At 41.7% G+C, this 137,896-nt stretch overlaps 5 protein-coding genes and 1 long non-coding RNA gene across 12 annotated transcripts; 3 read left to right on the top strand and 3 right to left on the bottom strand.

Annotated features, from left to right (window-relative positions):
* Positions 1-54,576: 54,576 nt before the first annotated feature.
* On the bottom strand, positions 54,577-72,398 carry LOC111939524 (cell surface glycoprotein CD200 receptor 1-A-like). Of its 3 annotated transcripts, none has more exons than XM_023941800.2 (6): positions 72,042-72,398; positions 60,654-60,962; positions 59,729-59,983; positions 58,853-58,952; positions 57,872-57,923; positions 54,577-56,616 (listed from the first exon to the last, which is right to left on the bottom strand). In XM_023941800.2, exons 1-6 carry the CDS (start codon positions 72,127-72,129, stop codon positions 56,482-56,484), a joined length of 939 nt encoding a protein of 312 aa, XP_023797568.1. In that variant the 5' UTR covers positions 72,130-72,398; the 3' UTR covers positions 54,577-56,481. The 3 variants fall into 3 exon arrangements, with proteins under 3 accessions (XP_023797568.1, XP_086739102.1, XP_086739101.1); XM_086882976.1 differs by having other exon boundaries at positions 60,654-60,770; positions 72,042-72,355; XM_086882975.1 differs by having other exon boundaries at positions 60,654-60,773; positions 72,042-72,353.
* Positions 72,399-91,949: 19,551 nt separating this feature from the next.
* LOC111939557 (uncharacterized) lies at positions 91,950-95,240 on the bottom strand. Its single transcript, XR_002869299.2, has 2 exons — positions 95,084-95,240; positions 91,950-94,498 (listed from the first exon to the last, which is right to left on the bottom strand). It is a non-coding gene; the product is annotated as an uncharacterized LOC111939557 (long non-coding RNA).
* An 8,475-nt stretch (positions 95,241-103,715) lies between these two features.
* GTPBP8 (GTP binding protein 8) lies at positions 103,716-108,572 on the top strand. The gene is made up of 7 exons (XM_086882978.1): positions 103,716-104,056; positions 104,365-104,463; positions 104,950-105,080; positions 105,422-105,521; positions 105,934-106,052; positions 106,486-106,609; positions 107,185-108,572. Exons 1-6 carry the CDS (start codon positions 103,763-103,765, stop codon positions 106,568-106,570), a joined length of 828 nt encoding a protein of 275 aa, XP_086739104.1. The 5' UTR covers positions 103,716-103,762; the 3' UTR covers positions 106,571-106,609; positions 107,185-108,572.
* A 1,351-nt stretch (positions 108,573-109,923) lies between these two features.
* Positions 109,924-112,284, top strand: TAF13 (TATA-box binding protein associated factor 13). Its single transcript, XM_086882979.1, has 4 exons — positions 109,924-110,033; positions 110,189-110,267; positions 110,721-110,818; positions 111,630-112,284. The coding sequence occupies exons 1-4, from the start codon at positions 110,007-110,009 to the stop codon at positions 111,798-111,800; spliced, it is 375 nt and encodes a 124-aa protein (XP_086739105.1). The 5' UTR covers positions 109,924-110,006; the 3' UTR covers positions 111,801-112,284.
* A 394-nt stretch (positions 112,285-112,678) lies between these two features.
* Positions 112,679-119,619, bottom strand: RMP64 (ribonuclease MRP subunit p64). Its single transcript, XM_086882971.1, has 9 exons — positions 118,742-119,619; positions 118,367-118,521; positions 117,503-117,579; positions 117,264-117,395; positions 116,842-116,919; positions 115,610-115,971; positions 114,871-114,932; positions 113,823-114,073; positions 112,679-113,360 (listed from the first exon to the last, which is right to left on the bottom strand). The coding sequence occupies exons 1-9, from the start codon at positions 118,893-118,895 to the stop codon at positions 112,964-112,966; spliced, it is 1,668 nt and encodes a 555-aa protein (XP_086739097.1). The 5' UTR covers positions 118,896-119,619; the 3' UTR covers positions 112,679-112,963.
* Positions 119,558-137,010, top strand: LOC111943227 (protein spire homolog 1-like). 5 transcript variants are annotated; one of them, XM_086882969.1, is made up of 16 exons: positions 120,017-120,374; positions 121,192-121,223; positions 121,642-121,806; positions 122,549-122,674; positions 122,954-123,019; positions 125,889-126,050; positions 128,198-128,266; positions 128,739-128,865; positions 129,308-129,432; positions 130,636-130,711; positions 131,255-131,406; positions 132,500-132,631; positions 133,950-134,014; positions 134,861-134,888; positions 135,297-135,439; positions 136,601-137,010. In XM_086882969.1, exons 1-16 carry the CDS (start codon positions 120,134-120,136, stop codon positions 136,770-136,772), a joined length of 1,881 nt encoding a protein of 626 aa, XP_086739095.1. In that variant the 5' UTR covers positions 120,017-120,133; the 3' UTR covers positions 136,773-137,010. The 5 variants fall into 5 exon arrangements, 2 of the variants coding, with proteins under 2 accessions (XP_086739095.1, XP_086739096.1); XM_086882970.1 differs by having other exon boundaries at positions 136,454-136,628; XR_015285015.1 differs by lacking the exon at positions 134,861-134,888 and having other exon boundaries at positions 119,558-120,374; positions 135,275-135,439.
* The last annotated feature ends 886 nt before the right edge of the window (positions 137,011-137,896 follow it).

Below are 137,896 nucleotides of genomic sequence, written 5' to 3'. Positions count from 1 at the left end.
TGCTCAGAGTGAGATAGAAGCAGGAAGAGAATCTGAAATCACCCCCACCACACATGCACAGAAGAGGAAATACTGAGAAGGTTTTCTGTGGTGTGAAGATTTTAGTGGGCAGAAGGTCTCTTACAAATGCTGCTGGAGATGAGTAGCTGCAGAGGAGTCAGTGAGGAAAAGAGAGATGAGGTGAAGGCACATGCAGGAAAGTGCTGGTACATGCCTAAACAAACGGAGGTGAGTTAGAGAGGAATTGCAGGGTTTCCTTCCTGTACCTCATCCCATGAAGAGGTGTGCAGGCAGGGAGAGTCCCTTACTAACATGGATTGTGGTTAACTGCATTAGCTGAAGCTCTGTCTCTGTACCTGATAGTTTTCTACTCGTTCTTAACATTGGTGTAAATGATTTTAAAAAATGGGGGATCAGAGCAGCAAGCTGTGAGCCCCTGGGAATACTGGAGAAGCAGCACAGCACAACCTCCAGTTTGAAGTGGCTATAGGTGAGGCAGTAATTGAGGTGTACAGGGTGGAGAATGGTTTGGTAAAGCAAATAATTGGTGGACTTAACTGTCTGTTTATGCATGTCACTCTTCTGATTATTTTTCCTTTTCTCAGCAGCATAGTTTGGATCTAAGCCTATTCCAGACAACCTTAACTTTCCCCTTCCTTATTTCCCACAGTAAAGGTTAAAAAATCAAATGATAAACAAATTGTGGGCTCAAACTTTCCTTTATGACTTAGAGGAAAAAATTCCTCCCTTCCCTCCCCACTCAATTTCTTACACTCTTCCAGCCTGTTTTGAAAGATTCTCAGTCTTTCCCCCTGAAAGCTGATGTTGATAGATGGGCCCAGCAAGGGAGACAGAGAACTCCCACAGAAGAATGGGGCAGATGTGTGTGCATCCCTGTGATTCTTCTGGAAGGAGAAAATGAGAGAGGCAGGGTAGCTACTTTGCAGCTGAGGTCCACCATAGTGTGACACAGTGCCAAACAAAATCTCAGCTCAGAACCCAGAAAAAAATAAGGGATTTGGATGGCTTTTGGACTGGCTCATAAATGTGCTACAGGGGCTTCATTCTGCTAATTAACCATGCCCCCCAAACCCATCAGCTGCAGTACAACAGGACTGCCTCCTGTTCCAGAGCCAGCAGACACCAGCTTGAAGGACATTTCCACCGTGTTGCTTTGCACAGCATGGACAGCACGGACAGGCTTTTCTGCTATACCCTGGCTTCACAGGGTGTCTGTGTGTCTGTGATCTGATACCATCATGCTCCTGTTTCAGCAGCAGAAGAAAAAGACATTTTAGTGCCACTAAAGCTAATGAACCACAGGCTCCTCCACTCCAGCTTTTCCACTGGTAGGGCACCGACTACTATCCAGACACAGGGGAAGAGCTGACTTATTTGTGAAAGCATGAGTTGATGCAGCCCTGGCTGTTTCAGCTTCTTCCATCTACTTCCACTCCAGAAGAAAACAAAGGTAGAAGTAATACATTTGGTCTCACCCAATCAATCTCTGGCAATATGGAATAACTCTTACTATAATGCTGATATTTTGTTGTATTTCTACAGAGTAAGTGCTCTCCCTTCCTTTTAAGTCCGTTCCACACCCTGACAGACTTCTCTATCTTTTGTCAGTAAGTAAGAGTCACTTCTAGAGCTAAAAGAGTGATAAGAGGCTTAGAGAACATGAACTGGGAATAAAGACTGAGCGAGTCAGTTTTGTTTAGTCTAAGAAAAAGAACACAGCAGGAGCAGAGGTGGGAAATATGATAGTGTTTGAACATTTTCAGGGGTGTTACACAGTGATCAATTCAACAGGTCAAGACTGGGTACAGCAAAGAGAAACCAGCAAAGAGGACATACATTAGATATTTAAGAAAGGTAGAAAAAAAACCCAAAAATTTTTCTAGCTGTAAGAGTAGTTAAGTAATGGCTGTCTAGGGACTTGTAGAATTATTACTCTTACAAGGTTCATGAGAAGGCTGAATAGGTGAAAATTGAAGAAACAGGATCCCAAAATTTCACTGCATTTCCACAGTAAATTTTGTAGATCACCACCAATTCAAATTCTGTTTAGTTTTGACTAGTTTCAGCTGCTTGCAATCAGCTGTCCTTTCATTTTCTCTCCCACCTTCCCACATATAGGTGTTTTCCTGTATCCTGTATTCCTTTTGAGCCATTTCGTATTGCCAGATGAAAACAGTGAGCGATTTTAGAGTTTCTGTAATTTCTGTACATCGAATTTGTACATTGTCATTGTAGAGTAGCAAAGCTCATCATTCAGCTGTTGTTTTGTATGGCTTCTAGCATAGCAAGATTTTTGTCTTTTCTGTCACTGAAACCCCAAATGATCATAGAATCTATGATTCTAGAATCATAGAATATCCTGAGTTGGAAGGGACCCATAAGGATCATCAAAGGCCAGCTCCTGGCCCCATCCAGAAACATCCACAAGTCACACCATGTGCCTGAGAATGTTGTCCAATTACTTCTTGAACTCTGCCAGACTTGGTGCTGTGACCACTTCCCTGGGGAGCCTGTCCCAGGGCCCAGCCACCCTATGGGTGAAGAACTTTTTCCTAATAACCCATCCTAAACCTCCCCTGACACAACTTCAGGCCATTCCCTCGGGTCCTGACAGAGGTCAGCACAGAGAAGATATCAGTACCTGTGCCTCCTCTTCCTCTCACAAGGAAGCTGTAACTGCAGTGGGGTCTGCCCTGAGCCTCCTCTTCTCCAGGCTGAACAGACCCAGTGACCTCACCCCTTCCTCATGCAGCTTCTCTTCAAGGCGTGGCACTATCTACATAGCCCTTCTTTGCACACTCTCTAATAGCTTTATATTTTTCTTATATTTGTGGCACCCAAAACTGCAAACAGGATTCGAGGTGAGGCCACCCCAATGCAGAGTAGAGTGGGAAAATTCTACAAGAGAAATAATATATATAATAATAATAATAATAATTAGTACTATTACCAGTCTTCTACAAATAACTCAGTTCTATCTTTGGCTGCAGTTAAGCATTAAAGAGAGCCAGGGATGTTTGTTGTGTTGAGCTGGATGAAATATTACCTCTTGGCTATGGGAGGATAACTGCAATGTGGAAGGTACAGTATGTTTCAGTTGAAAGGTCCGTGACTGATTATGTAAAGCTGCATGAGAAACACATTTGGTGTTTTATAAGTATTCACCAGAGAGCAGCAGGTCAACAGTAAGACCTCATGCTTTGGAAGGATACACTGTGCTACATGCATTTTTGAGCTAGTGCAACCAGTTTTTCTGAAAGGAATCCACAGAAGACATGTGATGCAAGCAGACCTCATGTGTCAGCTAGCCACGTTAGCTGCCCAGTGAGGCAGGACCAGCACTGTAAGCTTGTGTGTGATCAGACCCTGACCCTGAACGAAACAGATGGGAGGCAAAAGGAGAAGTGAGGATTAAATCATATGTTCTGCTTAGCTACTCAGTGTCTTTGAGCACATCACAATCATCCTGTGCTGATTTTCCAGAGGCATTACTGTCCTTAATGAGGAAGAAGAGGCTTAGTTCCCCCTCTGTCTGCATAGGACCACAAGCTGCTTCTGCATTAGCATCCAGAATTACAGCCCAAACAGCGTCATGTAGTACAGCAGAAAACACAGCCAAGGTTTCCTGTGGGAAAGCTGGCAGCCCTCAGGAACCTCCTCCAGGTCCACCTTGCTCCCTGCCTGTAGCCAGGCAGCCAGCCCAGATTCCCCTGACAGCCTTCCACTCCTTAGCCTGGGACTGTGACCCTGCCATCACCCTGGGTGGGCACTGACTGTCCTGGGGCTGCAGCCCTTGTGGGAGCACTGTAGCCCAGCAGGCACTGGGACAATCCCTTCAGGGGAGCAATGTCTGGCTGGGGAGTGTGTGTGCTGAGCTCTTGAAACACCTCTGTGTCAAAAGCCAAGATCCTCAAGCTGAGGCAAATCAGAAGTTAAGGGTTGCTTGTGAAGATTGAATTGTGACATTTTAAAGGACACTGAGACTCATTTGGTGCATGCATTGGTAGTGTGTCCAGCCTGTTACAAGCATGTTTTCTGAGCTAGTGGCCAAAGGTGAGGGAAACATCAGCCCTCTTAACTCAATGTATGTAGACACTGTTTGGAGGTAACGGGGAGTCAGGACCAGTGACTGACACAGAGATTTCCATGGGAGACTATCTGGCATTAGGTGATGGCTACTCTAATTGGATTGAGCTGCCTTTGCCCAAGTTGTGCTGTTTTGTAAGAATAATGGTCAAGATTTGGTGGAGTATTTGGTTTTGAGGCTGATGTGTAGATAATGTGTGGAACATGCCCTTTTAAAGCATTTCAACCTGAACCTGTGGCCTCTTTGTTCTCCCTGCTTTCCAGAGTCCCCTAGAGGTGTAAACCTTTCTATGGTGCTTCCTCCTCCACTTGCAGCTTCCCCCCCCACCAGGTACTTACCAGCTGCTGCTTTTCAGGCTTTTCAGTAAGTGAGGCAATAAGAGTTGCAATTTAAGCTAGCCCATAGGATATTAATGGCATTTTTCCCTACTGTATTTTAGACAATGCTAGCTCAAGCCATCTTGTTTATATCCATAGTTAGCACAGACAAGGCAAGCTTTGATCTTTCCAAAAAATGCAGTAGTATATGTCTGGCATAATGTGATGTCTCTCCTATTATTACTGAGCCTGGAACACAATAACATCTTATAGAGGGCTTTGGAGTTTAGACTACAGCCCGTTTATTTATTTTGCTGGAGCAGTGTCCCATAAGGAAAATCGTAGGCTGGGTTTAAAGAGCCAGACAATGGAGCAGCCGTCACATTTAGATGTTGCTTTTGAAACAATACCCTAATGCTACATCACTTTGCTCTGCTGGGTTCTGCTTCTACTTGCCAATGGTAGAAATCACAAGATCAGAATTAGTGAAAGGGCTTTAGTGATGTTTAGTGCAAAGCATGTTGAAAATGAAAACACCAATTCAACTCTGCTGAAAAAGCAGCTCTCTGGTTCCTAGGTTTCTTCTTGATCAGTGGATAGAGGCATTACCTCACACTCAATATGGAGGCAGGCTGTGTGTCTCAGACTTTTGCAAGAAAATAGTTATGTTACACTTACAGTAAATATTAACAGTGCCAAATGTATGTCAAAAATTTAGACCATCTATTATCATGGAAAAGGGCTTGAGACTCCAGTATTTATAGAAGAGGAAAAGACACATGTCTAGTCTTACTGTCTGTGAAAAGAATCTTAAAACATTTTTGGAGTCTATAGATAGCCCAAAATAACAGCTTAAAATTGTATGACTTGCAGTATTTACATGATGAAATGTATGTATATTGTATGTATTTACTGATAAAATGAAAAAATGAACAGTATTTTGTACCAATATATCCTGTTGGAATTTTTTAAAAATAAATTAATTGTTTTAGTAGAGAATTTCAATGCTGTTTTTCTTGCTCTATATGCCAAGCTTTTCCTCCTGCTCCCAGTTATAAAAAATACAAAAATCATAAATATAAACAGGTAAAAGCAGCTGCATATTCCAAAAGGTCTTGAGGTGAATAACTTCTTCATTTATTAAAAAAAACATGGAAACCATGACTGACATTGGTAAACAAAAACCTGTAAAAACATTGGAAAGCAAACACTTGAAATTCATTCTGTAAAGTGAGCTTTCAATTCTCATTAGCTTGAGTAGAGCAATTTATATAACAGTTCTGTTGTTGGCTTCCCTGTGATATTAGGCACCTCTTACAGATTGCTGAATATCCTAAGCATCTAAAAGGACTTACATGGCACCTAAGCAACTCTGTTAAACTTCAAAATCTCTCTTGCTGCCTTAAAATCAGTGATTTCTACAATACAATTGTGTGCAAGGATTTTGGAATCTTGAGTTATGTATGCATATATCTGTATATATCTGTCCAAGAGAGACGCTGAGAAAGGGAATTCTGCATTATTTATTAATTTCCTGATTAATCCCTTCACAGTGTTAGTACTTTTTGGATTTGTGAACTTCTTGAGATCTCTCTGTCACATCAGATTCCTGCAAAACCTGGGAATCTTGCCATGAAAATTATGGCTAGTTTGACATGGATTACATGCGTTTTTGCTAGTAATTATAGGAACAGCACATTTGGCGAGCTGTCATTTGACAGGGGTACAAGTATGGCAGGTCAAGCAGGGTGACAGAAATTACTGGGAGCAGCTCTTTCAGCCAAGTTTGGTTTTTAAAGGACCAAGTCAGCAGTAACAGGTCAAACTAGAAGTCTAAGAATAAACCGGAACAGCCAAGACTTCGTGTGATACTCTACCTAATTGCTTAAATCTTTCTAACTGATTACTGCTTTCTGTGTTTATTATGAGTGAGTACAGAGTTTCTAAGCTCTTACTCTGAATATGGACCCACAGCCCTACATATGTGCAGCTGTTAAGATCCATTTAAAACTTATTTTGTGCAAAAGGATATTTATCCAATATTCTATTGGATAAACTGAGAGATACCAGGTGATGACAGAGCTGAAAACAAAACACGTGCTCAGGAACAAGGCAAATTCTGTGGACCCAAATGGAAGGCTGTAATCACTAACTTCTGTATGATTAACTATGTGATCTTTGAAAAGCCTACACTGAAGGAGCTTCATATCTTCAAGATTTTTGTGAGATACCAAAAGTGTAGGTCTATGTGGTATTTTTGCAGAATGATTCAAACCATAGAAACCTTACCTTGGGGGTAGAGATATAGGAGGCTTAATCTATTCATTTCAGCAAAGAGAAGGTGAAGAGGTGGCTTGGTCAGAACCCACAAGACTTTAGTATGGTAGAAGGTTTCTGTGAACAAAGAACTCTTTTATGCAGCAGAGAGAGGCATAATAAACCCTGTGTCTGGAAGCTGCAGCTCAGTTTATACAGATGGGAACTGAGGTGCAAAATCATGGGCTTGAGGCAGGAATCACTGGCAGAAATTCTATGCCTGGTGTTACACTGAGGATCAGACTAGGTCATCACAACCAGCACTCTTGGCTTTGAAATCTGTGTGCCTATGATTAACGTGATTCCCACATTATATGCACACATCAGCATTGCAGTTAGTCACTGAAGAAGAGAGAGAATGTATTCAATTAGCTCTGGGCTTTCTGCCTAAAAGGGGAAAATGAAGTGAGATTTTGTTTAAGGACAACCCTGGTAACACTGAAAAACACCATGGAATTATTAGCATTTGGGCAGATTGGACAGGTTTTCAAGGCCCAGCACAAAAGACCCCGCAGAAAGATCTCTGTTCAGTGAGCTGCACAGAAAGAAGGCCAGAGCAGAGCCATGGAAAGAGACCTGGGGGTCCTGATTTATGGAAAGTTGAATCTGAGTCAGCAGCACCCTGGAGCCAGGAGAACCAACCCTGTCCTGGGGGCATCAGGCACAGCATCACAGCCGGGCAGGGGAGGGGATTGTCCTGCTCTGCTCTGAGCTGGGGCAGCCTCACCTCCAGTGCTGGGGGCAGCTTTGGGGGCCACAAATATAAGAAAAATATAAATCTATTTGAGAATGTGCAAAGAAGGGCTATGTGAAGATGGTGCAGGGCCCTGAGGGGATACTGTATGAGAAGACTGAAGTCACTGGGTCTGTTCAGCCTGGAGAAGAGGAGGCTCAGGGCAGACCCCACTGCAGTTACAGCTTCCTTGTGAGAGGAAGAGGGGGCACAGGTACTGATCTCTTCTCTGTGCTGACCTGTGTCAGGACCCGAGGGAATGGCCTGAAGTTGTGTCAGGGGAGGTTTAGGTTGGGTTATTAGGAAAAGGTTCTTCACCCAGAGGGTGGCTGGGCCCTGGGACAGGCTCCCCAGGGAAGTGGTCACAGCACCAAGTCTGGCAGGGTTCAAGAAGTAATTGGACAACATTCTCAGGCACATGGTGTGACTTGTGGATGGTCCTGGATGGGGCCAGGAGCTGGCCTTTGATGATCCTTGTGGGTCCCTTCCAACTCAGGATATTCTATGATTCTGTGATTCCTACCTCCATACTGGGGCTTTGTTGTGGCCCTAGAAAACATAGGACATGCTTAGATAAACAAATCAGAGGTAGACAGGGCTACAGTAGAACCCTTTCACTCAGATCATGCTTAAATAGAAAGGGGAATGTACTTTTTTCTGAGGATGGTCTTATTTAAAAAGGGTGCTATAGATTATTATGATGGCCACAGGAAGGAACTGCATTGTCTCCAGAGTACCCCTGGTTTAAATGTTTTGGTTTGCTGGAAAACCCCTAAATTCTTGTGGAAACTTGAAGAGAGTCACTTCAAAGTGTTCCTGTCTCTCATTACAGGAATTCATTGCATTGAAAATGCAATTTTCAAGGTTAAAAAATATGATTTTCAAATGCAAAGTAACTTGTCTGTGAAAAGGTAAGCAAGATACCATTTTCTTAACCTACACTTTGAAATTGCATGGATGTACTTAGAGGGTATTAAAATTAAAATTTTTGGTGATTCAGAGAGAAAAAGTTTTAATAATAATTATGGTGCATGAATAGTGCTCAGTCCTTTGAGACTTTATTAAGATTGGAAGTATTTTGAAATTGTTTATCTCAGAATCACAGACTGGGTAAGTTTGGAAGGCTCCACAATGGGTCATCTGGTCCAAACTCCCTGCTCAAGCAGGGTCATCCCAGAGCCCATGGCATGGGATTTCATCCAGACAGGTCTGGAACCTCCAGTGAGGGAGACTCCATAACCTCTCTGGGCAGCCTGTTCCAGTGCTCAGTCACCTGCACAATACAGAAATTCTTCCTCATGTTCAGGTGGAATTTCCTGTGCATCAGTTTCTTTCTATTGTCTCTTTTCCTTTTGCTTGGCAACACCAGGCAGAGCCTGGGTCCATCCTCTTGATACCTGCTTTTAGTGTGCAGAACCCTGCACATTATTTGCCTTTGATGAATTTTGGGAGGTCCCTCTGCCCTCCAGGCCCTTCTGAGGGGCTGCACAGCCCTCTATGCACAGCCCTCTGGCCACTCCTCCCAGCCTTGGGTCATCAGTGAACCTGCAGGAGAGGCATCTGCCCCTTCGCCCAGGGCTTTGATGAATGGGACAAGAAAGTCACTTCCTATATTGTCTTATTTTCTGCTGCCATGGAGTACTAAGGCATCTGTAGTTGCCACCCACATATATAGGTGAGTCCTTTAAATACACCTGTTTATTTTGGTTTTCCATTCTTCCCATCAGAGCGCTGAGTTATTGCAGACCAACACTGCATACCTGTTGTACATTTCCTATCATCTACCTCCAAAGTCCTCTGTTTCAGCAGAACACTAAGGCATGGATGATTGAACTCACTCATTTGGGAGTTTGGGTTGTTGTTGCCTTCTCTCTTGCAAACTGTCATTTTAAAAGATCACAGTTATTTTTGTCAAGTTGTGTAATGTGGTCTTGGGTTTTCTCATTCTGTTTTCCAGTCACCTTGCAAAGGAAGTATCCTGTGGAGTCATGCTTTTGATCTCACCTAGGATGCTGGGTCTGCACTATGCACATCTGAAATAGCTGGTTTAGACCCTTTTCATTTTCATCTTATTGCTTTTGGCAGGGGAAAAAGTGTTCAAAAGTAAGAGAATTTGTTCCCGTCCAATTTGAAAACTGAATGGCTCCCTGTTTGTTTTTTTATTTTCTTTTTAAAAGTCCTTTACATGGGACTGTGTTTTGAGGACTTGTGATCACGCATGTAGTTTGCTTTCTGTCTAGCCACAGCAGTTTACCAATTACAAAAGAGTCTTTCAGCACCTGACCCTATATTCAGGACAAGATCTGCAACCTTTAATTGTTCAATTAGCTGGTCCTAGCTTAAAAATATTTAACAGAGCTTTCTCAGGTAACTCTGTTATTTCAGGAAACATCCCCACAAACTGTTTTTATTTCTTTCCTTTGCTGTTTTACCCAGTAAAAGGAAGCAAAGGTGAATCTCTGACAGTGATCAGCTCATCTCCAAAATACTTGCAAATAGCCCTCATCTTCTCAGCTAGAACTCCTGAACTCTCTTATATACTATGATGTTTGTGCCTGATGTGCTTTCTGCTGAGGAGGAGTGTGAGTGGTGGTGGTAAAACAGAAAAAAGATCTTGTATCTTTTCACTGCTTCTTTTTAGTGGTTTAGTGGTGAGTGGAAAATCCTTTCATCTGAAAACTTGTGTATTCTCCCTTTCTCCTTGAAAGGGTGGAATTAAATATAACCCTGAAGGTACTTTAAATACAGTGACAAACAGTACACAGAACAAAGACTGCTTTTCCTGACTTCCACTGTCAAAAAACCAAAAAAACTAAAAACAAACTAAAAACCAAACCAAACCAAACAAAACAAACCCCAAACAAATAAGCAAACAAAAAAGGTGATGAGTAAAGGTGAAAGACAGTTCTTCTAAAACTGCTTAAAATGTATTCTTTTTAACATAACTGTGGAAGGTGGCACTGACAGAAATGAAATTTTGTAGGTTTGCAGACTTCGTTTTTCTTATTCTTTAAGTGACATGTTTTCCTTCTTATAGTGATATTCAGCCACGCCTCCTAGAGGAAGATGAGTTAGCATTTGTTTGCCACCTTTATCAGGCTGTCAACTGATCTCTTCTAGTTTATTTCTTGTAGAATTTCCAATATTTTTAATTCTATAATGCTGGAAGATAAAAGATTAAGAATATGCAGCTTCAACCTTTCTCTTTTCTGTTAGAGATAAACAAGAGTGAACATAAGGTGCTTTAGTAGCACTTTCATGGACCCACTTTTTAGACTGTAGCTTGCTTTTAAAGTTAGCATTGTACTTGGCTCAAATGATGAGATACTGACATTAAATGCTACTCATGCAGAGCCAGTGTTAATACTTTCAATACCTTATTAAAAAGAAAAGAATGTAAACTAATTCTATTTCTGTTGTGATGAAGTTCCTTCATAACATCTGAGCAAAATCAAAGCTGTTTTAGCATCTAGACAAAATGTAATTTTCTGCTCTTTATTTGGGGCAGTGAGCAGAGAGGGAACAATTTTTAAAATGCTGACTGAGAGTCAGCTAATTTTCGTCATCCCAGTTTGAAAGTTTCCAAAAAAAGAGCATGAAGAAATCAGGTTGACTCCCATGGTCAACAGCAGCCAATGCTAATGAATACATGTAGTGTTGGTTAGTGAAACTCATTATTCCTGTGTGCCAAAACAGAGACAATGGAGACAAAACCCACAGCCTTTCAATTCAAAGTATATCACTGGCCAAACTTGCCTGACATAACTAAGAAAATGACTGATCTAAAGGAATTACAATGCAAGAAAAACCCCAGTTCTCTATCCCCAGTCTTGTCCCCTCCAGCATCTGGCACTGGGTAGATAGCCAGTCTACAGGCACCTCACTGACTGCAGCTATTTAGCTACAGGAAAGACAAAATTTCTGCAGCAGCTGAGCACTCAAGCATTAATTCTGGTAACCCCACTGCAAAGATTAACCTATGTGTTAATCTATCCATTTTGCAGATGAGGAAAGGGGTGGCACTTCAGCATAAATTTTGTCTGCCTGGAGTCCAACCCATGTCTGTATAGAAGAGTGGCATATTTCAATTCTAGCAGGCTCATTTGCCACGTGCCTGCTTTATAGCCCAAGCTGATCTGACTTCTCCACTCTCTGTTGCTACAGCCCTATCCTGTGCAGTTCACACCTTAGTTCACAGTGTGGTCATTGTGGTCACCCTCTATTCTAGCTTCTAACCATAGCAAGCTTTAGGCTATCAAGCACTGGGGTCACTACATTTCATCCAAAGAAAGCTCCTTCTGTGAAAATCTGGAAATTAAGAATGCTGACTGGGAAGCAAGAACCAGACCATCTGAAAACTAGACTGTCCCGCGTTGGGATAAAACAGGATAGACCAGTATCATTCCATTACCACCATTTATAATCTGCATTCTTTCTATATCTTATAGTGACAGATCTTATAAATGAAAATTCCTTCCCAAATGCTCCACAAAAAAAATATTTGCCCCAGCTGGTGATAAATAACATGAGTAAGTTTAAGCAAAGTTAGGCAGTCCAATGCTTTGCATTCTGTAGAAGTTAATAAAAGGTTCTTGCAGTTCTCTTTTTACTCTTTGGATGACTTTGGATGACACTGTTCTCCTGGAGGGCGGATAAGGATATGAAGCCTGTGAGGGTAAAGTGGTAATTCTTACTGTTACTTATATGAGAGAAAGAAAGTTGAAAAAGCCTGTGAACTAGAACCAATGGGATATATAAGGATTTCATGCTTCTTCTCACAATATGTTGACTTAACAATTCTGTGTCATGACCCAAGGTTATGCCTGGTACCAGCTTCACTGTATTTCAGCCAGGTCAACCACTCAAGAAAGGTGGAATTTAGGAATTTATTCTATTCAGTTCCCAAGTGTGAGGAGAAGGTTCAGTTTCCTGGTGCTGCCACAGCTGAGGAAAGGGTATGATAAACAGACATGTTAAGCAGGGATGGAAACCAAAGGAGAGTTATGTACTCGTGGTGAATAAGTGAGGCATTAGGAAGATATTTCTGTTGGAAGAAGCATAGAGGTAGTTTTCACTACTCCTCTCCCCAGTTAAACAGGACCTACGCAAGCAAAAGAGCTGCACTAAGAAATACCTTTATCTATGTTCCTAACTCCTTCAACAGAAATCTAACTAGGTCCAAAGATTCACCAAACTGGATTCTGCAGAGAGACAAAAGCAGCAAAGATGTGAGGCAAAGAAACCCCAATTTCAGTATTTTTAAGATGCTGACTTTTATATTCACTGTAGTCTTCTAAATTCTCTATTACAGTGGGAGAGATGTGATTGCCCCACCCTGATCATCACAGTGTAATCTGCTCTGTTTATTTAACTGCTGTCTTCGTTCAACAGCCAACTATATGTTCATCAAATTCTCAGTTTAAAATCTTTCTTAGGCTTAGGGAATTTTTGCTGCCAATCTCAGGAATCCATCTACTTGTCTTTGCTACAAACTTGTTTCAACTTAGACTAGCTGCACTTGGCCAGACTGCAGTGCCCTTGCCTGTGATAAACAGAGTTTTGTTACACAGACAGGCCCACTTTCGTAAGGGATTGTGCTCAGCAGAGAAGGTTTGAGCTAGCTGCTGTAAAATCTATTGTCTTGATATAAAAGTCTGCTGTATGATAAGAATCTTCCTCATCCAGGTGATGAAAATTTGTTATTTCCTTCCTTTTGCTGAGCATGTTGAGCTCTACAGATGTAAACCTGTCCATACATGCTTAACATATGAGTATTTATAGACATTTCTGTGGTGGCCTGTGTCAACAGTGAAAGAACCTGTCAGGAAATAGAGAAATTATCTTTGAGAAGCTGGAGATACTTTTTAAAGAGCTGGAGGGAATGAAAAAATGAAAATTTTGCCAGGGCACAATTTTTTACATTTGGTCCAATAATTTTCTAGTTGTTAGGTCTATTTGTTGAAATCTGTGTTCTGTGTTTTAGAAATAGCTGCACTATATTTAGATGAATATTTATAGAAAATTTAAGCCTGCTCCTAGAGCTTGTCTCTACTTTTCTCTTTTTAAAAGCTTGGTATTTATATCATCTAACCATAGGAAAGCCTGGGTTTCAAGACTGTGGCTGACCAAAGTTCTGAGGTCCTGCCATACAAAGGATGACTTCTGCACTGGTTAAAACCCATTAAAAACAACTTTTCCACTGGATATGCTGGGAAACATCTCACTGAATAAGGCAACTGTTCTAAAGAGGATACAGTTTTGTGGCATAATTCTGCTGACTACACTGGACTTCTGCCTCAGAAGGATTTTGCTCCTCATCTCTTGCCTTTGCTATTAAGAGCTTTATAACATTTGCTATTGTAAACATTGTTGTTATAAACTCTTCTGCTTTTAATGGGTAATTGAATCTTGGTGTGCTTCTTCTGAGTAAGCTTGCATAGAGGTAAGACTGCAGCAGGATTTTGTATGTTGCAGCAAATGGCAAAGAAGATATCACTAAAGTATTTTTCATAAAAGCCAAGAAAAAACCCATCATACTCTCTGCTGCTTGAAATTCCTGGTAAGTTTAATGTAAAGACAGAGACTACATAGTTTCCATTTCAGAACATCAGAAATACCAGATCCTCAAGTACTTTTTGACAAGCTTTACCACTTCAGTTGCAAAAATTAACATCATTTAAGGTAAAAGGCTACTGCCAGTTTCATCTGTGTTTTATAAACAGAAATTATCTAAAATGGGAATCTTACCATCTTACTCTTCCAACCACTGAGATTTAATCATAAGGGAATACTGGTATGAACTGTCCCATGCTTGAAGTAGCAGAATAAAACCAAAATTGGTGAGGTTTTCTGACATCAAACTAAGCCTACCTCTCATAACAGAGATAAGAATAAACTGAAACCTTTTATCTGAATCCCAAACTGTGGTGGTTTGGATGAACAGGGACCAGAGGCCAGGCTACCCACAGAAGGTGGAATGCAGCCACCCGGGTCAGAGCCTGGTCCCAGCAGCAGAGGCGATTTCTTGTAGTTTCTGAGAGAACTGGAATTTCTCTCCTGATCAGAAGGCTGTCTTTCTACTCAGAGAAACCTCAGGTGCTGACGCTGTGATGCCAAGCTGCAGCCATTCTGCAGAACAAGCTCGCTCCCTTGCCAGTTACAGCAGGCCGCTGTAGCCAGCTCTGGAAGCAGTGGCCTCATCCATAATTAGTGGCTGAAGGGCTACACATGTAAAATGCTCTTGTGATATTCTCTCCTTGGATTAGTTCTCTTGCTGCAGAAACAAGGATAAGTAACCGGATTTCATTTGGATTCATTGATCTCATGACCAGCTGTGGCCTCAGAATGACGCTTGGCACGTATCATGTGGCCATTTGATGACATCACTATTTACTCAAGTGATTCTGTATTTTTCATCTCCATACTCGAGATAAGTTTGCTTAGCCTCCATTAAAAATTATGTTTTATTCAGGATTTAGATAACATTTCCCAGCTGACCAAGCTTCATCTCTGTCTCTGCTAATCTTTCAGCTATCTGGAGCTTTTTTTTTTTCTTTCTCTAGTGAATAAGCACTTATCTTAAAGAAGAAATGTGGAAATATCTCTGTGAAAAGGGTAAATATAAAAAAACCCAAAGAAACAAGGTTGATTCAGTCCCCCAAGCTGTTATTTAGTTTAGGGTCTCCTAGCCAAATGATGTATCTACCACACTTGAGGATGTGAACAAATAGATGACTTAAAGCACATGTGTTCTTGCAGAAAATCTGAGTCTATAAAAATGATGAAATTTGCATTTATGGTGTTTATGCAAGACAGAGTTTTTGACTGACCTTTGTCCAAGGCACCTTGGAATGCTTTGTGTCAGCTGTCTCTCTCTAGCAGCAGTGCTCCATCACTTTCTAATTAAGTCTGTGCAACTGCTCACACTGGAATTAAAACTCAGCGAAATGTTGCAGGGTGCTGTGTCTTCATTATCTATTTTTCTCATCTCGTGGCTCATGCTGAGTTGCATTCTGCTTAAACAAAGCAATATGGTTCTTGCTATTGAGAGCACAGGACTGCAAATAGCAAGCTAGTCCATGGCTGTGCTCTTGTTTTTTGCAGTACCAGCTGGTTTTTATTGAGGAAACTGTACTGTGTAGTTGAATAATTTTGGTCTCTACAGTCCTTATTGTTCTGTTTTGGAAGGGGTGAAAAAGAAAGTACTGAATCCTTTGAAGAGCTAGGAACTGACAGTAACTGGAAGAGTATGTACTGCACAGCTGATGAAGAACCAGATGGTTTTTATATTTTTTTACTGAAAACATTGATTGACCTATGATTGGTTTACTGAGAGAAAAAAAAAACCACAAAACTTTCTTCTATTTTCCCTTCTTCTAGTTTCAAAATAATTGGAACACAACACTGCTCTTCCAGAAATCCACCAGATTTTTCTTCTCAGATTCTTCTTCTCAGAACTGTCCTACTCTATTGCTGCCTAAATTGATCACCACATTTGCATCATCTCAGCATGCATAAGTTTCCTCCTCTGTAAAATACCTTGAGGTCTTAAAAATAATTATTTTTCTCTTAAATTTATGACTTAGAGATCTGAGGTTGAAAAAGACAAACCACTCAGCAAACTGATCATGGGGCTTCAGTTATGACACTAATGCTGACAGATGTCAGCGACACAGATACTTTATTTCTTTTGCATACACATTTCTCTGTGCTCTACCTTGAGGACCCTAAATTTTTGCTCTGTTGAGTGATGAATCTTGCACTGAAAAAAGGTCTTTTGCACATATAGTAGAGAATTGGGCTGGTGCACTCAGTGAAAGTTGTTGCTCTGTTCCTATCTACACCTAGGTACAACATGCAGGTTGGAAATGGTACCAACCATGTTTTATGACATCTTTTGATAGCATCCACGAGTGGAATGGACTTTGGGTTTCACTGCCCTATGATGTGGAATCTTTCTTTGAGTCAGGTCTTCCTTTCAGAATCAGCCGGGGATGTGGCAGGGGTACGAAATGTCTCCTTCTCTGCCAAGTGAGTTTTTTGGGAGCATATCCCAAAGCAACAAATGGTATGAGATCACAGCACAGCTCTAGGCTTCATCACCCAGTTTTCAAGTGTGCTTGTGCCAAAGCAGAAGGTTTGGCTTGCAGGAAAGGAACATCCTTGTGGAATGGGGACACATCTTTTAAATGAATGTGGTTGGATGGGGAACAGTGGGAAGGACTGAGTGCAGAATTTATCCTGGCGCACATTTCACATGATGAAATTTCCCTTGCTTAAGCAAACCAAGCAAAAAAAGAAAAGGAACAGAAAGAATTGAGGGGGTTTCTTTGTGGTAGAGCTGTGCATCATGTGCTGTGTTATGAAATTAATCCAACCCTATACAGCAGACTTTAATTAACTTTTTATTAGGAGAAAAACCAATCAGCTCTACAATATCGAAGACTATTTAAAAAATGAAGTATCTTGGCTATTTTTGATCCCAAATGCACAAAGGAACCAGATTACAATACATTCCAGTGGCTTGAAATATTTTGATTGGAATAAAGAAATGTAGCTAGTTTTAAGTCAAACAAGAAGACATCACCATATCCTTAGGTTTTATTGCCTTTACTTGCACTGAAATAAATAGAAATAATTAGTTTTGAAATCATGACGAAATTACAGAACTAAGAATGGCATCTTCACAGTGAATTTCTGTTTTGGGTGAAACATTTAGAGCTAAATTGCTAATCTCTTTGAAAACTCTTTAGCTGAATGAGACAAGTCTGTGAAGAAGAATGCTGATTTCAGGCTTAATATTAGCAGTATATGTGTCCATATCAGAAATTACATAAATTAGCCAGGACAAACGTGGAGGCCTTCATCCCTTCATCATCTTGTTCCCACTGCTTAAACAATGGCTAAGTTACTTCTAATCTACCCTCACTCTAACTTTTTTCTGGCAAAAAATCTTGAGTATAATATTTTCTTAATATGAAGTAAAAGTAGATGGATTTTTTTTTTTTTTCAGCTGAGTTAGCAGTCTTTCCTAAACCTTCCATCTTCACCAAGTAAACTTTTGAACCTGATGGAAATCTCAAAGATAATTATTTTTCTACACATTTTGTGCAATTAAGAAGAGGAAAATGGTCCAAAGTAATGCCTTTATGAAGAGCATGCGGGCTTTATTTGTTTCACCAGCCATGCTATTTGTTATGCAGGGTTTTACACAAGAAGACTTTTAATAGACTGGAAATTAGCTTTACCAAAGTGGGAGAAAGCAGGGGGAAAGAGACTTACAAAGTCATTACACCAAGTAACACTTTTTGGGCAAAGTGAATGAAAGCATTTTGGAAAAATACTAACACCTTTTCCTGCCCCAAGAAAAGGTGGAGTATAACATTTACCTAATCTTTGTCTTGAGAGTTGCGTGCTTCTGTCTCAGAACTGACAGATTAAATTTTGTTCAAGTTCAGCTCTTACCTATATTTGCAAAAAGAAGAATGAATAAATTAGATTCAATCAATTAATCAGGAAAACATTGAAGGGATCTTTGAAGAGGTAAATTTGACCTAATTTCTTTCAGCTCTCAAAGAAACACAGCAAATTATTTAACATTCAGGATCCAGAGAAACATGTATAAAACAGTGCAAGCATGTCTTCTCTCAAATTCAATTATTCCTGAAGCTGAAGTATATTATATGATAGAAAATTTGTCTTCTTGAAGTCTGCTACTCCTGGGTAATTTTTATTAAGAAATAAGATTCTGAGAACCATCTTAACTTTTTCTTAATGAAGCCTAGAGGAAGACTGTGGGGAAATTTTCTTTAAAAGATATGCATTTTCCTTAATATCACAGAATATTCTGAGTTGGAAGGGACCCACAATGATCATCAAGTCCAGCTCTTCAGTGAATTTCTCATACAGAGATCGAACTCACAGCCTTCACATTACTATCACTATGCTCTAACCAACTAATTTCAAGGGGGTAAGGGGTTGCCCAATATTCATAATTTATCATCATATTGTATTATTTAAGGATTGTTGCCCAGAATAAACCATAAATTTATGAAGCACAGAACAGAATTCAAAAGCATTTTGATTCTTTGGAACCACTATGTTGCCAAAGGGCATATTTTAAATTCACCTCCATTAACAACTTTATTGCTTCTAAAACACAGAATCAATACTGTCTTCCCCCAAACCCCTCTCCCTGTAAACAAACATTTTGTGTCAGTGTTAGAATACACATTGCATAAATCTCTCCAATCCTCTCTGATCTAATGTAGATATATAAACATCTCATACTTTTACAGTAAAATAGTGCATCAGAATGCAGGAGATATTAGGCCATAAACATTATAAGGGCTCATAGCTAAAGTATTAAAAAAACTCTCCTTTTCAGTTTCAAAAGTTAATACTTTAAATTCAAAAGTTAATACTTTAAATTCAAAAGTTAATACTTTAAATTTGGGGAGTAAATGAATGCTTAATGAGGGACAGGAGAGCAAGCTATGGGGCAGTGTGGGAATGTTTCATGGCTGCCCACTTTGGGAGACCATCCACACTGGGAGGGGTATGTGCCCAAAGCAAGACACAGCCTCTGCTGTGAGGAGCACACAGCCTGAGACAAGGGTCTGTCCCCAGGGCCTCTGGCATGACTGCCTGACAAAAAGAGCCGTGCGTGATTTCCCAGAAGATCGTAACTTCCTCACTATCACTGCCTGTGTGTCAACAAAGGCCGGGGGCCGTCGGTATAAACTGAACTGGGGAAAAAAACTGGAAGCTACTGGCATCCAGCCCAGGCTTCAAACCACACAGCTATCCTATGTACTTTTTTGTGTATCTGAACAGGGGTTCTGTTTGAGGTCATCTTTAACATCTGTGTATTCAACCAAGGGCCAGTCCTATATATAGTGCACTTGTTTATGTTGCCCTGCTGTGCCAGAAGCCCTCTCTCCAGGAGATCCACATTTTTGACTCGTTTTGTCATTGTTTTTTCTCAGCTCTTGCTGGTAAAGGGCATAGTTGTTGCAAGCTGGTACTCTACTGAATTTGCAGTTCATTATAGATCAAATAATTCTGAAAACAAATGTTATTGTTTTTGGTCTTTTCAGTTGCACGCAGTCTCCATTTTGTGCTGCTGTTTTATTCTCACTATGAAATAAAGTTGACTTGAGGAGATGGGGATTTAAAAGAAAACCTGTGTGTGCAGGGGAATGGGAAGGAAATACCCCAGGAGTAGTTAATTGGGAGATACATCTGAGACTAAGCCGTTCAGAGTTGCTTCGGGCCATTTGTAAGTTGCTTAATTTCCACAACTTTCAACTCTTAAAACCCTTATGAGCTATTGCTCATCCCAATGTAAAGCTCCACAGTTTGTGGTGACTTCCCAGTGATGGCTCATGGTTACCACAGTATCTCCTGCCATACAGAAGGCATAGGTCTAAATAAATAGGGAATATAAGGATAATTCTGGATCGGGGCAGCTGGATGGATTCCATCTTAGGATTTACTCTGGTTCTCTAGTCCTCTTCATTGTCAGAAATTCTGTCTGGGTGGATGAAGCCAAGCCCAGGAAGTTGTGTGGCCACTCTGGGGCTGCTCTGGACCTCAGGAGAAGGATGACACAGTATATATGTGGCAAAATAGCATGATGTTCGCAGAGATGTTGTCTGGCACTGCTATTATCAGTGTCTCAACAAAGGCTGGGGGCCATCATTGCAGTGAAGATGGCTTTACCTGCCAAGCCTCAGGACAGGGAAGAGTTTGTCCATCAGCTTCTCTGCTAGGGCTGCAGTACTACTTACATTTCTAGCGATACTGCATGACTATTTCTCTGTACCTTTCTAAATCTGCCTTTTTGAGCAGGAAGAATTCGAGCTAAGCACAACAGTGGGTAGTTACAGTACTTTGGCAGGACAAGGAAAATCTGGCTCACCAGTGTCAAAGGACTAGGGGCTTCTCTGCCTTCCCTGATTCACCTGTGCCTGTACAGTGTAGGAACATACATATCTATATTGAATTGGATTGAAGCTGCATTCAAGGCTGTATACAGGTGATTGAACCAGAAGGAGCAGACACAAGGATCTCAGCTGCCTTACAGGACATTTCAGACAGGGGAATAAAAACTTTGGCAGGTTTCTCCAGTAAGGAGCATCAATTTAGACAGGTGAAAAACTTGCTGTGGCAAACAGCCTGCAGCAAAGGTCTGCAGAGCAAAGCAGCATCACCGTGCACGTTTGGGCAAAAACAGATGGGAAATCTGATGAATGCCTAAAGCTGTGAGGTTCAGGGCCTGCTAGAAACAAGCTGCTCCCATGCAGAAAGGTCCCTGCTAAAGCTGTCAAGTCCTGTTCTGTTATTCTGAACCAGAAATTCAATGTTTGCTCATCCTGGCTCAGCTTCAGCAAAATCATCATAATAGTTTCCTGTGTGGTCTCAGATGAAAAAATAGCAGCTCAAAATGGTTTTCTGTTCAGATTCAGTTCAGTACCCTCTCCAAAAAGCACTCTGGAGGAGCCACTCATTCTCAGAGCATAACAGTGTGGCTGGTTGGTAAGGGCAAAGCTTTTAATTGCTCTGTGGATTTTGACCTCAGTTTTGCCTGTGCTTTGTTGCACCTACCATTGTGCAAATCACTATGTCACTGCTCCCAAGTCAATCAGCAACTTCACTGGGATGAGAGGGTGGGTCACAGCTTGATTCCTGAGAGGTGAAGACCTGTCTTCACAAAATCACTGCTGTGCTTGTACCTTCACAGAATTGAAGAGGGCAGTGGCTGACTAGGCCATGGAAATGGGCTTCTTGCCCTTAAAAAGGACCCTGGAGATTAGAGCTGCAACACATCAGCATGTGCTGTTGGCAGTAGCCACTGCTATAGCTAATCTTTTAACACGTGGAAGATATCAGGCTCCAGGATCATCATTCATACATTAATTTATTTTAATGAAAGGAAGGAATGAAGGCTCCAATTTCCCTGGAAAAGGATGAAGAAAAGCTTGACTTAATGCCAGACTAAAAATTACTAAAGGGAGACTGTCCCTCTCCCCTTCTCTGTAGATAGGTGTGCTGCCTGCTCCTGGGCCCCAGACCCTGCATTCACTGGAGCAAAAGACCCATCTTCTGTGCTATTCTCTAGGCAACAAATGCAGTGTTTAGAACAAGGTCAGGCTGGAATTAGTGCTTTTCCCCTTGAGGGACATCACTGCTGTATTATGCCAGAGCCAGTCAACACTGGTTGAAGTTCATTTGCTGGATTATCCCTTCCCATCCTGTCTGCCTCCTTGCCCTGTGACCCTAGTGTGTCCTTGGGGTGCCTGCAGTGCTGGGATCCAGCTGGCAGCTTACCCAGAGTTTCTCTGGTGGAGGTTTTGCTGGGCTGTTCTCCTCTGCCTCGCTCCCTCCCTAAAGCCACACGCTTTCATGCTTAATGTATACACAGGCACACCACATATGGACTTGCACAACAATCTGCTTTATCAGCCTGGATGTTTTCATACATCGAAGGTTTACACTCCCAGCTGCCATGGTTACAGCCTGACTTCACTGGCAAGGAATTAGACTACTGTATGAAGGCACTTGAAAGGCAGCTGCTTTGCAGTGAGCAAATTTATTTTGTGCAGAAGGAGGAAAAATTTTCAATTTGGGGAGATTTGGCCCATTTTATTTTGGGCCAAATCTCCCCAAATTAAAGCCCTGAAAATCATTGTGCACGTGTAGCAAATGAGAGAATTTGGACCACAATATTCAAGGCTGTTGCTATAGATAGGGTGACAGAAGCTCTCTGGATATGATGCAATGCACTATATAACAGTTCCTTTCAGCTGTGTTTGGGCAGTAGAACACTGTTTTATTTTATAATAAGGACTCCCCTTTGATTTACAGCTGAACTTGTTCTATTGCTGTCAGTGAGCTGTTCCAAAAGAGGCTTTATTTTCCCTTATGCAGTGACTCTTCCTTTTTCTGGTAAAGTTTGTAAAACATCTACTGAGAAGTGTGACAAGAAACAAGGTTTACTGGATGCATTTATTTTCCATTCAATCATACCTGTACCATAGGAGAAAGAAACAAGAAGATAATAAAATAATAACTGGTGTAACTGAACACAGAATTGGACTTACCTGATTTCAACAATTATCATGATGTCTTTAATTTTAGCTTATTTAGATTCTTTCAAAATAATCTGTGAAATCATAGGCAGTCCACTTGGGAAGTGCATTTCTCTCATCATTTGTTTTACTGCATTTTGTCTTCTGTAAGCAATTTTTTATTTCCAAAACTGTAAGAAATGATGCATAGAATTAGTTAAGCCTATTCTGATACTTTGTATCCATATGTTGCACCTATTAATTGCTTCAGGAAAGCTGCTACAGTATCACTAGTCAAGACTAAATACTGGCTGTCACTTGAAATTATCCTTCCACCTTTTTCCCTCCATCGCTGAGGAATACCCCATAGTATATTCTCTCAGTCACCTCCTCTGCCTCTGTGTGGATTTTTTTCCCCTACGAAATTTTCAATTCCTTCCTGTATGCCACCAAATTCCTGGCTACAGTGGCTGCCTGGGTTCTTATTTTCTTCTCTCTGAGGTGTGAACTGGACTTTACAGCATACTACTCACCTTTTCAGTTTGATGTTAATCTGTGCTAATTTTTCCCCAAGTTAAACATTTCTCAAAATCACTGCACATATATGGCAGCAATAGGATTAAGTCTATGGTATTCAAAACTGATGCTACAGATTTACACAGCCTTGGTGGCACTCATCCAATATTCAGTAATAGTGTAATGGTTTTGGATAATTTCCTGATTTTTCTTAAATCTTAAGCATCTTAATGCTTAAATCTTAAGCATCTTCATTCCGACCTCAATAGCCTCAGTCTCCTCTGTTCAGAAACTTTCTGCTCCTAGTCACATTTGTTGCTTAACTCTGGTAAGTCCTCTGTGTCTCTTTTGCAGGAGAATACAGCATTACAGGCAAGTGTGTGCCATTGATTCATATAATGAATGCTTCAAGTTCAATGCGTTATTTTGCATTCTGACATAATAAACACTTCTTTAAGTCCTAGGAAATGAGCAGGTAATTCAGTACTTATGTGTTCTAGTCATCCATCACAGATGGATGACTAGACAAAACTGTGGACAAAACTGTCACACATGAAAGAAGCCCACTGTTTCATTTGCAGTTCACCCATTCTGTCCTTTGGTCCCATCAGGACTTTTGGTGTGTCTGTTTATCCAGATTGGTGGCTTGTTTCTCTTTTATTTGCTCCTTCAGAGCTTCTAGTTTCTGATAGCATATTATCTTTATTGTCTGAAGAGGCTAATGCCAGAGTCAGCTTGTTCATTTAGCCAAAGGCCAAGGTGATGAAAGTTTTCTGCAGCCATGCTCCATCAGAAAAGTGGAAACATTGGAACCATCCAGCTGTTTTCAGAAGCACTGTGAAAAAATGGATTACAGGAGCATTTTGTCAAAAGGAAGGACAGATGAGAGGAATTACTACAAACATAGGAAGCCTATCACCTCTCAGCAGTTCTAATTTGTGATAAACAAAACTTGGTTAGTCCTGAATGTCTTTGGTTGTTTTGTGCTCCCTCGTCATAGCGAACACCTGTATCATAACAAGCACTAACAGCTCCAACTGCAGCGTGTTCTGCAGCGAGGTGCACTGTGCAATCTATGGATGACTGAACCCTAAAGCTAAAGTAGCATTGAGATGGATTTACACTGCTCCTGTGCAGCTTTCATAGAGGGGAAGAAGCATGTGGAAAGCTGTTAAACTAGCTGCTAAACAAAAACTTTAAAGGAATGCACTTGCTGCTCAGTGCAGATTCTTGTCCTAATGTAAACACTAGAAAAACTCCCTCTGAATTATTCTGGATTTAGCCACAGGACCCTGGAATATTCATGTGAATAAAAATGGGATCTGTTAAAGAAGGCTCCTGGCCAAGGTGATACAGGCCCCTGCCTTACAAAGTGGCGGTTAGACAAGCTTTTCAGACAAAGTGTTTGCGTTTGGTGTTTATTTTAATTTATACTTAAAATTGCTTGGGAGAGGAAAATCAGGAAGAACTAGACAGGCTTTCACCTTATCTGATTTATAATCTGGACCTGATTGCTGTTCCACAGTTCCAATCACCACAATTGATTTATCCCAATTAACAAGGTAACACTGCAGTGGAGCCTGTATCATTGCCCTGACCTCAGCCAAAACCTCTCCCTGGGTATGAGCTCACATATGCCTTTATGGTGCCTGCTCTGAATATTTGCAGGCAGGAACAGCAGCCTGAACTGCTCCCAAGTCGGGAGGGAGAGCCAAGGTGCATTACATCATACTTCAGTAATTCAACCAAGAGGCACTTCTACCAACACTCACTGAATTTCTCTTTTTCTCCTTCTTCTGGAAAGAAAGTAAATTTCTATTGTACCAAGTTCTAATCACATTTTGTTACTTTTCTGGATTGCTAAAACAGGCTGTTTGCCTAAGTGAGTTAGGGAATAAAATATCATTAAAAAGGTAAAAATTAATCACAGGAGTCTAGTCAGAAGAAAAATGTTTGAGCAATATTTTCCCCAATACCCAATACCCAGCACACAAATGCTCCATCAATAGCTGTCTGATATATACATTATTTTTGTGGAAATATGTAGGTTTGTGTGGACCTTTGGAGAGTCTCAGGATTCTGTGCAACCCGTGAGTTGCTACCTATGTAAACAGACATTTTGCAGAGAAAAATCTATGATCATTACTTGTCTTCCATTCTATGTGGCCCAGGATTTCACAATCCTTAACTCTATTAGCTAGTGCTTATCTTCAAGAAAATCTTCCTGACTCAAAGTTTTCAATGAAGGAGAGACTGACACATACAGTCAAAAGGTTGACATCCCTTTGCAACACATGCAACAAGCAACATGCAACATATATTTGTTGTGTATTATATTTAAACTCAATTTCATGACATGTAGTGTACTGTAAAATTAGTATATCATTCCCTAGGAGACTAACATTCCCTCTGATTCTAATTATCTTATTTTCATTTGTGCAGGAATGTTTTTAAGGACAAGACAATTTAACACTGGGAGATGGGAAAGAAGAGGTAAAGCTAGTACCTAGGAGACAAAATGTAATTAAATCCAATCAGGCTTTATATCCATTGTATTGCATTTACACTTCATGCTTGATCAAAGCACTGTTACATTCACGTGGAGAAGGTTCAAAATCTGAATCTGGAACAAAACTGTGTTAAGTTCCACCCAACATCAGGGATTTGCTTTTATCACAGCTGATGGCTTACCCAGTGACACTGATACAGAGAGTATCCCTTTTCATTGTGTTTTTGTTGTTTTTAATGTTCTGGCCTCTCCAGAATATTTTAAGCCGAGACAGAGTGCTTTCCCAGATGAGTGCATACATTAACCATGCTGTTACAGAACTGAGTCACTGATGCATAAACCAAATGAGTGTAGAGGAAAAGAGGACCAGAGTGATGGGTAAGATTTGCAGACTCTCTAAATCTGTTTCTTTTAGTATTATCCCCTAGTCTTTCACTCTTCATGAACTCATCAAACTCATCTTGAAACAGTTGTTTACAATATTTTATCAGCTCTAAAAGTGATTCCTGACAACCTACTTTATTGACTTCTGTACAGCCCTGCAACAATGTTAGAAGAACTTGGAATCAATCCCCTCCTTCATGTGTGGGGTCCTGATACTCACCTGGGCACTATTAAAAAGATATCCCTAAACTGAAATGAATGCATTAATCTGTGAATCCACCAATGTTCTTTAAGATATGAATGTACTTAGCACCTTGTTGAGTTTACATCCTTACTTTAGACATGAGGACTCCCTTGTAACTATTTCTGCAGGGTTTTTCAGAAACCCTGAATTCTCAGAAAATTATTAGCCCTCCTAATGATTCCAAAAGGTAGTAAAGAAGTAGTTAAAGGTAATAAAGAAGTTCTTTTGAGGTGACAGAAATGTTCTTTGCAATGTTCTACATGTCAAACAGCAAGCCGAGTTGTCCATTCTGCATGATTATGTTGTGAAAGACCCTGTTTTAACAATGTGATACACCCAGGGAGAGGGGGTTAGAGCTGCTCTGCAAACCTTCAGTCTGAACTTCCTGATCTTTCTGCAATTAAAATTTCAGACATGTGAGCATTCTTTAGACACTGCATTTCTTGAGAGGGCATCTGTTTGGATTTTGGGCAAGAGACTTGAAAACACTGTTGGATAAACAAATGTAAATCAGCTGCAAATGCCATTGTGTAACTATTACTCCTCCCTAAAACTCCTGCAAATACTAAACCTCTGTGTAATGAATGAGTGGTTTATATTAATAAGGTAATTTGGAAGGTGTTAGGGTGAGGGAAGGGAAAACAAAGCAAGGGATCGTGAAGTGCTTATAAACTTGAGTCTGTTTTTCCTTTCACTGGCAGTGCAGCCAAGTGCTGCACAAAACATACAGTTGTTGCCCTCTACTTTAATTCATTTTCCCTTACAAATTCCAAGCAGGTCTAACACTTCTGACTGCTAAGCACAGTCCTGTTCTTCAGGCTGCCCAGCAATTGCCTTTCCAGTTGCAGATCTCAGTCTCCTATAACATGTTAATTACATGCTGCATATCTGAATATGCTGTATGGCTGTGGGATCTTTCTGTGACTTAATACTTGCAGAGTATGAGGTCCCTCATGCCCCATCTGAGTTTGGACTGAATAACCCAATGTAATTTCTGCCACATAATGCACAAACATGCCTCAAGAATAGTGTTCGGCAGAGAGATGTGAGCCAGTCCCATGTATGAAGGAGTCTCATCTTCTCATCAAAGTCAATTAGCCCAACTAGATTTCCACATTAAACTGTTTCTGAAGTAGTTTTGGTATCTGGACAGTGCCACCATAACTCTCTAGAGGCAAGGCCTGAACCTGGGCTGTGGATTTCTCTGCTGTCCTTTGTAACCAGGCTTGTAAAAACTGCAAGCCTCATCTTTGTGCCCTTGTGCCTCTCCCAGGCACTTTAAAGCTCTTGACAATGTAAGACTGCAGGAACATGAGAGCAGGAGACAGTACAATTTTCTGCCTGAGCAGTGCTAAAGGCTTTAGTGTAAATGGTGATTAAGCTCTTTGATTCTGGATAATACAACACAACCAGTGACACTAAATCCTTGGAATTCATGGAGGTTTTCTTTTCTTTCCCCCCTAAATAAGAACAACCACCCTCCCAGGTCATGGGCTTCTAAAAGGGGAATATTTCCAGAGTGAAAATGGACTAAGCTTCTGCTCAGACAGAGGCCTCTCTGGTATGGAAAGAATGAATAAACTATGATACATGTCCTCCAGTACACTATAACTTTAGTAAATTCCAAGTGAGCTAACAGCTTTTATTATCCACAGCACAAAGCAGTGTATTCATGGACTAGGTTCACCTTCACATATTCTTCTCCCCAACCTCTCAATGAGAATATTCTGGTTCTGACTTATCTAGCTGTCATAATCAACGTGGGAATACCAAAAAAAAAAAGCAACATCAGTCTTATGCAAGGCATAACTGGGATGCAGAGCCATGTAGTGTTTCAGTCATACACTTACCTGTCCTGGCAAAACACATTTTTGCAGCTCAGGTCTAGACTACTGAAAATCACAATCCAGAAAATCTATGCAATATTCCTAATCTGAGGGGTCAATGAAGAGGGAAAAATTGAACCTCTACTTGTATATCGTCATTGGCACAAAATACACCTGAGCATTGCCTGGCTGAGGAAGATGTACTCTTGAAAACAGTGTTCTTGAGGGCTGAATTACTCAGGACCTGCCTGTGGAGCTCCTTAAGGAGAAAAACAGGTCTTTTGCAGGTACTGAGAACACTATCACTTTACTGAACCGTACAGGTAGGTTAGGGCAGAAAATTGGTTTGGCACCAGAAATTTCCACATCTGCTTCCCAACCTGCTTTGGATTCTCTGTATGGCATCTAACTTTTCTTACAGAAGAATGAACCACTATCTCCCTGGATTCAGAAAGTTTAATTTTGGGATCCTCTGCACAAAAGACAAGTAGTGAAGACACGGATAATCTACTGACAGTAACAGAAAGGTTATAAATGCTGAATAAAACATGGTTTCCTATGATTGCTTCACATCAGATTTCCCCTCAGGTAAATCAATATGATTAGGAAATTGTAGCGTCAGCAAGGATGTTGTCACATCAGGAGGCCAAGCGAGTTAGTTGCTTTTTTACCTCCTTTCCAGTTCAGGTTAATCTGGAACTGAAATTGTTCCTGCTCAGTTTCAGTTCAGACCACTAATAATTTGTTAACCTCTTGCACTGGCTCACAACAGCCAGTTGCTGGAAAAGATTCTGTGGAACAGAACTTCAGCATAAAAAATATTACCTCCCCTTGCCAATTAACTGAAGTAAATTTTGAGAGGGTCTAGTTCTAGTTGAGGTTCTACAAACTTCCAAAACAACACTCTAATTCTGGTTCAAAAGAAAAATGACATTTCTAGGTGGATTTTGGTTGGTTTCATTTCTCTGGTTGCATTGCCAGCAAGTATGGTGTCTCGGTCACCTGCTGTAAGAAATGATGGGTGCTACAAACATAAAAGTTCTACTGACTCATTTACTCAATGTTTCTGGTGAAATGGGTTTATTTGATTCCTTGATTTTGCAATTCCTTAGTCCAGTTAATTGTATTTGAAACAGTCAATAAACTTCTGTTACTTAAAAGACTGCTGTTCCAATTAACAGATCTTCCTATCAGAAAGGTCCCTTAATTTTCTTACAATTTCTTCCAGCATTACAGTAGATAGTTTTTCCTCCAAGGAGGCCAGACCAATTAAAACTTGTGGTAGCTTTTTCTCCCTCTGTGTGACTCCATACAGAGGGCCAGATTTGCTCCCCCTCTCCCCATTGATAACTTCCTCACATGAGTAGTCCCACAGAAAAGAACACACTTGTATGACTAATCTGCTCAGCAGCATACAAAGTTCACTGTCTGGACTAGAATTAAATGACTTTTCTGTAGAACACTACAGAGGCTACAGAGGGGATGGATTAAAACTCAGGAGTCCCTAGTGGCAAGTGCTTTGCTTTGAGAACTAGACCGTTCTTCCTGTCTGACTTAACCGAGTCTGGACACCAACATTTTTTCTCAGATATTTTCTTTCTCCTCAAAAAATAAATAAAATGCAAAGCTTTTCCTGTAAGGGTCTCCTCAGTTGTGCCACTCTGTCTTAGTTAGATTAAATGCCTGAAAATGGTCTTGTTTTCCCAGACATTTGCTTGCCAAACTTGTTGGGCTAGCAGACATATTGCTGTATATTGGTGCATACATTACCTCAGCTTAAACTAATTTATGGGATGTGGCACCTCTGACACAGTTCCCCTGTTCCAAACAACAGTCTTAATCAGTCACACTCAGAAACATGTATAATGCTGAGGAGCTGTAACTACTCGTAGCTTTCCTCTTGATTAGGACTTTGGCGCTGGTCCATTATTCAGCCCTCTGTGAACAAATGCGTGAAGCAGCTCACTGAAGCAGAGATGGCACTGACAGATGGGTCAGTGATTTTTTTTCTGTCAGGAAGAACAAAAATGCGTTGAGACAACTGGGAGACAAGGAGAGTCATACAAGAAAATCCTACCTTCTTAAATTTCTTCCTTGAAAAAAAACATGTCTGGAGTGAGTCTGCACTAGACTGTGGAGCATTTATTTGTTGTTTCTTGGATGCTATGGAGGATAGAGCTTCCTGAGGTACTGGAATATCTCTATGGTCATTTTGGTAGATAGGGATGCTGATTCTGGCTCTCTGCTCTGCTTCCTAGGAAATTGCAAAATGTGGCCCTCAATATAAGCATACCCAAGGGGCTGCTCCATGTTGGAGCAAGGTTACACAACTCTTCATGGACTACTCTGAAGTGTGAGGAGGGCTAACATCTCTACTGTCTGTGTTTCTTTCCTAGGTCTAACCTGCTTCATCTTTTCTAAGCTAAGGACTACATAAGAGAGCCCCTGGTTATGCACCATACTTATTCCTCATAGGCTGTGGTCACTTTCTCAGCAGAGTTGTGAATTTAGCCTGATACCCCCTTCAACATCATTTTAACTGAGGAAAAGGAAGGAGATGCAGGAACTGAGGGCTATTTACATTTATTATTATCATTTACAGAGAAATGCTAGATACAGCTGAGTACAATTCTCTGTCCATCTGTTGCTGTCCAGCTTGTTTCATAACTCAGGAAAAGAGTTAAGGTAATTAGCTAAAGGAATTCACTTTAAAGAGTGATCAATGTTTAGAAGTGTTTTCCTTAAAGTTTGCCAAAAATATTTTTTCCATTTAACTCACAGTTTCTCACTGCCTCTTCCTTTACTTTCCAGCTAAGTGAGCTGTTTCAAAAAATATTTGCCTGTCCTTTAAAGTAAAAAGGAGACAAAAGACAGGAAGCTAAAAAGAATGGTCAACAAAGCCAAATGAAAACTTGCAATTTTTTTGCCTTTTTACTAAATAACTTGAAACTGAGGGAAACCAAATCTCTCTGAAATTTGGTTTGGCCCTTTTTTCACCCTAAAACATGTAGATGTGCAGTAAGATGGATGAAATCTTACTGTGAGAAATGGGTTAGTTCTGAAGGTCCCGCTGGTGGTCAGAAGCATCTTCTTGCTAAGCTGGCATAGCTCAACCTTGTGGCTGGCAATTTTACCTTACTTTTCCCTACAAAGGACACCCTGATATATGAGGTATTTGAAACATTTGAAACAAAAGGCAATTAAAAGACAAGGAAAATTTGACTCTGGTTATCTTTGTCAGCCTGGGTATGGTGGAGCTGCTAGCAGTGCACCAGACACTGGAGCTGTCATGGCCTGAGCAGGGCAGGGAGGGAAACAGAGCTGTTTTCAAGCACTCTTGAGCTGCCAAAGCACCACTTCACATGGCACTGACCCTGCCCTGACCCTCCTGCCCTGCAAAAAAGGCCATTCTGCCCTACCCCAGGGCAGCATAGCCTCTGCACGAGGTTTCAGCCTATGTGGATGTGCAGGTTATGTGGTGGTGTTTGGACAGAAAATAATCTGGGCCCACAGCTGTGAGGGGAAGGGAGAGGAGGGCACCCCATGGGCAGGGCATGGGGAGCAGCTGTGAGGTGCAGGCATGGGCAGGGGAGCTGTTCCTGAGGAACAGAGAAGGGAACTGGACTCCCTGCAGCCCTTGTTGAGGTAAGAGCTGGTGGCCATGGCTCCCTTGAGCTCTCCTGAAGCCCGGAGAAAGGCCCAAACTCATGTGTGGTGGCCAAGCTGCCCTGCAGGCTGAAAATTTGGGCACTTCCTGTGGGATTCAGGTGAGACTTCGGCTATTTGGGTGAGGAGGGAGCTCCTGGTTCATCCTGCTGCTTCTCTGGAGCCCCATATGCCTTGGTGGTGTTTTTAGGTGTCTGCCGAATACCCTGAAATCTGTCACTTTTGCCAAAGTTCATGTGTAAGTATGTGGGACACCTCTGTATATGTCCTGTCTGCCTGAAATAAGAAGATTTTTTTTCATCTGTCTAGAATGAGGCAGGAAGAACAGAGGGAACACTGTGTGATTTTTGAAAATATAAATAGGCATAAATGAGTCCATTTTTTTTTTCTCAGTGAATAGTGTCTTGTCACCTGGGAGCTAAAATATAACAAGAAAAAGGTGCAGGAAAAATGATGCCTGGAGAAGAGACTGGAAGTACCTCTGGTTTTCTAGAATTCATCCTCTTAACAATCTGAAACCAGCTTTCTTATCCCTCAGATTTAATGGATTTGAGGGAAACATATTTGTGTACTATGGCTGAAGATAACAAAACCCAAAAAGATTGTCAAGAGCCAAACCCTAAAGCTTTGTAAGCCTGACTTTTCTTCATGCTCTCCTTCACATGTCTAACTTCTGGGTGTTAAACTAATCTGGAGCTCTCTTCTCACTGGTAACTCTAAGGAGGACCAAGAGACTCAGGATTCTAGGTTTGTTTTTCTCAGTACACTGTGCTCTCTGGCTCTCAGCATCCCATAAGAAGCAAATTGCCATGACTAATAAGTTCCATCTCACACTTCACATGAAGAGGTTTGGTAGCTTTTTCCAGAGCCTTAAACCGAAGCAAGGATAAGCCAACTAAGAGATTACAGATATATCAAGAGTTTACTTTGCGTGATTGCCACATATTTGCTGCCAGATACAGTATCCTGTTTTCCCTCTGCACTTCACTTGGAGATCAGATCAAATAAATCTTAACTTTTCAGCTATGTAGAAATAAAGCAAACTGCCCTGCAGTTCTGAAATTCTTTTTATTTAGCCAGGAATGGAAAAAAAAAACCAAAAACAAACCCAGGCATTATGCTGACAAAATTCACTTGATTTGAAGAGATTTTGGTGAAGGGTTTTTTCCAGTCTTTTCTGGGAGATGAGACTGTGAGCCCAAATCATGATCAAAAGGACTGGGGGAGAGAAGAGGAGAGAGAAAAAACAAGCTTCTGTGGACTTTTTCACTTAAAAATGTTTTGGTTGTTTTCTGAGAGCTTTTCCTCTGAGCCCTGACCTATTTCCACCTGCTGCCTGGCATTTGATGAAGCACATTACTAAATGAATCCATTGTTATGGTTGGAAATAAATCTCCTTGCTGGCAAATGTTAGACTTTAGGATGCTTTTTTCGGCCTTAGGCCTTACAGTCAGCACATATTTGGGTGGATGCTCAGTTTTCAGGAGCAGCTCCTGGTGTTGCCTCTCTTCTTAGGTCTCTTGATGTGACTGGGCACAAGTGACCTTTCTTTGATCTACAGAGACCACTGTGAGCCTCTGTAGCAAAGTGGTTGCTTGTTACCCAGCGATTGTGAGTCCATAAAAAAATGCTTCAGCTTTCACCCGACACAAGGAAGCCCATTGTGTTAAATTGACAGTAAAAAACATCTTCAGGGTAATTGTGTTGCAAGCAGTGGTATATTTAGAAAGTTTATCTGTCTTTAGTTGTGGCGAGTGAATAGGGACTAAAATGATTCTGCTGCTGAATGCTCTTGGAATAATCAGGTGCTGGTGGCTGCAATCAGCTCTGGCATGTGTAAGTCTGTGGTCTCCCAGGACATTTATCTATGAGCACATGGGTCATGACTGCACACAGACATGCCCACCAGACTTACCTGTTCTCTTCTGTACTCTTCTATATGCACTGCTGTGCTTACAGCTCAGGCCAGGTCAGAGCCTGGCTTCCCTAGAAGTCAAACAAATCTATTAGGAATCTGTCATTCCAACAGCTCTTTACTAATGAGGTAGGTCCTTTCTAGCTGCTGGTGGAAAAAAATCAGCTGATCCTATGAAAAGCAAATGTAGGCACTCCAAATTATTTAACTGGAGGAGCAGAAGTTGTAGGCATTGCGATATGAAGGATTAGAGGGAGGTGCTGAGGAAATTCAGTTTATTGGGTTTGATGGGTGAAAGATGTTGGGATGCATTTTGCCATGGATGTTTAGAGCAGGAACTCTGCAGACACATTTCATTCATCCATCCTCTGTGAAAGTCACAGAGTATTTAACAGCAGAATCTGAAGACTTTATTGGCATAGTAAAATGCATCTGTAGGTGTATAAAAATGTGTTGTACTGTACAGAATAAAAATAAGGCAGATTCCTTCCCCTGGAGCTCATCAATTAGATTCCAAATGCCTGTGTTGAATTCCAGCTTTCAGAATTTTGAGCGCCAGGCAGGCTTTCCACAAGCCTTGAACTCAAGGATTTGCTGGGGCCTCAACTCTTGCTGCATAACCCCAACCCTTTTTTCTGCTGCTCTGGGCTGGCTTAAGAGGCTGTTGCACTGTGAGCTGTGAGAGAAACAAATGATTCCACAAACTATTCCAAGATTTGTAGGGCTCTGAAATAGGTTCAGAACTGGGAAGTGAATTTGCAACTTTATACCCTGGCACTTCCTCTGTAACCAGCTGAGCCTAATAAGTGTGAGCAGGGCATTCCTGCTGGAATGGGCCACCTCTAGAGGAACCAGCAGTGGCTTAGGGCCACCACACACTCGAGCACAGGAAAGAGGTTGGGGCAGCTTTACTCCCTGCCTTCAGTAGATGCACTACAGAAATCTACTGGGGTACTGGGTGCCTTCCCAGTGATCCCCAAGGCCTGGCTTTGTTGTTTATGAATAGAAATACATGTAACCCATGTCTTCACATCCCAGAGTTTAGAGGAAAGGGTTGAAATTCACTGGTAATCTGAATTGGTTGGCTCTGACCCAAGGGTCAGTTAATAGGGATTGTATGTAATGTATGTAATTGTATGTAGTAGGGAAACAAATCTTTGATATTCTAAATGAATATCAAGCCTGAAGGAGAGGAACTTGACAGGAGGAGATGGAGATCACTGAGGCACACTAAAGAAAATTACACTTGCTCTGACTTACAATTTTTGAGATGTGCTGCTTTTTACTGAGAACCATTTCAACCAGAGACTGACCATTCTCTTCAGTGATTTATTTTCACATTGTGGAAACTAACTCTATTCTGCATGTCCTGATATAGTTGGGAGAGGGAACCTTGTTGCATAACCTTAAACTCTGTTCAAAAGATAAAAAAATAAACAATTAACAAACTTCAGCTTTGTTTATTCTTACCAACATATTGCATGGATTGTTGCCAGGGTTCTGTGGATGGCAGGAATCAATCTCAATGAAGTGCCTAGAGAACAGTCATTATGATAACTGTTCATCAGAAATCACCACAGCAGAAGACTTCAGTTCCTGTTTCCCAGCAGAAGTTTGTGGACTTGGACCGTCGCTGTCTCTTAGTATCTTATCCCCTCACTAAAATTTCTGTGCATCAGGTTGATGAAGAGGACATGAGAGAGGCTATATTTTTCCTAGTAGGAACTTAATTTTTAGAATTCTCAGGAGCACATTAAGTTCATAAGAAAAAATATTGACATTATCTTACAAATACTTTTGTCTGCCGCCAGGCCAGAAAGCTGGAGCTTAAACTGTAGCCCTGGAATCATGTAGGCTTTGTGAGCCTGTACTGTGTGGAGAACAGGCTTGCCAGTGAAAGTTACAGGAATTTGCAGTTTATAAGTATGTAGCGCTTGCAATAACATCATAAATATTTCCTTTCACATCACACTTGCAGTTTCCAGCACTGTTAATACAGATGTATTGTCAATCCCAGCCACTGAGGAAGGCGAGCTTGTCTGGAAACTGGTTCATTCCTTTACTGGAAAGCCCATTCCTTCCAAAAGTCTATAGTGAGCTGGTTGTAAAGTGTGGGCCCCTGGTTTCCCTTCTAAGCACAAGGAGATTATTTTTGTTATTTCTTCTCTAGCAAAGACTCTGGGGTCTCTCATCTGACTTCCTGACATGTTTGTTTATCCTGGGCTTGAGTAAGTCCTCCACCTCTTAAAGCCACAGACAGAAGAACATGTTTCAGCATAACATCTCCATTCCTTTAAATCTGTCAAGGTATAGATGGTGGAATAATTTGTCCATCAAATTTGCTCAGTAATGCATTGAGAGCAGGATTGTAGCAGAAGCAAGGCAACGCTGAAAATAATGACTGTTTTTCCCTTGACAGCAATGTCTGTATACACACATTAGCAAACTTCCTTTATCGTTTTGTGCTTCTTTATGCTTTAGCATGCTTAAAAGTGGTTCATTATGAAGCAATCTGAAAAGTGAATACATGAGAAATTTGCACAGCTGTAAATCCTGTTTGTTTTATGTATTGAAAATAACAAAAATTTTTAAAATCCACTCTGTGCATTGAACCTGAGCAAAGAATGAATATGAAAAAGCTGATTTTTCTCTTTAAAGGTTTCTGATGTGCAAAGTGTAAAGAAATGCCAGAATTGAATGGTAAGATCTGTGAGAATACAGGTGCAGACACTAAGGCTCTTTCTGCAAATGTAGAGAGATGTGTATCCATGGAACTGCTCAATCACCCTATCCAACAGCTGACTCAATACTCTAGTTGAGACTTCAGCGAACAAGATTTTGCTATGTTGTGTTCACCCACCTCTGTTCATGTCAGATTGTAGTCCAGGAATCCTGACTTTCATGGTCCAATGCAGCAACAGCTGTGACACCATGTCTGATGGGGCTCAGCTGGAGCTGCAGTCGCATTGGCAAAGCTCCCTGGAAAGGGACAGTAGAGACGATGATGAGTTTTGCCTAAGGGCTGAGGACATGGCTTTAGGTCTTAAATCTTTGAATTCTCTTGAATACAGTCTTAAATGGAGCCTGCTGGACCTGCTTTTTAAAGTGTGTCATTGAAGGAACCCATTGGCTTTGCAGCTTTAGTCTTGCACAAATTCCATGTTCCACAGGGTGGAACCCAGCATAACTGCAGCTCTTGTGGAGTACCCAACTCTACCAAGAACTAAGAGTTTTAATGCATCATGTTTTTTTAAACCCTCAAGAGCAAAATCTGCAGTGAAACCCCACAAGGGAGATATTACAACATTCAGTTTTCTGCATGGCACTTAGACAAGTAAGATTTGAGTGTAAAAACACTATTGTTTCTGAAGAGATTGTTATCCTGTCTGCTAACAGAAACACAGATTATAAAGTTTGGATGTCATCTTGTATATTTACAAAGTATGCAAGATCAGGAACACATTACCCCCAAACACAGTAGGAATCAAGGTGTTTTCAGTTCTTAGCTTTTCAGAGACAGCATGGTGAAAGCTGCCTTTCTAGACATTTTCACAGAGTTTCCAGTGTTTCTACTTCAATGTTGAATTTTGTTTCTTTGCTTTCACTTATGTAACTTAGCTCTGTCCTCTGCTCTAATACATGGAAGAATGTGCATGCCCTTGTGAATATGTACCTAATGAAGCCATTCTGCTGATGTGTTTGAGATTTCCAAATTGCTTTTCATTTGCCTGTGCTTTGGGTGGTTAAGGTACCTGTGCTTTGTGATTAGTATCAGCTCATACTGCTAGTTATCAGATTTTGATAAATTGTTCTCTAATGACTTTGTGTTTATTGACTTTGTCCAAAGGACTCAGTTGAACTTTAAGGCAGATTTTAAGAGCTCTATGAATTTCACTCTTTTTCAAATCCAGATAAGCAAATGAATGAGGCTGTTCCCTCTGAAAACCCAGCTGGACTTTTTCTATCCCCTCCCATACATTATCACTAGGGAATACTCTGCTGGAAGTGAGACAACAGCTATTTGAGCAGCAGCTGTTGCAGACTATACCCCCCCTCAGAAAGGCTGAGGCTGGATGAGTGGCAGGGTGGTTGAGTGTGTAACCTCTCCTAGCAGGAAACAGAGCAGTCCACAATCCTGGCTCACGTGGAGTCAAAACTGTTCTTGTAAAAAAAGCAGGAGAGGGCTATGTGGCATTCTGGACTGTTCACAAGGGCAAACCCATGTCAGTTTTCTTTGTTGCTTTTCTACAAATAACCACGTTTTGAGGGAGATTTTATTTCCTGTCCCAAAGTTTGTCTATTCAGAGTAGTGTTTCTTACACAAGACTGTGCTCACCCCGTGTTCTTTGTCCTTTCATCTCTAACAATCCAACATTAATATTTCGGTTCTGCGGTTTTCCGACTATACATTAGTGTTGCACATGGAAACCTCCAGTTTGGCTAATGACATGTGCCTTGATTAATAACAATAACAATAACAAAAATCCATAAATACAGAGTTCCTAGACAGAATGAGAGCCCTGCTGGAAGAAGCATTCCATACATTAATGTACTGTCTTAAGAACAGATCTAGTTTTCTAACTATTGTGACAAATCTCTAATTGCTAGCAAACCAGAAATTTCCTTATTCCTTTAAGCAGACATTTTGTTATTTTTTTAATATGAAGCAGTACTTCTCATCATTTATTTGCTTTGTAGGGCTTATTGTCACTGAATTTTGCTTTTGGTACATTTTCATCCTCATCTACTTAAGTCTCATGGTGTTTCTGTATCTCGTCAGTATTGTCTTTAAACATTTTTAGGGGGAAGACCAAATGGAACAGGATGAAAGTATTCTGTGCATAGTACCAAGTATAACATTTGTTTCTGAGACTGCCCTGGCTTTGGTGCACATGGCTGCTGATCTTTGGAACCAACAAACTCCTTGTATTTTATTGTCTAACACACAAGCAAGCCATAAAATATTGTCATGAAATGCAGTGTAGTTTTGCAATGTGTGAATCAAGTTGAGCTTGAAGCAAATCTCCATTTCCTGTGAACCTAAGCAGTGGTGACATTTTGAATCCATGTGTGAATTCTGTATCTTAGGCTGATCTGTAGCAATTTAATTGCTGGATATAGGACCTGAATAGCACCTGAGGATTCAGATGCTGACAGTGACTCATTTCCTGCTTACTGCCAAGGGAAATATGCTTCAACATAAAACAATAAGCAGGAAGAAAGGACAGGGGAAAGTCAGCTCCCTGCCATTTCACAAATAGCATTAGACTGAAATCCTTTGTCCTATGAATTGTTTAAAACAATGCATGGTCTGTGAAAAATAATCTAGAAAATCTCCATGATTAATCTTTCCAGAATAGAGCAGACTGTGAAAATGAACAACAAATAAACCACAATGCTTGTTTTAGTGAAAAACAAACAAAGAAAAATCAAACCCCAAAAATACATTCCAGGGCTTGTAATTTAGGACAGAAAGTGGAAAACGTTTTAGATTTACTTTAAAAAGAAAAAAGTAAAAAGTATGTTCTAACTAGCTGCAGTGAACCAAGAATTCTGTCACTGTTCTTCCAGTGAAGCAGACTAGATTTATATGTAGTTTTGGAAAGGGGAGAAAGAGCAAGATTCACTCTCAAATCAGTTTAGTTTAGAGTGCAGCCTGATGTAGCTCTACTTTCTGTCATCAATAGATGAATTTTTTCTTCACACACAACAATAATAACTGCTAAAGGATATTGCTTTCTCTTTTGCTGGTTTCCAATTGCTCTTTCTATTATTCTAGAATTCACTAATCTTTTTGCAAGAGCCTCTTGAAAGTGCTTATGCAGATCATAGGTAGGTCTTTATGTCTTATGCCTGTAACAAAATCTCTTCAGTGCATGGTATCTCATTCGCTGCTTGAAGTCAGCCAAAAAGCCTCCAATTTACTTCAGTGCTGTTTGGCTCAGATTCTGAATGTTGATTTGCTAATGTCACACCAATAAACACTGCTTGAGTTTTCTGAAAAACAGCTGAAAGCTGTATATTTACTCTTCCTAACTTTCTTCCTAGAAGATGACACACATCCTTAAGCCAAGCCTAGCCTGAATTAACTGCTGTCAAAGAATAACTGACATAAATAATGTTGTGTTAAAGCAGCTACAATAAAGGGAGGAATTTTTTTAGTTCTCACACTGTTCCCATACTCAGACTTGCTATATTAATAGGACACTTACATATAATTTTGACTAATACATACTAAAAAGCTCCATCAAATTAGCATTATCCCCTTTGGATTGACACTGCTCACTGCTTCCATGTTCTTCATTAGTACATCTGATCTATTGTTGTACTCCTAAATTGGTTTTCAGGCACTTTCTCTGCACATCACCAGACAGCTGCCTTAAGATACAACTGCCTACATTTCCTTAGAGAACCTCTAATGAGAGCAATTTGTATCAGAGAACAATTTTGAAGATATTTAGTGTAAAGCATAAAGAGTAAGGCATACCAGGGTGGGGTTGACAGAAAATAACTGGGTTGTTTCAGGAGCTCTCTAGCAATTTTGAAATGAAACCTCTCATGAAAATGGTTCTGTTTCACTGCCTCCACAGAAGTAAATCTAGTGACAGGTTCCAGCAGTGATGTAGGAATCAGCTCTTTTCCATCCTAATTTAAAATCAGGACTTTGTATGCTACTCTACTTTATGAAAATTCTTCTGTTTTGTCCATGCACAGAAGTAAGGAAATGAAAAACAATTTAAACTATTCAAAAGCCATTTATGTCCACTTTTATAACTCCCCCAGTGGTCTCTTCTAAAACAAGAGGAAATATATGGAGATCTAATTCAAATTCAGAAATGTGCTTGATACTTTCAATCAACTGTAAACATATTAAAATACTCCTAAATTCAGATATAAAGATAAATGTGGTAAATCAGGCTCAAGGTTTTGTGTTAAGATTTCCTATTATTGCACTGTTACTTTCATGAGTAAAGAATGCTTACTGTAAATTAATGCATTATAGTAACCTGGCAATGATTGCCAAGGTTTCTTTTAGAAGGAGCAAACTTGGCTTATATCCTTCTGTATTTTTATGTAGTGAATATTTTTTTCAAAACCCCTTTTTTGGTCTTTGTTTTCCTGTCAGTGTGGATTAATGAAACTGCTCTGTCATAGGGATTGTCACGTAGATTGTCATCAGGAGCTTCCATTACAGGTATAAATGGAGCAATTTGCCTCTGCTTCTAAATCACAACGTGCAGAGGGGTTTACTCCTGTTGCTTTGCATTCCTTCCTCAAGAAGAACTTTAATAATTAGCCATTGGTGGCTTTACCAGAGTGTGTCAGGTACAGATGCAATACAGGGCTGTCACCCTCAATGAAACCGAGTTCCACAGCAGTATGAAGCATTTGAGTTTTATTCACTTTGTTAAGCAATTTCTAGGGAGTCTACATCCTGTATCTGACAAAACAAAGTGCTGAAGGGAGAAGCACACAGGTTTGTGGAGTGTTGGAATGATTCTTCAGCTGCCTTGAGCTGAATGTAGTTCCTAACAGATGAAAAACAATTTTTTTCACTTGAGATAACTGCAAGCAGCCAAATGATTACATTCAGACTTTCCAAAGCTTGAAAATATTTGCTTCTGAGTCACAGCCAAACATGAGTAACTGCTGCCCAGAAGGGATATTGTTGTTTGGAAAGAGAGAGACAGCGATAACTGATTGCCATGCTGAGCCTGGAAATTCCATCTCAACCTTATCTTCAGCATCATGCTTTTGCAGCGCTCTCACGAGCTCCACCACTGCTGAAGCAGCAATCCAGGAGCCACAGACTCACCTTTATGATGCAACAAACTGCTCCAACAAAAATTGTGGTGAGTCCCTACACAGAGGAACAAGTAGTCTAGCAAGCAGGTAGTCCAGAGAACAGAAAGCAGTCATCAGTGTTCCTTCCAAAAACCATAAATGTACTGCATAAAACTCAGCACCTTTTTTTTTTTTTTTTTTTAATTTGATTTTGACTTTTTGATTTGTGTGGTCAAACAAGATGTTCTGCCAGAATTAAATACAGGTTAGCCTTTATCAAATGAGTGTGAATAGTTGGCAATTAACAGAGAATTTGTGGCTTCAGATCTTGGCCTATGGCAATTTATTTTTGTGTGCTGTGAATGATATTTCATCTGTTTTTTGAAAAACAGTTGTTCTTGGAGTAAGAACTAAGCATTCCAAGGACCTACCATAAATTAAAAAGAAACATGTAGAATCTTTGCAGAAACAAGTCACATAGGAAATGCCTTCAAAACAGCTTTGTATTGGACTGAGCAAGAGATATCAGTTGGGATACTCGTGGAGAATCAAAAGTGACAGACATAGAATATTTGATTCTTAATTTTATGTAAGGTACCAATATGTCTCTGTCCAATCTTACCCAAGAAGGCTTTCTTGAAGACCTTGGTATAATCTTCCCTTCTCAAGCATCCTGCCATTTTTTAATGGGAGAAGGTATTAGCTTTAAGAAACAGTAAAAAAAAAGACCCCCAACTTGAAAACAGTGCTATTCCTGTGGTGCTTCAAGTCTGTATATGGATTTCACTTACCACCAACCAAAATGTTCCTTTTCTAAGAGGAGGAAGACTGACTCTTGGAAAGGACTAAAAGATTCTGGGCATTTGGAGTTTCTCCCTGCTGCCAGCTTTTCAGCTAAATACAATTGCAGACTCTCCACTGTGCACATGGGGATAAAAAGCAGATGTCTTTCAAATCCCATGAAGTTTCTGTAACTGTCATTTAAAAGAAAACACCTTTGACTTGTGCAGCAGGCAAGCCTGATCTGAAACCACAGGGAGAGAGTAAATATGATCTTCCTAGTGAAACCACAGGGAGAGAGTAAATATGATCCTCCTGGTGTCATTTTTAAAGCCTCTTTTCTGTCTGTAACTGCTCTTTAAATGTAAATAAACACTGTTCTCTTAATATGTGAGTTTCTACCCCAGAACTCTATTAGGGATTGCACAAATATTACCTCAGTGTATATTCAGACATTATTAAAACAAATTACTCTATTGCAGTACAGCTAAGGCTCGTTCATTCATTCATTCATGATGGTGGTGGACTGTGCAATGTCCCTGAGGTATGCCAGGAACAACCATGCTGTTGTAAGCTTACACAATCAGTTATTTAAAATTGATTTATTTTGTTAATATTGTATAATGGCTCCCAGGAGGAGATGAAAACAAACAGATCAGAGCTGATTATGCCTCCAGGTTATAGCTTGACACAAGGCAGTAACTCGTGGGTCTAGAACTCACAGCTACAGAAAGACACTGCTTTGTGCTCTGTGTGCTTTTTTCTCCCTGCAACCCTTTGAACCTCACAGTATTCATGTACCTCAGGTCTTAAACCACCACAGGCCTGCATTGTACAACTTGGCTCAAGGTCTCCAGATTGCCTGGACTGTACCTGGCAGAAGTCTAAAGAGGTCTGTCTTGTACACACAGCTATGGGTAGTTTTAAACCATCCTTTACAGCTTCCCTGTTCTTGGGTTCCTCTAGTCTTTGGCCAACTATTGGCATTGGATAAAACTGGCCAAAGGGAAAAATATCCAGCAGCTGGAGATTCCTGGTGAACACAGACAACTAGTTTGTTCTCCCTTTTATACTCCGTGTATTGAAAACACCAGAGGTGTGACCTAGAATAAAAAGGTCTGTATTGGAATTGGCTCAGCCCAGATAGAGAATTTGAAGCCATGTTCTGATTTGGCTTCCAAGAGGCATTTTAACATATAGACATCTCTCTTCCTCTCAAAACCGTTGTTTATGGTTTCATCATTTCATGGTTTTTATCATTCATGGACATAGTTTCATGTATTGCATGTTCCTGACTCTCCATTTGTTTCCATTTTCCTGTTAGATTAATGTTTCTGTTGGATTTAATTAGCTTTAATTAGTCAGTGGTATGACTATACAGCAGCTTTCTCTTGCTACAGGAGAGGGGTCATTCCTAAGCTTGCTGCTGAGGTCACTCCTTAACCACTGCTGCTGTAAACAGCCCATGAATTTCTTGTGCAGGAACAAAGCAAAAGGTCAGAAAGACGATGAGAGCAATGTGTTATGTCCTGTGTCCACACTCACTCTGAACTGCTGTGAATGCTCTCAAACCAGAGGCTTTTCAGCCAGCTGGATGAGGCACGCTAGAGACAGTGGCTGAGAATGTAATTTCTGAGTAGGACTGTTACACTGGCTGCTGTCCCTGTGGTCAAAGTGCCTTCTGGCTGCAGTCAACATGAAAACCTGCTATGGTGGGAGCTGCTTCACTCATGTGTAGTGTACCACAAAGTGGTATTATCATACACATTCCCCTTCCCAGTAAAGCTGGATAAGGGCTGTCAGATCTTTGTTCTAAATCTAAAATTCATACCTTGGAGCCACTTGACTGCTGATCATTATGTAGCCCTGCAAGACTAAATCCTTGGGATTCTGATGCCTAGTTGTTCTTGCCTCTGCAATCCATTCTTTTAGATAGTCCCTGTGGAGCAGAATCTGCCTGGCCTGAATGGTGATAGATTGTTGAAAACAAAGTTATCCCCTATCTGTAAGAGAATATCACAAGTTTTCCTTATATTCCTGGATCCCTGAGGCTTCAGAGGAAAACAAGTCATTATTTCGATCCTTTGGCAACAATCTAGGGATCTGCCCAATGAAACAGTTATATTGGTTCAGCTAAAAGAGGCCAGGACCAAGGATACATTTCTGGTTTCTTAATGCCTAGTTCAACTGTTGCCACATTAATGGTGTGTTTGGCCTTCACATCTAAGCCTGACTCAAATCTCTGAGGGCTGAGCTTCCAAGGCAGAGCTGTCCATACATCTCCTGGGTAGCTGTATCACGTAGACTGACACAGTTGTGACCCTGGCATGGACCTACACCTGTGGCTGAAGGCACTGAGCAGACACTTCGGAGTGACACTTCTGAGTGTCTTCTGAGGCTTGTTCGGAGAAGGCCTACACAGCATCTGCACACTTAAAAGCTGTTGGGAATTTCTGCATTGTCTGAGGTCTGCCCAGCCTTAGCTAGATCCTCACAGCTTATTTTAACTGTGATCTGCATGGGTGGCAGGGCTGTTGAGCGCTCCTAGTGCAGGTCACTCTGTGCTGATAATGGCTTCATTCTTTGGGCCCTGCATATTGCAAGATGTTCGATTTGTTTCTTTTTTTTTTTTTTTTTTTTTTAATGATGGATATAAAACTCACTGTTGTTAAATTTGAGAGTTCTTTATGAGATGAATGAAAGTCATGAGGTAAAATAGATTGAAAGTATACATGTGTCATGAAGACTTGAAGTTATTTTCCTCCACACTGTACCTATTTTGACTATTCAGATGATAACTATCCATGGCCTTCACTAGAATCTCTGAATATACCAGTAATGCACAAACAACGTTAAATAATAGTAGTGTTACATACAAATATATATAAATACATTCAGTATATATACAGCACAAATCTGTTTTAAAAATATCAGTTTAAATATCTGCTTTTTATCAAGGCAACCTTTTGGTTAAATTTAAATGCACATGAAATTTCCAATAAAAGACAAACTCAAGAAAAATAATAGAGCAGGCGTTGTGACAAAAAGGATGAGCAAATAAGAAAGTTTATATGTAGAGTATGGATCAGATTTCAAAAGGAAATGGAATAAACTTAAGCAAAACAGCATGTATTCCAAATTGGAATCAGCTATAATATTATGAGAAATCTGTGTACCTCCTATTGTAAATATTTATGCTTTTGAATTTCCTTAGTAAACTGCCAGATATTATTCCCCAAAGAACACTGTTTACTTGTTTTAGGTTTTAGCTTATCTGCACTTCAATTCTCTCATGAGATCAAATTCTCACATTACTGACACATAGGGGTTTTTTAATTGCAGATCAAAGGGGAATACAATTCATACGTGCATTACAGCATCATCTTTTAACACCTAGGAGACTGTAGTGACTAAAATTTGACTTCATAGGGCATTAAAATTTGAATATGATGCCAGAAAAAGTGCCGTAAATTTCCCTGGAACTGAAATTCACTGGTTATCCCCATATACATAACTCCTGCACAGTCTTCCCTATGCTAAATCACTGCCAGTATTGCAACACAATTTCAAAGTGAGAATTTCATGCACTCAAAGATCAGAGGATTATTAGTGCAGGGAATATTCTATTTAAATTTGCGTATGAATTCTTCTCTGTCTCAGTATACCTGCAATTATTAGGTTTCTGACAATACAGAGTCAGTCTTGATCAAGATGATGGGACAGACCCAGAATTCTATCCTACCAATCTAATTCCAAATTATTGTGTATCTGTAGATAATTTCTGTCCCGTCTTTCATGCTTTAAATTTTATCTGCTGTCTACTTTCCCCAGACCTCAATAAGGATACAGTGAAGCTTACATGCCTTTGACTTAACTACCTTGGTGACTGCTCAATAAAAGTCATCATAACAACACAGTTTGTTATTTTTGCTTTGAGCTCTTGAAAGGAAAATGCATTATTGACTTCAGTGGTACAAGATCCAGCATTTGTTTCTACAGGAGGTTGCAAGGGAGATGGAAGCTCTTAGTGAAGAGTTTATCTCTTCACTAGCTCACAGGGTCAGGAATTTAAGGTGAACTTCCTCTATGCACTTGAATATCTCACACCCTTTTGGAAAATCTTCTCTTTGATCCAGAAAGGTTTGATTGGGCATTAAAGTATGAAACACACTGCCACAATTGCACATGCTTTCCAACATTGCTGATAACATCCTGTTCTGTCATGTTGGTGTGTCTGTTTAACTTATAAGTTCCTTAGATCAAGGACTGTCTGCAGCTCCTTGTTTATGTGGTAATTACTAAACATTTGTCCATCTTGATTAGTCCCTAGACATTACAATAATAGATGAAGCAGTTAAGAATCATCAGTCACATCAGATTTTAACCAGAAGCATAAAGAAAATGCCTCATCATCCCTTGTGCCATTTATTCAGTCTTTTTTCACCACAAGACATTTCCACCTCCTCCTTCCCATCAATCCCTATCTCTTATTTTATTTTATGTGGCTAAAAAAAAAAATAGGTAAAAGAATAGTCTCAAAAGTTCTTGGAAAAAGTTTGTCATCTGAGCCCCTCCAGGTCCAGACAACAACACAAAAACAGAAAAGCAGGGGGGGGGAAAAGAAAAGACTGTCTAGTTTGGTAAAAAAGTTTTGATCAAAACAGCTGCATTTTGCAAGGATTAGATCTGGTCCACTGTCCTGCAGAGGTAAGAACTGGACAGTGGCTCTTTATGATTTCATAGCCCTCTGTAGGCTGCCAAATTAAGTATGTTTTGGATGAAAGTCTGCAAAAAGAGCTGGCATCAAAAAAAGTTTTGGTGTCCACTTCCAGCCCTAATAGTTTTCTTTTAATCTTTGGCCAGAGCATGCGAAATACAATCCTCCTTCATTAAAAGTATTTAAGTGATCATCTGTTGGACTGTATGTGACTTGAAATTTGCCCCCTTTATGGGGTGAATAAGCTGCATGGAATCTGGTTATAAGCTGAAAAAATCACCATGGAAATTTTTACTAACTTCCTCTCCTCTTTACTCCCCCCTGAAAGTAACTTTTGCATTTCTAGAACTACTTTTCCTTCTTCTGATGGTAATTGAGGAGTAAACCAAGGAGAGCATATAAACCTGGAATAACACCTAAAATTCTAGTAGGTTGTCCTACTATATTTTAGTTCCCTAAATCTCTATTTCACTGTCATGTGGCCATCTGAGTGATTTTCTGTGTCCTGTTGTATGCTTACAGATAGAAAAAGAAAAAAAATAATTGTTTACTTTCAGCTGGTGCAATAGAGCCTGAAATAGTAAGTGAAAGCAGAAGATGAACAATCAAAGTCTCAATACTGTACATCGGTTTTGCAGGGGTTTTTTTCTAGTTCTTTTGAAATCCACCCTCCCACCCCCCACACACGTGGCAGTGTTTGTAGGTTTTGAGCCTTGGGAGCGTTAGCAGCTGAGTCTTGTGTAACCTTTGCACTCCAGGGCAGGAGCTCCTCAGCTTGTGCAGCTAAACTACTGCTGGGCACTGGTCAGAGTGAAGTGAGGAGAGCTTGGGAAAACAAGCAAGCAAACAAAAACCAGTGTCCCATGGAAAGCATTGCCTAACAAATAGACAAAAGACAGTAATTTATTTGTTAAGTGATTTATTTTTATTTGCTAAGTGGCATCTTAAATCAAATACCAAAAGACATTAAAGCTCTCTCTCTTAAAGGCTCAGTATTACTCTGTGAGGATATTATACACACTTCAATGACTGAACAACAGCTTGCCCATTTAAACTTCATTTGCCAGTTTCAGTTTGATGATACAATTTTTACATTCTATTCTGCGACTCTTAAAGAAATTTGAAGTTTTCTAAGCTTTCTGTGTTCAGGCTCAGAGGTGGCTGTGCTTTGATGATAAAAGTCATTCTTAGTTTTTACACAATATTGGTCATAAGTAGAAGACAATGAACTTTACAAAATAGATCTGTGTCATTACTCTTTTACCTGAGGGAAAAGCAAGGCTTTTAGAGGTGAAGAAATTGGCTTTTGATTATTAAAGTATTACATATAAAGCTTTTTTTTTTTTTTTTTAAGGAAGATTAGAGCATGCTAATTACTATTTTTATTTTTTATTTACTCTTGCAGTAATCAGATCTGCACTGATTTTTGAGCAGGCAAAATGGTAATTGTTTGCAATTCACCGAATCCTTCATTCCCTTTATATTCTTTTCTATTGAAAATATTGATGATATTTTGATTTTAATTTTAAATACTGATGATAATTCAAAGCAGATTAATCAAGTTACATTTAGAAGTAATGGTGAAGTGCTTCAAGGCAATATTATTTGTCTCCTACAGTATTCTGGACTGCTCTTGAAATACTGATGCTAAACCCAGAGAGCCATGACTGTCTACTGTTACAAGTATTAACAAGGTAAAAGAAATCATGTTTTTTAAAGAATTACTCTTTTTGTCACCTCCCATGCTGCTCTGCTGTGGCAGTGGCAGCTCCTACATTTATAGCAGCATCTTGGTTTGGATGTTCTCTAAATCAGATTTCACCTTGATAGCAGATTTGTAACATGCTGAGTTGTTTTCCTCAAGCAGAGGTTCTGGAGCTGGAAAGAGGCAGCTGCACTGCACCCAGCCAGTACTAAACACTTCTAGAAAGCATGGTACTACAGTCATTCATCTATAAACCACCTCCATATAGGCTCCCCCAAGTTCCTCCTGCTGATGTATGCTTTTACCAGGACTAGCTAGCCCAGATGTCCCTGTTCTTTGCTGGGACCTCACACCCACCCACTTCCCTTTCCTGAAACAGCATGCCAAGGAGCATGATGGATCACACAAGCCCATGCCCAGACATCTGTTTGCTTTCTGTTTGGAAAAACAGCTTTTCACATTACATAGCCCAGTGTGCATGCCATCAGCCATCCGCAGTGTGTCTGTACTGTGATGATACAGGAGCCTCTTGTTGGCAGCACTCAGTGTTTTCAAAAGCACTTCAGTGTTGAGAGGTCTGAGTGCTGAGAGGGGTGGGTTGAACTGAGGATATGAAGTGGTCACTCACTAGAAATGTGAAGGGAATTAAGGTGTGTGACTGTGATGGGATGCAAACTTTTAATAGTATTTGGTTCCTGGTTCTCACTGTGAGAGAACCAGAAGAGTGCAGAGGAAGAGTCAAAGAGCTGTGAAATAAATATTCATGAGGGGTGTGTATGATTCCCCTGATCAGAAATTCTTTCACTTCCATAAGATTACCTTAAGACAGAAAGACCCCTCATAGCAGAGGGGTAATGCATAGGCCATGCATTTAATCAACTCTCCTTGTTTACATGGTTATTCCCAGCTCAGCCCTTCATGGAAGTCAAAAGTGACCACTGCATGCTTTTCCCACTGGGTTTTGATCACAATTACCTTTTGGGCTGGTATGCAGTGATCTCTCATCCATTTCCTTTTCCTCTGCCCAAACTGAAAGATGGAGATTAAGCTTGGTAACAACTCTCATGCGATGTCAATGGATTCCCTAAAAGATCCTACTTTGTCAAGAACTGTGTAACTTTCTGGTTTACAGGTCAGGGACATACAAGGGAGAGGAGTAGGAAATTTGGACAAAGCTGACTTCAGAAGTTTATTTTTTCTAGACTATAAGGCCCAGTTTTCTGAGTAGAAAAACCACTGGACCAGATGGTCTGCTCTGCTGTTACTCATATTGAGGTCAGGGATCTGTGGAACTGAGGGGATGAATTTTACTGAAGGCACAGAATGTCTCCTAAGGTTTCTACTGCAAATCTGTGGATTTGGACCACCAGCAAGAGGATTAACTGGCCCAGACATCCCTGTCCTTTGCTGGCTCCCTGCTGGGACCTCACACACACCTACCTGGTGCCTTGAAACAGTAGCCAAGGAGGTGGAGAGACAGTGGGGTCTGCAGGGAGGAATCAGCTTTTCTGTGGACCCCAGGGACTGGACAGATTTTGATACTTAAAGATGAGGAGAATGAGCCTTTCCACTGTGAAGCTGGAGTGCTGGAAAGGGAACTCCTATTCCTTTCTGCAGTCCTTTGAATTATCATTGATCACTCCCTCATTTGCCTTTTACAATGCCTGTCCTAGAGATCCCGTTGATTCTTCTCTTCTCTTCTCTTCTCTTCTCTTCTCTTCTCTTCTCTTCTCTTCTCTTCTCTTCTCTTCTCTTCTCTTCTCTTCTCTTCTCTTCTCTTCTCTTCTCTTCTCTTCTCTTCTCTTCTCTTCTCTTCTCTTCTCTTCTCTTCTCTTCTCTTCTCTTCTCTTCTCTTCTCTTCTCTTCTCTTCTCTTCTCTTCTCTTCTCTTCTCTTCTCTTCTCTTCTCTTCTCTTCTCTTCTCTTCTCTTCTCTTCTCTTCTCTCCTCGAGTCTCCTCTCCTCTCCCTCTCCTCTCCTCTCCCTCTCCCTCAGAACCTACTTGTCACTGAGCATTTGAGTGTTGTGCATATCATGGAGAAATCTCCAAAGATTTCTGAGTTTCTTGGTGTATACTATGTTATTTTTGTTGTTTTTCCTTTGAATTGCCTTATTTCTCAGTGTTTTTATGCATGAGAAAATTACTCTTTTTTTTTCTTTTTGTGAGAACATTCTACCACAAATGAAGCTCTATGTAGGAAAATGTAGGAACTGTAGGAAAATTAGTTACTATCCCAAATCTAATAAGAAAGTATGCAGAGAATTAATGCTTCTCTGAGGCAGTGTTTTTCATAAGGTGAGGTAAAACTGTCATCTAGTGGTCATAATCTGTTCCTGAATTACTGTTTTCATTTGGATATAGCCAGAATATTTCTCATACCCAGGATGAAATATACTGAAGTATATCTGAAAGCTAAAAAAAGAGATACGTGTCTGAAAGGCTTTGAGATAAAGTGAAAGACCTTAGAATCTTTCATAAAGAATAAACAAATTTATAACTTAGTGCAACAAAGGTGTGAAGTCCCATTTTCTTCTGTCTCCCACAATTTACCACAGTGACATATCACTTTCTGCCTTACTGAACAGCAGTGGGAGGCTAAAGATCAAGCTAACTGAAGCTAAAAAAGGCCATCAAAATAACATCTCAGTAGTTATCCTGCTACACAGTCATTTTACAAGTCAGTCTCAAGAACTCTGCAAGAAGCATGTTGATGCTATCAGAATAGAGCTGACAGTGTGCATCTCCTCACTCTGAGCTTCTTTGTGTACCAGTGTTTTGCAACTGCTGATTGCTAAAGGTAATACTAATACCTACATCATAACTACTGGAGTTCAGTGAATAACAGCAGGAGGAGGTATTCAGAGAAGAACAGCAGGACTGGTGCATGGTGCAATAAGAATATACTCTTACAAAAAAGGGAAATTGCCAGAGCAAATTGAGTGTTATGAGTTGATGACTCAGGCTGGAATATTACTACATAGCATTAGCACTTGCATGTAGCACCTGTGATACTGTGGACAGAAGCAGGTGTGATTCTCAGATCTGTTTAATGGAGAAATTCATGTGTACTGATGAGTGAGAAAGCTTTTATGGAAGCAGTATCTCCTGGAGTGAATTGGCTAGTATAAATCATAATACTTAGCAAACAAGCTTCCTGTCCAGTTTGGGTTCCAGATTCTGTTTATAATTTGTATTTTCTAAAGGTGGTGGAACCCTAGTCTTTATTCAAGGTGCTTTGCAAACTCAGAACTTCAAGATATCATCTGCCTTGTAACGCCCAAAGTTTTAAGCACATATTGAAAAGTAATGCTGACAGAGGCAGATAATGAGGGCCACAAGGAAATGACAAGATAGTCTTTATGTAATTAGCAATAATTCCAGTATGCCCACATCCTTAAGAATGTAATTTCTATTGAGCAGATGTCATTGAAGAGTTTTAGCAAAGATATTGAATAAAAAATGATGAGGTACCTTTCTGGATATTTGTGCAGTTGCCTGATGGAGGACAGCGCTATCTGAGGTAAATGACAAAATCATGAGGTGAATTATTTTTAAACTTAACACATGGTCAAAAATAGCTGTCATCTTCAGTCCTCCAGAGAGAAAAGATTTCTTAATGGTGAATGCAAGGGAGAAAAGGTTAGGCTGTGGAAGCCTTTCTTACATATTTAGTAGTGAATATTCTTAGTTTAGTATTTTCTGTGAATAGGTTTTGATCTGACTGTGCAAATGTATTTTTTTATCTTTCTCTCTACTTATGACTAAATGCACTGGACAGTTTTATTTCCCTACCAATTAAATATGAATCAGTTTTTATTCTGCTTGAGACTTTAAACTTTTTAAATTTAATTTTAATAAATTGGGGCCTTTGAAAAAAAATATTTTGAATTCCCTTGCCAATACACTCATTCTCCAGAGTTGTATAAGTATATTTATTCTTTAGATTTGTATGAAGAAACCCCTGCTACATCTAGAGAGAGAATGCTCCTGTGAAAGTCACCCAGCTCTAACAGGAAAACTTAAATCTCTGTAGTCAATAAGATCAATGTAGAAGATGCTCAGGTTATTTTAATTCATAACAGAAAATAACTCTACTTCAGCAGTCACACTGATCCAAAGGGTTATGATGGACAGCAGGGTTACAAACTAGGCTGTAAGCAGTAAACCATCAAATAGGAGTAGGTGATACTGGCAGGAGAATGTAGCTGTAAATCCTGCAAGTTGTTGGGATGCTTGCCCAGAGATTGGGTAATGTCTGAAACACCACTTTTACTGGACTCTGTTATTAGGAAAGCTGTTTGAAGCAGGTAAGTGAGGATATAATGACCTTTCTGCTGATATTTGCAATGTACCCAAATCTTAGGTGGTGTTGTCACATTGATGAAGAGACGAGCTTGATCTTGTTCCCATGAAACAATTTCCAGTCAGAGACACCCAGAAATTGATGCATGTACAGAAGCTATAATCAGCCTCAGGGTTTGTGGTGCAGCCATTTTTTAGTACTCCACTGCCATTCTAAAGAATAGGTGAGCAGCTACTCTGTGGATGCCCAGCAGCAGAGGATCTGCTGACGTGCTGTGCGTGTGAGCTGGGCGCTCGGGAGTCTCTACAGTCATAAGATAACTGTGATTAGTAACTGCTTGTTAAGAGCAGATATGGCAGCTATAAACCATCAGGAGACTGAAACATGCCTGTGAAGATAAAATACAGCAGTAAAAGTGCGAGATGCAAATTTACCAAAATTAAATGTTGCGGCACAAGATACAGCACTGGTAAATGTGGTTAAAGCCAAAACCTTACTGTACGGGATGAGCTGAAAAGCTGCTGACTTTCTTCCTGTGGCTCTGCAACATGCTGGGGAGCTCAGAGGACAGGCTGGCCTGGCTGCTAAAAAACAGCCAGCACAGCACTTTGTATGGAGGATGTCTGCACCACAACAGCAGCACAGTGCAGAGAGGAGAAAGAGGTGTGCACAAAAGGACTCTCTCCTCTAGAATTCTGTGCTGCTGGTGAGCACCAAGAGTGGACCTGTGCATGTGTGTACACATAAGACTCTTAACTCAATATTATTTATCACAGTCACAAACTAAAATTCTGGTTTTCTGCCCATAGCAGGTCTGAATGTGGAACAAAGAAAAGGACAAAGAAAATAATCAGCCAATTAGAAACTTAGCAATGTCCAGATCTGGAACTTGTGTGATTTAGTCCAGTGTAATAGGCCTGTGAAAGATCATAAAACCCTACAGCTAGACAGTAGGTTAGCAGGTGATACACTTCTGTAAATATTATATATATTTCTTATAAAGAGGCAACAATCTACCCTCTAGAGCTGATGAACCCCATTTATGAGCACTGAACAACATAAAACAGTTTTCAGTCCACAGAAAAAATTTCTTAAAAAGTGATGGCACTCTATTTTTTTTAGTGGGAAAAAAGATCACTGGTCAGTATAACACCAATTTTAAGTGAGGAATTTCAGAGGATTATGCCTGTGTTGACTGGCTCTCTTCCTTTGTCAGTCACTGGAAACTGAAGTTCCTTTAAAAGTTGTTTGTAGCTGCTTGATATTCAGTTTTAATCCCCTCCACTCTAAAATGACATGCAGAAATGGAGAAAAGCAATACTTGCCTGCGGAGAGCACCTGGCTGCTTCATATCTGGTAGAGTGAGAGTAAATAACCAACTGTATCCGTTTACATGAGTAATACATTTAGGAACTGCAATCAGTTTAGAAGTGTGTTTTCCAAGCACTGTGTCATAGCCCTTGGGAGCTTAGCTCTAAAGAAAGCTCTAACAATGTGTGTCAAAAGATATTGCTAACTCTAAAGGAAAAATCCAGTTCTTCTGATGCTGCAATCAGACTAAATACCCAGTCAGCCTTTTAAATAAGAGCTAGTCAACAGAGGTTTATATTTCTTTACTCTTACTGTAAAGTCTGTTCATACTTTATCTAGAAAAGCATCAATCAAAAAAATTTGAGAACTGCTACTATATAGAGGACAATTTATTTTACTTATTCCCAAGATATATTTTGTGGAGGTGAGAATAAGTCACCTCAAAATGAGACACAATAAGATAGATAAGCTAATTTACATACAAAAAAGTGAACTTGAAAGTACATTGAAAAGAATATCAGTAAAATATCTAGATATACAAATGAAAAAAACTTCAGTTGTGGTAATTAAAATAAATATGACTACAATTAGAAAGCATTTTATCCTTTTTGTACATTATTGCACATTCCTAGAAGATATATTTGTACTTGTTTTTTAAAATATTTTATGTTTGTTTTTGGTAAAAGTAGCCTATGGGTTTTGAGTAGCATAAGTATTTTACAGTATCTTAATGCTTTTACTCTTAAGAAAGAGAGGAATGCCATATCTTCATAGAATCTTATAGAAAAATAATCATTCCAATGATCTGAAACACAAAATGAACATATTTAGTGGAAATCACAAAATCATAGAGTGGTTTGGGTTGGAAGGGACCTTAAAGATCATCAAGGTCCACCCAGCACTGGCAGGGTCACCTTCCACTAGACCAGGTTGCTCAAAGCCCCATCCTTCTTGAACACTGCCAGAGATGGGAAATCCACAGCTTCTCTGGGCAACCTGCTCCAGTGTCTCACCGCCCTCAAAGTAATTTCCTCCTGATATCTAATCTAAACCTACTCTCTTTCAGTGTGAATCCATTCCCCGCTGCCCTGTCATTGCATGCTCTTGTATAAGTCCATCTCCATCTTTCTTGCAGGTTCTCTTCAGGCACTGGAAGGCCACAATTCAGTCACCCCAAAGCCTACTCTTTTCCAGGCTGAACAGTCCCAACTCTCTCAGCCTTTCCTCACAGGAGAGGTGTTCCGTCCCTCTAATCATCTTGATGGCCTCCTCTGGATCTATTCCAACAGGTCAATGTCCTGCTTGTGCTGGGGACCTCAGAGCTGGGTGCAACTCTGCAGGTGGGGTCTGACAAGAGCAGAACAGAGGAGCAGAATCCCCTCCTTCCCCTGCCAGCCATGCTGCTTTGGATGCAGCCCAGGGCACATTTGGTTTTCTGGGATGCAAGTGCACTTTGCTGGCTCATGGCCAGACTCTGATTCATCCCAAGCCCTTCTCAGAAGGGCTGCTCTCAATCCATTCATGCCCCATCCTGTGTGGATACCAGAGGTTGTCCCAGTCCAGGTGCAGCACCTTGCACTTGGTCTTGTTAAATCTCATGAGATTCCCATTGACTCACTTATCTACCTGGTCCAGATTCTTCTGGATGGCATCCCATAATGGCATATCGAAATACTGGATATGAACCTAAGAAGCGAATTAGTCATGCTAGTGCAGTCTCCTTCTTAGTGGATGACCTTTTAAATTTATCCCTATTTCCTTTTTCAGAACTAAGTCTTCCCTACTATTCTTCTGCTATTTGAGGTATTCAGTGATGATCAGTACCCAGGTAATGTGTTACTAACATACATATTAGAAAAAAGTGGCTGTTGGTGGAAGAGTGTTTTGTTTTAGTTCAGACAGAACACTCCTCTGGTCTCCCAAACGTGTGCATCATAGTGTCAAGTGCATCCAAGTAACAACTACAAGTGACTGACAAAACTAAGATCTCCAAGGCAAGAACAGCAAAGGGAAGACTGGTCACAACTTCTTTGCCAGGAAAAACTATTTGCTGAGAAAACTAAAACTAGTATATGGTCAGTCACATCTTCCCAAGAATAACACATTTTACCAAGGAAGAAACTAAAATGGGGAAAAAGGGAATTACGGACTCATCAGAAAGCAGAGGTGTTTGAATAGACCTAGTGATCTATGCTGCTCCAAAGTCTAAAGAAATATTTTGAGAAGTTTCTTTCTATAACCAGTCTTCTATAAAGTATCTCTTTCCTTTTCTGGTGTTACTGAATCACTCGTGTTTCTGAACATAGGTCTTGTGGAAGATTCTGCCCCACTGTCAGGTCAGACACTGAGTTGTAAATTACATTTTCCTTCTGCACGTAAGTAGTATAGGGTTCCACTTCCATCGTGTCATCCTAGCAAAACAAAACCAAAAACTGTGAATACAAGGAGGAGTTTAGCTTGGCAAGACTGCAAATCTTTCATCTGGACAGGGAAAAAATGCTCTCATATTTACTCCTCTTCAACTAAAGAAAAAAAGCAAACCCTCTATTTCTTTTTGTACCAAGAAACATGGATTGCTGTTTCTGTGAAAGATTTGGAGGGTGAAGATGAGTTATTGTTTCATCTGCCTCCTTTATCTTCCCTTCTACTCCACTTTTGTTGGCCTGAAAAAAAAATTATTAGGGTCTAATTCTCTAGAAAAAGCAATAAATATGCTTGAGTCTTGACCTTGATTCATTCCTCTTCAGCTGCAGTTTCAGTCTACAGACATGCTACTAACAAAAGTCCTGTGACATGACAGCAAGAATGCTGGTACTTAAACCATTATTTTACACTAACGCAACTGTGTCTGTCAGCAGCAATTGGGAGGGAGGGCAGCAGAACAGCAGGAATACTAATTACTAGAATTGACTAAGTCTCTTCAGGATCTGAAGCATGTTTTTAAGTTGATGACAAGAATTGGAGTCTAGTGTATACTGTGGGTGCACAGATACAGTATAACTGTAACACATCTTGTCTGCGTAGAGATGTTGTTTGGATTTGGCAGCAGAGAACACAGAGCTTACAAGTGAACTGCTCAGCTACACAGGAAGCTTCTAGCAACATAGGAAATCAAATAATATCTCCCAGTTTGCAGCTCAGCTCTCCTTCCATTGTTTTGATTGTTTCTTTCATTGTGGATTGACCGTGCAAGATAAAGAGTGGCCTTCAAAACTCACACATTATCATTCTGGACACCAAAAGGGATACTCTTTTTCTCTTGGTGTCTGTTAATCTTGTAGCTTAATCTTGTTCACTAATAGTTTTCTTAATATCCCCCAACCCATGCTATTGTCTCCCTTCCCTGATTATTATTTGGAGAGCAGTTGTGGTCAGAGTATCTGATACAACATGAGAAATGTGACTCACTCCTTGTTAAAATTAAAGGGTGGCAGTAGCTGAGTGTTTGCTGTTGGAACACATCTCTAGTGTTTGCTCCAAGTCAGTTATAGCGAAGATAAGTTTCATTTTGACCTATAATGAGCTAAGAGTAAATATATCAGACACAGTAGTACCTGCTGAAAGCTTAGGGTAAAAATCTAATGTTTTCCCTTCACTGATCATGTTTCCAGGGCTACCAGAATCATCATAATTTGGTGATGATCTAATTTGTATCATTCTCCTTACCTGTTGGGAATGTATAGGAGCAATTTCAGGAGGCTTGGTTTTGTGGCATGGTCTGTGACAAAGAAAACAAGTATTAAAACATGTTTGGCTGGATCATAGCTTGGTTTCTTTGATCAAAAGCTTATGAAACATTTTTTTTTTTTCTTGTCTTCAAGAGTGAAATCATCTCATGTTACTCTCTCCTTGACTTTTGATCCTGAATTTATAGTACCCTGTCTTTCTTAAGAGGTCTTTTCTCATGTTTGTGGGAGATTATACATAAAATGGAAACAGATTAGAACAAAATCCCTCTGTAAGGATATTCTTTTTGCAGTTAGTGAAATTTTATTGAACTAATTTTTCACCTCTGAGGGAAGAGGCCTAAGAGAAAAACAGTTTGGAATAGGCAAATGAGGAACCTAGCTGAGCTTTTCAGTTCAGCTGCTAATTCAGCCTTCCACTGCACAAATAGTTTCTGTAGAAAACAGAACTACTTTTTTTTCTTCATAGGAAATCCTAAAGGGACTAGAACCCAGCTTCACTCAAGGAATTTTAAAATGAATACAGATACAATCTGTTGTCCCTTCTGTTCATATGGCAGGTTGGCATTGCTCAGTCCTCTGGCATTTATTGGAACTTATTAGAGAGAAGAACCAATGCTCTAATCTAATCGAAAGAGATACTGGCAGACTATCACAGTATCTGAAGAAGGCTTATTCTCACAGATTCCTATCAGAATGAAGTGTTCACCTTTAGGAGGCAATGCAATCAGGGTCCTTGGCCAACTTCTTCCCATTTATATTTTACTCAGAGGCATTATTCTGTGAAGCTGTGTGCAATACACAGTGCAGTGTCTGCAGTACAGAAATATCTGATGTAGTTAATTTGGTTATTCACAGCATCACAGACTGATGGAATCATGATTTCAAGACACAAAGAGTACTTTAAAATTTCTTCTAGCACTAGACAATTTTTCCTTAGTACCTTAGCATACATACATACCTATAACTGTGGAGCTTGAAACAGTAAATGACAGCCAGCAAGGTGATAATGATCAGAGCACAAGTAATGATGCCAGCATACAGGAAAAAGTTGGTTTTCTCTAAACATAAAGAGACAGTCTCAGTTATATCCTCTTCTCAGTTTCTCTATTATTTCAGCAGAAGATTAAGGTTGCTTTAGTACATACATGCATTTTCAGCATGCTTGCAAAACAAATAGAATGTCCTTCAGCAGAAGGGAAAGTTAGAAATTAAACTTTGCTGAGAAACACAAATGGAGTCCGTGTCAGAGGCAAAAGTAGATTCCACAAATCTCACAGTGGTTATTCATAATATATTTTCACTAAGCCACACTTGAGTTCCTCTCAAGGACTCAGTATTTCTCAGTATATATATATATTCCCAAAAGCAACAATAAAACCAAAGACCAGAACCCAAGGGTCATACAGTATCAGACATTCACAACTTGGGATGAGGGAATGTATTTTTTTCTGGTAGCCACTCAAGACTTGGCTCTCCATCTCTCTTACCATGACATTAAAACTTGTATTAAAAAAAAAAAACACCCTAATATTCTCATTCTAAGTGATTATTTAAACATTAAGATCATGACTGCTTTCTGTTTCCAAAAGCATTTCCAATACCAAAAGAATACTTCCACACTTATATATATCCCTCTTAGGGAAGAAAGCATTAGGAAATAGTGTCCAGAATGCAAACAAGCTGGTGATGTTTCTGGGGAAATGCAGATACTCTTGTCTTTATAGGACTTCTCTGAAGGTTTCTGCGTCTTTCAGAGACTTTTCTTCTTAGAAGGAACAAGAGCTGACAAAACTGAACAGGGGTTTGAGCACTGAGCACACAAAAGGACGCTCACCTGAGGGACAGCAGGCTATGGACTGGCTCCAGTTCCCAGCTGGGTGGGACACCATGCAGCTGGTCACATTGGTTACATTGGTGCTACACGCTGTGAATTTGCTGAGAACAGTCACTGTCCCGTTTTGGTGGCCTGTCTCCTCTGCAAACAAGATGCTCTCCGGGACCCACGAGAGCTGCGCCGGTGGTTTCCCTGCGGCTGCCTCGCACACGGGGCTGCCCCGCTCATCACAGTACAGGCTCGGCCTCGGGGGGGCTGCAATGCAAGGGGAGATGCATGGAGTTAGTTTGGTACTGCTGCACTGGGCTATTCTCATTCTCCACCCAAAATGAACCCAAACTTAACCCAGTGAAAAGAGAGTAAGGTCGAGGGTGTTATCCCATCCCATCCCACTGCAGCAACGTAGAGCCAAAACACCAGAGATGAAGAACAGCTCTCTTTTTCCCTTTTGCACAATTCTCACCCATCCAGTTGAGCCTTATCACAGCCATTCATATCCTCCGTGTGCACTTGGGAAATTGCTTCACACCTGTCATGTCTAACTAGACAGTGGGAAAAGGGAACAGCAGAAGGGAGAAGAGTTATGGGAAATAAGGAGAAAGGAGACACAGAGATACTCCCTATGAAATGCATGAGTTTATCCCAGCAAGTCATAGAATCACAGAATGGCTTAGGTTGGAAGGGACCTCAAAGATCCCCTAGTTCCAGACACCCTGCCATGCAAAGGGACACCTTCCACAAGCCTGGGTTGCTTCAAGTCTCACCCAACCTGGCCTGTAGCACTGGGACGTTTACAGCTTCTCTGGGCAATCTGTTCCAGTGCCTCATTACCCTCACAATACCAAATATCTTCCTAATATCTAATCTAATCCTACTCTCTCCACTTTATAAAAAAACAAAAGCTCCACTTTTGCACATTCCTTACCCAGCACGGTCAGGTGGTACATCATGAGGAAATTCCCATCTGTTGATGCCACTTCACAGCTGTAATTTCCCTCCTGGGCTAGTTCCACTTGCCGTATCTCAAGGGCAGCAGCCGGACCTGCTGTGAATTTCCAATCTATATTGTCACTGCAGTTTGTTCTGAGTGTCATGTTTTTATCAGTCCTGTATACCAAGGTGCAAAGGCCTCCAGCCTTGGGGGTTATTGTCCATTTTAGCATACTTATTTGTCCTTTGATAGGGCAGATGAGAACTGGGCTTTTACCTACGGTCACTAACATTGTGTTGTTCCCTGAGAAGAAAAAAAGAGAACATGTGAGAAGGAGCCCAGGAGTTGTGGTCTCACAGGGAAGTGTCTGCAGTGCTACAAACAAGCGTGAGGCTGTGCTCATCTGCACGTTGTCTGTCATCTCTTATTACAGCTGTGGATTATGGAGCCAGTGGCCTATCACAGCCAACCCTTGAAATACAAATTTCCTACTGAGCATCATCTTAGTGGATAAGACTGGATACTGGAGGAGGACCCTACTCCCCCCCATTGCCTTTAGCAGTTCCGCATCCAAAGATTGTGCTTGTTTGGACAAATACTCCCGTGGGTTACTCCCAGAGCTTAAAATACAGAAATATGACAATTGCACCTGGCCACATGATAGTGGCTTTTCTCTGGAACTGTTCCTTCCAACAAAGTAAACAGCTTTTACTTCTGCATTCATATGAAATCCAACACTTGGATATCACATATCAAGGCAAACACAAAGGCCTTGTCTATACCTCTCAGGCTTTACACAGGTGCACATAACACTGGTGGAGCTTTGTGTAGGAGGAAAGGATTTTGCCTCATGTCTCAGGATTTTATTATATGTGCATTAGTGTTGTCTACATGTACAAAGGCAGCCTCTCTTGTGAGGCCCTTGTGAGACTGAGAGAAAAAGAGTCTGAGGTGCAGGTTGTTATCCAGTGTGAAGAGTAGGTGAGGGAATGGGACTTTTGTGTCCTTTGGCTTCTGCTCAAATTAAGAGCAAGCAATCCCAAGATTTCACAATGTATGTGAATGAAACTTTGCAATTAATGGGCTTATAGGAATAATACCCATAGCTATAGTCCAAACAAACCTCTATTTACCACTTCACTCATTTCCTCCTTTAGTAGGTGGCCTTTAAACTTTGGGACAGTAACCACTGATCTCTCAATTCTCTGTGTCACTGGTGGAACACAAGTTGCTCTTTCCTTTGGCTGAGAAATGGTTTTAGTAGCAGTCTGAAAGGTGTGTCTGAGGAGAAAATCAGTGTACTACTTTCAAAACCTGCATTAATCTGGACAGACAGCTAAAGTTAGCCAATTTGATTGGTACTGACAAATAAGTTTTTCACAAGTTATTCCAAAAATATTAACCCCATTCCCAAACCTTACAAGCACTAAAATGCAGCAGTTGAAAGTTCATCTGGAATATGCAATGAATTAGAAGATTCAGTCTTTGCATGATTAGTCAAACCCTTGTCAGTCTTCCTCTGTGGTACAAGATATGATTTTGGTGAGTTTCACTACCCCCTATCCAGATGTGAAATTATATTATTTCTGCTGTCCAGAATATTGTGAAGCCCAGTTCTGGAACATTCACAATGCTATAAGAAATGATCTTAATGAGCATCAACTTGAAGTAATTAGTCATATCATTACTATTAGCCTCTTTGAGAAAACTACAGATGGTTTTACCTTAATAATATTGTCTGAAATCTCATAATCTTTTTGAATGTAGGTGAATGAACCATTCCAGCTCAACTAGTTTTGGTTTTATTTGACTGTTTTCTTGAGAAATTATTTCTGTCTTGCAAAATGAACACAGTTTACTGCAATTTAACTTCTTATATAGTCCTTTAAATGTTTTTGCCTTTTCATTTTGAGCATTAAGTATCGTTTGAGTGAACACACTTCAGCTCTTAAGAGTGTTCTGTGATGCATTATTACTCATGATGTGTTTTTAAATGACAAGTATTTTTCTCCTTAATGGCATTCCAAGAAAATGTGAGGTGTGTGTTTTAAACTGAGATGATTTTACCAAGAGCGGAACTGAAAGGAGCTTTTGTCTTGTGATAGTTTCTGGATGAGTTCAATGAGTGTCTCTGAAAATTGGACAACAAAGTATTTCCTCTCCTAGTGTAATGTTGCTGAGAGCCTCAGAGTTCTGAGTCATGCAGAGTATGGCTGACCTCATCTGAAAATGACTAAGCAAACCTAAGCACTCAAACAGCCAGTGTGTTGTAGCTGGATTTTTTTTTAAATGGATAATATTTGCAAATGTTGAGCAAGAATTGTGAAAAGTGTTGTGCATATTCAACTGCATACACTTTCATTTATATACTAAAGCAGCAACATTTTATTTGTCTTTCAACTCAGCATCTCCTAAGGAGCTCAGTGCAATGTAAAAGTTCCCCAACATAAGGGGTTTTCATGCTTCAAGGCTGTAAAGAAAGAGGCAGTGAAAGTGGTGCTTTTTGCTATGCCTTTCTGTCATATTCTCCTCTGAATGAATCAGGTACCATTCACTTCAAATAAGAAACCACATCAGAAAGCTTAAAGTCTGCTGAATCAAGTTTAAATACAATTTTAGGTTTACATAAAATTTGTAGAAGGCTTATGAAATCCCCTGTATCATGTAATTAATTCAAAAGACTTTTAGTAAGACAAGAACTTTCCCCAGATGGAACATTAATTAGTAAAAAAATCCTCTTGCTTATCCTATCATACAGCTCCCTGCTTTTGCAAAGAGGTCTTATTAATATAAAAGGCTAAACTGTCTTCACTTTACTAGCCTCTTTTATCACTAGAGTGAAGGTAAGCAGCATTAGTATAAATATTAATTGTGAATTTTCTCCTTTGATTTGTTTTTTTTTTTTTTTTGGTACATGCTGCTAGAAACATGGTCTTTTGATTTTTTTCTTACAAAAGAATGTGTCTGCCAAAAATCCTAGAAGGTTTGGTTAATTTGTGTGTCTGAAGTGACTTAACAGTGACTCACAAGCAAAATAGGACTTGGCCTAGGTAATACTTGATGGGGAGCTTCCAAAACATGAAGAATAATCTCATCCATTTTCATAGAAATTTCTGATGAAATTTCTATTTCAAGCTAAAATGTAACCTCAGGAAAAGTCAAAACTTGCTAGTTTTTACCACAGAGTTAGCTTTATTCAGAAGCAATCCAAAATGTATATTCCCAGAATTTAATATCTAAATAACTATGGGGTCCCCAAGCACAAAGGCAGTTCTTTAAATAGAAATTATCCTCATCCCTATCCTATCCTTCCTGGTCAGCCTTAGCATTTCCTCCAGTTTGAAGATGTTGCTAGAATCTCATGTTGGACTGAAATTGGACACATTCTGCCTTCTCTTTCTAATGAGCATACCAAAGGCCATCTAAGTATCTAAAAGTATATTTTATTAGAACATTAATCAACGTGCCAGAAAGTGACACTTCTGCAGGGGACACAGAATTGCTGGCTTTACTCATGAAAGTAAAAGACATGAAAATAAATCTCCTCCATTCCCTCTGCCCCTAAAGAATAGGTTTTTTTTCTCAGTCCTCTTTTCTACTCCACAAGCTTTTGCTGACTTGTCAGGTTGCACATTTTTTACATGATCACAAGTGAGCCTATTTTCCCTCACTTCCATGACTTCTTGTGGGTCTGCTACAATCAGGTCCTTTTCCAAGGTCTCCTGATCTGCTTTCTTTGTCCTCCTGCCTGCCCCAGCCTGTGCTCTTGGACATGCACTCAGCAGCTCTGAGGGAAGACACAAGCTCCCCTTTTCTCTGGGAATTTCACTAAACTTAGAGGGTGTATGTCTATTCTGCAGGAGAACTAAACAAACAGAAGTATTTCTTGTGGTTTAATCCCAGCTGGCAACAAAGCCCCACACAGCTGCTGGCTCGCTCTTGCAGACTCCCCCTAAAGTGGCAGGGGGAGAGAATCAGAAAGGTGAGAAAACTCACAGGTCAATAGGTAAATCAAAAGCTATGCATACAAGAAAAACCAAATATCCCAAGGGTAGGTAGGTGTTCAGCCATTTCCAGGAAAGCAGGACTGTATCATGCATAATGGTGGCTTGGAAAGACAAACATCATCGCTCCAAGCATCCCTTCTTTGTTCTACCCCCAGTTTTATGTGCTGAGCATGATGCCACATGGTCTGGAATCCCTATGGCCAGTTGGGGTCAGCTGTCCTGGCTGTGTTCCCTCCCAGCTCTTTTGGACCCACAGTCCACTCACTGGTGATGTGAAAATCAGCAAAGGCCTTGGCTCTGTATAAACACTGGTCAAAACATCCCTGTGATGTCAACACAATCTCCAGCACAAGTCCAGCTCCACAGTAACCATTATGAAGAAAATTAGCTCTGCCAAAAACCAGCCCAGAATTCCATTCTGATAAAGAGAAAAGGTCCAGTGCTTCAAATGTTTTAATTCAGACCTCTCACCACACCACCGTTTTGTGGAATGGTCTTTTCATGCTGCAAAGTGGCCAAAAGTCGTATGCAGCTGTTTCCTCTGTGATATTGGTTTATGACCAGTGCATTAAGACAGGTATATGGCATCCACATCAGCATTTATCTACTCAAAGGATTTATCTACTGAAACCAGCACACTGCGCAGCTACACCTCTCAAGGTGAAATCTCATCTTACAGCTGAGCTGAACTGACAGCTTACTGTAGCTGAAAAAGGGGATAATTAATGCAGCAAAGGCCTCATCCTCTTCAGGCTTGCAGAGAACAAGTGATTTGAAGAGGTGTGAGCTATCAAGCTCATCTTGGTGCAGTGAGAACTGTAGGATGGTAATAAAATGTCAGCACTGTTAACTATTTCATTGCACACAAGAGAGATTAAATGAAGGGTCACATATTTATTGTAAATAGCATCTCATTTTCAGTCATGTTCTTCACAATTGAGTTGATTCTGGAAAATAGCAATCATTTTTTCTGTTAGCCAGAAAAAGCAGAGCTCAGGAAACCAGGAAGACTGTATACCACACTGATGTGGAAAACAGATGAGTCAAGTTCTGGGAGTTCTGTACAGCACCAGACTGAAACATTTTAATGCAAATCCATTGTGATCAGGTTTCACCTTGGAGACTCATCTGACAGTAGCAGGCTTTTAGACTGAGGTCCTCCAATTTGACTCCAGCCTCTGAAATCTAATTATGCCATCTGTCATTGTCTCTCTTTGACTGTTGCAGAAGACTTCAAGCCATGTCTGAGAAGGTTCTCAAGCTCTATTGCATTGAGTGAACATTCCAACGCACTGACAGATTCCACTTTTATGTTTGAAAATGAACATATTCTCTCTCAGGAAAAAACTCAGTTGAGGAGTTCACATTTGTGTTTCAAAAATGTGCTGTTATTGTTGTCATGGTAAGATTACTGTATTTTGAAAAGACTTTGTTTTTTCAGTGTGGTTTATGCAGTGTGTTTGACAGCTCTCATGAATAACTAGTTGCACCAGCTTCTTTGCAGTATCACTTATTTCGTCATTTCTCCTGTTTCTCAGAGACTTTCTCACACTAAAAGAAGAAAGGTTTTAAAAACAGGAACATTTGATTGTAAAGCTACTAAACTTTTGAGGGGAATCACTGCAAAATCTGAGACAGCTATGGAGGTTGAAAGTGTTTTTGGTTGCTTTCAAACACGAAAGATTTCCAGCCTCTCTTATTCTTCATAGCAGGTTTTAAACCACAGTATAACTTTTTATTGCCTCAATTTCCATGACAGCCTCTTGCAAAATTTGACTGTTAAAGAGGTTTTTTGCACTATAAGGGACTTCTTTACTTTCTCAGACATATTTCTCATACATCTTATTGATTATTTTGTACAGTAATAATTTACCAGAGCATTTTGATGCATTTTCTCTCTATATCCCCTGCAGATATTAAACCTATGAAAAAATGATCATACCACAGCCAATGACTAACTGTATCTTGGAATGAATGTTGTATATGAGTCACAGCAAGTTATAATTAAAAAGGCAGCACCGGATGCTTGGAAGAGTTCAGATACAAGTCTGTGTTCTGTATCTGTTTTCCCCTTCTACTGCCACAGAGTTCCTGTGACACCCAGCAAGGCTAGTCTGGAATGAAATGAGAGACAAATAGAAGTGTTTTGTACTAGGGTAGGAATTGATATTGTACTGACAGACTCTTATATAGTGTAGCTTTGTGACCATGGAAACAGTCACAACAGCACAGGATGGAGTGTAGGCTAAAAACCACCCCTGTGTTTCAGGTGAGAAGTAAGTAGATAGACTACTTTAAATTTCATTATAGAAACACATCAAATAGCTGACATAGCTCATATGACTCTGTTTCTTGACACCTAGATCACAGCTTTTTCAGCACGGATGTATCTTTAAAAGGACACCTTAAAAGATTTATACCTTTATTGCTAGTTTCACACTCACACTCTTTTATCTGTACTTATTATTCCTTGAATAGATGTCCTAGTCTCATTTCATTCTAGTTAGGCTTTTTCTTTATCTTCAGAAATTTATTTTTTCCTCATACTAAAATTGTTACTTTTAACACATTTCTATCACCACTACCATGCCACTTGCAGTACTTTTCTTGCCACCAATACTGTGTCACTCTTCCTTGCTATCTCATGCAAGCTGAAATAGTAACCTCATGCACTTTGTCATTGGTTTTACAATGTGAAGTGCTCATAGAATGGCTGGATTTTTTTTAGATTGCAAACTTCAGCTTGACTTTATACGTTGCAGAGGCCTGAGAGCACTGATAGACCTAAACAATGATCCTAAGGTTTCAGTCTTCCCATTCAAGGTGGAATATATCTTTGCAGTTGCCAGTTTCTAGTGTGTAATTTTTCTATGATCTTTCAATTCTCTTAAGCTTTCTCCAGTATCTTTTCAAGCAGTCTTTCAAGACAGCTGATTTTGAAGGCAATGAAAAGATGCTAAAGCTCACTTAGGTAGAGATGTGTTTGATACAGTGTCCCCTTGAAAAAAATTAAGCTGAAAGAATAAAGGTACAACTGCATGATGGATAAAGAACTGGGTTAAGGAGAGAAAGAAATTGCCGTTAAATGGAGGTACCAGGTTAAAGGTAGCTTTTTGATAATATTTCTCAGCAGATGATTTTTGCCATAATTCCATTTAAATTTTTTACTAATGGCATTGGCTTTATCAGGAGTGTGTGAGGAAATTTGTTGAAAGCAGGAAGAACAGTCTTACTAGTGTAAAGAATTGATATGTCATACAAGACGAACCAGTTGGTGTTGATGAGTAGAATGTTAGATGTGTGCTGAAATTCACCAGCTAAAAATGTCATAATAATGAAAACAAGTAGTACAACAAATTTTGACTGGAAAGTAGAATACAGAACCACACCTTAATCAGTATTAAAACCAGCTTTTTTAATAAAATGGGTGCTTGTTTTGGTGCTTAAATTGTTTATGAAAGGTGTTTTCTAACACAAAGCCTGGAATTCAATCCAGTGAGACAGTGATTTATCGTCAGGTATATAGATTATGTCTCAATATAATATGACTGTAGAAAAAAAAAAGGATGGGTACACTCCTTAAATGAAGAAATTAGTAGGTGTTTAAATGAGAACAAACACTGTTGGCCAAATCCTCAGCTGATAATAAACCATCACTAAACTTAGTAAACTGTCACATAGTATATCAGTCTGGTAAACTTTGAACGTTGCTACTTCTGAACTGTGCAAAGTAAGTAGATCTTCCTCCTTGCAGAATGTGAGCTGGAATGGATGAAGGCAAAAGGGATTTGCACTGGATGTCCAAGTGCCTTGGGTAGTATTGCTTTCAACGTAGCACTGTGACACCACATGTAACAAAGTGCTTCCAGCTCTCAGTGTAGAAACAGATACAGATTATTTTATATTTTGTTCTGTGTTCTGAGCTTGGCCTTTTGAGGAGAAAAAGTGAACTTTATCCACTAGAGGAGAAAAATAAACCAAGCACTCTTCACTTATGCTTAAGCAGCACTTTCTAAACAGAAATAGATCATTGTCTGCAAACTGTAGATTTTGTGCCTTCTTTTTCATATTTTGTAGAGAGTAGGTAAGAAAATGCTTTAAAAACATATTTTTGACCTCACTTTTACATGGTTAAAATCGCAATCATACCTTGTTTAGTGCTTGCCTTTAGCATTGCAGTTCTCATCCCAGCTTTGTCTTACTCAACACCAAGATAAAGCAGCATAAGAAAATCCTCTACGCTTTTTTTCTTATGAATGATTGCACCTCTAACTACAAAATATATCAGCTGTGAGTTTTAAGTAGCACGTACCTCTAGAAATGCACTCATAATTAAAGAAAATCTCCTTGTTTTGTAAGTAATGAAATGTATGGTGAATTTGGAAGACTGCAATTCCTTCTTTCCATGGTTTTGAAAGCAGACAAGTTCAGACACGAACGCACTCTGCATTTGGACCACAACAAAGTAAAACGTCTCATAAGGATGTGTTTGGAAGATTGTACTGTGGCAATTTGGATGTGCTCTAAGAAAATTTTTTGCTTTATTTAATAGTACAGAATTCTTTTTAAAGAATTTGGATGAGAAAAGCAGGCTGCTTAGATTCAGATGTATCTAGGGTAAAAGAAGTCAGAATGATTCCTGCACACAGTCCCAGAGGAGCACCAAAGAAATAGTGAAATGGAGACAAATGTAAGTCTACCATAACAGGGTTTTTTAGGCTATAATTTTTTGTATCTGAAGCAAGATTCCACCATCAGCTAGAATAGAAGGCAACAGAGACAGGTGCAGTGAAACATCACCTGAGAGAGTCAAAAGGCAATAAAACATTAGTACACTAGTGAAAAAGAATATACTGGTTTTATTAAGGAAAGAAACAAAATTAAAGCAGTAGCATTCAAGGAAGTTATGTATTCAGGCAAACTTGAACTGTAGCTAGGTTGCTCTGTAAATCAACTTTATTTTATTCACCTTGTAGTCTATTATTCCAGCACAATGTCACCGACTTCAGTTTTTCACTATGGATAAAAATGAACAACCATAAGGAAATGCATCTCATTATTGATAATGGCTTTCTTGCATCATCCTGCAAAGAACTTGGACATATCCATTGTCACAGGATAAACTACAGAGGCAAGACTTACCCAGTCTAATGCTGCAAATGTTATTTCAATGAAAACTGATTTGTTGCATGGAATTCTCATGGAAGATCTTGCCTGTCCTTACCACTCTCCCTTGGAGTATACACAACCACTTGAGGTGTTGTGTGTGCTTAGTTAAACTAGAGAAATCTTCAGAGCATTACCAAAAATATTGTAATCTTGAGTCTTTTTCACTGCTACTACTGAGGACTGTCACAAAAGGATTTTTAGTAGAGATCATGCCCCAGCAGCTTCAGTAGCTTATGATCCAACTCTACCTGAAGGCAAATCTAGGTATGAAAATTAGGAAGCAACCTCAGCTCTTTTTCTGACCTGCCCCATCTGCTGTGGTTAAAACTAACCCAGTCACACAAAACAGCACATTAAGGAAATGTTAAGGAAAATGTTAATGGAGATAAAGTCTGGTTACATACAACAAATTTTCCATGACTTAATTTCTTTCAGAGTAGCTTGCTGTAGTCTTCAGAAAGGGGTACACAGTTCCTTCTGAGCTTCATGCAACACAGAAGACTAAAATTATCTGGACAGAATATTGCACATCGGATCAGCTTGACACATTTAGCCTGTGATCTCTGATGAAATAAAAACCTTGCCACTAGATCTTGCTCAGAAGAATCACCCTAGTACTGAAGGAAACAAGTTTAGGAGCAGTGCTAGCTAAAAGCTTCCCATCAAATGTAGGCTGCTTTTTATTGGGAGCAGGTTGGGGTAAGAGGTTTCAGGTGTGAAATTAGATTTTAATGGAACATCTTTTCCTACGTTCTTTGAAGGGCAATATAATTGGTTTACCAAGACACCAAGAAATTAAAATCCAAATACCTTAGGGTGAAAAACCCCTGCTTTTTTGCACTGGACTTTTTTTCTTAATATTTCCAGCAAAGTGAATTTTTAAAAATAATTTTTGCCAGTAGGATTCCCCTTTGTGTCCCCATTTTTCTTCATCTGTGGTGTATCTACACTCCTTTACTTTTTGGGCAACTGTCTTCAAACATGTGGACTGTCTCTGATGCTACCATAATCGATCTGCATGAACTTCAGCAGGTTCCTCAGTATTCTTTTGAGACAGTTCTTTACCTAGAGAATAGGGACAGATCTTCTACCACCAGTGTGCTTGTTGTGAGGTGAGTGATCCAAAGTTTAATAATGTTCATGAAATATTTAAATTTTTTCCAGTGGTTAGCACTGAGGTAACCATTTAGACTCCCTCATTAATACACCAAATATGTTATAGATGGGTATTCCATCACTGTCAACAATGACAGCATCTGTTTTGCTTTAAAATATCACAAAGGAGATATTTTGATTTTCTGACCAAGTGAAATAAAATAACTCATGTCCTTGTAGTTAAGTTCTATCTGTCCATAATAGGAATGGACACATGCATGTTACATGTTATTCAGAGATGTCCAAAGTTTGATTTGGTTCTCATGGACCTATCTACCTTCTTCCTCCTACACAGAAACAGTTTAAGTTTCTGGAATTGCTCCTCAAATCCTTGGTTCCATTATCAAATCCCTGGATTGCTGTGATGACTGATGGTGTTTGGAAGAACACAAGCTCTAAAAATGCAAATGAGCAGTATGTGGGAAACATGAACTGCTGTAGCTAAACTGCATTAGAACAAAGTCAACTACACTAAAAGACAGAAAATTTGGACTGCCATTGCCCTTGGTACAAAAGCCTTTCCCATATTGATACTGGCCATGCCTTTTAGAACAAAATTCCAGAAGCTGCTCCCCTCTATCAGCACATCAGAGACCTTCCACTTCTCCTCTGAAAGACACAAGAGATCCCTGCCCTGCCCTATTTCTAAGTGCCTGCAGCCTCTCTTCAGCAGAAACTACACATCCAAAAACTTCAAGTTCCCAAACACTTTCCCAGGCATATTTTTAGTGTGTCAAAAGGCTCAGTTTCTCAGATGATGTGGATTTGGAGGTCTCAGTAAAAAGGCTATTTGTGACAAACCATGTTCCCAGCTAAAGGTCACTACATAGTTGCCTATGTGGAAGTCACAGGGAAAATACCTGGCAGCCTTGTGACCACTAAGAAAAGAGGATCAGGAGTGGTTACTGGGAAAACATATCTTAATTGTGCTTCATAATTTTTAGCACTTAATAAAAGCCACATAATTATTTAGAGCTTTTAGAAAAGAAAGGAGCTGTGCGCATTTCCCATTCTTACATCTCAATGGCCAATTGGTCCCAGTTACACTCACCTGCTAATCTCATGACCATGGTGATGGAGAGCAGCACAAAAACATACACAGGCTTCCCAGCAAACTTCATGTTGGTTCCTCCTTTCATGGCTCAGGCAGCTCCATCACTCCATCCATCCCTCCACCAACTCAACGGTGGAAATAGGGAGCATTTCTTGCCTGCCAGTACATCCTCAGCAGCCAGTGTCAGCGTTTTCTCTCCCCCTTTCCCATGCCTCTCCTTTAGCTGTGCATGCCCCTGATCGACTGGCTCCTCAAAGCTGGAGAGGTTCCTCCTTCTGACTTTTCAGAGCACTTTTCAGAGCTTCCTGTGCTGAGAACCCAGGCAAACACCGAGGAAACAGGCTGAGCAATTCTGCCTTCCGTTCATTGGCTCTCCTCAGGAGGCTGATGAGTGAAGATAAACCCTGCAGCAGAGTTCAGAGAGATTAAAAGCAGAGAGGATTATTCAATGCTCAGTTTAATATCAAAAAGGAAATCTTAGTCTTGGGAAACTAGAGAGAAACTTATTCCTCATGTTTCTCGCTATTTTTACTTCTGCTACTTCTTTATCATGTCTTCGGCACAACCTCCAAGAAAATTCTTCTGCATGTCTTCCTCAAAATAAAAAGCAGTCTTAAGGCTTCTCTGTAAGTGACATTTTCAATTATTTCTCTCTTAAGTACCTACTTAGCCCATGGAATTTTATACTTCTCATATATATATTTATATATACACAAACTTGTAAGTTCAGGCCTTGTGAACTCTTAAATAAGTTGTACTTTTACTCCATCCCCACCCCTGCCAGCTAAAAAATTACAAATCCAAACCTCATTTTTTGCAGAATGTGAAAAAAGTCGTGAATATGGGACAGTTTCCAGAAAATTGCAGAATGTCTCTTTCTGGAAGGCTGAAACAAGGAAACAGTAAATATTTCCAAAATGAAACACTTATACTTCACATTTAAATGATGCTTTTGTTTAGAAACTGATCTAATTTGAAGGGACAGAAATCTTTACAAAAGACAAAATATTGAGCATTTTTTTTTTTTTTTATTTTTGAACATCTGAAATTACATTTTTTCTCTGGACAACAAAACCAAAAAAAATCCACTATTATGTGCCCTTAATTTACTGCAGGCTTCCCATGGGGTCACAGCCTCCTCTCACACATCCACCTGCTCCAGCATGGGGATGCTCCATGGGCTGTAGGTGGATCTCTTCCCCACTCTGGACCCCCTTGGGCTGTGGGGGCACAGCTGCCTCATCATGGTCTGCACCACAGGCTGCAGGGGAATCGCTGCTCCAGCCCCTGGGGCACCCCCTGCCCCTCCTTCGCCAGCCTCGGTCTCTGCAGGGCTGTTTCTTTCACACATTCTCACTCCTTTTGCCAGGTGAAGCTGCTTGGATGTTTGTCCCCCCACTGCTTAAATGTGTTATCCCAGAGGATGGACTCTCCAGTGAACAGCAGTGGAGAAGTTTTCCTGCTGAAATCCCACCAGGGGACACCATTAATTTTATGGGTACTAGAAACTGTAAAAAAGTGAAGTATTCTTTGTGCATAGGGACTTGTTTTCAAACTTTAATAAGGTTCCTTCCTTTTACAATTTTTTTTCACCAAGTGCCATGACTTGTGAACCAGCAAAGATGGAGGTACTTCAGGGAGAAGAGAGGAGCCAACCCTTGAGAGTAAAGAGATGGGATGCATGAAGCAGCATAAATGTTGGTGCTAACCATGGGGAAAATGCTGAGCAGTGTGGGAACACAAATAGGACAGACAAGATTTTTGTGTAGATGAGAAGGATTTGGGTAAAGCACATGTGTGTGTTAGGTTAGTCCTGTATGGGGTGAATTAAGAGCTCCAAAATCCTGTGGCTCACTCTGCCACAGGCAACATAGTAATTTTCCTGAAAATTTCCACAGGAAAATACTGTCCTTAAATAAGAAACTGGGGTGTCCTTTGAGGAAAAGCTATCTCAAAATTATAAGGTTAAATCAGTATTTTTAAGAGAAGCGATGACTTTCATTAGCTTTTTCTTTTCATGAATAAAAAAATGGAAAGAACAATTATTGTGGATAAGGACAGGTAATACTTACAGTCCTGCAATCAGAATGAAGAGATTTGCCCTTGTTCAGAGGGGAAGGGAGAAACTTTTTCAGAGTGAAAAGTCTATGCTAAATATTTGTCACCAGAAATTGAATGTCGCCCACACCTTTCACTGAAAAATATATTTGGGGGTTGTTGTTTTTTTCAGAATACTCTTGTGTAGGTTGTTTTAAAATAATATTGTATCAGTTTCTCCACTTCCTCACTGGTACAATAATTTACAACTCAGGGATCCCCCTCCTTTCCTAAGCCACAGCATTTCCCCAGCACAGTTCTGAGGGCCAGTGGTAGAGAAAAGGCCTCAGCTATTAAAAGCTACAAGTCAGAATAATTAGCAGCGAGGACAGGGACATAAGAGGAAAAGACAGAAGACAGATAAACGTTGCCAGGAAATTAACTGGCTCAGGTGTTAGGACTGCACACCATGTTTAAACTGTTGTGATGACTGCAGTCTGATGTTCTGATAATTTTGTTTGATCAGACTGGTGTTCCAAAATGGTCTGTATTAATGCTTGCTGGAACTGAGGAGTATGAATTAAATTCTTATGTAAATAAGTAAAAGGAAGACTGATAATGATCATATAAAGAAAATAATGCAAAACACAATATCAGATGGATGATTTTAGTCTCAGGAACATCTCAGTGGCTACTGCTTTTTGTGGGAGGGTGCTCTTTATATTTTTATCCATTTAATTTTTAAAATTCAGTACAGGATTTTGACACTCCTCTTTATTGTTCTGAGGTTTTCAATGTGCTATTCACAGTAACACTGCTTTATTTTCTGAGTACTTACCATTAACCATGGAATTCGTAATGCATGTGAACAGATATCATCACTGTATTTTAGACAAGGGCATGGAGAGGAAGAAGAAATGATTATGTAAGTAAAGATAAGAAATTTGGAAACAGGCAAAATGTAAGCAGTGCCAGACCTCAAATGTAAAAGAAGTGCTCAAATCTGATGCAAAGACAAGAGAATATTAAGATGTAGAAAATGTGTACTGGATACAAGATTGCTGTATAAACCAAAAAAAATAAGAGATGCAATGCGATAGAGGAGATTTTGGAAGACAGAAAACTCTCTTCTAAATAAGAAAAATCCAGCTTTAACTTGTCATCATGGCAGATCTTTACTATAGAAATTAATTCAGAACCAGAAATTAGACAGCTAGATACTTTAGGGAAGAATTATTTAAGATGTCATTAAGATACTTTGGAAGGAACTCTTTAATTGAGGGCACAGAATTTGGGAAGTGAGATATGAGAAGTGTGTAGCAGGTCACAACAGAAAACAGAAGTTTACCACAAGAAGTGACAAGTAATTGCAGCAGACTTTTCTCCAAGTTACATATTGAGAGCCAGGATCCCATGACATAGAATTCATAGGAAACTAGAATCATTTGGGTTGGAATGGTCCTTAAAGATCATCTGTTTCCAGCCCTCCTGCCATAGAAAGGGACTTATTTCCTTAGATCAAGTTGCTCAAAGCCCCATCCAACCCGGCCTTGAAACACTGTCAGGGATGGCATCCACAGCTTCTCTGGGCAACCTGTTCCCAGAGGGAGTCTCACTACCCTCACAGAACAGAATCTCTTCCTTATATCTAACCTAAACCTACCCTCCTTCAGTTTAAAGCCATTGCCCCTTGTCCTGTTACTACATGCCCTTGTAAGGTCCCTCTCCAGCTCTCTAGCGAGTTGCCATTATGAAGGCTGCTCTGAGGTCTCCCTGAAGCCTTCTATTCTCCAGACTAAACAACCCCAACTCTCTCGGTCTGCCTTTATGGTACAGGTGTTCCAGCCCTCTGATCATCTTGGTGGCCCTCCTCTGGGTTCTCTCTATCAGGTTCACATCCTTCTTAATTTGTGGGCTCCAGATCTGGATGCAGAACTCCAGGTGGGGTGTAACCAGGGCAGAGCAAGAGGGTGAGAATCACCTTCCTTGCCATGCTGGCCACACCGCTTTTATTGCAGCCCAGAAAGCCAAGAACATCCTGGCTGTGTGCAAAATGATGTGTTTGACCTTTTGGGCTGCAACAGGATGCTGCATTTCATCCACAAACACCCCCAAATCTTTCACCTCAGGCCTGCTATTGCTTTATTCTCCACCCACCCTGTGTTTGTGCTTGGGATTGCCCTGGCCCAGGTGCAGGACCCTGTGCTTGGCCTTGTTGAACTCCATGAGGTTTGTGCAGGCCCAGCTCTCAGGCATGTCCATGTCCCTCAGGATGGCATCCCTTCCCTCCAGTGTGTTGACTGCACCTCAGAGCTTGGTGTTGTGGGCAAACTCGCTGAGGGTGTGCTCAGTCCCACTGTCCTTGCAGTGACAAAAGTGTTAAAGTGCCCCATCCCAGCCCCTGAGGAATGGTGCTCATTGCTCTCCACTGGGACACTGAGCCAGTGACTGCAGTGAGTGTGAGCATCCAGCCAAATCCTTGTCCACTGTGGTGTGCCCTGAGCATCTCCAGTCCAGAGATGAGGATGTTGTGTGGGACAGTGTCATGTGCTCTGTTTGCACAAGGCCAGCTAGATGACTCTTCCCTCATCCACCAATGCCCTCACCCATCATGAAAGGCCCTCCAATCTGCCAGTGAAGCCATGCTGGCTGTCACAAATCACCTCCTTACTTTCCATGTGCCTTGGTATAATTTCCAGGGGAAATCTGCTCCGTGATCTTGCCAGGCACAGGAGACTGAGCCTGTAGTATCCCTGGGTCTTCATTAATTTCCTTTTTAAAAGGGGATATGTTTCCCCTTTTCCAGTCAGTGGGAACTTTACCAGATTGCCACATCTGATCCTGTGAAAGAACATAGTGGGACAGAGGATGACCTATACGAAGAAATAATGCATGTAGTAGAAATGAAAGTTGTCAGGATTTGCTGGCTGCATGAATTAGAAACAGTGTGCATTTAATATAAATGAAGAAAAGTGGAAAGACTGGGATAGCTGAAGCTGAAGCTTGAGGCATAGTTGAGGATGAAGACATTGCCAACTAGAGCAATTAAAGATATGCTTCTATTAAGCCCCTGTTTCCACACAGCAGCAGAAAAACTCAAGCGTTCGTTTAAGGTGCTATGAAGAATCCTCACAGCCTTGCTGGAGACTGAACTTACCCTGTCTTCTGAGTTCTAAGAGCACAGATCTAGGCTCTGCCTGTGGTTTTCAGTGTGGGTTATTGCAGTGCCATTTTATGTTAATTATCATAAATGTCATCAGATATTATTTGGCAGGCTCTGTGATCTGCTCTGTTTGAAGTGGTTTTACTCAGCTTAAAGTCCTTGCTAATAGCAGATTCCATGTTAATAACTAATTCAACAAGAAGTGCAGGAACTTTAAAGTTGGTTGTTAACTTTTAACCAAGAGCAGACAGAAATTAAATTTGTTCCAAGAACTTAGTTTCCAATGATATGAATATCAGAGTGCTGGAACCCCATCTGGTACAAACTTAAACTGGGCTGGTTTTGTTGATTTCTCATGAACATGCCATTATTTTCTCCATGTAAGAACTCTCCCTGCTGTCTCTTTCTATGTCAGCTGAGAATCCTAAAGATTCAGGTAGTCTGCAAATGAATTAGTGTATCTCTGAAGTTGGAAATGGTTATGGGAAAGGATCATGATTCTCTATGTACTGACAGATCTGTTTCAGTTACAAAGTGCTCACCCCAACTTGTCTTAAAATCTAGAACTTGTTACAATGGTGGAAAAAGAAATTCAGAAATTTTATTTGCATACTCTGTAACAAATACTTTAATTTTGCACATGGAGGTATGTGAAAGAGAAAATGAAAGTACCCATAGCATCATTTTTTGTGCAGGTAGATGCAAAACTTCTCTATCTACTTAGCTGATGCACTTTAATGTTCCTCCAGCGATTCCATTTCTTGATCTAACAGAGTTCATCCAGTCTGCCTGGACCATGATTGACAGGTCTGCTCAGATTTGATTGTCTGAATATTTGCAATTGCAGACTCTGGAATCTGTGTTCTTTTGTGTTCACCATGCCATGAAGGCCAGTGTGTAGTGGTCATTTCCTAGCTCACGGATCCCAGCACACAGCAAGCCCCCTTATAGAACAGCATAATGCAGAAGGCTGGCTATGGAGATATAATTTATAACTTTTGTGGCAGCAAAGTGGCACAATATGCTTATAAAGCTTCTTCCTGGTTGTTCTGTGGTTGGGTGCTGCTTATTCCTAGAAACACCCACGCACCTGAAAGTCCTGATGAGAATAAATTTCCTTTTACAAAACTCCTACTGGAGGGTAGGTAATGCTAAGGTGAAGCCCACATTCCCAGAGTCCTTCTCCGTTCAGGGAAGCTTACATTAAATAACAAGACTGAAACTGGGGGACCCGACTTTGAATTCAGAGTTGTTTTTAACCCTTTATACACATGTGTAGGTAAATAAAATATTACTCATGTTTCAAAGAGCTGCTGGGGTTGAGTGTAGGTGATAAAAGTATTAACCCCCTACAACCTAGTCTGAAATTCTGTTTCCCATCACTTCTGAGAGTCCAGTTCTAACAGCTTCTGCAGGCCATGTCCATGCTGTGCAGATGCTGACAGTGCAGAGCTCCCTGGGCTGGCTTTGAGCTGGCTTCAGACAGAGAAGCTGAGCAGTGAAGTCAGCAGAGCTCTGCATACAACCAGGGCACAGCAACTTGTGTGTGCAGCTCTGTGCTACCTGCTGGGGATGGAAGAGTCCACCCAGTTCAATGCAATGGCCCATCAGCTTACTTGGAGCCAGTCCTGGGTCACTGACACACCAAATGCACACAGCTTCTGCTGGGATGAAATGTTGTGGCTCTCTTGGAATCAGCATTAAGATCCTTAAAACACATGATATTCACCCGCCCAGGCTCCTGAGCAGGTCACGATGCCTAGGAGCTTTATTTTGTGATACACTGTGGTTATGTTCTAGCCTACCTCCCAGCAAGGCTCCCCTTGAACAAAGCTCCAGATTGTGCAAGGAACACTGGGCTTACTTGCAAAAGTGCTCTGAGAGCAAATGACTGAAAAGTGAGGAGGAAGTGGCTCAGAGGACCGGATGAACTGACACGTGTTTCATCAGAGGAAAGGGGCAGGAACTTCCAGATGAAGCCTAACTCCCCTCACTTATGGATACCCAAAGCACTGGAGTCTGCCCCTCTTTTCTTTGGCCAGGAAGTTGCAAAGAAATGAGGAATTTTTAAGGCTCTGCTTTTACAACAGGAAGATGTTTCACTTCTCTGATTCCTTAGATACTTAAGAAATTAACAGGATGTCTTCACTTGACAACAAAGAGTGAGGCTATTTTTTTCCAATGGAGATGCTCCCTAGCAATCTCTCACAATAGGCAAGCTAAGGATATGAAGAAGGAAGTTTTGCATTTAAAAACCCTTTGCAGCACTCCAATGATATGGCCTGGAAATCTGCTAGCTCAGCTAGTTTGGGACTAACCTTGGCACTGCTCTGAATATTGTGCTGTGTCTATTATCCCCACTGTAGCTGGACAGAATACTAAGGCTGTATGTGACCTATCCTCTGTTATTTTAAGTAGCCAGACTAAGAAAACATGAGAATCTGTGGGGAATTTTTTTCTGCCATAAGTCAATAGAGGTTAGTGGAAACAGACTGGTGGATGGAGATGTTTGCAGGGTGTAGAGGTATTGACTTCATTTTCTGCAACAGATGCTGCATGTGTAAACAGAAGCAGGTTCTTCTTCTGCCTGATTTTGCAGGTTTAGACAATTATTTCTGTCTTACTTTGCAGTAAGGGTGAGAGCAGATGATTCTAGTAGAATGGATATTTCCATTTCTATTTCTATTGAAGACATTCAAGTCCAGCATCAGATCATTCAAAGATGCAAGACACTTTCTTATCTTCAGGAGTTAGGTATTGGTTTAAATGACAGTACATAAAGCTTAGTATCTGCTTCAGTATTGTGCCTGCATTTTTCTAATTTCTCATGTTTACCATAATTCATTATTTATGTTTTATGCAGGCTTGCTTTCTTTCTTATTTCAACAATGTCTGGTGATAAGGATATACACTGCTCATTTATGGGCTAATGTAAAATTACCTCCTTTTCCTGCCTTGAATTGGTATGAGATGAGAAGAACATAGCAGTTCAGTTAAAGTTGGTTTAATTAAGATGTCTAAATCCAAAAGAATCTCTGGTATAACTCCAGAAAGGTCAGTTTATTCATCAAGCCTTGATTTTTCCTGACAGTCTCAATTATTTTAATGTGCAGGATGGAATTTCCTGATTTCATGGTGCAGTTCTTGATATTTTCTGAGGAAGGCAGACTTGATCAGGGGAGTACAGGATAGTCTAGAGGTAAAGATTTCTCTTTCAGTTTTTCTACTGGCTCATTCTGTCACCTTTACTTTTTATAAGTGAATTTTAAATGTTGCTTTTGTCCCAGAGAAGCTCCACTCCCAAGGCTACATGTATTCCATAAATATGATGCCTGTGCTATGATGGGAATGCATAAATTGGAAATTGAGAGCCCATGGGCTTCTCCCATGTTAGCAGACTTGCTAACCTAACAGTTCTTTTTTTCTGATACTGATGTATAACAAGAAATCAGCTCGGCTTTCTACAGCAGAACAAATGAGGCCAATCTGGCACAGACTGGTATATGTCATTTATATGATCTGGAAAATAGAGCCTGAATATCCCTGAAAATGGAAAAAATAATTTCTCAGCTTGCTGTCCACTATTCATATCATTGCCAAAGAACTGCATTTGCTTGGGTGATTTTGCTCTATAACAACAATGACTAAAACATGAGATCTCAGAAACCCATGGATTCATCTGGGGCAGATCTCCAAATATCACTTAATTTGGGAACTTGGCAATACTGACAACACTTCAGGTGAAGCAAAGAACATGATGGTAGTGATAAATTTGGAGTTTTATATTTTAATCAGGTCAGATTTTTTAAACTAGATACTGGTGAATATGAGTGGTGACATTTGACATTTGCAATACCCCAGTGTTTGGCAAGTTTGTCTGAACAACAAGAAGAAAAAGACAGTGAGTCAGAAGCTCAAAAACTGTAATTTGGGGACATGCTTCCTCATGCTGTTCTGTTCTTTCTTTAGAAACTGCTGTAGCTACTCTTTAAGATAAAAATGCTGAAAGTAGAATGAAGCAGCACTAAAATCCAGGAAATGCTGCAACATGAATTTTGATGAGACAGAAGTGTGGTACTGAGTAGAGCATTTTAAACTTCCCACTTTGGGCTGCCTTTCTGAACCCTGTGCCCTTTGATTATAATCCAAATTTACAACCTGAGCCCTGCAAAAAGGAGCTGTTTACCCTGATAAGTTATAAATACCAGAAGTAGCTTACTAATGAGTTTTGCATGACTTTCAGTTAATATGCAGCAAGAGTACGGCAGCTTTGTTTTCTCCCCAGATCAACTTTTCAATATATTATTGTGATCCAAATAATGTCTGAACAGATAATTAAATCTTCTGTGATTAAATATTCTGCTTGCTTTCAGGGTAGTTTGGGATACATACATTTACTTCATTACCTAGACTAGCTCAAGCTTTCCAACTTTACCCTGCCAAGACTTTGTTCAGTAATACCATCTAGAAGACAAAATGGCTGTATATGAAATGGCATATATAGTTAATGCCTTGAAATCAATGAGGTTTTTTGAAACATATTAGTATTTGATTTCTGTGAGAATCAAAGATCAAAATTTAAGTCCAGAAGGATCAGAACAAACAGAACAGAAGTCACTGGAGAACACTTGTAACACAGAGTTCAGCCCAGGCTCTGTACCCTACAGATACATCAAATCTTTTTGGGTACTGTCTTGAGTAAAAAAAAAAAAAAAAAAATATCTGAGAACTCAAATAATGCAACTCTCTTAAAAATACCTGGCCTATGCAGCTGAAATAACTAATATTTAAATGTGATGAAGTTGATCACCCATGCAGTCTGTGAGAAAGAATCTGTAAATTTACCTTTTCTCTTTGCTTGATGTATCTGCTGGGAAATGTGTTACAAGCTTCTGTTTCACCAGAAATACTGAAAGACCAGAAATTACTTTCAAAGTAACCTCCCATCTATGTTACAGAGTTCTCCTGTTGTTTCTATTTACGTTCCACCCTACTTTTCAGTGATTGTCGCAGCAGGATCTGAGAGATGGGTCTTTTTCTTCTTCTAGAGGAGAAAATGGACCCTTTTCCTCAGTTCTAGCCCCTGGGTTTTGCTGGAGTTCACTGAGATCCAAAATGTCACTTTCACAGCTGTTTCAAAACATGTTGTCTAATAATCCTTATTTTCCTTATTTAGAAAAATAAAGCAAAATATTTAATCCTTATTTAGCTCATTGTTCAGTGCATAAAACCAGGCAGTTGGGATAACACACATTTGACTTGTGGGTGATCTTAGCATATTAAAAAACCCACTCCAGTTACCCTTTCATCACCACCTTGTGGTCATACCAGACGATGCTGTCCTGTTTCAAATATATATTGGAATGAAGTACTTTACTCAGCCCAGAGCCCAAGATTTTATTTGTTCAAAGGAGTAGAATTTGGCAAAGGTGATGCGGTGTTAAAATATTTTTGAAGGTCTACTTTTTGTGAAACTTCAGAAGAATGTACCACTGTATGATTTTTACCTAATGTAATTGCTTGGATAGGTATGGCATAATAATTGGTCATCATTATATGCAGTTTTGTCTTAAAATATTCAAATTGAAAAGTTTTATTAGATTTTTTTTTAATCCATACTTACATTTACCTCCATTTGGACTCCTGAGATGATTTATCTTTTTTAAGTAAGCTGAGTTTATTCTTCTGTACATTTGAGAATAAGAAAAGTGACAAAATATAATTTAATGAGAATCTTTTTCACATTAAGTCCAAAGACTTAAGAATTTAAGCATTGTTAAGAATTCATGCTTCAACCCCATGGCATAAGACCTGAAACAAGCAGAACTGAATCAGAGGAACATTGCCTCTGATGTACTTGTTAGCTGTAATTTAAATTGTTGTTTTCAAACAAAGCATTGAATTTGTAGTTGCCTCTCAATTCAGTGTACATAAATGGGCCAGAATACAGGCATAGTTTTTATTGTGACATATAGGAAGGAGTTTCATAACTCAGTATTTTTCCTGGCATAATGGGCTGAGACTCATGGGTTTAGAGGGTTGTTTGTGCTTTCCCTGTCTCTTAACATGTTGTGTTTAGATGACATTATCAGGCAACACATGAAATTAATAAACTCTACTTGATTCAATGTAAGATAAACTCCCAGTGTAAAGATATTAAGCAAATTACTTAATAGGAAAAAGTTCATATGCATGAGCTGAAATACCAGATGCAGTAAAAATAAGCAAGGGCCAACAAGCCTGCTTGTTACACCAGGTGCATTGTGAGCATTTGCAATCTTATCCTGAGGATTTGACATCAGACAGTTCCAAGTATCTGAGATCGTTCCAGCCAGATCTTTTGCACTGTTGGTCAGGCTATAACTTGTAGATTTTTAAATCCTTTTGCAGAGAGATAAGTAGGGTTCTCTCCAGGCTGATTATTACCCAAAGAATAATCCAACTGAAGCAAAATCCAAATTTGATTTTGAATAAAAATCAGGATGCTGACAAAGTCCATATGAAGCCCTAGCATTATGTGCACTTTAAATGCAGTCCTCTGGACCAAGGATATCCTGCTCAGTGGTAGCTATGAGTGACACACAGCCCATTTTATGACCCTACAAATAGCAATGTGTACTTTAAAAAAACAACTTTATATTTGTTACTGGCTCCCTTTTATAGTAGATATTCCTGTCATTGAAATTCTGACCTTTTACTCTGTTGTGAACAGGAGCTAAATCTGACTCTGGTAGTGTTACTGTGTTTGCAATGTCATTACTGCGAAAAATACAGATGAAGGCAGATATATGGATGTCTGAAAACCTTGATAGACACCTCATAGCCTTATGGCTGTTTTGCCAAACTGGGCACTACAAAAACCCTTTTTAATGGTAACTAAAATCTCCACTGATAATGCAATAAAGGATGGTGGTTGCATTCTTACGTCATTAGTTCTTCAGAAATTCCTTTTAATTCTAAAGAAGAAGTATCTAATTCGCTTGTTTCCATTGGCTCTTAGAATTATGTGTCTGAATGAGATTTCAAGGCTCCCATGCAGTGGTGCTGTGAGCAGAGCTCACTGAGGAGTGGTGACACCATTTCCTTTTAAGTACCATAAGCAAAATCTTGTCATATTTTCAGCACTGAACCAAAAATACCTTACAAAGGTCTAGTCTTAGAACTACTTTTTAAGCATTTGCAGAAAAGCTATGTGTATACTCCATGTCCTCAGTGATATTTATTTGGTATTTAGTTTTCAGAAGTTTAATATTTAGTTCTTAAGATATGTTGTAAAATTTCAAGTTTGGTACTGAGTTCTCATAGGTTTTCACTCCCCCCTAAAGTCTGTTGTCCTAATGCCAAATGAAGACAGTTAAATTCCAGAGGACTTCAGCTCTTTCTGTCACAGCATCCAGTTATCCTGGAACATGTTTATCTTTGGAAGTGCAGTTCCAAAGAACAGTCTGACTTTCCCATTGCACTTGTGCTCCTCTCACTCAAAGCACAAGTGGCTTCTGCACTTTATATTCAGGCCTGATCTTGTCTCTGTCTCACATGGGTCTTCCATACAGCCTGGCTTGTGCCAGATTCCTGTTATGCAGTACATCTTCAGCAACCAGACTCACGGTTCTCTCTTCACTTCTGTGCCATGACACCCCATTATTCTGGTTGATTATTAGTTTCTTGAAGCTGGGGAGCTTCCACCCCGTGTCATTTTGCAGAGCTGGGTTTCCTGTACCTTCTTTGCCTTGCCTCTGTTATTGGGCTGATTTGTGACTGATAAACCCTACAGCAAACTCAAATGGGGTTGGAGTTTCTTCTTGTCTGTGTTTCATATCAGAGAGATTTTTCTTATTCTGAGCTAGTAGAAAAAACATATTCTTTCTTTAGCACTGAAAATGTGAAAATTACATAGCCTCCCCCAGTCCTTCTATAAAATGGTAACAATATATGGTTTCTTATGTTTGTGGTGCTGATGGTTTTGCAGTGAAGTGGTGCTCAGACTTTAGCAGGAGTGGAGTTCTGAGCCCATGTCCTGAAAACTGAAGGCCTCCCAGGTACTTCAAGAGAACACAAGGAATGGAGCAGATGTCATGGACACCTGGCACATTCTCCTTAGGCTTGGGAACTACCAATCCTCTTCCATATGCATACTCTGGAAAATTCAGCATAATCAGAAGCAAAATCACATAGCCTGGGGGAGCTTGGAGCACTTGTCAGGCCGATTTGTCCATTGGATACTTGAGTCAGTGAGAACCTGTGCTAGAAAGAACCCTCTATTATTGCAATTTGCTCCTGCCCTCTCTGGCAATTACTGGCAGGCCTGACAGGATATCCTAGGTTTCTGTCCTTTGTTCCCTGTCTCCAAAATACTAAAACAGCCACCTGACTTACCTGAGTGGTAGAGAGTTACTTACTCAGATACACGATCAGCACTTCCATTTATAATAACCAAGCACCTTTTTGCTGCAGCAAGACCACTTTCACTCTGCCAACTTGATATTCATGTTAATTTAAAATATATATTCAGGGAAGTGTAGCTTTCTGCTACAGGATTTTTTGTGGCTTTCAGTCATGCAGTGGCATTACCACAAAGAGCTAATAGCAACCCCAATCTAGTTTTGTGAAGTGCTTACTGTGCTGCTTCTCAGTGCAAAATGAAAATGTTCTCTTGGCTCTGATGGCTGATTTACATTCCACATTGCTTTTTTTTTTTTCAAGAAACATTTTTAAAATCACTTTTTTAAAAACAGAGCTTACACTGCTTAGAAACTCTACTACATACACAGGCACACATATAAACCTGCATGCCTAGGTGGTACCTCTTAGTATGTTTATAATTTCTCAAATATTTAATAAAACATGGATGTGGCTGTGCAGAAGCTTCTTTTAGCTAACAGTCAAACTACTGACTGTATTAGGTGGAAATCTTACTTTTGTCTGTGTTCTTCAGATGTACTGCTGACGAGAGAGTGGCTGTGAGGGAAAGAGCATAAGAAATGTCTCAGGCACAGGAAATATCAAAATCTCCAAAATCAGACTGTAACAGGTTTGTTTCTGCCTCTTGCTGTGTCTAGTCATTGATGTGGTCATTCTTGTTCTGGTCATAAGAAACGAGTTTGGTATGTCAGGGCAGGTTTAAAAAAAAAAACAAACCAAAACCCAAACAAAGAGGTTTTCATCAATGCAGACGTATTATGGCTTCTGTGATAATTCCCAACAGTGGCTGTAATTTCATGTGATTCAGTGATGCAGGACAAAATAAAATGGAAAGAAACCTACTCATAGCATCTGGTTTTTATAAAGAAAAAAATTTATTTATATATGTCCCAGAAGCAAGAACAACCATAGAACTTCTCTGTAGAAAAAGCATCCTCACAATGTCTCCCTTCTCAAGGGGCTCACTCACTGGCAGATTTGAGGCCTCCCAGACAGTGAAGGAGATACTAAATATGCAATGAAATGAAGGTTTTCATGTGGACTTTGGACACATGTAATTCCAGTCCTGAAGCTGTGCAGTGCTCTTTTTCATCAATAGCTAAAAGGGGCCAGCTCGAAGTAATTGCCACTGGTCATGGTGTTGTCACACCACACAAAAAAGCAGAAAGAAAGGCTGATCCATGACCTTCTGCTTCAACCATTGGTTCTGCTGGTTTTGACCCAATTTTTGAGAAAAGTGTCTCTATGTGGAATACCTCTGTAAAGTGGAACCCAAGGATCTCAGTGCCACAGGCTCCCAGGACAGCTACTGACCCACACAGGACAGGTAAAGTTAGACTATGTTTTTTACCAGCTTTTCACTCTTGTCATCTTTCTGGCACACAGACTTCTCTTTCAGGCTTATGTGACCTACCAGGAGCAGACTTTATAAGCAAGTTCCTAAAGCAAGCTCATTCCACATGGGGCACGTGGACTAAATGGGAACACTTGTTTGTCACTCTTCCTCAGTTTCCTTGCTGCTCTTCATGAGTATTTGGGATTTGGTTTGATGGTCATGGTTACAGGTTTCCTCTTGAGATACTTCTGTGGGACTATTCCTCTGAACCCCAGAGGCTCATGACAAATCCAGCAATCCTAAATCCCCCTGACTTGGGAAATGCAATGGGTCTTGTTCTCTGTCCTGTTACTCACCTAGGGCTGTGTCACTCTCACTCCATATCCCTTTCCTGAAATGGCAGGCCTAGCCCTTTGTTTTCATTTTGCTCCTACTTCAAGGCTTAGAATTGGCTTGAATTTTAATTTATACAGGTATCTTCCTGTCTTTAGTAATCTTTCTGTTTCAAAATTCTATAATTGCTTTTGCCAAGATTCCTAGGATCTGGGTCAACATCCACATATCTGGGTATAAAATCTTATAGCAGCACTGGACTATACATGTGCTCTCATTCTCTGTATGCTCTTTTGGGAAGAAAGGAACATACATGACTATCTTCTTTGAGAAGAAAGATTCAGTGAATAGTGCACTGCATATATGAATTGTACACTTATGAAGTCTTTGTGCCCTGATTAATTCTGGCCAGGCCTTTGTGGGGACTCAGCACTAACAGGCAAACACTGCAAAACATTAACTACCAAATCTCAGATATGTCACAGCTACAGGTTTTCAGATGAAAGATTATCCACACTTTATGGTATGAGTAAGATGGTATTGAATTATTAATCTAAATGAAAAATTAAATTAAATAAAAATCGGGCTGAGGATGTTTACCACAGATAATTCTGGCCCCAACTCATAAATTTGATAATATTATAAACCAAGGAAAACAGACTTTTATAATGGGAACTGTTTCACACCCTTAAGAGCTGACTCTATCCATCCTATCTACAGGCACTCACTCATGATTCTGCACAGGACTTGCATAAAGCTTACTTGTGAAAAAAACATGGTAGTTTCACCAGACTAAAAGGCTTTTCTTCCTACTCATGTTTCTTTTGAGTGAAAGGGTGGTCTTTTTTGGATTAAAGCTTTTTAGCCTCTCCTTTTTAATCTAAGCCCTTTCCAAAGTGACACATTTCACTAGGCAGAAGGTCCCAAAGCCACTGCTATGACTTGCATTAGGCCCACTGCATGAAAGAAAAGGGTCCCTGGATTAAGATGTTACACTCTGTAGCCTAACCTAAATTCAGCCTTCTTCCATATTTCAGACTTCCTGTTTTCTGTTGAGCAGGTAATTGCATGTAGTTTTCTAACTCTAATCCTACGCACATTAGAAGTGCTATTGTGTGAGTAAACACGCTGAAGATTAAGAGGTGCTTACCTAGCAAGGTATTGCTAACTTAGGATAGATAGAACAGAGCTCTGTGGAGAGCTCACACACTGAAAATATGGGGGTGGATTTTTCATAACCCTCTGATGGACAGATACACTGAGTAAAACTTAAAGAACCTGTGGTCACAGATTTTCTGCCTTCCAAATAAGCATGTGTGGCAGGGGAAGACTTGAAACTTTCTGATCTCTGTTTTGGTAATGGAAAGTTAGAAGTAATGGCTTGTTTTCTCACAAGAAGCTCCACCTACACCTTGCTCACTTTGTACCATTAGTGTGAACATACTACATACTACATCAAGAAGGTGATAGGAACAAAATAGCAAAGAAAGTCATATGTTAAATTCACTTTATTAAAGATTTAAAAATTAGGCAGTTAGAAGCAGTAAGAAAAGGCCCAAACACTGCCTAGCATGTGTACATTATTTTACAGTCAGTAATTAGTCACAACGTGGCAGGGTACACAAACGACAGGGAAAGACTGTGAAGAAAGAACTAATGAGGGACTTTGTTATTTTGACCATCTGTGGCTGGGCCTTCACTGGAGTGACCTGCAGCTGAGGCAAACTGTGTCTGTGGGAGAAAAGAAACTGCAGGGGAAACAGCTTTGTTAGAAGATCTGGTGATAGCCTTTCACTTGCTTGACACAGATACCATGCTGAGACTTGGAGTAGTTTCCTCTCCTGGTGTGAGGTGCGCTCTCTTTCCTCCTCCAAGAGAGTTCAAGAACGGGTTATCTGCAAATGGGCAAACCTCCAAAGTGTGTTTGTGATCCTGTGGTTCCAGGGTGCGATGCTGAGCCTCGCTGTCCCTGAGAGAAGTGAAACCTGTGGCTGGGATGGTTGAAAGGAGCTACTAAAAGAGAAGCTCCTGCTTTCTTTTCTCTCATGCTCTGGCTGGATACCCCCATCTGCAGTGATGATGTTACTGCATCAATCTCAGCCTGGCAGGCCCTAGCAGGGAAGGACCAGAGCAACTTCTCTGTGGCACTTGGGCAATTTTGACCCAGACTAGTGATGGCTCCTGGCTGTACCAAGTTGCTTGGACTCCAAGTTGAGTGAAATGTTCAGTACACTTGTTAATGAGGTGGGTCCTGACAGTGTGTGTAAAGCTCAAATGATTCAAATCAGTTGAGTGCCTTCCATTGTGGTAGGTTTGTTTTCCTGTGGAAACTACTATAGTGTTTCTTTTATTTCTGTAAATAAGGGTGAGGTAAAGGCTAGATTTGAAGAAGGAATGAAAGCAGATCCAATTAAAATAACTCCAAGATTCTAGATTTACATGGCAATTTCATTTGTCTCAAGTCTCAGGCTCTACAGTTCTTCAGAGCATTATTAGGAATGACTGTAACATAGAGAGTAATTCACCCAGGACTGCATTTACCAGCATAAGGCCAGGTGCTACATGAGAACAATATTTTGCTGCTGCATCATGAGTTGACATACAGAACAATTAAGTATCTGGGTGAATGTGGGGGAGAAATTATCTTCTTTTCACCTCCAACATTTTCTCTACTTCAAAAGTGGACTGAAAATGCTCTTTCTCTTACATTTGCATGGGAATATATTTATTGATATGCCTCCATATATTCTTATTCATATCTTGGTTATTCAATATGGTTATTCATATCTTGGTGCATGAGACTACATAGATTTGCCAATGTTCTTCCTCATGTGTTTGTTACATGTAAAACCAAGGCAACAGTTCTAAAATATGCTATCTATTCTTTAATTTCTATCTTATATGTCAGGCAAATAACAACACATCTCTAAGAGCAGACAGAGAGTTGAAACTGAGCCAAAACAGTACTTGATCCATTGTGGGGATTTTTTTTGGTGCATTTTTTATTGTTGGTAGACTTCAGGGAAGACTCAAAGGTCTTTCTAAATGTTCAATCTGAATATTTAATTCTAAGGCATTTTTGGTTGAAGCAAATTGAGGCATTCAGAAATTCAACATCCATCATAAAGGTGTTTCCAGCTCTGTAGTTGTACATCAATGTCACTGTGCACTTATCTCACCCTTATTTTTCCATCTTGTCCACAGGAAGGTTGTAGGAGACCATGCCAAAAGTCTTCAGGTTAAGGCACACAACATTGCCTGCTCTCCCTGCTGCAGAGAGCAGCTCCAGTTATTGCCTTGATGACACAGTCACTGCTGAAGCCCATGTTATCACTAGTGGGAGTGCTGCAGTGAAAGCATGAAACACCAAAAAACCCTCACAGAAGTAAACTCAGTTAATTTTCTGAAGTGCACAATTTATCTCACTTCAAAGTTGCTCCTTGTCTTCCCCAGTGTCTTTGTTAATCTGGATGATATCCAAATCTGGTATGCCTTGTTGAAGGCATGTGGCTTGGCCTGCATCTCACTGGCCAGAAGCCCCAAGCAGCCACTTGGATCTGCAGTCTGCTCCAGAACAACCTCCTGTCCTCAACTCTCCTTGTCAGTAAAAAGCACAGTTTGATGCACATTGCTCTGAGCAGTTTCAGTTATGAGATTTTCATAGTAAGAATCTTTGCCTACCTATTTTTTAGAGGAAAAACTCAGAGAAATCATCAGTTTACATCATGCCAAAAAGTCACACAAGAGCAACTGGCATGTGTGGATATATGATTGGAAACCTATAGATTTGGGGCTTCTTGTTCTCCTAATAAAAGATGAACATTTTCCTAAGCTGCTCCCTGCCACTTGTTGCCCCAAAAACAAACCCCTATGACATTCACTCCTTTGCCCCCATTTCTTCCAAGAGTGGATGAAGAAAGGTCATTGTGATACTTTCTCTGCTGTGAGTTTGCAGTGTGACCTCATGACAAGGAAATCTGAAGATCAATCCCCTGACTGGCTCTGTCCTTCTGGAAGACTTCCAACTCTTGGATAACACAGGTCAATATCATTACATTGCTGCTCCTGCCATGAATTTTCTTCTTTTGTTTTTCCATCAAGCTTCTGATTTGCAGCCTGTTCCTAATGCAAGTGTCCAACAGCAGTGGGGACAACACTAAGAACCAATTGGTGTCCAATGCCCTGACCTTCAGCTCTGACAGCTCTTTGCTCCTAAACAGGTCAGTCCACTGGGCCATGGATGAAATAGCAAGGGGCATCACTCTTGCCAACAACACTAAATTTGTTAGACCCTTTTTCCTTCAGTTGGTTTGGGCTAGTTTTTTGGTTTGGGTTTGTTTTGGGTTTTTTTTTTATTTTGTTTTGGGATTTTGTTTGTTTGTTGTCTTTTTTTTTTTTTTTGAGGAAGACACAAGTTTAATACTGGTATGAGAAAAAAAAAACCAAACAACAAACCAGAAAGACAAGTACCACCAAAAAATGCATGTACTTTTTTTCTGTTCTGGTGATTTAACTCTGGCCAGCAACTAAGCCCCCTGACAGCTACTTTTTTATTAATTACTTCCCAAGGTGGGATTGAGCAGAGAACTGGAAGGGCAAAAATGAGAAAACTTGTGGGTTGAGAAGAAGACAGTTTAATAGTAAAACAAAGTTGCATGTGTAGAAAAGCAAAACAAGGAATTTATTCAGAACCTGATATTGGTGGGCAGGTGTTCAGCCATCCACAGGAAACCAGGGATCCATCAGGCATAACAGTGGTTTGGGATGACAAATGCCATAATGCCAAATGTCTCCCAGGGTGTGCTGACTAACAGCTGAACAGCAGTCATGGCTATGAACTCAATCAAGCACATTCCAACCAAATTTGTCATCATCATGGACTGAATTCACCAGCAAGAAGGCCAGTGTTCAGTGAGAGGAAGGAGAGATGCTCTTATCTGCTCTGGGAGTTTCCCAGGAGCCTGTGCTGAAACTCTGACTCCAGAATGCTCAGGTTGTTGCATGCTCCCTCCTGCAGAAGGGTTTGGGATGGCTTTGGGAGTAAATAGAACAAAGAGTAGGGATAAGGCTGGTTACAGAACCCTGTGGACTCTGGTATGTGAATCTGATCTCTTTTAGATTCACATACCAGAGTATGTGAATCTAAAAGATTCAGAGGAAAGAGAGATATGACTTATTTGAATGGAAACTGTAACAAAAGCTGTGAAGTATTTTCCCTTCTGGCTGGAGACCTGACCAGCCTGGAGAAAAGCTAAACACAGTAAGTGGAGCTCACAAAGACTGTGTCCTGAATACCATGGACACTGGTGGCTGTGACCCAGGTCACATCTTTGCTGGTATCTCTGGAACTGTGACTTGCTCTGGAGTCTGTGAAGAGAGGGAAGGGAGATGATCCTCTCTGCGTGGTCCCTTTGTATGCAACACACCCCGTGAGAGCCAAGCAGAGCTGCGGCTTTGCGGACAGTCCAACCCCAGAGCAAGCCTGTGAGTGAAGAAGCTCTGAGCACAAAGGTTTGCAGGGGCAGGTGCTCAGAGCTGCTCAGCTGCTGCAGAGAGAGATGGAGCTGAGCATGAAATGCAGGCACACAGCTGATGAGAACTGTGGAAACTCAGACACCAGGACAGCTACAAGTATCAGCTAAAGTCCATGTGGTTTTCCGCTTGCTGGCCTCCAGGTAGCAGTATCTTTTTTTTAGCTTCTGAATTGTTTATTCTTCTAGCTCTTACCTCTAGGTGCATTCACATTGTGTGTCAGCTCTGCAGAATTCAGACTCTGCTGTGACCAAACAGCTCCGTGTGTCAACAGAAGGACAGAATGGAGCTGGGTCTGTAAATGTGAAAGAAGCAGTTTCATGGTGCTGTGCAGAATCATTGTCTGCATCCTGCTGGTGTCCTGCAGAAACCTCCTCAGGCAGGGATTTACACCAGTTTATTGGCTGTACCAGGAAAGGGTGAGAGGCTGCAAGGCAGCGGTAGAAAAGCTGCAGAGGAGAGGGAGAGCAGTGGCACAGCATTTCCTCTGAGGTATAAAGCTGGATACTACTGCACAGGCTACTGTGCTGAGACTGAAAAGTAGGATTTTTTGATCACCGATGTTTGGATGAGGATTTTGACCCTGACTCCTTCAGTAGCTGATTCAGATGTGAAATGAGGCTTTAGAGGTGGGGTCAGACAAAGCTTTAGAGGTGGGGTCAGGCCTGGGTAGAAGCAGTGAAGGAACAACAAAGATCTAGTGTTTTCCAGTTTGGACTTCTCTGGTCTCTGCCCTCTCATCCTCCTTGCACTTGTCATGCAAACAAACTCAGCCTTAGACAAATATTCTTCCTTGGTTCAGATGCTTAGCAATGGTAGTATGTCATCAGATGAACAATTAAACTCAAGGGTTCCCCTGTGACAGGACCAGTGAGATGTGTTTAAAGAAATTAACATTCAAGAGCTGTGTTCTGCGGACTGCAGCTCTCTGGATTATGAGATAAGATATTATTATAAGAGAGATAAGATATTATTATAAGAGAGATAAGTTAGTGTGAGCCTTAGATCACAGGACTGGAATAATTTCTGTGCTTCATGTAGTGCAGAAATAACTGCTCATGCTCAAAAATATTCTCTCTTTTCTTGTTTTTGTAGCTGATGGTAAAACACTTCAAAATTTTTACAGCAAAAATGAGAGTTGCTCAAATTTACCTTCAGGCATGTGTGGTTGTCCTGGGAAGGCTGCTGCTTAATTATTACGTGCAAACATTTTTTTCTTGATTTATTTTATCCTAGAAGACATGCTACTTAAATGCTAGGATACAATGTACCTGAAATGGAATGACCTCATTTTATACAACATGAGTTAATTTCCAATTGCATGCGTGTTAGATCTGACCTTATATAAAAAGATTGATACTTGCATGTGTGATAACAGCACCCATAATTGCACTAGAGAGAGGGTGGAAGACAGAGCTGAGAGGCTTAGGGAGGATCCAGCTTGCATGCTGTGCTTCTGCACAAGTACACTGGCTGCACCATAGATGTTTTGCTTCCTTCTGAGAGCTGTGGTACAGCTGACTTCTTGCTGCAGGCCACATCACTGACACATAACAGGACTTTCAACTCTGCTCAAGCCCAGACACCTCTGCAGATGGAAGCTGCCTTGGTTTGCACCAGTTTCACGTTGTCCTAGGAAACAAGGCACCAACACTGTAAGTGTAAGGACAAGGCTATTGTGGGAATGCAATTTTGGTTTCTAGGAGTGTAAAACCAGAATTCCTCCCTTTTATTTTTAGAGAAACACAATACCATAAGGCTTCACATCTGTGGTCAGCTTTGGTCAACCCAAAGGAGAGCTGCCAAGAGCCCTGGCACGGAGTGGAGCTAAAGTGTGACTCAAAGACAGTAGTTAGTTCTGCCTCTGTGGTGTTTGCAGAGGAATTCAGGGCAGCAACTGTACCTTGTGCCAGAGGGGCTAGCTTAGACAGACTAATAGCCAAGCTGCCAGAACAGCAGACCTGTTCAGTTCTCGTGCGATATTTCCTGCCTTTCTATACCGACCCTGCCTTCGCTGGCTTTCTTTACCCAGCACAAAACAGACCAAAAGTCTGGCTCTGAGCTCAGATGGGTATTTTGCTGCTTCAGGTGGAAAACCCCTAACCATTCCCTTTGTATTTTTTCTTCTGAATGATTTATGGCAGCAGGAAGAGTCAGGTGTAGACTCCTCTCCCTCCCCCTCTGCCCCAACAGAGCTGTTCCATTCCTCGGACATACCTCCATGAACACGTGCAGGACTGATGGGCTTGTGACAGACTGAAGTGATCGTGCGCAATCTGAAGTAGTGCAAAAAGTCCTTCTAAGCTTCTCTGGACTGGCCAAAGGGGGTTGTGTGTATTGTGTCCCATGCATACTGATTAAAGAAGGTGCAGAGCTAAAGAGCAGCCAGGAAGAAGAGAAAGAAGAGAAATAAGGCTGGTGAGGCTGATGATACAGTGATGAAAGCATCCACTCTTCTCTAAAGAGAAACAAATGCTCTTTCAGGTACATCTCAAAATCCTGTTTCCCTTGTGCCTCTGTCTAATTTTCAAATTACTGGTTTTCCTTTCAAAAGTCCCTTCAGCAATTTGTAAAGATCCCTTCTACCAGACTTTTCTTTCTCAAAAAATAGTTGAGTACATATCACTCTGATATCCTGCCTTTTCCTGCCATGCCCTTAACAGAGAGGTGGTGCCAAAGTACCATCAGAAGTAGCTGTAGCTCCTGTGACTGCAGTGATGCTGAGAAGGACAATGGTGCAAATGCTCATCCTGACAACATTCAAAGTAGTTCTTGCTTCTGTGGGTGAGAAGGATTTCTTGCACCCTCCATCTTGCTGTGAGCTCCCCATCATTCCCTGCCCGTGATCCTGAAGCCAGAGTCATTGCTCCTCCTCTGCTCCTGAGAGCCCCACAGTGCAATTACAAAGAGCTGGTTCTTCTTCCCAGCATGAGGCTTTCTCTGATGAGAATTGGTGAGCAGAGAGGAAGTGGTATTTGTATTTGCTCGCTGCCCAGGAGCCTTCTGGCCCACTGTACCCAGTATTAGTGTGGGAAGACCAAGTCTACAGCAGAACTTGAACAAGGCCTAACCAGTGTGATTTTTCATGTTTGGCTTAGATCTTGGTGTTAATAAAATTTTTAACACCAGGCTCTCATCTAAATTTGGCAGGATTATTGGCACAGATCACTTATGACATCTGGCAGCTCAAGCTAGGGACCTTAAAAGACAGACCAGGAATAAAGACACCCCTGGGCAATTATACCCTTACAATCTGATTCCCCATCCCTCACATGACAGTCTGGACCCACAGCAATATCAGGGTCTGGGATCTTCTCTCTCTTCACTGGCTCTCTGTTCCATTACCAAGTGGTTGCTACATGGTCATCTTCACATCCTCCTGCCTGGGTGTCGGTGGGGATTTGGGTCAGCCCTATAGTCCTTACTGTAATATGGCTGTTACAGTTCATAGCACAGAATCATGAAACCAATTAGGTTGGAAAAGAGCTCCAATATCATCGAGTCCAACCTGTGACAGATCACCACCTTGTCAGCTACACCATGGCACTGGCTGCCATGTCCAGTGGTTTCTTCAACACCTCCAGGGACAGTGACTCTACCACCTCCCTGGACAGTCCAATTCAATGTTTAATCACTCTTTCCGTGAAGAAATTCTTTGTGATGTCCATCCTGAACCTCCTGTGGCACAGCTTGAGGCTATGTCCTCCTGTCCTGTGGCTTGTTGCCTGGGAGAAAAGCCCAATCCTCACCTGGCTGCAACCTCCTTTCACATAGTTGAAGAGTGTGATAAGGTCACTCCCAAATGTTTTCTTCTCCAGACTGAACAACCCCAGCTCCCTCAGCCATTCCTAACAGGACTTGCTCTCCAAACCCTTCACCAGTCCTGCTCTGGACACACTCCAGCACCCAATCTATGGGCTGGTCACTCTTGCTATTAATATTAAAACAATATTTAAGCTCCTAGGTTTACTGTTGTAACTACCATGAATATTCAGATTATTATTTCCAAGTTTCACTACAATCTATCTTTGATTTACATAACATATTTGTATAGTTCAGATAAAGCTCAGTTTGTAGGCTAACAACTCTGTTTATTTCAAGCAAACACCTATTTCAAATAACATGAAATTTTCAACACTCACAGTAAGAATTTTATCATCGGGAACTAGGGGAAGGATATTTTTAGTTAACCACTTAAAGGATGCTCAACATATTAAAAGCAAAATCTCTCAAAAAAATTCCTGGTTCTGCCCACTCTGTCCTTCCCCACATATGTAATAGACAAAGACATTTTCTCTAAAAGGCACTGGCAATCATTTCTCCCCTACAGGGAGAGAGGGTAGCTATGTATGATGTACTTTTATATTACAGCTCTTTTCCTTTGATAACAGTACACCTACAGTTAGGCCAAGGCTGGTTTTTTTTGCACCACTGTTTTGTTTCTCAGTATATTAATATACAGACACAAGTGAGCACTGAACTGTGGGATTTTGTGTAGAGACAGAAGAGTGCCTTAATCTCATGGGAAGACGGACAGTAGTAGTTTAGTGAAAAACCTTTAGGAATCTTGCATAAATTAAGACTCCTGCCTTATACCAGCAAAGACAACTTTCCTAGATGTAAGATGAACCTCCCTGGAAATTAATGTACTGAATTTAATTTTGTCAGAAAAATATTTTGCTCCCCACACTCTGAAGACACCAAGATGAAATGAGTTGATGATTGTTTGACTGTTCTAAGAACAGAACTCTTCCCCTATGACTATGGTCAGAGCAGATTTATGTATTTACGTGGCTGTGTGAAATGTGGTTGCAAGGGCTTCCATTTTGTGGTCAAACAGATGCAAGACACCCATGACTGGAGGGACTACTGGAAGGCAGACAACCACGACTTCCTTCACCCCACCCTTCACCCAAATAGTGGGTGCTATTTAACTGAGAGACATAGCATCCATACATGACTCCAAGAAAAAGCTGTGTGAGTCCAAAGAGAAAGTTAGGCAATCTCTGTTTAATCTTCTTATGAAAAGACAACAGCAGCAATATAATGAAATTCTCATCTCTGATGTCTTGTTGCTTCAATTATTATTTCCAAAAAGTCACTCTGTCAATCTCAGATAGCAACCTGTGCCTTGGTCAACACAGCTTCTGCTTCAGTGCTGTGTGGTTTAGCAGTGAAGTGCAACAACCATTACTCATGTTTCAAGGCAAGTCCAAGATGCAAAGATCACATGTAGACCCCTGTGCTGTGAGACATACCATAGTTTCAACCACACAGTCTGTGGGTAAGGTAGTTCAGAACCAGCGGGCAGAAGCAGCATGAAATAATGGTTTAAGTCATGATAATCAGAAGATTTGGGGGTTCTAATCACTGGGGGTTTAATCATGAATAACAGACCCAGGGACGTGGAGAATGTAGGGTCATTTTAGAAACTAAGGCAGGAAAACTGTGGATAAACAGGGAGAATTCCCTACTGTATGGGATGCAACCTAGTCCAGTTACTTTGGGGAATGGCCTAATGGTTTTGGGGCTGGGGCTTTTTGCCAAAGATTCTGACTCATCTCTGATATTCAAAGTGATGGCTGGGAAATGATTTGGTATTTTTTTAATTAGCCTTTTGGGATTTGAGTCTCTGAATTACAGTCTGGCCATAACATAGCAACTTACTGCATGACTGTGGACAGTGGAAAGGTTGTTCATAGGTGATTTGACAGGGGGAGGATTGGTGGGAGTTTTTTGGTTTTGGAAGCCCAGACTCTCAGTCCAACACTAAAACTGGAGCCAGACAGCATGACAGTATTGTGTCAAGAGGACCACTGCTGTGCCCCAGGCAGCAGATCCAAACAGCGGTGCTGCTGGACCTGATTGTTCTCCAACCACCTCCAGCACAGCCCTGGAGCTGGTTTCCAGTGTCCTTTGCTGTTAGACTGTTTTCTGTCTCAACCCAGAAGGCTTCTGTGTTCTGAGACCCTGTTTTAATTGTATTCATAGCTCACAACCACCATGAACAACTGCATGACATCCTGTTTCCTTTATGTTGTTTATGACTCTGGATGTACATCACACCTCCGGAAGAGTGACTTAGCCTCCCCCTGCACCCCCCATAACAGACAAAAAATTCTGGTTTTAGCTGCATTTAGGCCCATAGACACACCTCTAGGAGGGCTGTGAAAATGGGAGGAGACGGCAGGATGGCAGAATTTTTGCCCGAGTGGCTGCTATTCATAAAAATGAAAAGCCATGAAAGAACTATTTCTTGTGGAGAACTTTCCATGGCGTGACAAGAGAAAATTCCTCTCCCTACAAAGACTGATGAAAAGACTATTGTATAGTTGGTACTGTTTTAACATTCCAAATTTTGTCTCTATGTCAGTTGGGAAAGGAAAAAGTTGGGTAGGGGGAGGAAAGGTTTCTGAAGGTTTTATTCTGGTTTCTTATTCTTGTAGTCCTGTTAATAAAGTTTCGTTATTCCTTTTAAGTTTTAAGCCTGTTTTGCCCCTCTCCTAATCCATATCTCACAGCAAAAAATGAGTAAGTACCCTGATGATTTTAGCCAGTGCCAAAACCCACTACATTATTTGGTGCATTGGCCAGGAAACTCAAATTGGCAAATCTAAACCACTACAGCTGCCCTCCTGGACATTTCAGAGCAAGCTGCTAATGGTCATTAGTGGTTCAACCCCTGAGAAAGCAGCGTTTTGCAAAGATGGGCTTCATCCTGCTGCTGATGCTGCTGATGTTTCTGCTGCTATGAGGGTTTTTGTCAGGACCCATGTGATAGCTGTGCTTTCTTCTTCTTCTCCTGCTCAAAGCAAGCAACAGCACTCACCTTAAAAAAGCTCTTTTTCTTTTTACTTAACAGTCAAAAACCCCAAAACATTTAACTGTTAGACATGTTCGCTGTTTATTTCCTAGTATTGATGTTGTCAGTTTGGGTCCAGGGGAAAAAAAAAAACACGTCAAATTTAACATGAATATTAAAAAGAGAATTTCAGTTCTGTAAAACCAGTGGTCTCTTCAGCTGGGACTAGCAGTGTTACCTGCCACATGAACAATGATGAGTCTCTCATTACTTTACTATAGAACCTTTAAAAAAATATTTTTCACTAATGTGTATGAGTATTTAAAAAATTTCAACTATTTTTTGTTAATATCTCAGAATATCCAGCCCTTGAGACATCTGTGGCCTTGAATTCCTTCTTTTGCCTAGAGACATTTCTCCCTGCCCCAAATCGCATAGTTTGCATAGAGGAAAATGCAAAGCTTCTTAGCATTTTATACAAATAATTTAGCCTTTAAAATTCCATATCCTAGTAACTCTAGTTTCTAAACCGCCTTTCAAGTGAGAAGATAGGATGTACTTTAAGCAGAAGCACAGATTCAGACACAGTCACTCGTGCTGTTGATGTCACAAAAGAAAGCAGGCAGGCTGGGGTGTTCACCCTGTCCTTTCCAGCATGCTTCCTGGTGACAATATTTGGTCCACGCTTCTCTTGGTGGAAATGAAACTCAAGACCTCAGCTGGGTTTGGTTCACAGGACCTGAACCAACCATCCCAAATACACCTCACTGCTCTCCCAGAACTCCATCTCCAGCTGGTCTCACAGATACTCTTCTCTGACAGATATCTGAAATGAATGATGCTTTGACCTGTCTCACAATGCTGGATAGACAAGATCAGACCAGACAAGACAACTGGTGTTGCCACTTCCTTCCAGCTCCATGCTCTTGACTATTGTTTGGGATTTAGGTCAGTGTCAGTGGTTATAGATCCCTCTTTCAAACTCCAGAGGAATGATTGTCAGAGTTTTTAATGTGGACTAAATTACTTTTGTAGTAATTCCCTAACATTTGAACTACATAACCAGCAACCGAAAAGAGACATCTGCTGCCACAGTTATGAGCCATAGGCAATGTCAGTGTGAATGCCTGATGTTTAGCAATAACATGCACAATAGAAAGTAGAATCTTTCAGGGGAGATACAAAGCAGGCTTAAATGTTGGTAATTTACCAGCTCTACCCACAGTAACATGCTATTTTCCATCTTCATATGGTCTGCCCCCAAAAGCAGTTTGGTCCAAAGAAGAAAAAAAACCCACCTTCCACTAAAATGTACAGCTCCAGTCTCCAGGTTTTAGATGTGGGTTTACTGGATGCTCTTGTTTATCCCACCCCCTGCTATAATTAGAAGTATTCAAAAGTTCCTATACCACCTTAATTTGTTCCTGCCACCTATGTAGTCACATTAAAAAGAGAGACTTAATTAGTGGCAGGACCCTGGCCTGTGAACTGGGCACTTCTGTTCCCATCATCACACCTGCAGATGTGGTGTTAAATGGGCCGACTGGTTTCTCTGCTGCCTTCCCTCCTGTGTCTGGGTGTAATGTGCTACAGAACGTGTGCCTGGCAGGGGTGACAACTGCAGGGTAATTTGAAGCAGGCAAGTCTGCTGCCTGCAGCTGTGAGCTGTGTGAGACTTGGGCAAAAGTAGCTAAAAGCACTTGTTCTGCTTCATGTGTCACAATCTGACATAGAAATGGGGAAATCTGCCTGCTGGTGTGGTTAGGAACATGACTCTCTCTCTGGCCAGTGTGTTTTTTCTTTTAATAGATTCACCACAGATTTCAATTCAATTAGGTTGCTGCTTTAATGCCCCCCCAAAAAAGATGAGTGGTGTTCCTGAAGTAATTCTTGAAAGGTTTTGCCTTTTTTTTTTTTTCTGCATTTATAAGTATTTGTGCCATAGGCAGTGGCAGGAGAGAGGCCTTCCCTGTAGGTTCCAAACTGGTTTGGAGACAAATAAAAGTCATCTATAGATGTATTTGGAAGCACTCAGAAGATTGCTAAGTATGCATGTAGCAGCCAGTGATTGTGGTCTGTCCTGAGCTACGCACATTTGAGCTCTGTCTTGCTGTGAAACAAAGCAGGTTTTAAGAGGACTTAATTTACAGGACTGAGGTAAAATACAGGGGTTTTTCTCTAGGTTTATACCAGTTACCTCTCACTGTTAACCACTTCCACTGATTTGAGAAGCAGCTTATGGGTTTCAACAGAAGTTTGTCATACTACAAAATATTCAAAGCTATCTCTGAGAAATATGTACGTTGTTGCCTGCCCTTTTCTTAAGGGATCAAAATTCTCTGCCTATAGCTTTGTAACTGAGATTAATACAAAGAAAGTGGGATATAGCCTCTGTTATTTTCTAATGGTTCTTCCTGACCTTGAATCTATTCATTGCAGTAATTAAACCATCCAGACTTACAGGGCTTTAAACAGAGAGCAGAGACTAGGGAAAGAAAAGGGGTCTTGTCTCAAAGGAAAGGCAGTGCTCCACAGGATGTCCAGGCTGGCCTCATACAAGGTTGAACATAAGTATATTTACATGTATTACTTATATAAAGAAACTGATATTTACTTTCATTTGATGGTGTTAAAATTGCAGTACTTTGAAGCTGAAATTTTTCAAGGACACATTTATTTCTGTGGTTTTACAGCCCTGTAAATTGTAGTCATGAAGGAGAACAATGTAAAAAGTGTTATGTGGTTTTTTTGATAGGAAAACAGCACTCTGGTACATACCAACTAAGTAGCAAAACTTCAGGGGTCTTCTTACTATAGTGTGAACACAGGTCCCAACAGTTTTGTGTTTGGTTTGGGTTTATTTTATTCAAAATAGAGCTGACCTCTTCATAGTTCTCCTTGAAGAAATGGATTTTTTTCTTTTTTCTGAAATTACTTAATATTTTACTTGTCATACGTCCACTTGGAAAGCTGGTGGCTGCAGCCAGGAGGTGGATGGTGCTATGGGACAGGGCTGTTTTGCCCCACTCCCTGGCCAAACAGGGCATCAGCACAAGGAACCCTCAGCAGCTCCAGAGTGGGACTGGGCTTGGCCTGAGAACAGACGTAAGGCAGAGCTGAAGAGATGATAGAGAACTGGGAGCAGAGGCCCTGCAGAGAGACCTTGATAAATAAAAGGACTGGGCAATCACCAACCATATGAATGGTTGATTCTGAACAAGGGTAAGTACCAGATTCTGTACCTTGGATGGGGCAACCCTGGATGTATGGACAGACTGGGGAATGAGATGCTGGAAAGCAGTGCCATGGAAAGAGACCTGGGAGTCCTGGTCTGTGGGAAGCTGAATCTGAGCCAGCAGTGCCCTGGAGCCAGGAGAGCCAACCCTGTCCTGGGGGCATCAGGCACAGCATCACAGCCGGGCAGGGGAGGGGATTGTCGGCCTCACCTTGAATATTGTGTATAGTTTGGTCACAACATAAGAAGGATATAAAGCTATTAAAGACCATCCAAACTAGGGTAATGAGGATGAAGAAGGGCCTTGAGGGGAAGCCATGTGAGGAGGAGCTGAGGTCACTTGGTCTGTTCAGCCTGGAGAAGACTGAGGACAGACCTCATTGCAGTCTGGAACTTCCTTGTGAGGGTGAGAGGAGGCACAGGTACTGATCAGTGACAGGACTCGAGGGAACGGCCTGAAGCTGTGTCGGGGAGGTTTAGGTTGGATATTAGGAACAGCACCCAGAGGGTGGCTGGGCACTGGAACAGGGAAGTGGGGACAGCACCAAGCCTGGTAAGGTTCAATAAGTGTTAGGACAACACTCTCAGGCATATGGTTTGATTTGGGGATGGTGCTGTGCAGGAGCTGGATTTGACGATCCTTGTGTGTCCCTTCCAACTCAGCCCATTCTGTGATTCTATGAAGAGCCGGGCCCAGGCAGCGCCCGCAGCTCTCGGTGCTCCATGCGGCCGGCGGGCGCACAGGCCATAGCGAGCCCTCAGAACCCCGGCCAGGGTGGGGGCAGCCGGGCCCGCCCCGCCGTCCCGCCCCGCCCCGCCGCCTTCCGGGGCCGGCCGGGTGCCGCCTGCAGCCGCCGGGATGCTGCTGCCGCGGGCGGGCGGTGTGGCGGGCAGGGCCTCGCCGCCGCTGGCCGCCCTGTCCCAGGTGCTGCGGCTGGAGCGGAGCCGCCGCAGCGCCATCGTGTTCCCGCTGCAGAAGCTGGAGCGGCACCTGGCGCCCGGCACCGACACGGCGCCGTTCCGCCTCTTCCAGCCCGGGCTGGCCGCCCTGCAGCGCGCCGAGGCGCTCTTCAGGTCCGACCGCGGGCACCCCATCGACTACGTGAGCTCCGCCGTGCGCATGGACCATGCCCCGCCGCCCGCCCTGCCCGAGGTCAGGCGAGCGCTGCCCCCTCGGCCGGCACAGCGGCTTCCCCCGGCCGGGCCACCCCGGGCTGGGCTGAGCTGCGCGGGTAAAGGGCTGGTTGTGCAGCTGTGTCAGCGCCGCGCCATATGCGGGGCACTTCCTGCCGCTTTGTCAAAAATCGCTTATTTGTTATTGCTCCCCGTTGTGCAGCTAGGCAGCCTGACATGCCCGTGGCACAGGACACCACTGGCAGCACGGGCTGGGAAGTGACCAGGCCTGGCGGCAGCGAGAGGTGAGTAGGTATAGATGTGCCCTCTCTGCCTCTCCCCCTGCAGGTGTGCTTCATCGGCCGAAGCAATGTGGGGAAATCATCTTTAATCCGGGCCTTGTTTTCACTGGCTCCAGAAGTGGAAGTTAGAGTGTCAAAAACTCCCGTGAGTGACGTTTTTAGCTTCCCTCCCTTTGGGTCTGTCTTTTAAACCGTGACAGGGTCATAAGCTGGTATCAGTCCAGAGGGTAGGGCTGAGAAGCTCTTGACTAGCCTGAAATGACAAAAAGTAAGTGCCAGGTCTGGTAGCCATCCTCATGGCTAGCACTGGCCTTGCTCTAGCCCAGGAAGAGACAGAAGGAGCCCAGCCTAGCTCTTCAGGCAGACAAAGGAGCTGCACAACCTGAGCAGGTATGCTGTAAAGCCTTTTGAGAAGAACCAAGCTCAGAGACCCATTAAAGTACTTTCAGTCTGTTTTATGGATACAGCCATGTAGGTTTGCTACACAAGTAAGAGACTGGGCAGTTTAAAGCATTCTGTGGGAGCAGGGGCCTGGTAGAGGTATTTTGCGGAGCATCTCCTAGTACATTGCTTAAAGCAGCTTTTTTCAAAACCACCCCTCTACTTCATCTTGTCTAAATCCTCTCTTCAGGGCCACACCAAGAAGATGAATTTCTTCAGAGTAGGGAAGTACTTTACTCTGGTGGATATGCCAGGATACGGCTATCGCGCCCCGCAGGACTTTGCTGAGATGGTGGAGGCCTATCTGCAGGAACGGCACAAGTAAGGGACCTACCTGTACCTCACAGCACAGAGAGAGCCAGACAGACACCCCTATAAAGTGTCATGTAATGAGGGGAGAAAATGTAGATGGGTAGCTGCTTCCATCTGTTGGTTCTGACATCATTTCCCTGGAAGCTTCTACAGCGTTCATGCTCAGACATACCAAAACAGCAGGAAAGATTGAGGTACTGCTCCATGCTGACTCTCAGTTTCCCTTCATGGCTCTTCTTGGCTCATCCTATCTCCAGATCCCATGTTACTTGGTTTTGCTTATGAATTTGGAAGCAGCAGAGCAGGCATGAAACAATGGTGACAATTACTGTTGCTTGTATTTCTGGCAGCTTGAAGAGGACTTTCCTATTAGTTGATGGTGTAGTTGGACTCCAGAAAACAGATCACATTGCAGTAGAGATGCTGGAAGAGTTTGGGACTCCTTATGTGGTAGGCAATGCTCCATTCTTGGGTTGGTTATAAGGTACAGGTAATCTAGAAAGGTGTGTACCCTCCACCAGAGCTTATGCAAGTTGATCTACCTAAACAGTAACCCTACACCCTTTACTGTTTATAAAATAGGTTTATAGTGTGTTGAGGGAGACAAGTGGGATTTAAGGGGTTTTTGTGTGGTTCAAAAATAGATTTTTTTTTTTTCAATGCTCAGCTTGAGCAGCTTGAAAAAGCCCACTCCTTATACAGGCCATAGAAATGTTTTGGTGAACTGTGCTAGACTGTTTTTCCCCCTACTTATGACCAGAGCTTTCAGACTGCTTTGTAAGATGGTCTAGGACTCTTACAGATGTGCCAGGTTAACAGCAAAATAATCTTTCTTCTTTTAATCCTCCCTTTCCACATGCAGATGGTGTTAACAAAAATTGACCGAGCTTCCAGAGGAGTATTGTTAAAGAATGTACTGGAGATCCAGGAGTTTGTAAAGGAGAGCACTCAGGGATGCTTTCCTCAGCTGTTCCTGGTCAGGTAAAGCTCGTCTCCACTGCTGCTGTTCCCTTTCTGGCGATGAGTTCAGTAGGGCAAGATACCTAAAACAAGTCTGTCTGCTCTAGAGGCAGCACCTCTCTGTGCCCCAAGAATAAAGGGTGGGCTGCTGATGGGGAAATGTCCCTTTCCTTCTCTTCAAGTGAGTGAAGTTCATATCCAAGGGTGCTTCTTCCTTTGGCCTTTCTCAAAGTGGGGCAGGAGTCCTTGTGCTGCATGGTAGCAGGCTTTGACATTTTGTTTGGAGTTCTGGTAACAGTGACAGCTGTAATTGTTGGGTTACATAGACAAAGTGCAGCTCTTCCCAAGGTGTACTGCGGGATGTGTAATTGAACATAGCCAGTGGCTGTTTGCCTTTATTACTCCAAGACACAGCAATATCCGGCACTGAACATCTATGCCTCTGTTTCCACAGTTCTGTGGAGTTCTCAGGGGTTCACTTGCTCAGGTGTTTTGTAGCCCATGTTACTGGAAACCTGCCCACTGTAGAGGCCAGCTGAAAAGACCTGGTGATCTGCTTGGCTCATCAGGAAGAAAAGGTACCAAAACCAGAGGTCTGGGGTTTTTGTTGTAAATAGCACAAGTTACTGTCTGGTAGTTTTGAATAAATTAGTATTTATAAAGCTAATTTTTTGCTTTATTAAGTTCATCAGTTCAGGAAGTTTGCAGTGTGAATTAATCCAAGTTACTATAAAACTGTTTCATAAAACCCACATGATTGTGCTAAGGAGAAAAATGTAGGGAACCTCCATAGAGAAGGGAAGTTTTAATACAGCATTTCCTCAAAAATCTACTACTCCATGCCTAACCTCTGCTACATTTAGGATACTGGAGATAGTCTAGTAATATAAAGAGGCATTTAATCTAGGAAAGAAGAACTACAGCTCTAACATTAAGCAAACTGTATTGCCCAGTTGAACTGAATGATACACAGAAGTTTACTTCTCTCAGCTGGGTTAGGTTAGGGTTAGGATAGCAGGGGCCAAAAACTACCTCCTGTGCAACCTACCTGCTCTAAGGCCATGCAGAGTGGAAGCAGCCTACCTGTTGTCTGTGAAGGTGTTTGATGTCTTGTATATTTTCCTTTTGTAACTCTTCTGTATCCTGTGTTCAGTAGGTGCAGCAGGATAGCACACCTTGCTTGCAGACATTGAGCTGCCCCTGTTCCACAAGGATGAAGGAAAGAACACATCTTTAATAGGAACTGCTTTTCCATGAGTGTTGGCTTGAAACAGAGTGGAATAAAAGACTGACATCTAGAGGAGCCCTGTCTTGCACACTGTCAGTGCTGCATCCACCTTCTGTTTTGAGATCCAGCATGAATTTCTGCAGCTCCAGTTGGATGAATTGCCAGATCTGAGGCACACCATCCATGATCTGTGTTGGCTCCATCCTGGCAGCTGAAGAACAACGCTGATGTGTTGTACTCTTTAGGGGAACTGTGTCCCACAGCAGCTGTGTCTGTCTAGATGCACCTAGAAACTGAAACTATCCAGGTACAAGGCAGAACTGGACAAAAGAACAACCATCAGTAGCAGCACTCATGCAGGGGAACTTAGTCTGAAGCTATGAAGTGCTTGTGTCAAACCCTGGCACTCAATTTTTGTCATGTCTTAATGTGGCCAAATGTGGTTGTGCAGTTGTCAAACTTACTTGCATTAGGTGTTTAAACCTCAAGAAAGGAAAGTTCTTTTCTAAACCACTCCGACAGTGCAAAAGGACTAGAAATACCACCTTCTCTCACTATGCAATTTCTTGTAACACATTAGACATGAGACAAGATCTGTTTTCAGCATACATGGAAGAAGAGGAGAATGTGAGAACTGCAGTAAATGTGGCTTTCTAGCTTCTGCATCTTAGTGATCAAATTTGTAATTCTGTTAATATTTTATATCTAATCCCAAAATGCTGCAGAGCAAACGAGCCCAAGGGATGCATGATCCTAGAAATGCAGTAGTAGCTATACAGATGTAACAGGTGAAAGTGAACACTTTATGAAGGGTCTTTTCATAGTATCTTAAAACCAGGATCTTCTAAAAGCATCAGTCTCATCAAGGCTACAGGTTTCAGGGCCTCAGCCTTGACTGAAGAGCCTCTGAAAATAACCCTGAATATGTAAAAATGTGCAGTTCTGCTTTAAGTCCCACATCAGATGAAAACCCCTTACATTACATTACTACACCTTACAGTGCTGGGAAGTCTTTCATTAACCACTTAAATACATTAAATACATCCAGTTAATCCATTTGTATAAACAAACTGGATGTGTGTGCATGGAACATTAGGAACCATCTTCTCCAGAAGAGAAGGTACTCATCTATTTAGGTATCATCTTCTCCAGCTTTACCTCTGGACACATCTTGGTTCTGTTCAGAAGTGTTTCAAATACTGGAATAACTATTGCATTTTGCTCAGCCATTTGCAGGAGAGAACACTGTAGTTTGAGTGTGACAGTGCCCCTATGAACTAAATAAAATCAAGTCCTCTCCGTAAACAGTAAAACTTATATTTAAATGCCTTTGTGCAAACAAGCTTTGGGTAAGCAGGTGTCTTGACACACTAATGAACTTCGTTTTTGCCATGTTCTTAAGGAAACAGCTGAGTTGCAGATGTTCTGCACTGCAGAGCTGCACTTTCTCAGGCCAGGGACACAAAATATCTCTCTTTTCTTTCCCCCCATAATTGATGGGTGGTGAGTGGGCTTGGCAGCATTCTAATACTGTAGAGCTCATTTCAGTTTTAAATTCAAATGTCTTTAGTTGTTTGCAGTGCATAAGCTTCACTTAAGGCTCCTGTCATTACCTGGTAAAGCTTTGCCTCTTCTACAGCTGTTATTTACAGAAATTATGTTCAGTATTAGCTTCCATGGAAAAGATTTCACCTTGTGCATCTTCCCTGGCCTTTTAGCAGTACTTTATCCATTTTCTTCCTTTGTTGTGTCTTGTGTTTGGTCTGGTCTGTTGCCATAACCCTGACACTACAAAGGCAGTATTTTTGCAACTGTGTCCAAAATTAGAACATTGCAGTCTGGGCAGTATGTCAGTAAAAACTGGTGGAACAATTGAGCTCAGAAGCCAGTGGATCCTACTCCAGCTGCATGGCAGTTACAGGTGGAACTCAGCAAGGATCCATTCCGGAATGTGTCCAGTTTAACATCTTTATGTGTAATCTGGAGGAGGTGAATTGCTATCAAACGTGCCTAGGACACCAAGCTGGGTGGGAACAGTGGGCATATGCAAGGGTAGGGCTGGAGGAGAAGGGCTGACAGCAACTGTATGAAATAAGAGGATTGGAGCACCTTCCCTACAAAGACAAGCTGAGACAGTTGAGGCTGTCCAGAAAGTGGAAACCTCCCTAACAACCTTACAGTATGTGAAAGGGGGCTAAAGAGCAGCCACAGAGGGCCTCATCGGGAACTGTAGCGATAGGGCAAGGGGGAATGGGTACAAACTGAAAGGGGACTTACTTTGGGCAACCTGGTCTAGTGGGAGGTGTCCGTGTCCATGGCGGGGGGGTTGGGATTAGATGATCTTTAAGGGCCATTATTCCAACTCCTTTACATTCTGTGAACATGGGCAAGTGTGCCTTGCTGAAGGGAAGGAAAAGCCCCTGCCAACCGAGCAAACCGACACCCTTTGAAAGGGTGAAAAGACACCCCCGACACCCTTTCTGACCTCGTGGCTGACCCTCTTACGAGCAGAGGGGTTCACAGACACCCCCCGAGCTCACATTCAAAGCACGCTATCCCGATCTGACCATCCAATAGCGACTGTCACATCCAGGATTGGGGAGGGTCTCCAGAGGCTGCCCACGGCGGCCCCGCTCTGCCCTGGGCCCGGGCAGGCCCCGCAGCGCGGCCCCTCCCGCCCGGCGCAGCTCGGCGGGGCCGCGGGGCGGGGCCGGGCCGCGCAAGCTGTTCCGGGCCGCCGGGCAGCCATGGCGGATGAGGAGGAGGACGCGCCGGTGAGTGCCGGAGGGGCTGCCCTTCCTTCCCGGGCATCCACAGCCCGGCCGCCCTTCCCGGGCATCGACAGCCCGGCCGCGGGCGGGGGCGCGGCGCCAAGGGGCCGGGGCCAGACGGGCGCTGACCGCGGCCTCCCCTCGCTGTGCCCGTGTAGTTCGAGGAGGATGCGGAGGACGCCGGCGGGAGCCTGGACGGCGGGCAGGGCAGGAGGAAGAGGCTGTTCTCCAAAGAGCGTGAGTCGGGCCGGGCCACTCAGCTGAAACCCCGAGCTGACAGCCGTAGGGTCCCAAAACTCACTTCTCCTTAGCAAAACAGCGGCTTTCGTAATGTTCCTTGGCTGCAATTGCAGAAATCTGCCATGTAGACCCCCTCAAAAATATTGCTAGTGCATCCTCTGAACCTAGCTGTGCCCAAAGTCAGCTGCACTGTCACTGTGCAGTGCTTTGCAGCCTGAATGAATATTCAGAGAGCCTGTCCTCAGACACGCTTTTCTGTATGTACAGCTCCTATCCCTACAGGCCTTTTGTTGGCTTCTGTTTATTTCCTTTATGTTTCCTCAAGAGTTGTCGTGCCTGACAGACGAGTGCCGTCCTGGTGCAGGAATGTGCAGGCTGGTGAGCTTTAACTAGATGTGTGCAGCACGGACTGGATGAAAGAAGCCTCATGCTGAGTGTTTCTTTGTGCAGTAAGGTGCATGATGTATGGATTTGGGGACGACCAGAACCCTTACACAGAATCAGTGGACATTCTTGAGGACCTGGTAATAGAATTTATCACTGAAATGGTAAGTCAGCTCTAGATGGCACGGTCAAAACATCCTCACCAGAACTTTAGCTTTCTGAAGCTGAATATCTCTGACTCAAATACTGCATTATCCCAGGCCCCAACTCATGGCATTAGTAGGATAAACTTGGATTTTGTTTTTCCAAGATTAAAGCAAAATTTACACATCTTGCTCCATGTGGATTTAGAATGCTAAAGTCTTTAAGTAGCAGTTATCTATTGTAGGAGGGGAAATACCCACCTTTGGGGTTCACTGCGACATAACTGCTGACAGAAGCCTCAGATTTGAAACTCTGTCAACTTTTTGTGTTTGCCCAGTGTCTGTACATGGATGGGAACTTTGTTCTGTCCTACAAAAGAAATGCATTCTTGGGCTGGAGGCCATTTCCCTTCCAGACCTGGACACCCTTTCTAAGTACCCAAACATTCCCCTTTCTTTTGAAAGGCTGTTATTTCCTATCCTTATCGAAATACCCTACACTATCCTCTGATATGGTTACCTCACATTGCTTCCAAGTTGTGCCTAAAGTTCAGCCATCCTGCAGGCTAGGTGTCCTATGTGTAATCTGGCCTTAGTTTTGGTACCATTATGTGATGTATATATAGTGATTATGTTTGGGGTGTGACAGACAGCTGGGGACAGCAGAGTAAGTCCATGGTTTACTGGGAAGCTCTCTTGTGACTAGGATGATGGTGCCCAGAACCTGCAAGTGCTTGCTTTTTTATTATAGAATGACAGGAAATAAAGTGGAACTGAGAATTTAAAAACGTGGCAAAGGAATGCTGCTGACTATTTTTTTCCCCTCTAACAGACACACAAGGCCATGTCCATCGGGCGGCAGGGTCGGGTACAGGTGGAGGACATTGTCTTTCTAATACGCAAGGACCCCCGGAAGTTTGCCAGAGTTAAAGACCTCCTAACTATGAATGAAGAACTGAAACGAGCCAGAAAGGCTTTTGATGAAGCAAACTATGGGTCTTGATTCTGTACACAATACCCCATCTGCACTGGGGCATTATTTGGGCACCTGCTGCCCAGTAAGAAGGAAGATTGTGCATGTAGCTTGGAAGGGTTTTTCAGGATGGAGATCACTGCTGGGATGTTTGCCCTCACTCCCAGCCTTTGCTGAGAAGTATTCAAGCAGCTGAAATGTTACCTGATCATATGTGGTATACTTAGGTCTTTTTATACCATTTGATGAAATTTAAAAAAGAGCTCTAAAAATTCCTGCAATAGCAGGAGTCTGTTTGAAGTAGGCCTATGTTGAATCAGATGGCTCGAGGTCTGATGGTTCATGACTCTCTAAAATTGTTTCAGTTGTGACTGGGTATTCTTGTGACAGGAAACCCTGAAAATGGATCTTGGTTATCTGTATGAAGACCTTAGGCCCAAACTAGTATCAAAGTTGTGCTCTTTGCTCTGTATATGCTTTTTGAATAAATTTGTGCCCATGTTTCATAACTAAATGTACATTGATTAATTCACAGAAGGTGGGTAATACAGGGTTATTGTTGCAGGCCACAGATGTGCTTTTCCCTATTCTGGAACAGCTCAGGGGAAGTAGGTTCAGTTAACTCCTCATTTCAGGACAAGCATAACAAATGGTGAAACAGCATCAGGACTGCACATCAGGGCTGTCCCCTCTACAAGCGGCACAGAAGGAAAGGTTTAAAGAACCCTTGGAAAGGTGTTGGTAAGTCTTGTCCAAAGCAGCAGTGAGTGATCAGCTGCAGCCTTTCTGCCATGGATGGGAACTATATGCACTGTGGATTTGACAGCAGTACTTAAAAGTGTAGTCAGGCAATAGAGAGGGGACACTGAGTAAGGGTAACAAAGTCACTGTTTCTGGACAAGGGTAGCTAAAAGGACAGAGACTATTCTTATTTGGAACACCCTTGAACACTTTCACACTTCGAACATCGTAACACTTTGATTATTTGGAACACCCTTAAAAATATAAAAATCAGCCATTAAAAAAAAAAGTTGTTTTACAAAAACATAATAAAATTGTTGTTACTTTCTTAACAGAATTCAGGATGTCAGTTACTGAGACACCATTAGGGTTCAGAGGGGTTTACTTAAAAACAAAACAAAACAAAACAAAAAATAGAATGACTTGACCTCTTTCCTCCTTCAAGTCCAGGGTCAGACACCTATTGTTGCAAAAATAGAATCAATATCTGTGTTCTCAGCAAGGTCTTTCCACACAGGGCCAGGGCTTCCTTCCAGCAGCAGCTGCTTAGAGGTCCCTGTTGTGCTTAGTCTGACAGGTCCTGTATCAATGCGGGAATGTTCTTCCTGATTCAGAGACCCACCCTGGTAAGCTGAGAGGATGAGTGATGCACTGTTCTCACAGACCCTGAAACGCTCAGGAGGCTTTTGCCCACCAGTCTTTAGAGCTGTCTTCAAGAGTGCAGATGATCTGATCCCCCTTCGGCAGAACCGTGCCCTGAGGTGCTGCCTTGGCCAGCGCGTATGTTGTGACCCGTACAGGAGATATTTACGGACAGACGTTTTGACACAGTGCAGCTTCTTCTTCAGGCTTAAGGGGAGAAAAGTGCACAAAACAAAACTTTATCAGCTACTAAAGAGTTACTTCATTTGGAGTTTGGAGAGATTTCATTATTACCCATCTCCTATAATTTTCCTTGTAATACCAAGGAAACAGAACAGCACCCTGTACAATAGTAGCCAAAACAGTCTGAATGAAGACAACCCTTGCCTCATACAGTTGTTACCATAAAACATGCAGATGATTTCAGCTGCATCTTCATCTTCCCTCCCAAGTATTGTACATTTTTTAGCCTTTTAAGTAATTTTTAAATCACAAGTTACTGAAGCTCAACAGAATGCTCATGGTCAGAGCACACAGTAACCTGAACTAGTAATCCTGAGTTTTAAAAGCATGGCATAGACCACTTTATTTCACTATACTATAGCATAATACATAATACTGAAATATAAAGTGTTAAGACTCAGAAATCCCACACTCATGGAAAACTACCTGCATCCTTGAGCCTCCACATGGTGCAGCCGGTTGCTTTTCAACAACTTGTTACGCAGAAAATAAGCTTCTGATTTGAATTTGTTGTTTTTGCACCAGAGAATAGCTTTTCTGAGTGCTTCTGACAGCTCCCCAAATGATGCAGCTGTTTGAATCATCTGTACAAGAGATCCAGTGTGCTGTGATTTTGCTATCCGAGATGAAAGTGGTGATGACTTTGCTTTAAAAGGTGTTGATGCAATGCTTAGAGCCTGAAACAAACAGGAACAGAAATAGTGTTTTAAAAAGGTGATGTGTCTGATCCTTTCTGCTGGAAGGGAGCAGGACACAGGGATTTTTGTGAGAACATCCCTCATTTTCTAAGGAGAGAAGGGAAGAGCAGTCTTTTTTAGTGGAATATGTCGCTCCGATTGGGAACGGCGATGAAGAACAACAATGGACTCTCAAGGGAGTCACAACAGGAGAATTCCTTAGTTTATTGCTTCAGCTCTGTCTTATAGACAGATACGTGGAAAAGTACAGAAAGGAAACTCTTATTGGTTAACAAAGTACTACACCACCATCATTGGTCAGGGGCACTTGCCCCCCCTGACTGTTTCCTGCAAGGAGAAACAACAGGTTGCAAAACAACACCTGCAAGGCTGTTTAGTATCTCTGAGAATTGTTTTAATTCCTTCTCATGAATTTCCCAGGCTAGCTTCAGTCAGGCCTGAGAGCTATGTGGCCTGTAATAACTACAGGCACTCTGGTTCTGATTTAGCATCCACAGGAATACAAAAAGAAGAGGCAGATGTTTATGATTTGTATTCCTGTCTACTACTGATTTGCTCTCTGGTCCTTTCTCTTGACAAATCAACAAATGCCCAAATTTCTAAGCAGAAATAAGTAGTGACTGATTTTCTGTGCAAAGTTTCCACACTAACCTGAGTTGTTAGACAAGCAAAAATAAGGCAAGAGGACATTTTCAATCAGGAATATTGTGTTTCAAGTGTTAGAATCTTTAAAATACAAACCACCAACCCAGCATGTAAAACAATACCATACAAACCTCTTGTGCTGGATGTCTGGCTGGCCTAAGCAAGCTCTTCACATCAAACCCTGGGTGCTTCCCTACAGAGAGAGAGGAGAGTTCCCATTACAACACTAAGATAGTTTTATTTCTGTGCACAGAGATGCCATAGAGCTCTCAGCAGGCTCACATCTGTACTCAACTCAATTTCCAGGCAAACTCAAGGGGACTGAGTCTGTGCACTGCAGCTGACAGGGAATGAAGAGCATACAGAGCTTTGCAGATGGCTGCAAAGGAGAATTTAATAGGTAAAAGCTTCACACAAACATGTGGATGGCTGCAGTCACTGGCCATAGCCCTGACTGCACAGGAAGATTTGAGCACAGTTCAGAACCAGCAAGCACAGGACACTTGCATCCTGTACCTACAGCCTTACCTACTCTTGTATGGACTGCAGATAGTGCCCATAACTTCTTAGCCATGCAAAAGCAGGAAAGTACAAATAACTGTTTTCAGCATCTGTATACTGCATTCAGTATACTGCATTCATTACCTGCTTCTCTTCAGACTCTATCCTGTTTAAAAGAAACCCCCCAAAAATCATGATACTGACATTATCCACAGCTTTACAAAGGCAAGGGCACATGCAGCATTCACTTCTTCCAAGGACAGGGAGTTTGTACTAGAACCACACTGTGGGTAGAAGTGCTTGGCTCTGTTGGATAGAAGTTGCAGTCTCTGAGATGTCAGAAACCATTACATTGGCACAAGGCTTTACCTCTCCTGGCTGTGGGCGCCACCACTCTCTCTCCAATGTCCACAGCACATGGAGTGCTACAGTGATTCATGGCACTTCTACAGGTCTCAGATTTTCTCTTTTTCCCAACCTTTGATACTGCCTCTGGCATTGCTGGGCAGAGCTTCTTCATCCAGCTGGTAGATTTTTTTGTTGTAAACATTTTAGCCTGTTGCTTCTTTGCCTCAGAAGATATGTTAACTCCAAGGAAGTCACAGATATCAGAAGGGAAGGTAAACCCCTGGATATAAGGGGTCTGTTGGGTCTCAGATACCAGATGAAGCACTGTCGACAAAGCATCATACAAGGATGTGAGGGTCTGCAATACACACCTGTATTGAATCCTGAAAACAGAGGACAAAAAAGAATGGAGTCTCCTCTAGCAAAACATGATGCTCACAGAATAACTACTTTCAGCTCAGCTGCCCTTCTCCTGTTTCCCCTCAGTACAAATTCACCTTTTTTAACTCCATCACCCTGCTTTTCTTAAGTGTGAGCTTTAAGGAACTGTTCCAGATCAAAATGCAGGAGTGACTTAACTAGTAAATTCCTGATCAGGAGCCCCTGCGCTTCCTAGAGTTTTGCTGAGTGTCACACTTGGGACCTATCAGGTTCTTGGGTCACATCCAAGGAGCCATAAGATCTTCCCACAAAATCACCCTGCACCAACTCAGGCCTGATACCACACAATTGCCTGCTCTAAGTTTTCTGGAGACACAGGATTTCTTGTGCCAAAGAAAGTTGTTCTAACAATATTTTTACTCCTTCAGCTACAGACAGCAGTTATTCTCCAAGACCAGAACACCCATTTTCCGTGGAAAACTCAGCAGTGTAATAGAACATGTTTATCCAAACCTTTCCATTTCAGCATGAAATTTCAACTATCTATGAGGCAGGACTTACTCCTCGCTGCAGGAAGTACCAGGTGTTTGTGGCAGGCTGACACTGACACTGTGGTTTCATTAGAGCTACATACAGTTTGCTAAGATCCAGGAACAAAGCTGTCCATAAGAGTGTGTAAGAAGTCTCTCCCGTACAACTCTGCAGGTGCTAGAATCAGGTCCAAAGGCATGAAGGGACCCCTCCCTTCTCCTTCTCCCTGAATTCAACTGAATGAAACTCCCTTAGCAGCAAGGCCTAATTACAAGCCCTTCTCCCCGACAGGCACATCAAACAGACAGACACAAACAAGACAGACTTTCGAACACACAAACCAGAGCCGGCTCAGTAGCCCCGAAGCCACAGTATTCAGGAGTATGAATTCCTCTGAGCAGAGGTGTTTAATGGACAAGCTGAAGATTACAGCAGTTAAGGTTAAAAAAATAAACAGCATGTAATGAGACTTGCTGAACACACCAACTAGAGGCAATTCACAAGGCGATATCCTGGAATAATCTGGGAGATGAGTATACAAACTTTGGATTGCTCAAGGCCAGAACAGCTGCCAGCCAAACAGCCCGAGGTTCCTACATAATAACTGGAAAAGGTCTTTGGCTATCAAACAAACTTCAAGTTGCACGTATGAATTGCACAGTTCAGTTCATCAGCAGTACAGGGCCAACACGAGACCCGGCTTTGGTCTCATGAGGTGCTACTGATGAGCTCTAAGAATGTTTTTGTGGTGAAAAAAGGATACAGAAAAGCTTTACAGCAACAATCCAGTAGACGTAGTATGAGCTTGCAGCCTCCCAACACCTTCAAAGCCACCGTTTCCAGCACAGGTTGGCTGGGGACCAAGCACTCTGCGTGGGCTTCGGATGCATTTTTCCTGTGTTGATAAAGGGATGAAGAGTTGGTTATGATCTAGCATCCTCTTCCTTTACCTCTGAAGATTGAGTTAATGGATAGTACAAGATATGGCATCATGACACTTACTTGGGAATCAGTCCTACCAGAGTTTCCAGGCAGCCCACCAAATTCATTTTCCATAGGCGCTTCAAACACTGCTCTACCTAGGAGAAAAGAAAACTTCTTTGAGTGGTATTTTAAAAGACTCAGTCCCTTGGTCTAAGAACTTTCACTAGATTAAATGACACCTTCTCCTTATCAGTTTAACAGCCCACACTGCAGGTTTGTGTGATGGGACATTCTGGGACATTTCTGTATCTACACTATGATTAAAAACATCCCTTCATCACTCTACTGTACTCCACTTAACACAGAATTAAGTGAAGAACTGGAGTTGGCCATGTTTAATTGGTGCTGCACGATTTCCCTGCTGTATACAAGGGCCTTTACTACTGGATGTCAAGAAGGAAAACACATAAACAAATCTAGAAGGTAAGCACCATTCCTGCTCCATTTCAAAACAGTTATTTGAAGATGCTGACAACCCCTTTCCAGGAAAACTGGCAAGGTGTTCACTCTTCTTAGAACAGAAAGCATCAAATAACTAGGATAGAATTATTATTATTCTTTCCTCCCATTATTACATTTAGTTGAGAATTATGTCCCTGTATTATTCATATATTCAAAGGTATGGAACGGTACCTACTTCAAGTCTCAGTATGAGTATCAGAGACCAGGGCTGGAAAATGGAAATTGCACTAGCTGCACAGAGCTAAGAAACCCACTAGGCTCAACTGTGAGACAACAAAAACGAACCTGTTCCCAAATTTTTTTTTTGCACGATGCTCTGGGCGCAAACTGCTACTCCAAAGGCTTTTGGGGGAGCGGTGACTGGGGGCCGGGAGTACCCAGGTGCCGGGTCCCTGCCGCCCAGGTGGGGTTGGTGCTCACCTGCTGCAGGGCCAGGTAGGGCCGGTGCCGGAGCAGCCTGCTGTGGTACGCGTAGAGCACGGCGCGCAGGACGCGTCCCTCGGCGGCCAGGCCCGGCCCCGACAGCCGCTTCCCAGCGATATCGCAGCGCCGCCGCAGCGCCGTCAGCAACCTCACTGCGGGCGAGACCAGGGACCGCCTGAGCGCCGGGCACCAGCACCGGGCACCGCCAGAGCGACGGGCACCGCCAGAGCGCCGAGCTACCAGCACCGGGCATCGCCTCAGCGCCCGCCGCCGCTCCGGCCGCTCCTCCGGCTCCCACCGACAGACCACACACCGCAAACACCGGAAGCGGCTTCAAACACCCCCCCACCCACTCCCCCTCGGCGCCGGGACCTGCAGGGTGCTGGGCCGCCAGCGGCACCGTGGAGCTGTTGGCGGGCCAGGGCACATCCAGCCGGTTCCAGGGCACGTCCCGCCCGGGCCATGCCGCCCTGGGCGCCGCCATCTTCCCGCTGCGCACGGCGAGCCCCGGCGTGGGCGGCACCATCCGGGAGGGGAAAGTCGCGGACCGCACCAAGTCACCCCGAGGGGGTGCGTTGTGGCCCGGGGCTTGGCGCTGACGCACTGATTTCCCAAATATTTCCCAAATTTCCCTGCCATAAGCAGGAAGGGAAATCACTGTAAATAAATGTAAATGTAAATAAATGTTATTCACACTTTCTAAACCTGGCGATTCCCCATTGTGTGCCTCGGGAGGCCCTTGGGAGGCAGCGCAGCAGCAGCCGAGCTGCTCCGTGAGGCGGCGCCGGGGTGCTCCGGGGGTGGCCCCAGTCCCCAGCCCCTCAGCTGTGCCTTCCCGTGTCACACGCAACCCTCAAAGGGCTGGAAAAGCTGCGGGATTGGCTTCAAACCAGAAGCAATTCACATCCGAACTAGAGGATATAATCTTAAAATGCACCAGGGAAGGTTCAGGTTGGACATTATGAAGCATTTCTTCACAGAAAGGGTGCTCAGACATTGGAACGGACTGTCCAGGGAGGTGATGGAGTCACCGTCCTTGAGGGTGTTTAAGGAAAGAGCGGAGTGGCACTCGGTGCCAGGTGTAGCTGACGCTGGTGTTCGGTCACAGGTTGGTCTCGATGATCTCAGAGGTCTCTTCCCACCCAATTGATCCTGTGATTCTGGGATATCGGCGTTCTAAGCAGGAAAGGACCCACGCCCAGGTACCCGCCTGGCTATCCCGATCGCTCCATGTCACAGCCCCTGCTGTTGGAATTTGCTATGGCAGGGAGCCACTGCAGGTGCCCCATAGAGTTGATTGCTGTAATTTATTAGTGTTAATGGAATAGTTTCCTATCAAAATTATTTTGGTTGTGTTCTGAGTTCTCTTCCCTCAAGTACAAGACATTTCCTGCCTCTTTCCCTCCCTGCCTGAAGCTGAATGTACTCTTTCCCTAGTTGCAAACATTGGTGCAATTATTATATTTGTTAGAAACAAGGGAGTTAAATTAAGCACAATTTTGTACACTGTTACCTTCTCTTGATTGCATTTTTTTGTACACTTACTCTATGCTTTTAAGAAATCTCATACAAATACAGATACAGTCATGTCCCTTTAAAGAGACAGAGCAAAAATTTGCATTAATGGTTGCACCTGTAGGGAAGAGAGATAAGAGCAAACCCAGAGGTAGAACTGATAAAAAGCTGCTGTGAGTACTTGCCCAGCCTGGATAAAGGGAGTTTTAAGCTCCCTAGGCTGAGTGGAGTTTATAGGTGAAAGGAAAAATGGAGCCTCCAGGGTGTGAGCAGAGGATAACAAAGGTCTCTCTAGCTGACCTTCTGAGGTGTTTTGAACATCCTGTAAGCGAGGAGCAAGCCTGGGCTATCTGCTTTCAGTGTTGCAGAAAAATAGAGCAGGTGGCTCAGGGGCTGTGCACACCTCTCCGTTCTGTGTTCATAAAAGGTTCTGGGAGCATCTTTATCCATGCTGATGGTACTGCTTCCTTCAAGGTCTACCACAAGTCTGGTAAGAGCATAGGTATCTGCAGATGCTAAGATTTGTTTCCATAACAGGCTGAAATGTGAGGACAGAGTAAGGAAAATTTATTTTCCTCTGGTTTTTGGTTGTTTTTTTGTTTTGTTTTGTTTTTCCGTTTCCCCTGTCTTTCCTATGTATGTTGTCCTGAAGCTCTTCTGCCTGTATTTCATTTCAGAGGACTGTAGATGAGTGGTAACACAGATGTATGACCTACTAATTTCTCTAGTAGTGCTATATGGAGTCATTTGGTTCTAGGGAATAGCTGTGATGAAAGCCTTCTACCATTTATGTTATTTGAAATAAATAGTCTGAGGCTTTGTTATGTATACTGCTCTTCCAGTGTAAGGTTCCTTTGTTATGGTAACTGTCACAGCAGATTTATGATTGATACTTTCCCCTTTTTTGGTCACTATGTGTAACCACCAAGTGGTAATAACCTTGTATTAGCAGGGCTGGGTTGGGCTGCAGCAGAGGTTAGTGCTAGGCTAATTCTTCAGAGACTAGAGTGGGTAGTAAAGAAGATTCTGTGCCTTCCCTGGAGGTTGGATATGAATTAGCAAACAACAAAATGCAGCAGCAGTTACTTTGGGCTAAAGCTCACAATAACATGAGTCTCCTATGTTGTTTTCCAGGACTACCCAAATACAGGCCCACCTACTTTCCCCAGGTGGGACTGACTTTTGTCAGAGGAGTTAGTTACCTTTACAATGCTTCCTGTTCCCCTCTCTTGAAAAGGGTTCTGGAAGCTGTTTATCAATGCCCTTACAGCTGTCTTTTTCCCTGACCCTTGTTTTTTCCCTTTCAGATGTTGGCAGCATTCAGCAATCAGAGGACAAGGTAAGCCTGTGTCTTTTCCTTCATTGTGTATGCAGATATAATCTTGTTGTAGTAGAAGGCCTGCTCAGGAGATGCAGATGTCTTGGGAAACTATCAAGGTGCCTGAATTTTCTGTGCCCTGTGAGAATGACTCCCCTGCAACCTGGAAAAGGAAACAAAACGCTTGACTGAGCTCAAGTAAGACAATGGGACTGGGAAACAATGTGAACAGATGTTGTCTTTTTACCCTAATAACAGATATCTTAGGGATGCCAGTTAAGGCCATTTAAAAACTTTAAATCAGCTTAAAGTGGGGGTATTTCCCATCCTGAGAGATGTGCTCAGTCTTCAGGAGCAGAGGAGGGAATGGCTGGAAAGTAAGCTGTGATGTTCCCCATAATGCTTTGTGCTGCACTGCTTCCTTGGTCTCTGTCTGCAGCTGTTGGAGTACTTGGGAGTGGTGATCTATGAAGCGCTGGACTGGGGAATCGACAGCCAAGTGGAGCGAGAACTGAGCGAGCCTTTGGAGAAACTGCTGTGCCTCATGTTGAAATTGAATGACGAGGCAACAGAACCACCAGTCACCCTGCAGGATGTTATCAAGGTTTCCTTCTTTCCCCTTAGTAAATGTTGCAACTTTAGAGGAGTTGATGGAACAGTGCTGTTGACCAAGAGGCAAGACCATTTCTGGGAAAAAGCTGGGCGGGCTGTTGGAGGACAGAGAGGGAACATTGGCTTTCCCATTAGAGGGAAAAGGCAGAATCATTTGAGATGTTTATAAGTGCCCATGGAAAAGAATTAAGAAGGAAGACTGAGCATGGCTCTCCCACAGCTGTGTCTACAAAGTCCTTCTGTACACAGTCTCCAAAATCAATACCTAGAACGCTATGGATATTGAAAAAAAATAATTTTCCATAGTATTTAGCTTCTGCAAAGTCTGGGATTTGAATGTCTCAAACAGATATTTTTCTCTATGCCATAATTTAAAGGTATGAGAAACTTCCCATCCCTTTGGATAGGATCCCTTGATCAGAGCAAGTGATTCCATTTGCTGTGGATTGTTGTTCTTTGAACTGGAGGCTTCCCCTTTCAGGTGCTTGTTTCAAAGCACGCCTTAGTGAAAACAAGATACACAAATTACACAGCTACTTCCATTATTTTACATAAAACATTGAACATCTTCTTTGTTCCTCTGTATCTGCAATAGAAAAAGAATATTAAGGGGCAGTGAAGAAGATGATTCTTAACCATGGATTGAGGAAAAAGAATCTTGCTTTATTCCATCCCACCATGGTTGTTGTTTTTTTTTTAATTTCATCTTTTTTTAATCAGTGCACTTCTTTCAGGCCTGTGAGGAGCACTTGTCCAGGCCTTCTGAGGCTACCAGCCATTATGAAATGACCTGTAGGAGTCTGTTTACTGAATATGTAGAACTTCAAAAGCTTGTGACCATCATCCAGACCTCCAAAGAGGTATGTTTAGATTACCTATTAGCTGCTATTCCCTCTACCTTCACTCACCAAGTTCTAAAGTAACATTCTCATTGCACTAGAAATGGAGCACCTGGATGAAGTTCTGTTTTCACAATGTGAAGAGCTGCTGTCTCTGGACCATTTTTATTTATTGCAGCATTTGAAAGTTTAGGTGTTTGGAGCTTCTAGGCTTTTCAGATAAACATTAGTAATTTATGCTGGATAGATAGGAGATCACTGAAGAGTGTAAAGTGATGACCTTGTGCTTGCTTTTCTCAGAGATTGAGAAAAATGGATGTGGAAGATTGGTTGGAAAATCCCATTCAAAAGAAGAAAACCCGTGGTGTAAGAGATTTATTTTCTTCATTATGGGGGACTGTTTTGGTTTTTTTTTTGGTCAGGGTTAGCTTTCTGAGACTTTGCATTGATTCTTCTATGAAAAATAGAGCTTGAACAAAAATTAAACTTCTTAGGCTGTTCAGGAGCCTGAGTAGTTAAAGACTTGTTTGCAAAACAAGCTGGGGAGTGAACTTGAAGTTAAACTATTTCATATGTCAACCTCACGTGGATTTCTGTTCTGCCCAAAGATTGTCTTTGTGGGCCAACTTAAACCACTTCTAAAAATGAAGTTGGAGGCAGTCTTTGGAGTGAATGCCCACAAGTAGTTACGCAGGCTGTTTCTTCCCGCAAATGAGCCCCAAATTCCAGCTCTTGGCAGGAACTGATACCTGCCAAAAGCCATCTGTTCCTTTCTCATAGCTGGAATGAAAGCTCCCAGAAAACTCTTCTGTTGTTGGTAATCCTGGGGTGGACTAGTTCACCTTTATTATGTGGTGTCTCTGTTGGTCAGGACTGGCAGGGGCTGAAGGCCAGTAGCACTGTCCATCTTTGTGAGTGAAGGAGGCTGAGATTTCACTCCTATCTTCCGTGCTCTGCCTTTCTTGTCTTTGCCTTCTGTGCTTCCATAGATGTTTGACTGTGTTTGGGGCAGGGAAGGCAACTTACTGTGCTTTTTTCAAGGCCCTGCACAGTCAGGGCTCAATCAGAAACAAATAGCTCTTCAGGCTGGAGCTCTGCCCAGCATAAACAAACGCTCTATAGTCTGGAGTCTGTGGAGACAAACAGCAAGCCCCAAGAGACTTGTGGACTTGCTCCCTTTGTCTAAATAGCACTTGCTTTGAAGCGTGCTCAAACTATTTGTATGAAAATGTTTGTGAAATGTGTGTTTGGGCATATTCTCAATTTTGTGATCTATTAAAATAAACTGGCAAGCTATCTCAAACCACAAACTCATCAACTGCTATAGCTCTTTTCTGCAGGGAATACATGAATAAATACATGGGCTTTGCCGTGTGGCCTGAAGGCCAGTGTATTTGGCCTCTGCTCCTTCAGGAGGCATGAATTCCAAAAGCTGGATGTCTGTTGCGAATCCTCTGCCTCTGGTTTCCAAGTCCCTAAGCACCAGTTGATTGCACTACTCTGACAATCTCTTGAGTTTAAAATAACCAGGATGCCAGTTTCTCTAGGATCCCACAGGTTAGAGCTGATGTCTTGAGTGGTGCTAAGCAGCTAAAGTGCTCCATGTACCACACTTTTTCATGCAAAACAGAACTTCTGAAATGCAGACCACAGCCTGTGGTCAGATCACAGATACTGTGAAGTGCTGTACAATTTCAGCAGAGCTTATCTGTACATGTCCCAAGTTGATCTTCACCTTGAAATCTAAGCAGTGAGACCTATAAGAAACACAGCTCTCTTAGTGCTCACCTGTTGAACTCAAGGTAATGGGTTTAGAGTGTTGTAGCATTTTGTGTTGTACTGCATAGGTTGTGGAAAGTTTAGGTGGCTTTTGACAACACATGGGATGGCAAAAATAGAATAATTGCAGTGATCCAGTCAGTAAGGAAATAAAAGCATGAGTGATAATGGAACATCTGAAAAATGTTTTGGGTGTGTAAGTTGCTGTGAAATGGTCAGCTGAAGGCAATTCTTGTCCCCAAACTTATGTGGCAATATTACAGTACAGAAATCTCTCTTCAGGTCATGTCTCTCCATCAAGTTCCGTCACCATGTGAAACACAACTCTCTGAAGTGCAAATGTCTCAGTATAAGCTATTTCAAAAGTCTCTAGTACTGATGAGTTTGCCCAGAGACTTCTGTGTGTTCTCCCACACAGTACTAAATGTAGTCTAGGAGATATGGCAAGTGTTTGGTCATCCTTTGAGAGTTCTAGTTTTCTGGAGTTGAGGTATGACTACCAAATCCAGGCTAAAACAATCCAGCAAAAATATCTGTCTTCTTGAAGGCAGCCATCAGTCAGAGCTTGCATAAGACTCTTCTGGTATTATACCAAGATATCTGAAGGTATAGGTAGAGAGAAGATGCTTCATGCTGTAAGTAGAAAAGAGAGAGAAGCCTAAGTCAGATACTTTGTTCTGAGGCAGTTTTCTAAAATGTTTTGCTTCCCTTTCACTGTTTATAATACAATGACTTGTTCTTGCTCAATTTGCCACTGGGATCCAGATAAGCTGTTGATTTAGCACTTCCATTACAATGTTGTCTAAACATGCTATTGAGTTGATTATTTTTTTCCCTGTCTTTAACTTGTGTTGGGTTATACTGCATGCCTGAACATCCTCAGATACTAGTACAGAAACAGGATGAGCAGATGTCAGGGTTTTTAGCTTGTCTCTAGGCTGAGATGGCTAACCTATGCTGCTGTTAAGATCCCCTGTCTACTTGTCTTCCTCTTTTGTTTCTGGACACCTCAGCCCCTGGTTTTCTGAAAATTTGGAGGATTTTAATGGTGAGATTTGGGATTTCATTCCCAGTGTATCCTAGGATCCAGTAATATGAAAGCACTCTGGCACCTGGAGCACTTGCAGAAAGAAAATAGGTCTATTTATTTACCTGGCAGCAAAAGCTATATTTTGCTGAAGTACATCCATAAAGTTAATGACAAATTTTGGGAATGAGCCTGGTGAGCCAGCTATGAGTTTCCTTGTTGTAAATTAACTTCTGCAAAGAAAAGTAATTCTCCGGTTAGGTACTGCACCCTGATCTGGAAGTGAGGAGAAGGGCATGTTAAGGACACAGTTCTGTGTTTCTGAATGACTTTAGCTGCTAAGTGTGCCCTGTGACATGCAGGGAGGAGGGGATGTTGCTCCATGAGTTCTAGCCAGCTACTGACTTGGCCCTTGCTGGTTTCTCCAAGGCATCCCTGTGGCCCAATGTCATCTGTGAACTGCAGACTGGTGTGAGGCTGCGCAAGGCCGCCGAGCGACCACAGCGTTGTGTGTCTCCAAAAGAACGTATTCGCTCTCCCTATGAGATGCTTTTGGATGACATTCAGCAGAAGAGGTACACCCTGCGGAAGGTGAGTGACTGGAGTCAACAGACAACTTTGGAAACATCCACTCTGCTTTGTTTCTGAGCAGTATGTGTTGAGACCTCTTCTCCAAAGGCATTTTTTCAAAGGTACATTGAAGTCCAGAAGTCTGGCATTCTCAGCTGCAGCTCAGTGTTAGATTACCCTGTTTGTCTACCCAAATACTTAGTTTCTAGTAATTTTGTAAGTCAGGAGTAGCCATAGTTTTGTGAATCAGCATAGTAAACCTCTTCTCCCTCCAGGGTCAACCACTGACTTCCCTGCAGCAGTTATTCTGCTCTGTGCACAACAGTTTCATGGAACACACTCTTGTTTCCTTGTGCTTTCCACCTTGGACACTTGTGGCCTTCCTTCAGCTGTGCCTGGCATCTTCTTGCTTTGCCTTCCCAGATGCTGTGGTGTGTATGCAAGTGCAGAAGCACTTTTGAGACAGTTCTCTGCTCTCTGCCTCAGGCAGAGGCCTTTGGGCAGTGCACTCAGCTACTGCAGGAATTTAGGGTAAAAAATGTTGAGCCCCTCACAGGGAGGGTCAGAGACTTCCACCTTCACCACTTGGTTGGTGAAGATGACCAGATACAAAAACGTCTGGGGTGTCTCTAAAGGCTTATGATGCTCTTTGCTTGCTGCAGCTTGAGCTGGGAATGATGAGCAGATCTAAAACATTGGCACAAGGCCTTGTGGCATTGGCGTGCTTTGCAAAAGACGCCTTGGCAGAAGATGAGACACAACTCCTCTTGTAATAAAGAGCGGTGTTACAAAAAGTGAAAATTTTGCATACTGCACTAGACATCAGCCTTTTTTCCTCTTTGTTGGTGCTGCTAGAGTTCAGCAGATTTAAAAGCTTCAGCTAAACCATGCACCTCTACAAAATCCTAGCTCTTGCTTGGCTTGACTGTGGCTCCAGCCTCCAGGTAATGCTATGTCATGTGTTTGGAGATGTTATCTTGATGGTTATATAAATTAATAGTATTGGTTAGGAGACAGTGCATCATAACTAGTTTTTACATGCAATGAATGTACTGTGTGTCAATGCACTGTGCAGTACAGAACTGTAAACACAAGGTGGCAGGATGATCTGGGTCTTGATTTTCTTTTTTTTTTTTTCTTTTTTTTTTTTTTCCTTTTTTCCTTTTTGGTAATTTTTTCTTTGGTCCGCGAGAAGCACAAACATGTTTGAAAAGTAGTAGTCAGAAATGCTGAAAGAAAGCAGAGTGCTGCTGCTCAGGTCTTTGTGAGGGCTCTTAAACTAGGATTTCCCCATCTGCAAAGCTGTTTTAAAGCTTCTCTAGCAAACAGTGGTCTAATTTGCAAATGAATGAAAGCACAGCTACTGTGGGGAGCTGTAGTGTTGTTCTACCTGCACTCCCACGTGTTCTGAAGTTGTATACACAAGTGAAAGAAAACGGCATAGCCTCGAAATGCGAGTAAGTGAACAAGGCAGCTAAAGGCGTGCATGTGCAATTGACTTTTTTGTCAGTTCTTCCCTACGCAGCAAGCTCAGAGCTTGGTGCTTCACATGAAGATCTCTGCAATTCTATCTTGCTATTGTTCCTAGTTTATGTCGGGCTGTAAGCCAGTCTTTGGGACTCTGGCTTAAACATACAGCTGCCTGCTGCTAAAGTTCTTGTTACAGTCTTGTTAACCCGTTCAATTGCTCTCCTCCCTGGAGCCGAGCTCTTACTGCTGAATATGATGTGACCATGGTGCTTGTTGGGATCACTCCTGACACTGAGTACAGTGTTTTCTCGCAGCTTCTCAGAGCAGTTCGTGAGCTGTTGGGGCTAGAAGGCTTTGTGCTCCTTGTGCAAGCCTCTAAGGGCTGTGCAGTACTTCTGATTGCCTCTAGTTTGCCACGGGCAAATCTTTCCCTACCAGAACCCCATATAAGGAAATGTCATTTTTCTGCACTTCCCAAGTCCTTGTTTTGTTTTGGGGGCAGGGGGGCTGTTTGTTTGGGGCTGGGGTTTTTTTTGAGGTGTGGTTTTGTTTGTTCTTTTTTGTTTCATTTATTAATGCTTTCCCCACCTCCCCTGTTCTCAAATCCTGACTTGTAGCCTTCACTGTGTCACTGAATGGCAGAGTGTACAAGGAGCAGAGTAAGAGCTATTTCTTAAGCATCATTTCTGCTCTTTCAGGTGACTGTCAAACAGAAGCACAGGGCCTCCATAGTTGATGTAGCTGCTCTCAAGCCTCATCTAAAGCCGGTAGGTGACCTGGTGCTGCATCTGATGATAGCAAAACAAGGTAATTCTGGAGGTAACAGGACACTTTGGAGGAATACAAAGCTAATACCTTAGCTACTGGTTTGTATTTGGGAGGGGGTTATATTAACCATACCTAACTTTTGAATAGACCCTCCTGCCAAACGTGGTAGTAGAAAAATGGGAGTTGACATCTTTGCAGAAGAAAGATGATCTTCCTACTTCCTCCACTGCTTCTTTAATTTGCAACATTTTATGGTCTTGAAAGAGCTCCCGGAGTTCTTGATTTCAAATTTGAGAGTGCTGAAGTATTGTACTAAGCATAGTGCTGAAGCCTGTCTCATGTGCAGGGCCCAGTGCCTTCTTGGGTAACAAGCCCTTGTAAAACAGTGCTATTGCTGATGCAGTTTTCCTGTCGCCACTGGTCTCCTTGCTCTGTCTAATGGCTCTTTGTGGTGCTATGCTTTGCCTGCAGATGTTGAAGGTGAAACTGAAACAGCGTGTGCCACTGGAGCCCAGGTGGCATGAACAGCTCATGGCAGAAATAAAACAACCACCAAAGCTTCGGGCAGCAGCACAGGAAAAGAGGAGCAGGCCCAAAGGTATCTGCTAGAGAGTGACCTAGCAAGCTAGCAACTGAAGTCAGCATTGGCTAAAAATAATAGATGTCCTTGGAAATGAAAGCCCACTTACCTTTTCAATAACATTTGTAATGTAAAGGGTGGGGAGGAACACAAATTTTGTGTGATAGAGGTGGTATGGCATAAGAATAGTTATTTCTAAAAAATCTGTTTGTGGCTTATTAAGACTCAATGATATTTCAACTTGCCCTTCTTTTTATGGATGTTCAAATTTGTCTGTCCACTAAGTGAAATTACAGGATTTTGACCATCACTTAAGAATAAAAGATTATGTAACTACCGGGACAAAGCCAGGCTAAATCTCAAATTCTAATGTGTGGGTATCAAATTTGTAGTTTTCTTGTCCCAGCTCTGTCTCATTTAGTCTGTGAGTATGTGGTTTTTTGTTCTCTCTCCCCTGCAGAAATGCTTGAGGGATCAAATACTGCCTTGAACTCTCCAAACAACAATTTCTTACATCTCCAAGATACCAGTACTGAGTTTAAAACTACCAACACTAAAACACAGCAGCTGGGAGCAGGAGCTCAGGTGAGGAGCTTTAGGTGAAAGGACTATGGAGAGGCATACATACTTCAGGAATTAGAGCTGCAAGCATATACATGGCCTGGAAGGGAACAAATCTTGGTGTAGGAAATCTTGTCTGAAAAGTGAACAACTGTGGTTCACTGTGGGTTCACTGAAGTCCTTTCCTCTACAGAAGCTCATTTCATGTATTGATGTATTTTGATTTCATGTGGTATATTAGCTCATGGAAGGAAAACTTTATGATGTATTTTGAGGAAGGAACTTGATGGGTGAATTCCCATTTGTCTGTCTGTGGAGTTATTTTGGGAGCACTGTTTTTCAGTAAACCACAATACAGTCTTTGGGTTCTTTAACTCTTGGCTCTGTCATGAAAAGCTTGACTGCTTGGTTCTGGGATTCAGTCTGAGCATATTCTGAAATTCTGTGGAACAGAACTTAAGCCCTAACACATAGTGTCTAGCACAGATGCTCTGGCATACAAACAGGAATCTCTTTTCTGTAAATATTTCTGTGTGAAATGCAGTTGCCTAACTGAGGAAGACAAATATGAATTATAAAATCAGAAAATCTTAGCTATATTTGCCCCAGTCTGAGCTACTTGTAGGAATGTTCAGCATTTGAGAGTCCTGTGGTTGATGTATTACTGCTAAACTAGATGGACCTTTATATGAATACTAGTATAATCAAATTTGGTTTTTGCTTTCCTATGTAAGGTAGAAACAATACTGTTGAGATAAAGCATTGGGTTTGAGTTGAGGTAATGAGTTGGGTTAGTCACAGTCTCTTGAACTGCTCTGCAGTGTTGCTACATGTGAGCTGGAGCCAAGAAAATGGTTCCAATGCATTCCATGGGTTGTGTGGGGAGGATTTTCCAAGGCTGGTTCCTGAAAAAATGAAACTTTAGTACTAGTATCTACTATTGGACTTGGGCAAGAGAGAGAACAGGTGAATTGGAAACTTCACTGACTTGGCTGGAATTTCCTGGCTGTGGAGTACAGGGGGAATTACCTTTATATTCCAAGAAGAAATAGAAAGTTTCTAAGTGTGCTCCATTGATTTTTCTCTCTGCTCCACTTCTGGCTGAGCCTTGAACATTTCTGATCAGTCATGGGTGTCCTGGATTTTGTTAGGCATCAGTACTTCTAATGAAGTGGCCTTGGTGTCTCTTACATGAAGATTATGAACATCCTGTCCTCTCGTCTACAGGAAACCATTCCAAAGCCGCCTGCCAGCACCTGCCTTCCTTCTACCAGGCTATCAGGAGTATCCTGCATCAGCACAGGTCAGTGCACTTCTGGCTGCACATCTAAACCAGGTGACAAAGTATGGCCAGTGGCCTGGTGGGCTCCCAAACCCTTGGGCTGGGCTCAGTGTACACTTCTTTAATCACCTGAAGATACTTTGCAGGAGAAGTTCCAATGCTAAATAAAGAGTCTGAGGAGGTGCCCTTAGAAAATAATTTCTCTGCAGTTGACTGAAGCTTGTGTAGCTCCTGCAGCTTCAAAACAATGATTGCATGTTCCCAAAGGCCTGACTGGAATTTGCAGTAAAAGCTAAATGAGTGGTTTGAATATTCAAGTGGAAAGTGCAGCATTTCATTTTATTAAACTAAGTGGTGCTAATGAAGCCTCATCATTGCCTACTGACAAGCATAATTTCTGTAACCTCTGCTTTTTCTGTGATCTGAGCAGATGGGTTGGAGGGGGAGAGATATAAGCCTTGCTACCTTCAGAAGGCAGTGCTCTTGAGTGTCCAGCTTTCAGGGTGAATGCTCAGAACCTGACAGTGGGTTTTCTGCACCCTAAAACTCTCTCCTCCTATCCAGGTCTCACTGCAAATTGCATGTCTCCTCCCATGAGTGCACCCACACCAGGAGACATTAAGCCTAAGTGTTTCCTGAGCACTGGACAACAGCAGCTGCCTCCTTACAGAGGAAGGTCCAGATCTTTAGAGAGAGGCCTTCAAAGCAAGCAACTTGTAAGTCCAACATGTCAGCAAGCAACCCTGGTCTGATATATCTGGTAGTGACTTGTGCCTTGATCCTCATGAAAGCAGTAGGCATGCTCTGTGGTTTTTGTCTTGGGACATAAGGTATACCCATCTGAAGCTGGTATATTATTCTCTCCTTGGAGACATCTTAAGAGAAGACTGGATGCTGTAATGTTCTTGTGGTGGCTTTCCCCTTTGAATGATATGAAATAAAGTTATTTCTCATACTAGAAGAGAAAAATACCATGACATGACTTGAAAGTGTCCATCAAGGCTTCCTTAAGCAGACTGTAATTGAGAGTGGGAATATCCTGCTTTCTTCATGTCCCTTCCTTCTCTCTAGATTCTGATATGCTCACAAGTATCCTTTTAGCTGCAGTAAAGGGCAATAAGTAGCTAACAAAATGTGGATAGCACAGCATCAGTGACTTTTAAATGTATAATATATATAGAACTGAAGTAAGTGAAGTTATAAGGCTCTGAATTATGTTTGTGGGAGAAATAATGGGATCTCTGCTTCTGTGCAACCCTCTGAATTATGGCCTCACCTTATTCTGCCCTGTCAAGGGGTGTTGTGCCCTTGTCTCTTTTTCCTTCTGTATCCCTCCTTGCCCCACCTTGGCAAGTCTCTGACTGACCCCTTTGATTCCTCTTTGTTCAGCAGTGTGGTGGGGGATGCAGGTGTGTTGGGGATTAAAGCACAGCTGTCTCTCCTGACTGACCATGAGACCACAGCTTCCATTTGTATGGGGCCAGCAGGTCTCGGGGAAAGAGAAGGGCAAGAGAGTGTTGTGCTGTGGAAAGGGATTTTGTATCCAGGAGCGGCCAGGGTGGCATCTGTTCTGTGGCCTGCTCCAAAGGATAAAATGTCTCCAAGTAATCTTGAAAACTGTAGCAACCACTCACCTGCCTGTAGTAGTTTCTCTGCTAGTGCTGTCGAAGACTCACCTGATAACTCCCCATCACAAGCAAAATGGGGTTTTGGAGAAAAATGCTCCTGATCCTTTGGGACCCAGTTTTGAGATGACCTCCCCAAATAGCTCCTTTCTTTATCTGATGTTTAACTTCTGTCTTTCAATAGGACTGTCCCATTCCTACCAAGTGGCCATCACCAACTATTGCTGAGCTGATTGGAACCAGATATGCAATGATGGTGCTGGAAGGGCAAGGCCTGTTCCAAGGAGGTAGTGATGGTGTCTTTCCAAGAGCAAAGGTATGTTTCTCCTCCTTGTCTTCACGCTGCCCTTGCCTTTTCAAAAGCTGGTTGGTTTCATGGCCCTCAGTGCTGAACTTCAGAGGCACCCTCTGCCTCAACTTATCCTATTCATAACAGCTGATCTGAGTTTGGCCCTAGGCTGGAAATTTTTTTTAGTGTTTGTGTGGTGATGGCTTCTAATCTAGTTTAAGCTGTGTAAATTGCCTAGAAAGTAGCTCAGCCTTTGCTTGTTGCTTCTTGCCTGATTTTCGTGCAAGGGGAACTGACTGTCATGACCACTGGTCAGCTCTGAAATCCCAAAGTAAATAGTTGGGATTTGGTACTCCTAAACAGTGAGACAAAAGTGCTTGACTCAGGCTCCCACATCCGAGTTGTGCTGTCCCACCTTGCCAAGTGGACATGAAGGTGGGGGAGTTGGGGGGACAGGGAAGGAGCTGTATAGCTCAGGGCTGTTGGTTGTTCATGTTTCTTGACTTCTGGTTTATCCCCAGGTCTCCTTTAGAGGGGGTGTGGCAACCACCCCTCCAGAGCAGATGTCCTGAGTACAGGCCCTTTGCAACACAAGTGTGGGGAAGTCAGTGCTTCTTGGCTTTTGGGTCATTTTTTTTGCCCTCATTTATTTAGCAGTAAGGACAGAGTCAAAGGTTCTACTAGCAGAGCCATGCTACTTCCACAAGCTGTCTGATGCTCCTGAGACTGAATCCTTGTTTTCTTCTTGCCTTACTGACCCTGCTTTAACTTGCCTGTTCTATGACTATTCTAAAATGGCTTTCTTACCCACTGCTGTTTTTTTAGCTTTCTCAAGTTCTACTTCTCAAGATAATATCACTTCTGACTGCCAGCTGTGTATGAATGTGCTTTTTTTTTATAAAGTTCAAGCGACTCATCAGCTTCCGTATGACTCATTTTTTGCTTCAGGATTGAATTCAAATTTGCCCTGATTTAATCTCTTTGGGATTGCTGCAGTCTACCTCAAAGAATGTCTCTCTTCTTCCCTCTCTCTTAACTAGCTACTGTTACACTCTTGCACAATACAGCTATTGTTTGCTCAAGAGCCTTTTTTTAAACTCCTGTTGTCTGGCAGCTGCCCCAAACCTCTGCATTATAAAAACAGTGGCCTACAAGTAAGAATATTTTTGCCTTTTTAGCTTTTAATTCCTGTGTCTTTGCTATTCTTTATTGGACCTCTGTTATTGTATATGAATCTAAAGCCTTTAGAAGGTTTGTTTACGTGCTTGCTCTTTGGCAGGCAGTGGATACTCTTGGTACAAAGATGTTTCCCATTTGCATTCACAAATAACTTTCCTTTCCACAGATCTGTTTCAGCTGCCATAAGCAGATGTTTCTTAAGTGGCCTTACAACTGTTACCTCTGCAGCAGGTGAGCTGGTACAAAAGGACTGAATGAGGAGGGAGAAAAGAATGAAAGAACAGTGCTGGGAATTCTCAGTATTCATCAGTTGTAATACTGGATAGGAACAGGTTGCTGAGCCCTTCAGCTTTGCCTTGCTGCACAAGCCAGGCTGAAGTGTCTACAGCTGGGGAGGATGTGGAAAATCTTGTCTCTGAAGTAGTATCTCAGTTTTAACTCTTAATATTAAGTCAGCAATAGCCAAATTCCTGTGCTAGTATTAAATTAGTTTCTCTGAGATCACCCTCTGCATTTTGCTCTAAAGGTGTACTCTAGCTTCAGCCAAGGGCTTGAACAGGTTCTGGGAGAGGGTCTACACCAGAATCTTCTGTTGAGGAATGAAAATGAGAACTCCAGTCCTTGTGACTGGAAAAGGAGTTGAGCCTACTTGTAGCCACTTATTTTTCAGAGGGTTTCTGTTCATGGGAGAGTGAGAGAGAAACTTCAGGCTCATTAAGGCTCACTTTACATCTATTTGAAGCAGTTGTGAAGCACTGAATTGATTATAAGCAGCAAGTAAACAACCACTGGAAATTGAGCAACTGTCTGGTGGTAGTGCTGGGTGAAGTGTAATGAGCATTTGCAGATAAAGCCTTGAAGCTATGGATGTTGACACATTTCAAATTGTTTAAACTGCCACAAATAGGAAGGCTGGCAAACTGAATAGTGGAGTTCTCAGCTTGCTCCCTTTGCCATCAAGTGATTCTGCCACAATTATAAATTCAGACTTACTTGGGAATGCCCCCTGTAGCTGCAGTCTTGGTATCTACTGAGCTTTAATCAAATGATAATGCTGGAGATTTTTTTTCTTTTAAGGGTTGTCTGCTGTGACTGCTGCGTTAAGGCAAGTCTAGTCTTTACAACAGCGTATGGGATTTTTACATTTTCTGCTTTCCCTCCTCCTCACTTAGTCATAAGAAGCTTTCCCTCATCCCACTGATACCTCAAAACTCAAAGCTTGTTTCTAAGAAAATAGAAGAGGGAATAGTGTGAGGTGTAAAAGTAGCCATGGTGACACAGATCTCTTGTCATACTCAACTAAAACAGCTCTGGTTCTTCTTTCTTTCTTTCATCCTGTGTAAAGTGGTTGGGATTACACTGGGCTCTATTTATACAAGGGTCAGAAAGTTCACTGCATTAATGTCTACCTTTTAAGTGCACTAATAAATCAATTGCATGGCATGCAAAGTGTCCTGCTAAGAAGGAAGATGTGTTTCCCTGAGAACTCAGGTGACTTGTGTTGTGATTCTAGATGTCCATGCCATTCAGAATGTGTTTGCATCTCCCACTTCAATTCCTAAAATTTTTGAGACTATCCAGAGAGGAGGATCCAGCTATTCAAGAGCAGAAGAGTTCCGAGTTGCTACGTGAAATACAGCACCGGCAGTATTTTGGGTAAGCTGGAAGAGGCTTGTTCTTTTTTTACCTTGAAAGATGTCACCAGTTACTTACACAAAGCTACAAAATGCAGACAGTAGTATAATATTGGGCTGGTCAGCTGAATGTTCTGTCGAATGGCTGGTTTTTAGCCACTGGTCTAACTAGCCCACAGTTCTCTGGAAGTATTGTGGATTTTAGGTGACCCAAAGGGGGGAAGTGTAGATGCTCTGAAATACATTTTCTGTTTTAACTATCAGGTTTGTGACATGGATGTAGAAGTGTCCATATTAGCCCAGATATAGAAGGTTCCTTGCAATAGTTTCATAGTATGACAATTTCCAGACCCCATCACATTCTATCCCCCATAGCTGGAGGTCTGTCACTACAACCAAGGAGTAGCCCCTTTCTACCTAGACATGAAATATCCTAATTGTGGCTCAGGTGTAACTGAACAGTGAAGCCAGAAATGGTCTCTCGGTCCCTCTACACTCATACAGACACTTTCCTTTTTGTCCCCTGAAAATTAATTACTCCAAAAAGAGATTTTGACAGTTCTGGGTGAAAAAGACAATGTGCAAATAAGTGTAATATTACAGGACTGAAAACATACATTATCTCTTCTTTATGTTTTCTATTTTTTTTTCCAAAGCAGTTAAATTTTCTACTGGGCAAACTGGTATCTTTTCTTTCTTCCTGTGAAACCATTCTTTAATGTAGCCAGAATAAAGACACAGTAGTTTCTGGTTCTAAGGCTGGTACTTCAGTTGCCAAAAATTAGGAGTAGTGTTCATTACTGAAGTTAATTGCATGGGGCAGGCAATGGTTTGGTCTGTGTTGTAATGCAAGTGCTGCAGAAGAGGCCTGAGTGACTACATTACTGTCATAATGCAGAATGACAAAAAAAGTCCTACTGCATGAGAATGCAGCCATAACCTTGGACCAGACACAGATACCCATTAGCCCTTTAGCTGATATACTGTCAGTAGAGAGAAGGTATCAGTAAATGAAGCTGTTCTGGTGCATTTTTAGCCTTCCTAAGTGGTGCTGATGGCTCTTTTGAACCTATGCATTTGGCTAAATCACTTAGCAGCCTGGGAGAAGATGGAAGAGCACCATGCCCTCTAACAGAAACATGGGTCAGCTTTCCTGCTTTTGTTTTTCTCTCTGCCCCTCCAGTGTACCCGTTGTTTTGGAGCCTCATGGCTTAGCACAGCCCCGGTGCTGTTACACAGCAACCATGGCAGACTGGCTGACTGCAGACATCTGTACATGGTGTGAGCAATACCTGTTGAATGTGGCTTCCAGTCAACAGCACAGCATCCCTCTCAGGAGAATTTCCTGGGCTTGAGCCAAACTGGAATGACTCTACTATACATTTCTCCTGTCACTTATGTACCTGAAATAAATGAAACAGTTTTATGCACCTACTGACATAAAGGCCTGAATGGAAGACCTCCCTGCTGGTTAGTCTAAGCAGGAAGCACAGTTAGCATTTCTGTATTGTGAAGTATTCTAAGGCTTTGTGGGTTTTAGAACTGTTTTAATTCTTTTTATGTGTCTTGGGGAAAATAAATGTTGAAGCACTATCAGGCCTCTAGCATTTCTTTCTTTGCACCTGCAGCTGTCATTGTTCTATGGCACTTTTTGCATTCATTGCTGAGCAGACTTCATCCAATGTACTGAGCACAGGGAAACTTTTAACCAAAAACCCCCCATTTGCAAGAGGCTTGGAAAGTGGAGCTCTCAGTTATGTGATCACATCACCCTGCATTTTGCAAACACTCCTTCCTGACTACTCATAGCACTTAAAGCTCACAGCTTTGATGCATGTACAATTGCAGTGATAGCTGCTCTGTCTGCTCTTTTTGCCTACATTAGGAACCAGATTTGATTTAGAGAGCTTGTTTTGATTTTTTTTCTGTGCACTATCATGCTTTGGTATCAAAGTTTTCTCACAGAAGTACCTCTCAGTGCTGTCATCACCTGAAGGGCAGAGAGTTGTTCTTGAGAAATTCTTGCTCATTGTCTTGGCCTTAGTCCAGTTTATTCCAGGGCAAAGGCTTATTTCAATCTTCCAAAGGGGTTTTTTTGTGTATTTAAAACAGAAAGAGATACTGGATAGTACATTTTTTTTTTGTCCCCAGGAATTGCCTGTATGGAAGGGATGTAGGGCCTGATGGAGTTTGCCTTGGTGAGTTTTGTGGGGCCTGGATAGACAATGTTGAATGGACTTGTAGCTGGAATGAGTCATGCTGAAGAAAATAATGGCTGGGAAGGGCCAGTTCTAGATAGAGGAGAAGGGAAGAGAGACATGTTTAAGCTGAGCCCAAGGTCTGCATCCAAACTGCCAGAAGGGTCAATACCTCCAGCTGACTTGCACTGGCCTGACTCTGCTTCCTCCCAGCTGCCTGTCTGCAAGCTGATGCCTACTTTCAGGTTTGGGCAAGCTCTGCAAGTAAATGAATGTGGGGA

Source organism: Cyanistes caeruleus, chromosome 3, assembly GCF_971803275.1.
Source record: "Cyanistes caeruleus chromosome 3, bCyaCae1.hap1.1, whole genome shotgun sequence".
Taxonomy (NCBI): Eukaryota; Metazoa; Chordata; class Aves; order Passeriformes; family Paridae; genus Cyanistes; species Cyanistes caeruleus.
Note: the sequence above shows the minus strand (reverse complement) of the source record. Positions and strands in the feature narration are given on the sequence as shown.

What these genes read in the sequence shown, in the direction of transcription:
- LOC111939524 (XM_023941800.2), bottom strand. Translation starts at nt 72,129, where the DNA reads ATGAAAGGAGGAACCAACATGAAGTTTGCTGGGAAGCCTGTGTATGTT. An exon ending in CATGGTCATGAGATTAGCAG is followed by an intron (nt 60,963 to 72,041) that starts GTGAGTGTAACT and finishes TTTTCTTCTCAG; the next exon opens with GGAACAACACAATGTTAGTG. An exon ending in GTACCACCTGACCGTGCTGG is followed by an intron (nt 59,984 to 60,653) that starts GTAAGGAATGTG and finishes CTTGCATTGCAG; the next exon opens with CCCCCCCGAGGCCGAGCCTG.
- GTPBP8 (XM_086882978.1), top strand. Translation starts at nt 103,763, where the DNA reads ATGCTGCTGCCGCGGGCGGGCGGTGTGGCGGGCAGGGCCTCGCCGCCG. An exon ending in TTAGAGTGTCAAAAACTCCC is followed by an intron (nt 104,464 to 104,949) that starts GTGAGTGACGTT and finishes TCCTCTCTTCAG; the next exon opens with GGCCACACCAAGAAGATGAA. An exon ending in CCTCAGCTGTTCCTGGTCAG is followed by an intron (nt 106,053 to 106,485) that starts GTAAAGCTCGTC and finishes CTGTTTCCACAG; the next exon opens with TTCTGTGGAGTTCTCAGGGG.
- TAF13 (XM_086882979.1), top strand. Translation starts at nt 110,007, where the DNA reads ATGGCGGATGAGGAGGAGGACGCGCCG. An exon ending in ATGAGGAGGAGGACGCGCCG is followed by an intron (nt 110,034 to 110,188) that starts GTGAGTGCCGGA and finishes GTGCCCGTGTAG; the next exon opens with TTCGAGGAGGATGCGGAGGA. An exon ending in TAGAATTTATCACTGAAATG is followed by an intron (nt 110,819 to 111,629) that starts GTAAGTCAGCTC and finishes CCCCTCTAACAG; the next exon opens with ACACACAAGGCCATGTCCAT.
- RMP64 (XM_086882971.1), bottom strand. Translation starts at nt 118,895, where the DNA reads ATGGTGCCGCCCACGCCGGGGCTCGCCGTGCGCAGCGGGAAGATGGCG. An exon ending in CTGGTAGGACTGATTCCCAA is followed by an intron (nt 117,396 to 117,502) that starts GTAAGTGTCATG and finishes TTATCAACACAG; the next exon opens with GAAAAATGCATCCGAAGCCC. An exon ending in GGGCTACTGAGCCGGCTCTG is followed by an intron (nt 115,972 to 116,841) that starts GTTTGTGTGTTC and finishes CTCTGTTTTCAG; the next exon opens with GATTCAATACAGGTGTGTAT.
- LOC111943227 (XM_086882969.1), top strand. Translation starts at nt 120,134, where the DNA reads ATGGAGCCTCCAGGGTGTGAGCAGAGGATAACAAAGGTCTCTCTAGCT. An exon ending in CAAGGTCTACCACAAGTCTG is followed by an intron (nt 120,375 to 121,191) that starts GTAAGAGCATAG and finishes TTTCCCTTTCAG; the next exon opens with ATGTTGGCAGCATTCAGCAA. An exon ending in TCATCCAGACCTCCAAAGAG is followed by an intron (nt 122,675 to 122,953) that starts GTATGTTTAGAT and finishes TGCTTTTCTCAG; the next exon opens with AGATTGAGAAAAATGGATGT.